A 121,896-nucleotide genomic window follows, 5' to 3' on the forward strand; every position below is an offset into this window, starting at 1 on the left:
AGAAAGGGTGTGATTTAAACTAAAACGAAATAGGCTACATCATAAAGATTACGAAGCATATAGTCTAAGATAATATGATATAGATCAATAACATGTAGACAATTCATGCCAAGGACTACAGTACTTACAGCGTTAACAAATTCTTTCCCCTGGTCGGTTAAAATCCTTTTGGGGGCTTCAAACTGGTGAACAAACTTAATAATACATGTGGAGACCTCCTGGGCTGATTTTGTCCTCAACGGGTAAGCCTGTGGCCACTTAAAATAATCAATCATCACACAGATGTTCTGTGTTTGAGCCAGTTTCCCAATTAAGTCCATCCCAAGTAGTTCGAAGGGCTGAGAAACCTTATGTAGCAAAATAGCAAAAATAGTTTTATTCCATGCCCTGGTTAATTAATAATACATTTGAGAGTTTTAGTGTATGGAGGAACTAACCTAAATGGGAGTTATTTCTGTCTCCTTTTTTATTGTGGTCCCACTGGCCTTACAAGCTGAGCACTGTGAAACCTGATATTGGCATGTTGTGTAATAACAGAAAGTTGATTAATAACACATGTAAATACCAAGGAAAACTTTGCATAAATCATTTTGACAGATATATTAAATGAGATTATGAGAAATTGCTTTGCCTATCATATTAACCCTCATCACACTCTCATAGAAGGCAAGGCAAGGCAATTTTATTTGTATAGCCAGTTTAAACAGTTTGTCTAAAAGGGCTTCACATGGCGTCATAACACCATCCTCTGTCCCTAGACCCTCACATCCACTGAGGAAAAACTCCATGGAAAACCCTTTTAACAGGGGAAAATCGGAGAAACCGCAGGGTGAGGAACAGAGGAGGGATCCCTCACCCAGGACGGACAGACGTGCAATAGATGTTGTTACAGACAAGAAAACAGTTAATAACAGGAAACATGGAAATGTTAACGACAGCTGAAGAAGGAAGCTATAGGCACAGGAGGCAGGGAGAGCAGGCTATCTTAATGGGAGGACTGGATGGCAGACTGGTTCATAGGACCATTGAACAGACAATTAGCCTACAGACAGCTGTTGTGTATTATTGACTTACCCACTTGTTGATGTCCACAGACATCCCTGGCCAGTAAAATCGCCTAGAAATGCTTTCCCGGGTTTTTGTCTGGCCACAGTGTGCCCCTGTTGGGCTTGCATGAAATTCAATAAAGATCCTGTCTGCCTCTTCAGCACCACAGACCACTTTTGTCTTTATTGTTTTTGACGTCCCTTTGTGGCGCCAATAATATAGCTCCCCTCCTGTAAGGAAGCAAAAATAGGTTTTGGAAGGTTGATACCAAAGGATTTTTCAACGGGATAATCATGTAACTATCACATCTCTGTATAGCTCAGATTCCATCATATCCATGTGTGTGTGTATGGCACAGAGAGCCATCAGTGGGTTGATATGCCTACATTATCATTATTATTTTTATTATTAATAATAATAATAATCATTAATTAATTAATTTTAACTGACAGTGTAAATTCAAACAACTTAAACCCAACAAAAACAAGACAAAATTATTTTTTTGGCCAGTTGACATAAGGCAAATAGCTTTTGAAATAGCCTAGCCTACTGATTTTCTTCCTTGCTGTTGTTTTATTTTGATATTGCAGTGTTATTTAGAGAAGTGTAAAGTGACTCGCAAGACTTCCCTTGTCCCTGCCTACACATACAGTGTAGCGAACGCGCCCTCTGCTGGTCAGAGTTAGGCACTGCATAGGCCCACTGGTAGGTAACACAGAAGATAATTAACACTGAACATGAACTGCACTAAATAAAATCATATTCCCATATAGTTTGACATAAATAAGTTCTTATTGCCTGACTAAATGACTAAACCCCCACCTCAAGCATATACTAAATAAAATATTGCTAATTAAACAACTTATCAGGTTTATGTAGGCCCTACGCACGTTAATTAACCACTAATTTAATATAAGATGTTTATCACACGTTATTTACCCTTAGAGGTAGGGTAGGAGATTGTGGAGAAATCATTCGAACAGGCTACATTTTGAAAATTTACAATTCAAAAGTCCAAGCCCCTTTACTCAGACTTCTCTCCGAAGCCATGCCCCCAGAGCGCAGGAACATGCAATGTCTTGTTCAGCGTTGGTTAACAGGTTCACATCAGGGTGAATTTCCTTATATTGAAAGCCTTGTCGGAATGGTGGGACGATAGCATGTCGGAAAAGTGTTATGTCGGAATGGTGCCGGTGACGCAGCACCCATCTCCTGGCTCGCATCATCTGGCCCCTCTATACCGGCTGCTGTGCAGCTATCAGGCTGGACTTAACGTACTACTGTACGTTTCCCCTTTGGGCAGTGGGCACAACCAATACAATTTTGGCCACAGGAACATTGCGTCTTTGTGGAGATCGGAGATACTATAGAATTGACATTTTTCCCCCAAGCAGTGTGCATGCTATTGGTGCACAGCTGTCAGCTGTGGAGTTTGGTCGGCATTTATTTTGTGAACAGGGCTGTTTTGAGAGGATGAAAAGAGAGCATTGAGGTTTGATCATTGGGGTATTTTGACCGAAGCATGCCACAGACATGTCTTTAAGACATCATGGAACTATTTTAATTTGTGGAAAAGGGGCACTATATCTCTCATTCCTTTCTCTGATAACACCCTGGGACCTTTTCAAAAACCCCTCAGGGTCCCTAGACCTGCTATTGGAAACCATTGTTCAAACAACTACAATAGTTTCTGTCCTGTGGGCTAACAGACATCAGATGTCACTGATAGCTAGACCGGTAGGGAGTTGGATTTCTATAAATGTAATGCAAATGAGCAGCTAGTGTATTGTTACTTGGCTCCCCAGGTAGGTGAGAATATTTGACCTCTTTCCCACTGGCCAAACCTGTTTAAATCTGCTGACAATCGCTTCTGACGGCTCACCGACCCGCGTCGAACGTCTTAAATGAAGCTGCATCATTCTGTCCACCGCTACTTTCTTTTAAATATAAGTTTTAAACAACCAGCTTCCATGCTGCTTGTTTGTTTTTTTTTGCTACTTGTTTACTCCGCTGCTTTCTATCACACTGACATTGTCATCAACGTGATGACACCTCTAGACGGAGGTTGAATGGCCACGCAACTCTCCAGCTGGAGATCAGACGTGGGTTTTTTGGTCAGTGGGAAAGGAGTCACATGCTGCGCGTCGACCCACATATTTTAGTGGGAAACCTTCAGGCTGGATTCCTCACAAAACTAGTTTGAGGAGTGCCTATTCAAATGGCCACTTCTTCTTCAAATATTTTTTAGATTTCCATGGGTTAGACACAACAAGGTTGCCAGTAATAATGGGTGTAACTTTTAATCCCTGAGTTAATACCCATAAACTGTCTCAGCCTGTAAACACCCCAGCAAAATAACCTGTTTTGCAAGAAACTTTCCAAATTACAGGGCTGGTCCTGCTGCCCAAAACTCTATTGTATGTGTACTTTACATGTATATAATGAAAAGTGCAATTTCCTGTTAGGCTTCAGAATCTTATACTCAATGATGTAAGGTGTGTAATTCAAACTATGGAGATGACAGCTGCACTTTAAATATTTTTAAGGTGGAGTGTCTTGGCAAGACAGAACAAGTTGAAATTGAGAGCCACTTTCAGTATTTGTCCTGGTACAAACGCCAAAGTTGCTAAGACTTTTGTAGTGCAGCCGGTTCTAATGACTTATTTCTAAGCTACTAGAAAAAATATAACACAGTTTTATCATTATCTTGAAAGATAAAATAAAGAGAACTAAACTATACAGTAGATTGTCAGGTCTGCCCACATTTTCAAAAGATGGAAAATATGACCTCTGTTTCTAAATAGGAGCACGCAATTTCAGCTGTTTTTCTAATGGATGATTTAGAGAAACTAACTGCAGGGAGCATTTCAGTAATATTACTATTAGGCTGCATTTCAATATGTAACATAGCATTATAAAATTATTAGTAAAACATATATCTGTGGAATAAACAATAAAGGCAACTAACTAAATCTGGACGACTTTGTCCACTAGTCTGTTACACTGACATCTGCCTAGATACAGTATATTCATCCTAAAGAGCACTGATGCACCTCTGTTGTAAACAACAACATAAAACTGAACCAGGGTATCATGGATTACTGAAAGGGACAGTACAAAGAATTTCTTAACATTGGTACTGTTTGAAATTACTCTTAAAAGGAGTTTAAATTTATGTGGGACACCAATGACACAGAGGTTATTACACACATTTAACCACCTTTATTTTAATGTGTGATTTTTTTATGCATTTCAAACAAACAATAATATACTGACAGATATGTGTGTGTGTGACTGTTGATGGAGAACTGGCCCTGAGGTTGAACTGATCTGATTCGTCTTAACTAATGCTAAACTCACAATAGCTCTGTTTCAGAAATATGTAAAGGTTTTATGTCCTGCAAGTCTGGAGCAACAAAACCAACTACAATTAAGTATACTAATGCTGAAATCATAAAATTAAATTAAGATAATTAACATTATGAATTCCCACATTTTACCATACTATAAGCCCACTCATCAAAATGCAGCCACAATACAGTCTTGTCACATGATAACTACTGTAACAGTCTATAATACATCACCTATTGTACGTATAGTTAAATTCAAACCCTAACACACCTCCCAGCATGCAAGACAGGTGTTACGGATACAATCAGCTAAACACAGTATGACTGCCTCAGATTTTCTCAAATAGTTATACTGTTCTCAATTTGAGCAGGGTCCAAGTATGTGTAGGGCAGTTTGAGGTCTGAGTTTCTATCTACAATGTCTTCACTGAGGGAGGACAGCTCTTCTTGGAAATCCTTGATCATCTGTTTAGGGTCAGATTCATCGAATCGTTCCTCAGGGTAGCAACCCAAGAAAACCTGAGAAAGTGAAAAAAACAGAAAAGTAGATTGATACAGTGTTTTGTAAAACAAAAAGGCAGCATGGGTAGGCTGTTATGATTGTACGGCATTCAGTTATCACAAACTTACAACATCGCTGTATTTTTCTGACAGCATCTGTGTCATTCCTGCAATGTTGACACTCTCTCCAACATTTGGGAGGGTCTCCAGAATTGTCTCCATGCTTGACTCCCCTTTTGTGGTTGGTGCAGGTTTGTGCAGCAGGAGTGTGCCATTGGGCACCCAGGAGTTGTAGTCAAACTAAAAACCACAAATATGTATTACTTACATTTGTTTTTATTTATTTTTGTATTTTGTCTTGTTTCATATTGTAGTGTTGTGGCATATTTGATGGAAACCTAATTTAATCAGCTGAGTGTACTATTAAATAGAGCAGAAAAACATGTGTAAGTATTCAAATGAAATTGCAGATTCACACCACTGTGCTCAGCTAATATCCTCCCAAGGGTTTTTATTAAAAGAAAAAATGTTATTAATGAAAACTTAATCAAACATCACTGTATATTCCTATTTACTCTTGACTCACCTGTCCACTGTTGACAGCAGCATGCTGAGCTGACACTGTGAAGATCACCATGGTGATGAATTTGATGACCTCCTCTACAGTATGAAAGCATCCTGGAAAACCTGTTGGCAACACCACCGTTATCAGTTAGTCTTTGGCATTTACTACCTGCATGGAAAATTTCACGTTCCTTTAGCCGGATGTACATTCAGATTGTGTTAATAACTTGCACAAGAGAGCGATTAAATACCTAAGTCTCTGTTTCTCAAGAACCCATGGGTGAATATCTCGTTGATCCAATCTTGCAGCTCAGTGTCCTTTTGGACCTTACTGTCTGATGAGTAATAGTGCTCCACCATTGCCGTCACAAAGCTGGTAAACACAAAACAGTTTGATTTTTGATTTTATATATACAGTTGCATCATATCTGATATCCAAATAAAAAGGTACCTGTTGATGATGTTCCACAGCTTCAGTCCATCATCTCTGTAGTGGAAGTTGGGAATTGACTCCAGTCCTCGTGCAGCGATGTTCTCTGGCAGACAGAGGGAGCTGTAGGTCGTTTCAGAGTGGCCTCTTCTCATGAGCTCCATCATCCCATCATATCCAAGGGAACTCTGATAATAATTACACATACATATTTTCCATCAGACAAATTACCTTTGGTAAAACGTTCTACAGGAAAAAAAAAAAAACACAAGGAACTTATTTTGAGTAGTCAAAAAGATGAATGTTATAGATTCTTACCATTCTCAAAACCCCGTTATCTCCTAACAGAGATTTGCGGCCCCCGGTGTTGATGTAGATAGTGTACCGACAGTGTGGAATCAACAGCTGTACAGAAAGAGGGAACAATGTCAAAAATAAAGGAAAGATGCATACACAAACAGACCGCACACCCTGACTGTGCTGTGAAGAATCCATAATCACAACAAAACAGGGAACTCCTGTTTTACACCTGCTGACAAAGAGTCCTGGCTTCTGGTTTGCGGTGAATTAAGCTTAGAGCATATCACCATATCATCTATGCATAAGTACTGTAGGTGTAATTCATTTCTCTAGCATACTGTATTAAAGAGTAGTATTGTTTTTTACTGTTTGATATGCTAAGTTAGAACATAAAATGTATGTGAAGTCAAAGAGGCCTAGAGGTTTAAGGCACTCAGTTGCACAATTTCTACCACTTGTTAAAATAACAAGGAAATACAATACAGGGCAGTGTCAGTATCCTCTTACTATTAACTCCCATTAAATACATAAGATGTCTACCTGAACCTGAATACCTGAAAATTAAAATAGTGCACCAGCTGTATAGTTTCTGCTGTGTAGTTATACCTTGTAGAGGGGATGAATCACAGGGAAGCTGCGAAGAGTGGCCATAGTAAAGACCTCGGCCAGAAAGTGAGTCCTCAAGAGGTGATGGACTGCTTCATGATCCATGAAATCAACATTTTTGATGAACATCTTGGCCAGCAGCCAGTCTGTCTCTGAGTCACTGGGCAGGAAGATAGGATTGTCCTCAGAGGGTTCTTGATGCAGCTGAAATGTTAACATGAAAACATACATGTTAATTAAGTAAAGTAGGGCTTCTCAAAACTTAGGCACTATGGATTTTAATGCTGTGTAACTACATCAGTGATTGTAATGAAATGCATACAGTATGATCACTGACTTCACTGTCAGTGAAATACCTGTATGGCAATTGGTATCAGTTTGTCATCTGGGTTCAAGTAGAACAAGCAGAGTCCAGCTGTAACATTCAGCTGTTCACCATTGTACTCTCTACCAGGTATTCCATCCATCTTCTTTTGGTCATAGATGAATATCTTTCCGTCCTTTATGTGGAGGAAAGTCAGACAGAAGACGTGTTGAAAGCATCAAGAGGTGGCACATATTTGTAAGAAGTCAAGAGAATGTGATTCAGGGATCCAATGTGGCATAAATGCAGACTTTAAATGCACAAGTTGTCTTCCAGAGCAATCACTAGCCTATCCATTTAAAGCTATCTAAAGCTCCTTTTTCCCTTTCCTTACCTCCATTTCCTCTTCCAGAGAACAATCCTCTTCCAGGAATGGCCTAACCATCTCCTCAGTGACTGGGAAGTTTGGGGGAAGCTTTGTGCATTTCTTGATCATAGTGGGATTGATTCCATTCAGAAACTGGTATCCAAAAAACTCATCTTCTTTCCAGTGCTCTGTCACGTACTCTGAAAGAAAGGCAATTGTTGCAGTCGTGTAAAACATTTTGGCTTTGCATACACTTTTAACTGACCTGACCTGACCTTTTATTTGGCAACAAGAAAAAAGTTAAGCTTGAATACAATTCAATGTTAGTGTGCTCTTATACAGGGTTAGGGTTGTGGCAATGTTGCAATTACTGTTTTTGTTTTGAAGTAAGGTGTTAAACATGCAATAGCCTATGGAATTTTTGCCTCCCCCCTCTGGCAGTAAAAGTAATTACACAAACACTGTTGACACATGCTAGCCACAAAGGCCGCGTTCAGACTGCAGGCATATCTGATTCAAATCTGATTCCTTCTCATATCCGATTTTTAGGGCTGACTGTCCACACTGTTTTTAGCAAGTGTCCAAATCGCATTTGGCTCTGTTCAGACTGGGCCACATTATTGACCCATCTGACAGGTTGCTGTAGCAACGACGTCGGAGCGGAGGCTCCGCCATATGTGACAGGCGATGCCTCGCGGACGCAGCGGCTGCAGCACCGGGCAGATCAGCTGCTGCACAGTGATCTGCCCGGTGCTGCAGCCGCACTACCCCGCTAGTTTCAACCTCAGCCCGCCTGGTGTGTGTGTACGTGTACCAGAGACTGGTGTGTGTGTGTGTGTGTGTGTGTGCGTGTGTGCGTGTGTGTGTGTGCGTGTGCAGCCACAGAGACGGGAAACTCCAGCACCCCGGAGCTGGGAGCGCGCCGTCACCGTCACTCCTGTCGCCGACAACACAGTAGTTTGCATAAAATAAAAGTAATAAGAAGGAAATTGATATTTAACTGGAGCTCACGGGACCATACGGGACCTGTAACACAGTGACGGCGCCGCGGAGAGTGACGTCACGGACAGTCAGAACCGATCTGAGTGTTTGGAGCTGTTCAGACTGAGACGCATCTGTCCAAATGCGATCTGAAACTACCTCCTGGAGGTGGTTTCGATCCGTTTTGCAAAAATCGGATTTCATGTGATTTGGGACTGTTCAGACTTAAAAAGAGCCATCCAGTTCCAATCTGGATGGGCTAAAAATCGGATTTTGGCTGGCAGTCTGAACGCGGCCAAAGTCTCCTGTGCTGTAGTTGTTCTTCTGAATGCTGAGTTTATTTTCTATCAGGAGATTCTGATATTTTCTGGATTTTTTCTGCCATAATCTTAGTTGCTGTAATCTCACTTTCTCTCCATCGCTAGGCTGGTTGCTCCCCTCTTCAGCTCTGGCAAAGTAATCATTGCTGGTCAACTTGAAATGTATTGCCAAAAGTGTAGCAGTGCTGGGATGTTGCCATAGAAACAAGCTTTAAAACTTGTAAAAACTGCAATTTACCTGCTATTGATGCAGTTTAATTAGCATTGTGTAAATTTGTTTGGAAATCAAATCTACCTGACATTGTTGTGCTCTTGTACCAGAAGATGTCTTTAATCTCTTCAATGCTTTTCCATTTTTCCACAGATCCAAGCATCCCCTTAAGCTTGAGTTCAACACCACTGAGAAAGGTGAGAAAAAAGTTTAATACAAGATCAGGAAAAAGGAAAACATGACAATATTAGAATGTGATTAAATATTTATATGGACCCACGTCATTGTTTCTGTATTAGACGCTTCATCTGATTTGGACTGAGAGTAGCGGATTTCATCAGGGAGGTCAGTCTCATCTTCGAAAGTGTTGATGTGGGGTATTCCTTCAGTCAAAATCCTCCATCTATAAAAACAACAAACAAAATTATAGAAAAGTTTGGAAATTGTCTGAGATCATGAGATCATCTCCTGGTTCGCACTGTACTACTTACTGGTACAACTCCCTTCTAAGTTGCAACTCCTTTTTCCGGTGGGCAATCAACATGGGGTGGTCTTCTTCATAAACCTTCATGGCTATGTGGTAAAAAGAACAAAAGCAGTCGAAGTACATTAGTCTTAGTGACAAGACAAAATTGTATGACATGTGATATCTATAATATACTACATCATTTGGAGAACTTGAAGCAGACCTCTCCCTCCTCTCAGCTCAACCATGTCTCCCCTGCGGATCCACCTATGACAGGGGAAGAGGATGACATCGTCGTCTGGGGTTGTCACCACTATTTTGGCGCAGTACCATGCGTCCCCTGGCAAAACGAGGTAGGGATCTTTCTCCACTTTGACCAGCAAAAGGTCCCCCAGAGATTCACTGATTTTCATGGTGTAGGTTCCTGTCTGGGAATTGACATTAATATGTCAAATCAACACGTGTTGACATTCATTCATAGACATTTGTCATTTATGTATGTTGGAATTGAGATAAAGTCATGTAAAGGTTTCTAAAAAAGATCTTAAACATACTTAAGTGTATACATAATGTTACTGTGTAGCATTTAGCCACATTTAAACTAAAGCATATAATGGTATATTGTTCAACTGTGTGTGAAAAAAATATGCCAAATTTATAAACAAAAATTATGATGATGACCTATGGGTAGAACTACTTCATCCTCTTATGATAAACAGATGGCAGACTGGATGCCACAGTCTCAAAAGTAGTTTAATGAGATGGTACTGGTGGGAGCTGGCTGGTTATAGCCTACTAACTTAAGTAAAATTGAAGCAAAATAACTAGAATAACTGTTTTGCTTTTCACTGCTGAAGACAAGAAAACTGCTGATCAAGAAAAGGAAAGACGATTTCACTTGTTTCAATATTTTTCCTATAGTTGTAAATAAACAGCTATTAATGCTAATGTTATCTACAAAAGGTGGATATAATATTGTCAAATAAGTCATTCACAAACAATCTATTCTAGACCTTACTTGAGAGTTACTATATGAACAATGTGCAACTGGATTCAACTTACTGTCCCTTTAACGAAATCCGGGCCAAAGTTGTCCAGCTCAAACCGCTCACTCGTTCCATCTTTTCCGAATAAGGTGACAAATACGTGATCCCATGTTCCTGCATATGGTACATTACCTGTTGCCACCTCTATCTTGTACTCAGCCATGGTCACTCAGTGTATGTTGCCTGGAAAAAGAAAAAAGTGGAAATGTATCAATTGCAGATTGAATGCTCACATACCCTGCCAAGATAACAATGACAGTTTTCAATCACAAACAAAGATTGCTAATACTGAACTTTGTCTAAAAATATCCTATGTTATTAAATGTTAAGTGTTCGGATCATTAGCGTGATCTAGCCTCTAACTGTCGGTCAAAATGGTACACTCACTTACCCTTATATAATCACCACAAAGAGGGAAATTGGCTGAAGACACCAAAACTGTTTTTTTCTGTCTGTGGGGATTTCAAGCAAGTCTCAAGTGATAGTGCAAGGATCTGCGGTAATTAGCACTTTTTGTTTTTGACTTCCTTTCTCAGCCCTGGGGGTTTCTAGTACCACCTGTCCACATGTGGACAAGAGTACAACACACTGTCATTAAAAGGCAGCTCTTACTTGCCATCTGCCCTTTTTTTAACTTGTAATCCCTCAACCACAATTTTGACATTTGAGACCACCTCCCCCACTGTAACATAAGAGGTGCTGAAGCTTGTTTTTCTGGGTGTTATATAGCGCCTATAGCAACAGAGCCTCCAGGGACAGAGAGCACATTTAAAATTGCGTATTTTTTGACACCAAACCCAAAGAGCAAACTGAATGTTCTAAAACCAAACCTGTCGCGGCAGAAGGCCTCCCACCCTGAGCTTGATGCTGCTGGAGGTTTTTTCAGGAGTTTTTCTTCCCCCCATCACCAACTGCTTGCTCTTTGTGGGATCTGTTGGGTTTCTCTCTGTAAAGAAGTCAGCTCTTGACCGTATCTTGTAAATTACTTGAGATAATGTGCGTTCTGATTTGGCACTAAATTGAATTGAACTCTGAGAAATGTACATGGTGATTATTATTTCTGTATAAGGAGTTATTTACATAGTAAGTAACTGCATTTATGTGCGTCTTCTAGTAATTTGATAAACAGTGTCAGGGGGCTGTTAGGTTTTAAATTCTTTTTACAGATTGATGTGTCACTGACATCCTCATTGTTACCCTGAATGTCTTGTCTGTTTACACCTGTTTTTATTTTTTATGTCAAATTTGGTTTGATTGGTACGAAATTACCTTATGCTACACCTCTCAGCAGCAACACCACCCCCACCCCCCATATGCTGCAACTTTGTCTAGTTACATCCTGCATACATGATTAAATATGCATTATTACATGAAGAGTGTGTAATTGTAGTAATTAGCCGCAGCACATCAAGCAGATAGAAGAGTTAAGGCTGTTTTGACCTACCTTCTCGCCTTAAAGCTGCAGTTCCAAGGTGTCGCTCTCTCTGAATTTTTCCTCTCTGCCTCTTTTATAGAATCCCCCCACCCCAATTATCACATTTTTAGTACCTCCCCCTCTGTGAAACTTGTCTCTCTGGTTTTTAGTGTCTATAGGGGAGACCAGGGGCAATTGTAACATTTTAAATTGGACCAGAAATGAGATACAACCATGAAATTCATTATGCACTTGTTTTTTGATGTTCCCTCTCTGCCTACCAAAGGAAAAACTTATATCTCATGCATTTCTGATTTTACCTGACATGACTCATTTTTGAGGTATGAAAGTAAAAAATTTCATCATCTGTATTTTTCTCATTCCTTCTTAACCTTTAATGTCTAATAATTGAAACACATCCAGTTTTGTTGACAATTTTGTTGGCTATCATTTGCTATATTTGTCATATGTTAACTTTCATTAAAATGATGTCCAGTTCAGTAACACCCTCGAATTAGATGATTTCTCCCCCTTTATAATGTAGAAAAGCGCTACGAACTGGTAAAACTTGTGTATCTGGTGTTTAGTACCTATAGCTACAAGGCCTAAGGGTGTATGGACCACGTTTGTTCTTCAACATAGTTTTAATCCCCCAAGCCAAAAACCAAACAAAAACACCTTGCTAACAATTATGCTGAGTTATTCAATAAGCATGTGACAACTCTGCATCTATGACAGTGTATTTCTTGTTTCTTCATCTTCACTAGTTCACATCTGTAAGGCCTAAATGGTTGTTGAGAGTTACATCAAAATACTAATTTAAACCAAACAATAGAAAAAAGAGAAATACGCGAGTGCATACTTGTGCCAAGGCTAGAGATAATTTCTTATTTTGATAATAACAGGTTTGGTGATGATGGGTTCTCACTCTCTGAGTGAATTCACCTGCTCTGAATTGCTTTCAGACAAAAGCAGCTTTGTCAAAGCTTGTTTAAGTCAGTACTTCTCAGCACAGTGCGAACGCGGACATACAGCAGACAGGTTTGTTTACCGTGTGGCTGCAGAATCGGGTTACAATTATGTTGACCACTGCAATGAGATCAGATAACAGCGTATACTGTGTCTTGTTTCCACAGCTCTTTTGAAGGTCTCTTCAGAGATGTGCTAGCCATTGTTTTCCCAACCACAGTTGGTTTTCTTTCCCAGTATTTTACCCTGCAGTAAATACCCTGTATTTACAAAATGTTAGCACATTCTCCTCTCCTTTAAGTCAGTCAAGTCAGTAATGCTCATAAGAGGGGCAACAAGATCAACAAGCATGGCATCCAACCCACTGTAGTTCATTCAGGTTTACAGTATCAGTCTAATTGACTACAATCTGGAAATGAATCAAGACCTGTTCCGTAACCATTGTGGGGCAGGAAATCTCAAACCAGATTCTTATCCTGTATGGCCCCTTGTGAGTTACTGAGTAAATCTTTTATTTTTTTTACTTTTTTACTTTTTAAACTGTATCTCTAATAAGTATCCAGCAGTTGATTCAAATGCAGTTTTAATTTGAAGAGCAAACAAAGCAAATTAATTGTCACCATACTGATGGAACTAACCCCTGCACAAGCATGAACATCATAATACACTCTCTATACACACTACTGAATACATGTTATGCACACATTGTTATACCATATATTTTTGTAACTTTTATAATATGCAATTGCATCAAACAACGCTAAGGACTGGTGCTAATTTCTGGACCCATTTTTAGCACAAGTCTTTACTTATAATTATTACTTGTCACGAGTCACGACTTACTCGCTGCGTTTTGCACTTCTGTCAATTGATACAGATCATGTGTCAAAGCTTGAGAATTTGCAACACAAACTTATCATTTGAGTTACTGTGTTTCTCAATATAGGTCCATGTTATACACAATGCAATCAAAGATAAAGGATTCCACCCATTTGCCTACATAACATGAACTAACTTTTTCATCTCACATCAAACAACCCACCAACTGTTTTTTACCCCCTCACTAACTCCCCCTCACTAAGTCTGGCCCCACTGTACCTCTCCGAGCTCCTTGTGCGCCACACCCCAACCAGAACCCTAAGGTCGTCTGACCAGCTACTTCTGGTGGTGCCAAAAACCAGACTTAAGTCTCATGGCGACAGAGCCTTCGCAGCCGCCGCCCCCAGGCTCTGGAATAGCCTCTGGAATAGCCTCCCCCTCCACATCCGGTCCTCCCAGTCCCTGGAGACTTTTAAATCGTCCTTAAAAACCCACCTTTTCCACCTGGCGTATCATTCAGCCTGATTTTATGTTTACCCCGTGGGTTTTTCTCTCCTTTTTCTCTTTTTATCTGCCTCATGATTACCTGCACTGTTTACTTTGTCGTACTTTGTTTTACATCTATTGTATTAGCTGCTACTGATGTTACTAACTTATTATTGTTGCTGCTGCACTAACTTATTATTGTTGTTTTATCTAACTGTCTACCCTCCTATGTGCAGCACTTTGGTCGACTGCTGTCGTTTTAAACGTGCTATACAAATAAATGCTGACTTGACTTAAAGGTACTTTATTTGTCACATATACAGCTAGTACAGTGAAATTCTTTCTCTGCATTTAACCCATCCCTGAGGAGCAGTGGGCAGCCACGGTGCAGCGCCCGGGGACCAACTCCAGATTATGAGCCAGTGCCTTTGGTCAGGGGTACTGACTGGAGGATCAGGCTAGCTGGCATGTTTTTAGTGGTGGGGGAAACCGGAGCACCCGGAGGAAACCCACGCAGACACGGGGAGAACATGCAAACTCCACACAGAAAGGACCTGGGCGGCCAGGGATTCGAACCCAGGACCTTCTTGCTGTGAGGCAACAGTGCTAACCACTGTGCCACCATGCCGACTTGACTTGACTAACTGTATGTACCTAATATAAAGTTTAACCCACACCACACCATGCAAAGCACATTAAGCACCCTAACGCTACCCCTAACCTTTTGGGTTAGTTAGATAGTTACACTGTTCTCTATCTGAGTAGGGTTCAGATATGTGTAGGGCACTGCAAGTCGCGAGTTCCTTGTTGTGATCACTTCACTGAGTTGGGCCAACTCTGCTTGAAATTTCTTTATCGCCTGCTTTGGCACCGGCTCATCAAACTGTTCATCAGGGAACGTGCCCAAGGGAACCTACCAAAATGACAAAACAAGACAGCGCTGTCACGGTATTGTTGGTGTTCAAGCAATTTTAAAACACTTAGCAAATAAGGATGTTCTAATGGCCCTGCTTTACATGGGCAATTATCAGTTCTAAACTTACCACGTCAGTGTATTTGTCTGAGAGCATCCACAACATTGCTGCTGCGCTGACCGTCTGCCCGACATTTGGGATGGTCTCCAAAATTGTCTGAATGTTTGACTGCCCCTTGCTGGTTGGAGGAGGTTTGCGGAGCAGGACTGAGCCATTGGGCAACCAGGAGTGATAGTCAAACTAGATGACGAAAGAGGGTGAAATATGTGTCACATTTTATTTTTGTATTTCTTGAAGTCTTTTTACGCTCAAGTGTCTTTGGCTTGGACGTTGCACCTTCAGTGTGCAGACGTGCTATTTGTATTCTGCATAGTGTCAACAAGTTTCACCCTTTGTTTGCCTTGTTTTTCCTCTGTTTGTTTTTCTTCTACACTCTGCAAATGTACTGCATGTTAAATAGAATTTATGATGTTAGACAAGGGAACAAGAATGATAGACACCTTTGTCATTTAAACGAGCACATAGATCTGTTTGGTGCTGAAATGACTGATGTGGTCATTCTTGGAAGGACAGTATCCAGATGTAATTCAAAGGAAATGTTTGTTTTTTATGTCTGACAGCATAACTAGAAGGAAGCCATATGTTCTTTTGGCATTATGATGGTGGGGTCATGGGTTAACCTCTGAAATTACTCTATTGACATGGATATGGTAGCCTACAACGTATTAAAAATGATGACGATGCCCTATTAAAACTTATTGTAAGAAATATAATATCAGATATACATTTTATATCTTTTGTCTTTTGTAGATTTAAAGTATTTAATTAGTTTGCTTAAACTTCAAGATCTACTTTTTATTTTCCTGTATTCATGTTTTTACCTGTCCACTGTTTACTGCAGCATGTTGAGCTGATACAGTGAAGATCGCCATGGTGATGAACTTGGTCACCTCCTGGACAGCGAGAAAATCTGCAGGACAACCTGTTGGTAGCACAGTCATTATCACTTTAGTTATATCAATTATATAGAGTTTATTTATTTGGTGCGTTACGTTTGTAAATTGCCTGAGAATGTAATTAAAGACCTGAAGCCTTGTTTCCTAAGAACCCATGGATGAATATCTCACTGATCCATTCCTGCAGCTCAGTGTCCTTTTGGACCTCACTGTCCGAGGGATAATAATAACCCACTATGGCCTTCACAAACCTGGTAAACACAAAACATGTGATTTTGAATTTCATATTTGTATTTGGAAAACAAAAAGAAACAGTGCAAAGGGGAACCATCTGTACATATAACTGTTGATTGTCAAATAGATCTAATATTCACTGCCTAAATGAAAAGTTACCTGTTGATGATGTTCCACAGCTTCAGTCCATCATCTCTGTAGTAGAAGTTGGGGACTGACTCCAGTCCTCGTGCAGTGATGTTCTCTGGCAAACAGAGGGAGCTGTAGGTCATTTCAGCATAAGCCCTTCTCATCAGCTCTGTCAGCCCATCATATCCAAGTGAACTCTGAGAAGATGATAGTACGTAATAATTTAAGGATGTAAAAAAAAAAAAACACAGTAAATGTGGTTTTCAGTGCTGCTATTCGTGGATATTGCCATTTTAAAGATCCTTACTGTGCATAAAATCCCATCAGATCCAAAAATGTACTTGCGAGCCATGGTATTTATTTGGAGCGTATAACGGACGTGTGGGAACAGCAGCTGTACAGTAAAGGCAAATAAGTTCAAATAGATGAAAATATATTAGAATCAGTCTGTTGTAAAAATTTGTGTAATCTGTTAAAGTCAGTTATCATCAAAGTCAAATAACACACATTTCAAGGAAGTGAGTACAACTGCAACTGACAGTAAAAAAGTAAAACAGATATGGAGCACTACGCAAAAGCTGTGGACATTTACAATTTTGAAGGCTTTCAAAACTGATAATTCTGTGAATATTTATTTATCCATAGGTAAACTTAAAACTTAATCAAAGCAGGATTTGCAAGCAGCACCATTTCTACTTTGTTTTAGTTGCTCCATGATGTTGAGACCAAGGCTCTGTGATGGCTAAACCAGCAGGTCTTGTTCTTCGTGTCCTGAGGAAGATAGCTCCTCATGCTTCTGGTATTGTGTGATGTATATCTAAACTTCTAAAGTGCCTAAAACCTTCCTGGCTCCACACAAGGTAAACACTAAATTCTAAAGTTGTATCTCAAAACACCAAACAAGCACCAACTGTGTAGCTCTACAGTAATTCCTGCAACTGGTAGTTATACCTTGTAGAGCGGATGGATCACAGGGAGGCTACGGAAAGTGGCAACAGTGAAGACCTCTGCCAGATAGTGAGTGTTCATGAGGTGATAGACTGACTGGTGAAGCATGAAATCTGCATTTTTAATGAACATCTTGGCTAGGAGCCAGTCTGTCTCTGGGTCGCTGGGCAGAAAGACGGGATTCCACTCAGAGGGTTGTTGTTCCAGCTGTAAAATGCGAGAAAAACACATTAACACACTGATTAACTTGAAATGCAAATGCAAAGTGGTGACAGTCACACACCAGAAATTCTTAACTGACATACAACTAAAAATGTGTCATATGTAGGCTACAGTACTGTATCCTGTAAGGTTGATGTCACTATCACTGACAAGTGAAAATACCTGTATGGCAATCGGCATCAGTTTGTCCTCTTGGTTCGTGTAGAACAAACAGAGACCAGCAGTCACATGCAGAGGTTTACCGTCACACACCCTAGAGGGTAATCCATCCATCATCTTAAGGTTGTAGAGGAATATGTTTCCTTTCTGTCATGTGTGCAGCAGATATCAAGAGGTGACACAGGTTTGTAGTATAACAATACAGTAAAAATAATATCCCAAGCCAAATATTATCACCCTTTTAAAGTCACACTTTCTTACTTCCATTTCCTTTTGCAGAGAGCTACCGGCCTCCAGAAACGGCTTCACCATCTCCTCTGTGACTAGAAAATTTTTGGGGAGCTCTGTGCACTTCTCGATCACATTGGGGTTGATCCCGTTCAGGAATTGGTATCCAAAAAAGTCGTCTTCCTTCCAGTGCTCTGTCACATACTCTGAGAGCATAGCGAACGAGAAATATCCTGGAGTCATTATCTGAATTATCAGCAATTAAAGGCCATACTGCACACATGACTGAGTGCCATGTAAAGCTTAATGGCCTGGGCTAAGGACAGTGTTAAGTTGAGTTGAACATCAGTAGTAAAACTCTACCAGACATCTTTGTTGTTTTGGACCAGAAGATTTTTTTTATGTCTTCAATGCTTTCCCATTGTTCAGAACATCCAGCCAGACCCTTGAACATGAGTTCAATACCACTGAGACACAAAATGTTAAAAAAAAAAGAAAAAAAAAGGGAGAGAGCAGACAATTAAACAACAAGCAGATAAAAAATGCATTATTGTTTCCCTTACAAATGTATAAGATGGAACCACTGACTCACGTTATCCTCTTTGTGTAAAGCATTTCCAGTGTTTTGGACATGGAGAAGCAGCCTTCAGCTGGGAGGTCAGATATATTTTTGAAATGACTGATGTGTAGTAGCCTTTCATCAGCAACCTTCCATCTACAAAAGGAAAAGAAGAAGAGAGATTTGTCATGATATGCCGCTGCATCAAACTGCAGCATCAGGTGCATATTGGGCACATGAGAACTTACTGGTACAAGCTCTTCTTAAGCGTTAACTCTTTTTTCCGGTGGTCAGTCAACAGGGGGTGGTCATCCTCAAAGACCTTCATAGCTAAGGAAAAAAACATTTCACACATAACTACTGTAAAATTTCATCGACATAACTACTGTAAAAGAAAAATGTGAACAAAATCTTTGGGGTATTTTATAATTGTCAAAATATTAAGGGACTTTAAAGCAAACCTCTCCCTCCCCTGAGCTCCACCAGTTCTCCCCTGGAGATCCATCTGTAACAGGGGAAGAGAACAACATCTCCTTCTGGAGTCGTCGCCACTATTTTGGAGCAGTACCACTCATTCTCTGGGAGAGCAAAATAGGGATCTTTCTCCACCTTGACCAGCAGAAGTTTCCCCAGGGATGAACTGGTTTTCACAGTGTACATCGATGTCTGGAAGAGAGGGTTAAAGAATAGTCAGTTATCAGTTTATGTTATAGCTAAGACTGTACAGACCTACCCATACAAATATAATGGCACTGCTGTTTGTATAATCCTGAATATGTATCAACATAGTAGCATCAAAGAGCATATCAAAGAAAATATTGACTGACAGATTATAAATGATCACATTATGCAAAAATGTTCAGTCCAATAGAAATTAAACGCAGAGTGTGCTGTCTTGTCAGTTTGTTAATTTAATTCAGGATGTGAGGTGGAACATTAAAATCAGAGATTCCATAAGTGTTTCATAATTATTTTTGAAAAGTATGTTGTTGCAAATTTAATTTCAGAATTAATGACCGACTCAGTTTCGACTTACCATCCCAGTCCTAAAATCTGCACCAAAACTGTCCAACTCGGTTCTCTCACTCCTCCCGCCACTTCCAATTAGGGTGACATGTATGTTGTCAAATGTCCCTGCATTTGCCATGTCACCTGTTGTCACTTCTAGTTTGTACACAGCCATAGTCAATCTGTAGCAATTCTGCACAGCTTGGAACAAAAAGGAGAAATTAAACATCTCTATAGTTATATAATATAATATTGTCCATGTAAAAAAAAAGGGCATCACCTACCTTGTTGCTTTACTTTGCTGTTGCTTTTCTCAGTTTTGCACCTTTTTATACACTTCTCTTTCTCCTCCTACTTCTGAGCTAACAGTTCAGTTATGACTTAAGTTATGAAACCAACAGTTGAGGTTAATTAGAGTCATTAAGTTATTAAGTTTCCTCTTGACTAACGGTAATACATTTGCAAATGATAATGCATTTGCAAATAGAAATCATACCCCAAGATGAACTGCACATGTTTACTAATAGAGAGAGATTAAATAATTTGAAGGCAAAAGATGGGCAACAAATGTACCTAAAAGTTCACATGCCAGTGTTAGTATCTTTAAACTAAAATCTAAGTAGGCTACTGTCATCCACCTGGCAGCTGGCAAGCACCAGGCAGGTTTTGAGGTTCATAGTCATTGTCATTTCTTTAGGTATGTTAATGTGGTTGAGTTACACTTTTATATCAATAGCACATACCTGCAGAGTTAATTCACATTCAACAAATCAAATTGATTTGATAAATCAACAAGTTTTGTTTATGTTTTAATAATTTTCATCATTGTCAGGGAAGCATAGATTACAGTGCAGAGAGAATAGGATTCAAGCAATCATTTTATAGCTAGTCACTCTCTGATTAACTTTTTCATGAGGTCATTGTAGGACAGATCTAATTATGCAAAAGATTTTGCAAATGGGAATTCAGATTTGTAAATTATAGCCAAACCACAGTATTGTCGCAAAACCAGTGCAGGTGTCGAAATAGGTTTTCCATGAGATATGCCACCAAACAGATGGGTACTGTCAGTGGAGCCTCACTGTTAAGATATGAATTTATATTTCAAAAAGAACACCTGTGAGACAATTCATACTATCTATCTACCTACTATACTTCATACTATCAGCACAATTCACTTATTTAATAAGCCATCTGTAACAGTCCAGGCCCTTTTAGAAAATCTTAAAAGAATGAGGAGGATCCAGCTCCTTAGCCTCTGTAGTTTATTCTGTGGAAAGCCAAAGGCAAGCAGGGTGTATTTGGTAAAAGGGCTATTTATTTCAGCACTTTCTGGAAGACAGCTTTGTCTCATTGAGGGAACCTGTTCCAGCCACATGTGAAGCAGGGTTCAGAACATAGCGTTAAAAAAACAAAGAGTGAAAGAACACTTCATAAAGACTGGGAGTCTGGGACACATCACGTGGATTTAATGGAGAGAAGAAAAAAAAACACCTCACCCATATAAATGTGTGATTCTTTACTCTGAGGTTAAGTTAACAGTGTCAGTTAACAATAGTTTAGTTACTCTCACCAGATACAATATTTGCAATTCACTGGGCAAAGTTATGACAACCCATCTACTCATGGTCAAATAGTTACACTGTTTTCTATTTTTCTAGGGTTCATGTAATTGTAAGGGAGCTCAAGAGCAGAGTTCCTCCTTGTTATAGCCACACTGAAGGAGGACAGCTCTGCTTGAAAATCCTTGATCATCTGTAAGGCTGCAGGCTCATCAAAGCGTTGTTCAGGGTAAGTACCCAGGGGAACCTGACAAAGATAGGACCAAAATGTCATGATGGTGTAGTCGAAAAAAGATTGAATTGCCATTTAAACTGGTGGCAGTTTGGATTGGAACAAGAATGACTCACAAAATCCTCAAACTTCGCACTGAGGAGCCACGCGATTACCATGGCTCGTCCTCCAGGTGACTTTGTGGGCAGAGTTGCCAAGACGGTGTCCATGCTCGACTGTCCTTTTGTTGTTGGTGGGGCTTGGTTCAGCATCATCGGACCATTGGGAATCCAACCTAGAAAATCAAACTTACACACATACAACAGCCATTAATGCAAGCATTGTTGACCTTCAATATGCTACTACAGGAATTCTTCAACATTCAGAAAAGAAAATGGAAATCCAATGTTTCTCTATTCAAATTCAAAATTTGCCACTTTTTCGAAGTTATTGCAATTTTTTCTCTTGATGGTGATGTATTCTTGAAAGAGGAATTAGTTGGGCATAAAATGTCATGTATGGATGAAATGTTCACCTGCCCGTTGTTTGCTGCAGCATGCCGACCTGACGACATGAACATCACCATAGTGACAAACTTGATCAGTTCCTCCACAGTTTGAAAGCTTGCAGGGATTCCTGTCATGAATAGTTACTGTTGAATACATCAAATACAACACAGCAAATTCCTTTCTTCCTTTATCCTTATTCCTGCTGTTCTTTCCTCAAAATGTGATGCCATTTAGAATTTGTCATGCAGTTCTTATCTACCCATAGGTCTGAATGGTTCACTCAGCCCTTAGACACAATCACAACCCAGGCAATGTGATTTAGAAATTGTGGATTACCTGTCCTAAATATGTTTGGAAAATGTTTAAATGTCTTCAATATTTCTAATCCAAAAAACAGAGGGTGATGTACAGATACAGGTGATGCACAATCAGTTTGTGTCCTGGATGAACTGCCTTCTAAGACATATAAGCATAATATGTGTTAAATTTTTATGCACCACTAACCCGAAGTGAGTTACCTGAGTCAACATTTCCCAGAAATCCATAGTGGAAGATCTCATTAACCCATTCCTGGAGCTCAAAATCTGCAGAAACTTCACTGTTGGATGGGTAATAATATGGCACTATCGCCTTGACAAAGCTGATGACAACAATAAGAAAGCAAATATTAAAATATGTAATATATGCCAGAAATCTTCATATTTCCAATTAATTCTCATCGTGAGCATTTGCTCCTTGACTAAATTTGACAAATATTTAATCTTCAGTTCATTAAATCAGGGTTGGCTGTTAGACAGGAAGTTCACCTGTTGATGATGTTCCACATCCTCAGTGCATCATCTCGGTAATAAAAGTTGGGGACTGACTCCAGTCCCCTAGCTGCAATGTTTTCATGCGGGCAGAGAGAGGCATAAGTTGTTTCAGAGAGCCCTCGTCTAAATAGTTCCATTTGTACATCTGGTTCAACTGAAACCTGAAAAAGGAACAAGTGGTATACAGTAGTTATTGATCTACACTAGGTCAACAACATTGTTTCTTTAGCTAGAAGTATTCAGAAAGAGTTTGAGTCATACATGTTCAATACTTCCACCGGAGCCGAACAGTTTAGCACGGCCATTAATGTTTGTGTGGAGGGTATATCGATGATGGGGGATCAACAGCTGTGAAGAAAGCAAGGGGAGTTTTTAATAACAGAGCTGTCTTAACGTGTACAGTAGGCAGTTGTCATCTTTGCCTGTGACATATCAGGAAGAAAACACAGCCTACCTTGTGCAGAGGGTGAATCATTGGGAGGTTGCGAAGTGTTGCCATTGAAAAAACTTCGGCCAACAGATGAGTCTGAAGGAAATGACTGATCAATTCACCATAGACAGCATCTGCACTCCTCACATGCATCTTGGCCAGGAGCCAGTCAGACTCTGAGTCGCTAGGCAGAAAAATTGGGTTTTCTTCCGATGGCTGCTGACCGAGCTGAGGGAAGAGACATATTCAAGTTTCCAGAATGCAATTAAAGACAAAAAAAACAAGTCAGTAAGTCAAGAAAAATGATCTAGATATGAAAGAAACCTGAATTGCAATGGGCAGTAGTTTCTTCTCTGGATTTAGGTATAGCAGGCAGAGAGCAGCAGTTGGAGCCGATTTAACTCTTGTAGGAAGACCTTCCATGATTTTGTAATCAGCTATGAATATATTCCCCCTCTGTAAAATATAAGTTACTAACTTGAGGCATTGTAAAAAAAGGAATGAGAAATAAGAGAACGCAGTATTCAAAAACATGAATTGTAGGAAATGCACTTTTTGTACCTCCATCTCTCCAGTCAAAGAGCTTCCATTAGATAGAAAAGGCTTCACCATTTCCTCTGTGACGGCAAAATTGGCAGGGAGCTTTGAGCAGCGTTGGACCACAAAGGGGTTGAATCCATTAAGGAACTGGGCTCCAAAAAAGTCATCGTCCTTCCAGTGTTCGACCACATACTCTGGGGCATAATAATTTAGTTATTTTCATAGAGATATTTTAAATAAATAGAAGTAGGACACAAAACGTGATGTACGTGATCCTACGAGACAAGGAGGGCTCTTTGAACCAGGAGAACTCCTTCATGGCCTCGAAGCCTTTCCACTGCTCAGTGGAGTTCAGCAGACCTTTCAGGTGGAGCTCAGCTAATCTGGATATAGGGGGAAAAAATGGTTCACTTTCTTTTAGTGACTATTATTTTGTGTTTGTTTCCAGGATTGATTCTTTTCAGATGAATGCAGGTTGTGGCACTTACGATTTAGTACGTATTTTTTCAAATTGAGAAGCCTTTGAGAATGAGTATCTGATTTCTGCAGGAGCAGCATGCAGATCATTGATGTTTACGCAGTATGGAATTCCTTCTTCATATTTCTCCCACCCGCAAAAGTAAAAACAGGAAGTAAAATTATCACCATCACCATTCGTTCAGGTGCACCTCATTAAATTGTAACTTGATTGATGCAGCACTCACTTGAACATTAATTTTTGTTTGACCAATTCTTTTTTCCGTTGGTCAAACAGTTGAGGATGGAAATCTTCAAAAGCCTTTGTAGCTGTGTGGATTACAGCCCGGATAGAGATTTTTTAAAAACACCTCTGAACAGATGATTAACTAGAACATAATCATTTTTATCCTTCAGATATCTCCTGTGACTCAAATGTTTCAATTTTGCATAACATAATATACATCACTGACCTCTCCCTCCTCTCAACAACACAGATTCACCCCTAGACAGCCATGTGTAGCAGGGGAAAAGAATTTCATCCTCCTCAGGTGTCCTCACCACTATCTTGGAGCAAAACCAATCCTCTTGTGGGGATTCATGGAAAGGATCTCTCTCCAACTTGAGGAGGAGAAGACATCCTAAAGAAAAAAGCGAAGTCACAGAATACGTTCCCACCTGTGATTGGAGAGGATGACGCAATGAGGAATATTAACATAGACCAAAACAGCTCAAAAATATTGACACTAATGTAGACTAACTTCACATATGAAGCGTCTTCCAAAAATGTTTCCATAAAAAATATTATGGACAGAATCACATCAGATCAAGTGAAAGAACTGAAAATAATTTTGTTTGAAATTGTCTTTTTCAAGTAGGGTGAAAATTTTACTTACCTTTCCAGGTTTATCGTCCAATCCCAAACTAGTCAGGTGAATGCGTTCAGATTCCCTCTCAGTACCAATCAAGGTAACATACACATTATCAAATGTGCCCGCATGCATCATGTTCCCTGTTGTTACTTCTAGAGAGTATTCTGCCATGATACCTACTGTAGCTAGCTGCACCAAGAGACACACAAAATCAAAACAAAACAGTGCTGATTATTTCCAAGAATTAGATTCACTCCACTTTCAAGTATGACAGCGTCAAACATGAAGTGTCACAAAGCCCAACAGAGAAGGCACCGGGGGAAGCTGAGCTACTAAACATGTTTTTCAGAAACACCACTTAACTCAACAGCAGTCACAGGTGTTGGCCATTCCCTAATTATGAGACCTCACACAGAGTTTTATTCCTGGAAGTTCATCGTCACTCAGTCCATCAAAAGGGCTCAAATTAATATTTTAGCATCAACATAGCCATGTAATGATGATATATTCTTGAATGACGCACAGTCTGTTTCAGTACTCAATGCCTTTCCTTAAATGTTTGGTGTTATCTAACAGACAGTGATGTCTTGTAATCCTGTTGGGATGGGCCACCTGGGATATCATCCCAAATAGATTTTGACTAGTTGACTGGCAAACACTGCTCTATTTAGATAGATGCAGAGAGAAACTAGTCCTGGATGACTTGGGATCTAGGTGCTTGCAACAGGAAGCTGCCTGGACCAAGGTTCAACTAGACCCCTGCCCGCTGTGAAACACATTAGTCTGTTAACAAAGAACCAGAGATAAGGTAAAGTAATTGTTCATTTTAGTCTTTCATCTTCACTGAAAACATCACAGCTGTACATTTGCAAATCACAGTAAATTTGTACATGCAAGTCATATTGAGTACTGGGGGGGGGGGGGGGGTGATCTACTTGACACCTTACAGCAGAGATTTCGTTACTTAGTAGCTGAAGATATCCCATTCAGATCTTTTTTGTCAAGGGTTGAACTTATGTAAATGTTTGATACTAAGATACAGACTTGCATGTCTGTCACTGAACTATGAGCTCAGTTTAAAGTATCCAAGATTACAGTTATGCAAAAGATCTTGCATATTACAATCAGAAATGTAAATTATAACCTCTTCAAGAGGATCTAACTTTATATACTTTAAGCTGCATTTTTCTCGTTTTAATTAGTTTCCTCCATTTCTCAGCACATGCATTCAGTGTATACATATTATTTAAAATCCTTTAATTACAAAAAGCATGCTAGTGGATTTAGTGTTGAAGCAGAATTTGTGTTCCCCACTTAAGCTGCATTACAGTTACGGTACAATTTTTTAAAATTTTCTTTAGTGTAAAACAGTTAATCCTCATGAAATGTTCAGCATTTAGGACTGTTTTATGTAAATGGATGTAGAGCCCTGTAAGCTTTACCAGTTATGTTGAAGTGATCACATACTGTGTATAGTAAAAAAAACAATCAAGTGTTACATTAAATAACTTTGACAAACATTTCAAAGGCTGTAAAGAGTTTATTAAATGGTAGGAAATCACATGCATTATTGGACTGTCCTCATATTAATATCCATCTGTTTAGACCCATGTCCTGACAACCTACAAATCCAGACAAAAGACTTGCATCAGGTTGACACCTTAAACTGGGAAGAGACTAGCTCAATACAGATCAATACAGGAGGGATTAGCAAATTGTGTGTAAAGTGCTGGCATAACTTCTGTCACAGAAATAATGCAATATAACTAGTAATCTGCTTTACCCATGGCTACTACTAGAAGGCAAAATAGTGAAAACATTCAAATCTCTTTCCACTTTCTCAGCATATCTTATAGAATATAATAAATCTATTGTGCATCTGTCTTCAAGAAAATATACTTTCTTACCACAATAAGGGTGCATTTTCAGAAAAAAAAAATCATGCAAAGCTAAATGGTTAGTGTTTTATTTTCTCCACATAGACATCACCCACAGCAACAGACCTTCATTGTGACAAGTAAGGTGTTATTTCATTAAGGCATCTTCATAATCTATAGTGTAATACAAGAAGAGTTAACTGTTTTTCAGAACAGAAAATCTTTAATTGCAACATCCACATAATACCACAGTGACTCTCATGCAGCTATGAGAGGTCAGCCCTGTTTGGTCAGGTGTTGATGTGACGCAGGACGCGACGCAGTGAGTGTCCATCTCGCGCAGTACACATGGCAGGAAGGGGTATAGGTTCTGTCTTGTGCTCCACTACGTTGAAGTGGCACTTCTTAAGGTGGTCCGACATGCTGGGCAGATCAGTGAAACCCCACGACAAGACTGGGCTGAAGGCAGTGCTGAATCTCCACACCTGCAACAGTAAAAAGGATGTTGGAATGAGAGGGTATCACAGTGAAAAATTTTTGTCAAGCTCCTATTCATTTGTAACATCTGATTTCCACACAATTACAACATCCATGAAATCTAAAAGTCCCCCTGTCAGCATTTTGAGAAATACATTTATTTTCTTTCTTTTTTCCCCACAGAGGACCAGATGTCAAGTGTTGATTGGACACACCAGGAAGTCACAGCTAAGAGGCAAGAAATGTCATTTTAATTCAATTCGGACTTTGTATCAAAACAATGGATACAACTTCTAAACTGGTAATTAGCTTTAAAGTTAGTAAAGCCAGTAGGTGGTTGTTGATTGTTGCTACTTTGCTTCCTTTGTGTTAGGCTAAGTTTACTGGCTGCTCCTTTAACAGCTGACAGGCTGGCATAAATCTTATTAAACATTAAAAGCGAATAAGCACATTTCCCACAATGTTAAACTCTTTCTTCACAATTAATATACAAATTCAAAAGATTTTAATGTGTATGGGGATATGATACCATAAAAGTATGGTCATATTATTCTTTTCTTTTTTTTATCATTGGTATTATATGGTGTAACATCAGCAGTGAGGAATATTGGCATTTACAAATGTCCATACTTTTTCATCTTGAAAATCTCGAAATACAGCAGTTTTACAATTTTCTACTCACTCTATTTTTGACCTGCCATGACACAGTGGCATGAGCACTGGGGGCTCGTCTTCGCTCCCACTGCAGCTCCACTATGCCCCTGGTCTGGAGGAGACTTGCACACACTTCCCTCATAGTCCGTGAAACTAGTGACAGCTGGCACAAGCTAAAACTGTCTAGGAAGCCAGCTATGTGCCACAGTATCTCAATGGGCAGCCCACTGAATTGGTCAGACTGGGAGTCACCCAGAAGTTTGGCTTTCGGGCAAGGCTGAATCCCAAATGACCTGAGGTTCCTGTCATGCACCACCTTGGCCCCCCGGGTGGATGGGTAAAACCTCCGCTGGGAAAATGTGCAGCCGTAATATGCCAGTGGGCAGCGGTGCTCCATCCAGCCGTTGAGTCCAGCATGAATGTCCCCGTGAACATTTGTGAAGTGGGAAGAAAATTGGTCCCGGCGGAGTGACTGACCACAGACGAAGGGGAACATATGCTGGTAGCGGGGGTTAGCGGGGAGGTAGCGGTTATGTGGGACGGCCTCGACCTCCAAAGCTTCGAGGACTAGACCAAGGCGGAGGGTGCGGAAAGGGCTGGGGTAGGTGAGCTGGGGGGCAGCGTGATCGCAGGCGGATGCAGAGGCCATGTCACCCACTCTAGTGTTTGTTACCAAGATCGCTGCAGGGAAGGTGAAAGTCTGCGTGCCAAAGTCAACACGGTACCCATCAACATAAACTGTATCAGAGATCCTTCTGCATTCTCTGGATTCTTCTAAACAGAAGAGCAGGGCTGCTGTGATCAGATCAATCTCACCTAGACCCATGGGGTCATCATCCTGCTCCAGATCGGATGTATCCACTGCTTTGTCCTCCATTTTGGGTCGCAATCTGTACAGCGACCTGTCTGGGGTGAAACCTAACCGCCCATTAGGCAACGACCCTTGGCCCTGGCCCCTGAAAAACTGGTAATTGTGGAACCTCCGGTCGGACCCATGGTTCTCCAAAAGAACTAGGCCCCTGTCTTCCAAGACCACATGACCAGCCCTCTGTGCCACGCCCGGGCTGACATGTACTGGAGACATCATTTGGGGAGTCACTGGCTCTTGAGAAACACCAGTTCTCTGGTAATCTTGCACCTCGACAGGACAGACCTCCTCCATACACACAGACCCTGTGACTCCTGATTGTTGCCCATTTCTTGAGTTTGAAATCTTCATATCTGTTCCTTTAGGAGCCCAGTTTCCACTTAAACAGCTAGAACAAAGACTTTTGTCCTCTGTCTCTTTATTCAACCCGTCAGCAACTACGGGTGTTTTGTCTTCCAGTCCATTCTGAAGGTCTTCATTGCTGCTCAGTCTGCTCTTTCGCAGAGCAGCTTCTCTGTTCGTGCTGCTGTCAACAGAACTGGCGCTGCTAACAAAGTCTAAAGCGGCAGCTAAACTTCTTGCAGTCTCGACTGTGGCTTCGTAGAGTTTACTGAAGTGCTCCTCGTTCAAGCCATTGATTCCGCTGACAATCTTCTCCTTTGCTGAGCCTGGTGGGGGAGGTTGCAACTGATGTGAGATCGATGGCTTTGAGGGTGAGGAGGAGGCCTCAGGGGTGCAGGTTGGCAAAGTTGAGTCTTTTGCCCTGTTCTCCTTGCTATCAGGGACAAGCGGATCTCCCTCTGCAGTTGGTGCCATCGCAATGACCTTGAGGGACTCGAGTAGTGTGCGCTGGTCCTGGAGTGCAAGTGCCATATCGAGCTGCTCCACCTCTTCCACTCCACGGCTCAGGCTCTCATAGGAAGTATAGTCCAGGCAGCTCACCGGCCATCTGTTCCACTCCATAGTGCAACACACCACTCCAGCTGGACACACCTCAAGATGCCCATACATCTGGTTGCGCACCAGAGATAGGGGGCAGCCATAACCGCTGTTTAGACAGGGGACCCTCAGTAATGGGCACAAAAGTTGGTGCTCATCAGCTTTGCAGGAGTGAAATACGGCCCCACACACTAAAGGACATGTCATAAGATCACAGGAAATTCCTGGTTCAGGTCTGACCATGCATCTCTGGTTAACACACAACATACAGTGGACATGGTCCTCCTCCATCTTCAGAGCTGACAAGGTTGAAAGCTCCTGGGAGTGGCTGTGAGAAAAGCCACTGTCCTGGAAATACAAGACAAAACAAGACTACATTAGTCTCTAGGAGGGAAATTAGTAGGCTAATGTTTGGTGACGTCTACTTAAGTATAAATATCTGGTTTGTGCCACTGAGAAAAGACTTGTGTTACTGGGAAAATATGGCAGCACACTAAAATTAAAATATAAAACTAATATTTCAAGTCATATCGACACATTAAATGAAATCATATAAATTATTCTACTTTTAAGTATTGTACAATAATGTGCCAAATTGCCCTACTAAGGCTTTTATACGTAGCTCAAATGTTAATTTGTACGAGAGCTTTGGCCCAACCTTGAATGCCTGCCATAATTACTGCAAACCACCAGATGTCACTGTGAACCATGCCCCTAAGCTTTAAGTCTTATGTTGGCACGAAAGGGAACAGAGCTGCAAAGTTTCTTGAGGCTTTGTTTATCCATCAAAAGAAATACAACAGCACAGGAAACAGGCTAAAAATGCAAAAGGGATGGAGCAAAGAGAGTGCAAATCAAACTAGAAAGCTAAATATGGATACAGAAAATACAGTAAACAGATCAGAATAGTGTACTTTTATGTATTTTTATATGCATTAATGTTGTAAATGTTCACTAAACAGATTTTTTACCTTCCTTCCTCATGTCCCTTAGCAATTTAAAATACTGGGCATGTTTAACACACTACATAAAAATGCAAATATGCAGTTAATATCTATGGCTCTGTCCCAGATACAAGGAAATATTTACTGTGGGACCTGATAGGTTGGCTGAATTTACTGAGTTGCATTGTAAAAATAGCACTGATCATTTCTTTTTCTTTTTTTTAATTAATGGAGGGTTTACATCTAATATCTAATGACAGCTGGTTCCATCATTTTGGAGCAGCAACTGCAAGACTCCCTAGTTTTTACAGGTTGGCCCATTTTAATTGTGACGTGAAAGTGATTTGAAATGTTTGAAATATCATGGAACAACTTTCTCATGTGTATTTGACACATAACTTCCAAACAAATTGAATGACTAAGCAAATCTTAATTGTCTGAGGCGCTGCCATTCTTTCCCTAGAGCCTGATGGGAAACAGTGCCCCCACTCCACCCTATGTGGAAGTGAAATGGAGTCACGTGATGCATCCAAAAGGCTGTCTCATACAAGTACCTTATTAGGAAGCTTACCAGCTCGATATCAGGGAGGTGAAAACCATTCCTTTCTTGCTTTTGGAAAAGAGATTACTGTGTTAATTCCATACCACATACTAATTCTAAGCCGATTTTTGGTCTGTTGTACTGTATGTTCACACTAAAAAGTACCAAAGTAAAGAAGAAAAAAGGTCTTCATACTCTTTGTTTTGATTGAATGCAATGAATATGGCGCACTGTCCATCAATGTCACACTCAAAGCTCTCCACAGTAAAACATTGCATGAAGTAGCAGCAGGTAGTAAAGATGCATCCCCAGACCTTGCAGAATAAAACATTTTACTTTCTCCTTGTCAAATCAAATTGACAGGATAACTCAAAAGCTGCAGTTTGACCAGCATCTGATGATTTCCTATTAGTGCAATAAAGTGGGAACATATGTTGAATTATGAAATCAACTAAAATAACTTCTAATAAGTAGACAAAAATACTACTAATGTATTGCATGGACTCAGCAAGTGATATGATAGTTGAGGGTTGTAACACTTGAATACCATCTCTTAACTATACATAAAGCACACGAGGATACAGGAAGGAGACTATTGATGTGTTTCTTTCTCTACACCCAACATGACCTACTTACAGCGCTAATTACATGTGTCAACAGAGAACTGACAACCTCACGGTGTGTTCTGCAACTGAGATGCTAATTTATAATGTAGGCTAACGGTACGTTGAGTTAACATACAAACTGTCTGTCTCTTTTCATGCCTACAGTACTTTGCTTGGCTATAATTAGAAATGCAGCTTGCATGGGCATCAGTAACCGTGCATCATCTAACTCACTGAGCTAAAAACAAAAAGGAAATCCATAATTATTCTAACAAAAACTATTAACTGTGACAGATACCTACAATTGCAGTCATGATCAAAGATGATTGACTGTTTCTTAAAAAAAACAGACAAAAAAAAAAGTACCTTCAACACTGAGGCAGCTTCCTACTGTGGCTAATTCATATCCCTGATGTACAGCTGAAGTTAACTTAAATTGTAGAAAAAGAGCCGACGATAACAAGTGAAGCTTTAGTTAAAGTGTTCAGCGGTTTCTATTCACCCCACTACTACAGCCCTGTTTGTTATCGACGACTCTTTCTGTATTTAATCCACTTGTTTTTGTAACAATGACATGCTAGCCTGCACTGGCCCGGCTAATGGTGGCTAACAACAGATAGCAGCCACTTCGGGAAGTTGAACCGATCACAACAAGCTAAACTCCCGCTCCGTGACGTTGTGTTTGCATGCGAGTAGTTTCTCACCTTATGGTTGTGCGAGCAGCAAAACGTAGATTAAGATGTGTTTGATAGCTCAAATACACAAATACAACTAGCTTTTAAACTGTAGTTACCTCTATGGAGAAATTGCTACAGAGCTAGCAGCAGCAGCAGCGACATCTCACATCTCACTCTCAGCCTCCTTTTTTTCCCCTTCCTGTCAAAACTTTATTGACTACAATTTACTTTCACGAAAACAACGAGAAATTTTATGGTAAGACATATAATACTAATTAGTTGTGTTTAAGGTTAAACTCGTATATTAAGGTACATATATAAGAAAACAAAAAAACTCTAAAAATCAGTTTTGTTTTGATTTTGTGTTAGGCTACTTTGTTTTTTGTTGTTGTTGTTAGTTCAGTTTGTTTTGTAATTGTTGCCCCCGGAATTTGAGGGGTTTTTTTATATATTAAAATGAATTATCAACGGATAAAAAATTGTTCTTCCCCACTGTTTTGTTTTTGCTTTGCTAAAATTATGAATGAATCAATAATAAACCAAAAAAAAAAGGAACAAAAAAATGTATGTTTAAAATGGCATTAAAATATATTCAAACAAATGGTCATTGCCAAGTTAAATTTCCTTTGATGGTAGGCTATGTCCTTCAAATCTGACAAATCACTTCAATCTCACTGCTTTGCCCCTCTTTTTGTAGCAGAGTAAGTAACCAGTAACAAACAGCAGAGGTCAGCATTGCACAGTTTTTGCTTGAAGCCGCCTTTCCAGCTGCCAGACCAGTGACTGTGTCTGAACTCGTTGTCGTTAACAGGGGGAGACGCCACGTTTCGAGGTCGGGGTCACCTACAAAACAGCATCCCTGGAGCTGGAGCACCTGACTCATGGACACATCAGCAGGACAGTGCTCAACCGCAAAGAATATACTTGTCATGAGGTGTTGAAACAAACCTACGCAGTCAGTGGGACCATCACTACATGATAGCTATATAAAATCTAAAATAATTATGTAAAAAAAAAAAAGGCATCAGAATTTCCAAAAGCATCATAACAACAAACACATGTGCATATGAAATACAATCCAAACAATACATATTTCAAGTTCTTGAAATGCACAAGCTTAAAATGGATTCACATAATGACTTCATATTCATATATAAGTTGTATGATGAACTGATACATCAATGAATGAGTGGTCACTCTATTGTGCCAGGTAGCCATTAACTTCTGATACTACCACTGTAAGGGCAGGCCAACATTGAAATTGAAAGAAAAAGAGGCCGTCAAAAGGGTCTTCATAATCCAACCCAAGCTCAGACTCATGCACACAGAAGACTCTGTATTGTTTTGTCAACTACCCGATTCAGGAGACAGATAATAAGTTGGTAAAGATAATGAGGGATGAGTGCATGCATGTGTTGGTGATGTTAAAATGCACAATGAAAAAAGTCACCAAGACAATATTTTGGAGACAAATGGGATTTTGGAGCTAATAGTTGTTGATTATCCAAATATAAATCTGCAGCAGAGTTTAGTGTAATTTGGTAAATTATAAAAACCATGTTACTCATGGAAAATGTATGTGGTAGGCCTATATTTTATTTTAGTTCAAAACTTTGGATTTCCTCCTCATTCTTCTTTTTTTTTTTAACACAATTCAACTTGACTTTATCATGAACTTTGCAAGTCACCTTCATGCTGAGCACCTGATTTATTTTTGCAGCTGTCTGCTCTATGCTCTCCTGAAAGTTTTCAGCTGAAGTGGCTTAATGTGGGATTTTAGGCAACAAACCAGGTGTTTATGCAAGACTATGTGCTGTCGTCTGTAATAGGTTGTCAATGCGGAGTCAATGAAAAGGACAGGTGTGACTGAATAAGTGCCAAATTTCCTGATTACCCCCGACTTGTGCGAAGCACGGCCTAACATGGAACATGAAAAATAGTGCTGCCAAAGGGCTGATTGATGGGATTTATGTTTTCTGGAAATAAAACAAAGCTGTATGTCTATTTCTCTGCCCCATCCAATTTTTCACACGCATAAGCAGAGACAGAAACATCAATATTACTGACTGAAAGCGAGAAACACTCCAAAGCCTGAAACAAACATAACAAAACAATAGGCTACAACATTTTCTTAATTGATGACTGTCTCCTGGATTGGTCTCTCTTCACCAATGCTTAAAGTAGTAATATTGCTGAAGCCATTGTTGGAAAGCCTTGAGGTCAGCCAAAGCAGACTGCAGTCCTGGAATAAACCGAGCACCGTCGCCCTTTGCCCTCAAGTGTGGCTGCAGCATCCAAGTAGTCTCTCCTTCTCAAACATGTCACTTTTATTCAGGTTCAATATCAGATGCTCGCTCCCAAGGCCCCGGGCACCAGCAGCGGCAGTGTCATAGCGACTCTTTTACAAGTTTATTTGTGATTTATACCGCCTGGCATGAGTCACGACAGGACCCTATCACGTAAACTGTATAAATGCACCCCCTCCCCACTTTTCCTCCTTCTCCTCCTCCTCTTCCTCCTCCCCCTTCCTCCTCTTCCTCTTCCTCTTCCTCCTCCCCAGGGAGTGGGTCTTATCTTTGCTTGGGATTAAGGCGCGGAGTTGGACCATGGAACTGGCTCACTGTCTTCACCACCGAGCATCAGAGTGTCTTTATACATCAAATTAACATAAGTTCTCCTCAGTTATAGAGGCGTGTGTGGTGAGTTGTAATTTCCAAATGCAATGTGCTGTTTACTTGGAGTTACATTACTATTGGCCTCCATTGACCTGTTGATTGAAATTTCATCAGCGGCCTTCAACCAAACACTAGGTGGCACAATCTAAAGTGTTGGTTGCTGTCTATGGTTCTGAAAACATCTGCTGTACTCTATAGCATAGCTTGGAGAAGCCACACCTCAGCTTGATTCAAGCAGTTGAAGGTATCAGATGTGACTAACATCGGCCTATGTAAAAACAACATTGTTGTGATCAAAGCATGAATACACAAGAAAATATATAAAAGTCATGAAAAGAGAAAATAACAAGTTAATATGGTTTAGTCATTCGACAGTTAAATAGATACACAATGTTTCATCAGGCAAAATCTGAGCTTAGTATAGATTTGTATTAACCAGTTGTCAGGCTACTTTATTACCAAAGCGCCCACTAGTGGCGAAATCACATGAAACCCAGCAGTGTTTTTCATTTTCTCACCATGTATTAATTAGTCAAATTTGGTTTCAATTTGATTAAACGTTCAAAGTTGCAACAGGTCAAATTGATTAGGTATACCACGCCTACAAATGTTCCTGAGTTGAATCTGTGATATGTCAAATTTTACATGCTCCAGGACATCATTACAATAATCATTAAATAGGCTAATGTGCATTTGATTTAGTGAAATTTGGATAAAATACGTCAGGGACAGAATCCAAAACATGTCCAGCAAAAATTCAAAATGATGGGAAAAGTTGAATGGGCATGGCGTATTTTCAGTAGGTCTATCTCATTAATGTGACATCTCAACACGCTTGCAAGCCAGTTGGCTACCTGACTTTTAAAACTAGGCTATGTTCTTCTTTCAATATCTGGCAGCAGTGATTTCTTACTTCTTTCTTATCTTAAGTTATTCATTGTTTCATTCATTCATTTAAACACAATTGGATAAAGCATTTAAGAGTTAGTGGATACATTATCTATGAAGAAGTTGGAAGGTTCGTGTGATTTCTACGGATGTGGCAGCAGATTTCTCTCTCTTCAGCTCTGATGAGACGTTTCAGGTCTTCCTCTGATTATACATTTATCACCATTTAATCATTTATCATACAGGCGGAAGAGGCATACTGTTAGAAAAGCCAATGGTTGCAGGAGGTGGGTGGGTGAGGAGGGGGGAGAGGGGGGGGGCTTCATGTTCAGTTCTAGAGAGAGGGAGAGAAAGAGAGAGAGAGAGATGAGGGAAAGAGAGGTAGAGAGAAACTCAAGTGAAACAGCCGAGGACCACGCGCTACAGAAGGCGGACGAAGGCACGCGACATGTCTGAAGGATTCAGGTAAGTTTTGATGCAACAGAGAGAAAAAGCAGCTTCATATATACAGTATGTGATGTTAACAGGACATTGAAAAAAAGATGGAAAGGCTAGAAGACATGCTGTTATTCTTCTCTTTGCTAAAGATATTACCATTTCTTATGAATTACCATTATTATTATTAGAATTAAGCGATAATTTCATTATTAATTTCTTGTTATCAATCATTGCTACCTGAGGCTTCACGACAGATAGGAGGAGGAGGAGGAATGTAACGGTGCCGGGGTAAAAGCAGGGTATGTTGTGTGAGTCCTCATGTAGAATTCAATTAACAGAGATCGTCTATCGAGATGTTTGTGTTTTTCTCATCTTCATCAGAAAACTGAGTGAGTCAGGTCGTGAGGAATGTGTCTGTGAGAGGACGACGAGTCCAGGCAACCGTCCCAAACACGTCCTCCTATAACGTGTTTGGAAAGCGCGCTGTCCGCGGTGCTGAATTCTGCTTTCTGCCTCATTTTGTCAATGGGCAGCGAGCTCACACACCGCACGGAGCCTCTCCCCATTCAGAGTTGCTTCTTGGTATTGAAGGCACGATTGTTTTTTTAAAGAAGGTTTTAAAATAACAACAACAACCTGTCCGCTCAATACATACACAGATGATCACGGCACGGTTGGGCAATTCTCAGTGGACAGTTAGTCCTGTCCAGCCACCACTGACCGCTGACCAGCTGGGTGTGAGTTAAGTGCCTTGCTCAAAGGCACCTAACTGGTAGTTGATAAGAGAGGCACGCGGACTCCTCAGCAGTATAGGGATGTAAATCAGGGCGTTGATGGAAAAGGAGCATGCGTGTTTATAGTCAACTCCTGCTATATAAACGTTCAGCACATCTGGCGTCGTTTCTCACAGCAGTTTGTCTCATTTCTCTCTGCAGGTGTGCGTGGATATGCTGCAGGTGTCGTGCTCGCAGATCATGGTCGCTGGGATAAACGTGGATGTACTGACGGACAGCGGATAGTAGTATGCCTGCACAGTTGGCACGGCTCACGCGATGTGGCACAACATGGCACGCGTAAAGATGGGTCTCTTCGCTTTCCTGTGTCTCCCCACGTTTTTCTTCCGCGTCCTCGTGCTCTCCCACAGCAGCAGCATCTATGAGCGGTCGGTGGTCCCCCGCGCCGTGTCCCGCTCCGTGGCTCGCATGGACGGAGACGTGATCATCGGCGCGCTCTTCTCCGTCCACCACCAGCCGTCCGCGGAGAAAGTGGCCGAGCGGAAGTGCGGGGACGTCCGCGAGCAGTACGGCATCCAAAGGGTGGAGGCCATGTTCCACACGTTGGACCGCATCAACGCCGACCCCAACTTGCTTCCCAACATCAGCCTCGGCTGTGAGATCCGGGACTCCTGCTGGCACTCGTCTGTGGCCCTGGAGCAGAGCATCGAGTTCATCCGGGACTCCCTCATCTCCATCCGGGATGATAAGGACGGGTCCAAGTGGTGCATTGACGGCACCCCATCCAACCAGCCTCCACCCAGCAAGAAACCCATCGCCGGAGTGATCGGACCCGGTTCCAGCTCTGTTGCCATTCAGGTGCAGAATCTGCTGCAGCTCTTCAACATCCCGCAGATTGCCTACTCTGCCACCAGCATCGACCTGAGTGACAAGACTCTTTTCAAGTACTTCCTGAGGGTCGTGCCCTCAGACACCCTCCAGGCCCGGGCCATGCTGGACATTGTCAAGCGGTACAACTGGACCTATGTGTCTGCAGTGCACACTGAGGGTGAGACACCATCACTGACCTCCCTAACTGGAAAGCTACTAGAATATGGCTCTGTTATCTGTCAGCAAGTTATATAGATTGATAGTGACAAAACACAAAATATACAGGGTCACCATACAGCATATTAACAGGGCTTTAGAAATTTGGGGTGTGTGATGGGTTGTCGTGAGATCAAGTTGTACATGGGAGTTTGAGAAGATAACACTAAACTGCTGGCTTACCAAGTAATAAGTGATAAGAACGGCCATTAACATACTCAGGTTTTTGTCAGTGGTAGCAGGTCTTTGCAGGAACATGACCATTTTTATCTCTTGGGGAGGACTGGTGCACTCTCTATACATCTCTCTGTTTCTGTCTCACTTACATGCTCTGGCTTTTTGGATCACGTCCCTATATGTGCATACATAAGTACACCACCATTAGGATTTTTATCCACTTGTCTGGAGCAGAGTTGCTGCGTGGATGTTACTTTCAGTGACACGTCTTCCCACGCTTCCCATGCATCATCACAAATCTGGGTGTGCATGTACTGAACGACCTGCCCTGCACTAGAGTGTGGACTCCAAGTTTAATCTAGGTTGAGTAAATTTGTAATGGTATGTGCAACCAAAGCTGGAATGAAATGTCGACATGTTGCCAAGAACACAAGAGACCATTTTTAGGTGTTCATTTCAAAATGTTAAATTAATTCCATGGTTAAGTCAGGAGGATAAGTCTGGGATGAACAGTGACAATACCGCTTCAAAGTTCACCAGGTTTGTATGAATTAGAATGAACGTCTTATCTGAGCAAAACCCAAGGAGTAATAGTGCTCGGTCTTTCATACCAATGATGGGCTCACTTTCTTTTTGGAAGCTCCTTTTGCTCATTTGTTCAGCGAACGGTGCAACAGTAACGGTGGAGACAGGAGGTAAAAAGGAAGAGACGAGTTGGGTAGACAGAGTAATTACTGCGAAGTGAATTATGTCCATGGCTTTTCATTAAAGTCTTAGTGAAACACAGCCAGTGATGTGCACCAAAATTATGACTGACAGGCTACATTACCCAGGATTCCCCCTGAGGAACTGCAGACTCACAGGGAGTGTAAAACATCTTTGGAAAGTCCTATTATAGTCAGGTGTTGGAACGGGGCTTTGACACAGGTTGCTTTCAGATAGATGAAGAGAGGGAGTTAGGGAGCTGTAGTACCTGGAGGCATAACTAGGTGGCGTCAGCTGTCTGACCTTCAGCATACCTGCAGGAGGATCCTCTGGGACTGAAGTCATAATTTAAGAGTAATGAAAGACCAGCCTGGGGAGGGATGGATTTGATTGTAAGCAACATGACTTGGGCAGTCTGAGTGGTAAAAAGTAGGATACCTTAAAAAAAAAATAGGCAAACTTGTTGGCTTAAAGTGGAATTCGGTCTTTCTTTTACACCAATACCTTCTGTATATATAAACTATCAAACTAAATATGTGCTCAGTTTTGTAAGAGACAACAGTGGAGAAGTTTTGAGCCACTGTAAATTTGTATACATGTGACTTCATATTATGATTTGCCTTTACCCCGACCTTTAAGATGTCATATGTAAATTCACTTGTTTGTTTTGCTTAATCTTTAGTGGTCTCGGAAATAGTGGTCATGACTGGCTTAAGCTTATGAGTTTTCCCTCTCCGCCACCTTAGACAAGTTATAAATGCAGCTTGTTGCCCGTAGCAACAGCTAGGGATGTGAAATTGCATAAATTACCTGTTCCGATTATCATCAGTCTGGTAGGAATACTCAAAGCAGGTTTTCAGTGGTCACTGTCAAATGGGCTGTCAGCTAATGCACCACCGCCCACCTGTCTCATAGCCTTGATGGAAAGAGTAAAATAATTGGATATTATTATTTCCATTTACCTGTGGGAGAACGAAACCAGGCAAATGGAAATATCATCAAAGAACTATTGGAAAACCAACACATGGGACCATTGTGTGCCAGAGTAAATGCATTACTGTGATGGCTATTTCATCTCCCGTCTTCCTCGTGCTATAAAACCATACCATGCGCAGATAGAGTATTTGTTCTTTATATAAGGGGAGGGCGGAGTGGGGGCCCTTACGAACCTGGCCGCTCATCAAGGAAATTGCACAACAAATGTGTTTAGATTTTTTATGGATATTTGGTCTTAATTTCCTTCTGACTACATACACATTCAAACACACGCACACACACACACAGTTACACATTCAAGGATGCACCAGTGATGGGATTGTGTGTGTAATCCAACTCTCATGCTAAAGAGCTGTGGGCTTTATCAACAATCCAGACCATGGCACATTAGTCAAGCGCTGTAGTTCACATGGAAACAGAAGATTTAGACTCAAACAGCTTTGCAGGGCTCTTGATTGTGATGGCTCGATTTGGTTGGTTAAACAAGGTTAGCCAACTTCTATCTATCTACCCATCTACTGCTTTTGGCTTTGATTGCAATCAGTAGTCAGTAAACTCCCCGACACTCATTATCAGAGGATCAGAGCCTCGGCTCACTCGGGGCTTGACACACTGAACAACTGCTGGGGTGTGTGCTTTAAGTGTAATAGACTGTCCATCACTGAAATAATTAGAAATGTATAGTTGAAAGTAATTACTCATGCTATTTAACAACAGCACTCTGTTTTTGCAAGTAACAAGGCATGTAATGCTTGTGATTTCAGACACATTGGTTGTGTCATTTATAATCAGAAAATAATATAATAATCAGAGATGTCACAGGCAGATTATTAGACATAACCACACAGGCTTGTTTTGAGAAGTGAAGGTGAAAATATGTCACATAGAGGCAGGGCCGGCCCAAGCCTCCACAGGGCCCTAAGCAACATTTTATTTTGGGGCCCTCTATTACTGCCAATAATACCAATTATTGATCACTTACACACCAATTTATTTCATTTTTCTAATCTGTCATTACGAATCACCATTTTAGCCTGCCATGTTTTTTACCCACCTATGGTTTTCAATCTGAAATGGCACCAAATTCAGCTAAAAGTGCAGCTTGGGGTTGATTTAGACTAAATATTCAAAGTGATACCACTGAGTGGGATACTGAATGTCACCTAGGCCTATTAAAAGTATAACAAACTGTAAACACATCATCCACTTTTTTTTATGGTTTTAAATACATCAATGTGAAGTCCAACAACAACAATTAAAGATTTTTGCAATTACGCAGAATTTCAGGCAGAAGTTATGCACTATATAGCTTTAAAAAGTTAATTGCAATTTGGGGTCCTAGTGGTCACAGGGCCCTAAGCAGGTGCTTGGCTCGCTTATGCCCTGGGCCCGCTCTGCTTAGAGGTGATGTTTTACTGTTTGCGTCCTTGTTATCAAGGTGAATGCTCACGATTTAGTAACAATCTATTTTCTTCATTACCTACAGGAAACTATGGGGAGAGTGGCATGGAGGCCTTCAAGGAGCTGGCCTCTATAGAAGGCTTATGCATCGCCCACTCGGACAAGATCTACAGTAACGCAGGGGAGAAGCACTACGATCGCCTTCTGAGGAAACTACGGGAGCGTCTACCCAAAGCTCGTGTTGTGGTGTGTTTCTGCGAGGGCATGACTGTGCGAGGTCTCCTGATGGCCATGAGGCGACTGGGAGTGTTTGGAGAATTTCTCCTTATTGGCAGGTATGTTTTTTTTTTCTTTTGTTCTTTATTAACCCTTTAAATCACGGTTGAGAGCATCTCTCTGGATGGCAAGAAATCGGTGAACAGGCTGGTAGGCTGTGAGGTGCTCTGTTGTCTTCCTGATGTGCGTGTCACCAAGGCAACCCAGATGAATTAGACCACATACCAATAGCACTGAATAGAAATGTTCTCCAGCAATGAATAATTGGTATTTCTGTCACAGATACAAAACTAGAGAGGGATACAATACCGCTGGTCCATTCTCTCCTTGTTTGATTTTTCAAAGCACTGGCAGCCATTCCTTATAGAACAATCAAAAAGAAGCACGCACACACACATATTTGTACACAGGACAATACTGAGTCAACGTGATCTGCTTTTGATTACTCCTTTGGATATTCACTCCATCACTTCCTCTCCACATTTCTCCTCTTCCTCTGTCTGTTAGTCAATGTTGAGTGACAGTGACTGACTGTAACAGCAATCTTAGTCATTTGAAAAGGGCAAGTAGAGTCGTCTCACACACTTATACAGTGGCATATTACACCATGCAATAGCCCTCAAGGAACATTCACAGTTGTCAGTAAAAGCCCCAGTAACGTTGATGCTACTTTTCAGTCCATTCATGCAATATCTTTCCCCCCATCATCTCGGAGAGGGAGGAAATCTTTGGCAGCGGCCTGTTGTAGGGCAGTTGTCAGCCGTATGCTACATGGGGAGGACATTAATAAGACAGCTAAGGATGACTGAGGCTTGTAGCCGAGCTAAGCAGTATTCATTGGAGATTTGCTGAACACTGCATGAGTGTAGCTCAAATTGTGACCCGTCATTCCTCCAACAGGAAGAACTTAAGAGACAAGATGTAGTACCAATTCCGTCACCATCACATCAAGTTATTCAGATTTTGAACCACAATCCTCTGAATCAGAGGGTGGAAAAAAACTGAAATTCACATCCTAAAATACACCCCAAAAAAGGAAATTAAATGAAGGCCAAATTAAGAAATTATGAATTAATTGTAAGTGTTGCGCCTTTTTAAGTTTTAAATTTTGTAGAAGAAATGATTTACACTAACTCAATAGATTTTGCGTAATGATGCCAGTTCTCTTTGTCCTCACTGGACTGTTCCTCATGCGGTGATTGGTTATTGGTGTTTAGGAAGAATCATTTGCTCCTCGATTCCTACAGTACTTGTTCAAATTAAGCCCCTAGACTGTTTTTTCATGTATGTAGTTCAATTATAAAGATGGTGTATGTCATATAGTTTGTCAGTTTTTGTTTTGTTTTGTTTTGTTTTTGTGTGTGCAGCCTGTGCACTGTATAGCTTGTTACTGCTTGCTGTTGATTCCATTGTTATCCAAAATCTATGAATACAGTACATCACTGACATACACCAATGTATCGGATGACTGGTTACTTAACCACCACAAACATGGACACTGTAGTTTATTTTTGAGAAATATTTCCAGTGTATTACCACAGATAAGGGAGTTTGGAAAGTATGAAGACTGAGACTAAAACAGTGTTGAACGTGTAATTTGTCATGTTGAAAAATGATGTACTTGATGTAGGTTACGTTGTTGCATTAGATGAAATCTGGAAAAGAGTTTTTGTTCTATCCAGGATTCCCTGGTCTGATGAACACCTCTCTGCCGGCTGACTCTAAAGGATTTGTTTCTCGTCATTGCCATTTTTCTTCAAGAAGCCTTTTCTGTTTCCTATAAAATCTCCCAGTGGTGGAGAAGTAGAGAAGACAAGTGCAGCTTTCACCCGCTTGTGTTTATGTTGCATGTGTTACCTTCAATGCATATGTGCATATTTAAGTTCTTGGCAGGGGCACTCTTTCTTTTCAGATGCAGAACATGCCTTTTAAATTATCCATTATAATGACACTCTAGGGTTACATTCCTTCCCATATCTCTCCTTTTCTCTTCCCTCCATAGGATGGGATGGGAAAGTGGGTCTTTTTTTAGCTTTTGTGGAAGTCTCCATGGGCGAAAGAAATGCTTCTGGGTCACAGAGAGAGAGAGAGAGAGAGAGAGAGAGAAGGAGACAGAGAGACAGTGTGGAAAAATGACAGTGGAAGTCTGGGCCAACGCAGATGCCAAGCCATGTGTGTGTTTCCTGGCATGTACTGAACAGCTGAATGATGCTGGCAGACAGGTATTAGCTCATCAAAGACGAGCTTGCTTTCCTAATTTATGCTTTCACCTCTAAAGGAACCTCTTTCATGAAGAGAGAGTGCGTGTGTGTGTGTGTGTGTGTGTGTGTGTGTGTGTGTGTGTGTGTGTGTGTGTGTGTGTGTGTGTGTGTGTGTGTGTGTGTGTGTTGTGTGTGTGTGTGTGTGTGTGTGTGTGTGTGTGTGTGTGTGTGTGTGTGTGTGTGTGTGTGTGTGTGTGTTTTCGCGCACAGAGCTACCGAGAGCTGAAAGGATGTAAAATACACAAAGACGAACAAATAGTAAATGAAACAAAGTGACACAGCAAAGAGAGTAGGCCACAGACAGGTCAACTATCTCATGCAAGCATTCTCAGGTGTATTACTGCAAACTGTTTTTTTTTTCTTTGCTAAGTCAGATCAAGAAATTAATAACACTATTACGAATAATGTAACAACTATCTAAGTGGTCACCTTGCAAGGAAGCTGGAATCCATCGTGCCAAGTCCACTAGTTATCTGCAAAGTTAGCAAGAATCATCTACCTACGTGCTAACAACCTTTCAAATGTCCTCAGACTAAAATTTGAAAGCACTTGTCTCTTTCCTTTTTCAATTCAGCCAGCCATCTGACGCATCGGGTTAAGTAAGGGGCTAGAATTTCTGTACTGTGTCACCTAAACACGGGTGAAAATGAAAAGTTACATTAAAAAAGCAACCTCATACACAGGATTGAAACCAGCATGTTTCAAATCACTGGTAATACTGTTCACACCATGGATTTTTGTTATTGAGAAAATGTAGCTTTCAGTCAGAGCAACCCCATCAGGCCAATCAACACAACAATTTAGACTTAAATAAAACAGCAGTCACCACAACAAAATGCATTACATCTCATCACCATCAAATGGGAATGTTGACAATATTGCATTTTGAGAAAAGTGGTGTTTAAATTACAGCACCACTTTAGGACAGTCAATGTAATTTGTAAGAATAAGGACGGGTGTGTGCAACAGGTTCCATAAAAACCATTGAGAGCTGTGAAGCAGTTATTACCACATACTGTCCATGTCCCTATAAAATGCTCCTTCCCCCACCCTCCACCCCCATCTCATTGCACTTAGCCCGAACAAACAGAGATTTCGAAAATACAAGAGTTGACGTTGTTATGGTTTTTCCTCCTCCACTCGTCATGTAAAACCACGGCGACAGGCAATAAATCGCTACATAGCAGTGGCTAATAACCCACTAGTAGAGTGAGAGGAGAGTTTTGTTTCTGAGAGCTGTTGTTTTTGCTGTGCTGCCAACCTGCTCTTTAGACAAGGGCCAGGTGTGGCAATGTGCTCAACCCACTTTATCCCTGACCTGCAGTCTACTCTGCGTCACTTCAACACTCCACTCGGCGCTCGGCTATTGTCAGTCAGAGGAGCACTTTTATTTCTGTCTCTCTGATGTCAGTCATGATTTTGCCAATCAGCTGCCTCTATTACTCTACGACTGCACACACACACACACACACATGCTGCTAGACAACAAATATTGCATGCACAAACTCTGGCACACAGATATAGAGACATGTTGCTGACATAGATTATACTATAGTACATTGTTCCAATCAAGAAGAAACAGCAATGTCTGTCGTCTTGTTGTACATTCCAGAGGGATTTTTATTAGATGAGAAACTTATTCTACTTGGGCAGAATGAAGCAGGAAGCAGGGGAAATGTATTGATTTAACCTAGTTTTTTAAAGAACAGAGATGACTGTGTTTGCGCTGGGACTTGGTTGAGGAGCAGATTAGGAGACTCAGTCAATTCTGTAATAAATTGCCTGGAGATGGATTAGAGTAGATCTGGATTGTTTTGGCTGTAGAGTCCCCTTGGACAGGCCGAACGTTGGAACAGACAGATGGGTTGATACACTTGTTGTGGCACTAATTCATTTTTTTTTTAAATGTTTACATGGGATAAAATGACCATGTGTAATGTGCAGTTACAAACCCTCATTGCCCTCTTCAATCTCCCCTCCAGCTGCAGTTACAGCAAAACCCAAGGAAAAAACAAAAATATAAGCCCATATTATGACCCATAGATACGTTATGTTGTCAGGCGACATCCAATGGCAAGTGACAAGAGAAAACACACAGGACTATCTTACAGGCATTTGATTCACATATGACAATAAACAGTGAAACTGTTACGTTTATCCAGGAACCACACACCTTATTATAGTAACCATGACAACAAAGATTTTTTAAATGTTGAGGAAGTATTTATTTCAATCGATATCATAATCTATTCCTAAACCTAACCAAGTAGTTTTAGCAGCGTGGTTATAGTCACCACACAGATGACTGATACGCTGCTCTTGGTACAGTGACTTGTCAATCATGGTTACCAGGACAACAATGGTGTGGTGCAGGTGCTGATACACAGGTGTGATATTGCAGGGTCATATCAGAGAGTTGAAAATACGACCTTTATGGTTGTTAAGGGTGAGAGACTTGTTGGTTGGATGTGTTGATAGTCAAGCTGCGTTCACCATTTACACTTTGAAAATCTATTGTTGTTGTGTTAATAGTTTCTTGTGTTGCCAAACAATGTGAACCCATCCTCATTTATCATTTATTAAGAGACTTTAAAGGCCTTTTTCTTAGTTCCTGAAAAGTTCAGTTACTACTCTGGGATGCAGTTTGAAGCACTGTCCTCCTGAACTTCCCCTTACCTCGTTTGACAGATGACAGTGACAGCATCTGTTGCAGTGACAGCGTCTCCCTATAAAAACATTAAAGTGACACATTTAACCTTTCTCTCTTGTAGTCAACACGAAAGAACACCAGGGATGAAACTGTATTTTCAGAACATGTTCTCCAGGAAATACACAAAGTTTTGTTTTACCTTTCATAAACTATCAAAGCCTGAGTTGAGCATCTGGCAGTTCCATGACAAATAGACCTTGCCAAAATTAATTAGCGCAACACTTTTTTCCTCAAAGCCTCTTTGAAGTCTCTGCTGTACAGCTTTCCTCTGAATCCAGAGAGTTTAGGACATAAATCAGAAAACAGTCTGACCATGGCGCATCAGAGAGAATACACTAGCTGCAGATGACTGTATGTAAAATATAGGAAAATTTGAATTTCTTTGGAGTATGGCCACATGGCTGGCAGAGGGGAGTTAAAAGACATTAAGCTTCACCGGGAGACCAGGAGTGTTGTTTGACTTTATCTCAGTATTGATAAAACCAGAATTAAATGTATTTATCTATCAGTGTGTGTGGTGAGGAGGTATTATTGCACAATCTTGGAACATTAGAGCATCATGAGGGAACAGTGTGTGCTACATAGCGTGTACTCACAAAATGGCCACAGATTCCTTGCCTGTTATTTGACCACAGAGAGCAATATACACAATGACTCCCAGGAGCTGGCAACCCTTTCTTTTTCTTTTTCTCTTTTTTTTTTTTTTTTACAGATCCACCACCACCACCATGCTCTTGTTTTGGCTCTTTGCTGAAACATTTCCTCAATTTACAAATTGTGTTAGTCAAGATCTTATTTTTCTTTTTTTTTTTTTACCACACCACCAGAATAGTATTTGTGCTATGTAAAACAATACAATAAGCAATCCAGACACCAATATTTAACTCTTAAAACCTTCCTCATAAACAACATCAAACCATCACAAATTCTGTAATAGAGACACATGATTGGATGACTATATGATGCAAACTAGCTCCAGTAATCACAGCTTGAAATCGGGAGTATAGACGATTTCATGCACACACACACACACACACACACACACACACACACACACACACACACACAAAAAATGTTTACAAATTCTCTCAGGTTCACCTCGAAAAGCGAAGGCGACACGCATCCTTAGTGCTGCAGCAAAAAAAGTCATTTTAGAAATTGAGCAAATGAGAAATGTTAATGATTCATACACTGCATTTTCAAATGTGTCAGTTGTGACACTGATAGAAAATGTCTTAGCGCTGAAAGGGATGCGTCGTATCTGTTAAAATATCTGGCAGTGTGTGTGTTTTTTAACTGAGGTTTCCCCGAGGCGAACGCAGTTAAATTCTCCTGGAACACTCTTAAGTTTCCACCATGGAATACAAATCTTTCCACTCAGCTGAAAGTTGCTGCAGATTTGAAACCACTACTGTATGTACGTGTATCTTTTGTTCTCGTTCCTTCCAGTTGCCGTTCCCCGGCACCAAGCTGCCTATAGTTTCTGAATGGCAACATGGAGTGAGCCCTCCTACCCATTTGCCCGCCTGCTTGCTCTCTTGCAATTAGCAGTGTTCGTTTTTCTCTCTCCCTCTAATGCTGTCTGAATGCTGTTATTACTAAACATCATTTGCATAAGCTGCTTTTCCACATGTAACGCTCATTTCTGTCCCTGCCTTACACTCACAGTTTTGGTTGGGGTCCCATTTTGAATGCTCAATTCTTGTTTTGTTTTATTGTTTGTTTGTTTCAGACAAAATGGACACTGAGACAGAAATGTGGATGTTCTACCTCTGTAATGCTTTGGCACTAGTCATTAGCAGGTTATGACTGTGTCTTTTGAGACAGCGGTGAGGTGCAGAGAAAGCTGTGAGCCCACATTGTGTGTGTCACGTGCAATTCTGCATTTGGCTGTCCTATTCGATTTTCTGTAACAGAGGGGGACTCAGGTTTTGCTCTGAGCTTGAATAAATGAAACGTTTAGGGCGCCAAAGAGAGAGAGAGAGAGAGAGAGAGAGAGAGAGAGGAGTTGTGGCGCGACACATTTAGCTGCCTTTTTCCTGTCATCTGCGAGGCTTTCATCTCCTCCCCATCTCAGGAAGAAGAGCGCGGAGGATGTGGAATTCTGCCTATTGACTCCTTCTTGCAAGCAATTTGGCAAATAGCGGGGCATGAGCAAAAAAAAAAGAGACCTTGTCGCTGGCAACAACACTTAAATAAATGGGTATCTTTTTCTTCCAGAGTTGGCGATGCACAAGAGGTTAAGGCTGGATTTCTGTTTCTAGGGTTTGGTGTAATGACTCCTTGCTGAATCAAATGTTTAAAAATATATTTAGATTCATGAATAACACGATCAAGCAAATCTGAGACGTCAAACTGCATAACTTGTTGGATATTATTATTACTTTAAAGAGAAAATAAGCAGTTGCTACAGTACATTGCTAGCCATTTCTCTCCTCAGGGCTGTGTTTTGACTAAAATCTTAAGTTTTTCCACATCATCTATAATTCTCCTCTCCCTGCCTCAGTATTATCTAGACATGTACGCAGCATACATTAATACCCACAGCTGACAATATGCTAAATGCTTCTGTCATTAGGCTTCCTGTTAGAGCACAATAGTGACTGACACATTAGTTAAGAATGTATGGGAGTGAAAGTGTGAAGGGTGGAGACAAGACACTAAACAAAACAAAAAGAAGAAAGCAGAAGAGGAAGTAAAGTCGAGCAGCGAGCCTCCGTCTTTATGTTATTCTCTCTATCCTCTCCCTGCGCACTAAAGCAATCTACATGGGAGTTTAGTGAGAGTTCACTGGGGCAAGTCACGCAGGAATCAAGCTCAAGATAATTTTTGTTGGCAGGGCAGGATCTACTCGAATAAAAAGGCTTGTGTGCTCGCGTTGGGCTACCGTCGCCATGGAGATTTTGTTTGGACTCATGACAGAGTTGGTGCGATTGTCTCAGTGCAGATCTGTCATTCAGTCTGTCAGCGCGGCTCCAAAACACAATAGTCCCTTCTTCAAAAATATGGCTGACATCTGAGAAATTCCTCCCAGCAACAACAGTAACAGAGATTGTAATTATATGATACGGACACACTGTCGTCGTTCATCCGGTAATGGAGCCCCTTCCTCCGTTTACTGGTATATGTACACATGCATGTGGCTCTGGGAAGTATATTCAAGTTGAGTCAGGATTCGTGATTGCATCTGTTTGTGTTCCACTAAGCAAGGGAGCACAATGAGCTGCATCTGAATATTTATAACACGCCTCTGATGTTAATTGAAAGCAGCCACACATTGTCAAGGACATCTCTCTGTTTCCAATTGATGCCTTGTGTTCCCTTGTGCGAGGGGATGGGTGAATGACATTGGAGTGATCAAAAATAGCACAGTGGCTTTGCATGTGGACATAGTTGTCACATCATGATTCGCAGAAGCTGAAATGCTTTCTTGTACAGACAGCTAACGTTGAACCAAAGTGCATGCATATAACGTGTGCACACAAAGAGAATAGTGAATGGGGCTGCACCACACATCAGCCATCAAACCATTAACAGTGTTAAGAGGAAAATCAGTAGCAATAACCAATTATCATTTTAATCAACTGTATTAATATAGTATATATTATATATAGATTTTTTTTTTTTTTTAATTATATATATATATATAATCTTTTAAAAAAAATAATTCATACCAAAGGAGAAGAATCATGTGTGCACCCAAAACCCTGTTGGGCACAGCAGGATACAATGGAAAAGGAGAGGCAGTCCACACACACAAATATGAACACTCCCCAAAATTTAATGATGCATTGCATAGTTTTGGCCATCAGGATATTTGGTAAACAAATATAATGAGATCTACCAAACGGGTCTGTCTATCCATGGTACCAAAACAGAGGTTGGTTTCTTCTCATGAACAATTACATTGTAAAAATGTAATGAAGCAGGATATAATTTACTTCTTTAATGTGTATAGTACATTGTTTTGGAATAAGGACTATTAGTTCTTTTTTCTGTCTGCATTTAGAGCCTTCTTTTTGTTCACTTGGGTACAGTACTTGCCTGACAAGAACTTTTAGGATAGATTATAATTAATACAGACCTATTTGTTATTAATGAAAAGCTTGACATAAGTGGATCTTGCAGCTGTTTAAATTGTAAAAACTACAACGCCAGAAAGCAACATGCAACCATTTATTTAAAAAAATGTAGGACTCCTTCAACAGCAGCACTCTCCTCCGGCTCACATAATGGTTTTTACATTAAACTGACCTACTAATAATAAGATCTTGTCATCCATCACTCACTGCTACAGCTGATATTCAATGCACAGACTTTGTCATGGGGTTTAGTAGTGAACTGACGTCCCTTGGTGGTGAGAAGCAAAAAGGATTTTCTCCCAGCAGTGTTCCCTGTCAGTGTAGAGGAGACTGATCTCCCAACTCAAACTGGGGCATGATGAATAAGTAAAAGCAGCCTGGATGGGCTTTTAAAGGCTCCCCGGCTCACCCAGGGCCCTCTGTGTCACCTCAAGAGAGTCCTGCTGCTTCTGCCATGTAGCTAACAAGCCACCACCACCACTCCTGTTTTAACTCCACATAGAACTAAGAGAAATGGTGGATAATGGGATACTATAGAAAGAGAGAGAGAGAGAGAGAGAGATAAAGGCAGAGGGACAAGAGGGAGCTGCAGATCTGATGCAGTTGCAGCGGCATATGAAGAATCAAAACAGAAATGATGGCCTTTTATAGACCATACATATACTGAACATGTAGGAAAATAAACACACAGATAAATGCACATACATAATTAGAGAGAGAAATGACCCACAAATATCAATGTAATTCTGAACGAGATAATCTATATTGTTAGTAGCGATGCACGATAACTCTCTTTTTTCCATTGCGGTACTGAGAACTAATAACTTCCTGCTTCTCAAAACCAATGCTGATGCCGATGATAACATTATAATGTGCACATTAAGTTGAGAAGAGAAGAATAAAGGTTAAGATGTAGTGATGAATTTGAACCAATATCACTACTGAAATCACATCATAAACAAGAACAGTTATGACTCTTCAAAAATCAACATTTAATATTGTTTCAAATCAAGTCAGGCAGAGAACAGACTGAAAATTAGCGAAATCAAGGCAATGTTGGCTAACTATAATTGGCTTAATCAGAAAAAGATGTCATTATCAGACTTAACTGTGTATTTTGGCCGATAATTATTGTCTGATCATTATCAGCCAATATTGAGCCGATAATTATTTGTACTGACATAGGCTACTTTTGCTGGGATGTACAGATTATAACCATAATACTTCTTCCAGCACTTAAACACTTGATAGACCATGAACAGAAAAAGAGAAAAGAAATTACAATAGATGTGTGTGTACTTTAAAACCAAGGACTTTGTGTATGACCTTTTAAAAAGAGTGTCATTCCTCTAATCTGACCTGTTGATATTCTGATGGTTTATGATTGGCAGACAGTTTAAAAGTTTTTCCTGAACTTTTATTTTAACACTCGAATATAGCAATTAAGAAACTCTTGACTCCCCTATCCTCCCCTTCCTCTTTTTAAAGTAACTCTTCCCATTCATCCTCCTGGGGAAACAGCGCATGTGATTAAATTTCTGCCCTGCCAATTAATTCATGGCTTCATAAATATACAAATGTGCTATCAAACTGGAACTAGATCATCCAGGAGAGTCGGGGGAGCTCTCAGTCTACTCACTGTTGTATACTACTCTATAAATTATCCAGCTGATGGTGCGCAGCGCTCCTCTAAACAATGCTGCACATCATCAAGTCTCAGTAAATCATTGACATACACACATCCTATTATTTGGCATATGTTTTCAAAGGAATAGAAAGCTGCCTGCTGAATTTACAGAGATAAGCACTGACGCAAGTAGTTCATAAAATAAACTTGGAGAGTTGAGGGGAGAAGAGAAATGAAATTAAGTATGGAAGGTTGAGATTAGCCTTAGTCTTCTTGGTTTTACATGTCTGGCTCCATTGTATCCTAAATCAAACTGCAACTCCATCTGTGGATCAGCAGAAGATGCACCCGCAACTCTGCAGCTTTCTCATTTCACCCTAGTGCTGAATTCAAAATCTTTTTAAAGACTTTAATCTGATATACAGGCCTCTGAGGTCATCAAAAAAAGGCTCCTGGTTGTGTTCAAAGTTCAAGACTCGCAGTGACCGAGTTTTTCTGTGCTCAGGTCTGTTTTGAATAAGCAATATGTGCACTTGTTGCATTGTCACGTATCACAATGATGGTTCTTTGCAAATAGCAGGTACGTACATTTGCAAGTTAAAGAGCTCATGCATGCTCATGCATAGTAAAATGGCTGTGTGTTTTGACAGGGTATTGTCTGATGTTGCAGACTGCACCTTACATTAGGCAGATGCTGGTAAAAACGGGTGTCAGGATCTTAGGTTATAGAGCAGTTTAGGTCAGGTCAGAAAATTCTGTTGAGAATTGAAATCTCATTTCAAGACCTAATTATTCATAGAGGCAATTTACTGATGTTTCCTTGATTTGATTTGCTCTTGATCTTCAACGTTTGGTCATATAAACAATAAATACATCTTCAATCCCTACAGTGCTGAAGTGACTTGGACATTGAGGTTAGACTGCTATCAACAGCCAGTGTGAGCTTCTTTAAAACATGACCTCAATTTTTCTCTAACCCATATTTTTGTTGCCTGAAAGTACAGGGCCCCAAAAACAGTCAGTTGACTCATATGACAACCTCTACCTTCGTAATGGAGGAGTTCAAACTAATGGTATCTGTGAGTTTTTCGCTGTCGTCATCTCTGCTGCGCTGCTTTATATTCCCACCCGCTGCCTTGTCCATCTTCAGTACATCAACTGCAAAACTAATAACGTACTTGAACAGCGCCGACTCCTTAATCTGCTTAAACAGGTGTTCCTGCTGTATATTTCACTCAGGTTATGTAATAACGGGCCTTCCGATACGCAGCGTGAAGCCGCGGAACATTGAGGTGACATTAAATCAGATTTCGTCCCATTAGGCGTCCCTCTGGTGGCCCGAGAGTTTTGATGAGCTGTTTGGTGTTCTGCCAGACAGCACGATCCTGTGAGAGAGCGGCGCAAGTAGAGAGAATGTCATTTTACTTCATCACAAACTCCACTGTGAGAAACAGTCCAGCATGTCTTCAATGCCTGCTGCATTATTCATATAGTGAGTGTTGAACAGCGCTCCCCCCCTTCTCTCTCTCCTTCTCTCCCTCTCTTTATCCACAAACCCATCTGTTTCCCTCTGTTCTGCTATAATAAATATGTTAAACACTGAATTTTATTGAATAGGCCACATTAAATGCAGTTACCCTGTCAGGGAATGTGACTTTACAATAAATACTCTGAACACACACATATCTGTAAGGTAGTGTGTGTGTGTGTGTGTGTGTGTGTGTGTGTGTGTGTGTGTGTGTGTGTGTGTGTGTGTGTGTGTGTGTGTGTGTGTGTGTGTGTGTGTGTGTGTGTGTGTGTGTGTGTGTGTCTTGGTGCGTCTGTCAGTAGGCTACTGTATACACTGAACGACAGAGAGGGGACAGAGACAGTATTCACTGTCTACAGCGAATGAACAAAATGTGACCAGGACCAATGAAGTTCACGTGTTTCGGACTCTAAACTCAATTAGGGGAGTGAAAACTGACTCAGCTGAGTTGTGCTTCATAAATATACAGCAAAAAATGAAGAGCACATCTTAACAGACATAACAGGCAGACATGGAATAAGATGTGAATGTTGCGATCTCAGGGGACTGTAGTGCAGGAAAAATGTGGAATATATATATATGTGTATTGTTGTGATTTAGGGGAAAATATCACATCAGTATACAGTCATTTCTAAACATTGATTAGACTAAAAACACCTTTCTGGACTTTATACATTTTGTATAATGATATACACACCGTGTTTCTCCAATATGAGCAAGACATTTGCCAGAAGTAAATAAATGAATTAATTAATTAATTAACTGTCAAAAACATTTAATATTGAGGGTGTTTTTATTTGTTTTATTTAACTTAAAAATATGAGGTTGGTGATACGTAACATGTGTTATTGTTTTTTATCCCACACAAAGGCCAAAACTAGCAATCATACATTTATGATACATCATACATTATTGTCTGTGTAGCCAAAGCCTGCATGCTGCAGGTTATTACTCTGTGCTACAGAGCTTCTAAATTGTCCAAAAATTACTGAAAACATGTTGATGATGCAGCCATCTCATCGGTCGACATGTTCCTCCATTATGATGAATACAGGCACTGGTGCTTCTTTTGAGGCAGTCTCCCTTATGTCTTCCTGGTTAAATGCAGTCGTCTTTGAGACACAGTGGGCAGTTCAGCAGTTCACTGACCTTTATGTGATTACTGGTACAGAGACGACAAAATCTGTGAGACTGCCGTCAGGGTCGACTGGAGATGCATAAATTATTTCTGGATAACATGGGACCTATTTAAGGAAATTTCCATACATCTGTCTCCTGCTGCCCATTATATGTTGAAGCCTTTGAGGCTTTTAGCTTGAGGACACCTACCTGGATCACACTGGTCTGATAGTATCCTCAGATTTGGTTGAATGTCTTTCCCATCCTGACTGACAGTAATTGTGGACATAAAGGTCAGAGACTTTGACCTGCACACCCTCACACACAAACACACACACATATCCTTACACTTATCCATCACCCAGAATATCCCATGTGTGCGAGGTAATTGGTTCCATGGTGAGTCATACCTAATTGGTGTGTAGCTGTCAATAGCACAGGTATTTCAAGGCAGTAGCCTCGCAGCACACATTAAAGCCAGACAGACAGTGAGAGTAAAATATGGCCAGAAGCCCTCACTGGTTCAGCTTTAGAGAAAGAGCAGAGCTCAGAGCTGTGCTTCTTTATCGGTTAATTTGTTTTTCTGTGTCCCCATCACTGGTGTTTTCCACTTCTCTTGGAGCCCACTGGGCAGCTGCGTGTCCAAATTAGCTTGGTAGGGCAGAAAGGTTACACAAGCAAACAAACAAGCAAGCTGAAGGGATTGTGTGAAGCCTACAATTACAGTTGAGGAGCTATTGCTTCGACTTCCATCCTCTTAAATTGTGGATCTCTGCGATGGATTCAAGATAAGCCTCCAACCAGTGCTGTCGTGCTAATTTAACATCGTACAAGAGTGGCAGTCTCAGTCAGTGTTTCTCTTTATTTAAATGAAAAGAAGACATGGTGACCTAGAGTTTGGGGTTGTACTCTGGTGTGGGTCTGTTGTTATGTTTTGCTTGTTTGTTTTGAACTTGTGAACCTGTCCATCAGTCTTGCTTTTACATGGTTCTGTTTTGTTCTGAGTACATCCCAACTGTACCGTTAGACGACAAATCAATCTGGTTATTCAGATCATTTGGTTGATTTGATGATGAAGTCATTGATAGTGCATTTTTTTCTGAGTAATTATAGTTCAGATGCATTTCATTATCATGAACACATCCCTGTTAATTGACGTCCATGGCTGGTGGTACAAACTGTTGCAGTGAGGTCAGTACAGAATGAGGCCTATTTGCTATATGAGTTGACCAGTTATGTAGATCTTGTGGTAGTTTTCCTGTGCATGTATTTAACATGTTTTCAGCCCTGCCCCTTTCAGACATGGAATGGATTAAATAGGAAATCTACATTTTAAAATAAAGCTGCGTTGTAGCTACCTGTTTTGTTTACATTATGTAAAGTGAAATTACTCTAAAGTGTCAGTGCTCATCAGAAAAGTTTTATGGCCTTGTCAATCTGTATTAGTAGTCAGGGATAAATTGTAATTTGCAATAAAAAAAGACTCATGACAGTATCATCACTGTGTGGCAGCTCCTCTCAGTCTGAGTTATGACAATGTTTTATTCACATTCAGATTTTGTTCTAATCTTTTACTGTTCCCCGTGCGATCATCACATTATAGCCTTTTTTTCTTCTCTCCCGTTCCTGCAGTGATGGATGGGCAGACCGTTACGAGGTGGTGGAGGGCTATGAGCAGGAAGCAGAGGGAGGAGTCACGATGAAGTTGCAATCAGAGGTGGTCAAGACCTTTGATGACTACTACCTGAAGCTGCGGCTGGATGCCAACACCAGGAACCCCTGGTTCGCCGAGTTCTGGCAGTACCGTTTCCAGTGCCGTCTGCCGGGTCACCCACAGGAAAACAAGAACTACAAGAAAGTCTGTTCCGGTGGGTGAAAACAGAGAAATTATATATGTATATATATATTTTATAAGAGGTAACAGATCGTTGTAACAGATCAGTACAACGTTGTTTTTTTCATGTAATGCTTTCAAGCATAATCCTCTATTCTTTCATTTAGTACAGTGAGTGTAGTGGGTTATATCTGACCTGTGTGCAAAACTGAATAATAATAACAAAAACTGTGTATTTTTATCCCCTCTTTTTTCCTCCTTGAATATTTCCTCCCTTTGCTCTCAAAAAGGTGATCACGGTAAATTGAGTTCTTGACTTGTTAATAGCATTAAAGTCACAATTCAAAATTACTCGCAACAAAATCAAATTAAATCTAAAAAGTAAGAAAATGAACACAGCAAAGTAATATTACGACGAATTGCTCAGCATGCTTTTAATGAGCATAATGATAATTGCAATCAATTAGTGGTTTGTGATGACTATTGCTATCTCAGAGCATTGCAGTCATAGTTGCTTCTCTGCTGTCTTTGTATCAACTTGTACATACCTCTTTTATTCCAAAGACCTTCAAGGTGGTAAGTGCATTTTTCTAGCCATTACCATGGTGATGATTCTTTATCAAAACTGCACCTGCACTCTGTAAGCATTTGACTGCTCCAAAACAGAAAGAGTTTGACTGATGCGTCACTAAGAGCAACACATCTCTCTAACGCCTTAAATCTGATTTAGTCAAATGGGGAGACGTCTTCATCCTGGCAGTGTAAGGCTCTCAGCCGGAGGGAGGATTGCATCAGTCAAACTCTGATGCAGAGCACTGGGATTGTCTGTAGTGTATGAGGAAAAGAAAAAAGAAAAAGGCCTTACACTTTGGAAAAAACTGCACAAAGGAATGGCTCACCAAGCACACACCCTGTTCACCCAAACAGCTGGAACACTCGAAAAAGATGTTATTTAGATGAGGTCACACCTTATGCATGTTGATGTGATAGACAAAATGTTTTAAATGCACTGTCTGTAAGGGAAAGAGAAATATAAATTATTCTTAAACACTGGGAAAATTGTTTTTTTTAATATGAGAAAGCAAAGCATTGCACAATATCTACTTCAATACTGAGGTTTGGCTGTGGGACAGTGCCTTTAGATGGCTGATGATGGTGGAGCACAACTTGGTATTTTGAGCCTTGGGGTTTCCCCTGACAACAGTTGTTCTCCACATCTGTTTCTCATTAAGCTTTGGACATCTTGTTGTGATTTCTCTGTATGCTAATATATTTTGCTGCAAAAGAAGGTTGTGTCTTTGCAGTTAAAATTTCATCATGCATTGTGGAAAAACACCAGATTTTTTTGCAGCACAATATTTATTACCTTTATTCCCACAGTTTAACTGCCCCTTGAATGCATCATAACACACCAGACTAACTGTTTGATGCCCTCTTTTTCCCTTTCTAACAGGAAATGAAAGTCTGCATGAAAACTATGTTCAGGACAGTAAGATGGGCTTTGTCATCAATGCCATCTATGCCATGGCTCATGGCCTGCATGACATGCACGAGGAGATGTGTCCAGGGCAGACGGGGCTCTGTGAGGCCATGGACCCGATCGATGGCAGCAAGCTACTGGACTACCTCCTGAAGACGTCCTTCAGGGGAGTGTCAGGAGAGGAGATTTATTTTGACGAGAACGGAGACACCCCAGGAAGGTAAGAGGATGATGAAGAGGGTGATAACACAGGAAAAAAATGCAGGACGATGAAATAAAGAGAGTTCATGTAATCAACTTGGTTATAATCTATGAATTTCTCTCTTCTCACACTCTCTTACTCATTAGCACACGTGCAAATGCGCACATGTGTGCAACAGATCTTGAACACGAAAGGATGTAATTAGTTTGGACTGGAACAGATTCAGTGGATTGTCCGCCGCGGCAGCCACTTTCATCTCTCCTCAGTCCAACAGACAGCATTTGACAGTCAGAAAACACAGCCGTGTCATTCCTCCATCAGCTAGAGGTCAGGTAGAGCACACCCTGCCTCAGTATAAAAATGAGGCCACAGTGTGCACTGGCATGAGCTCTCTGTGTCACACTAGCAGGGTTGTAAGCCGTTTAAGTGACTTTGGATAAGAAAAAAAAGGTTTTACTAAGCTGTGGAATCGTTATCATTAAATTACCTGTCACTCTCACCCTCTCCCCTCCCCCCTCCTCCTCTCTGATCCTTAACATCACTCTGTTTTACTTTGTACCACATCTCGTCTTATTTTCTTCCCCGCTCACTTAATAAACTAATTTCCGCTCACTGTGGTCCTCCGACTCTCTCCCTCTCCCCGTCCAGGTATGACATCATGAATCTACAGGGTGTGGGAGATGGTCGCTATGACTATATAAACGTGGGCTCCTGGCATGAAGGCATCTTGAGCATCGATGACATGAAGCTGTGGATGAACAGCAGTGACATGGTGCGCTCAGTCTGCAGCGAGCCATGCTCCAAAGGACAGATAAAGGTAGGAACTTGAAGGCGCCGCTCAGAGCAAACTTTTTATTCTTAAATTAACTCTGCAGAGTTAATTCAGTCTGAAAAATCTGCAGCCTGGAAAATCAATAGTCATTAACAGTGGAGAATTTGCTGTGTGACTCTGGAGCAATTGTCCAAAACTACTTAAAGGTTCATCAACTCCAAGTGCCACTGTGTGTTTAAGCCAGGAGAGCTCATTTAACTCAGCTAACTTCTGCTAGCTAATTCTCATTGTAAAAAGTGGATGAGTTCGGTCAGGCGTGCACAAACAACAAGTTCACAAAATACTTTGTCAATTCCTGTTGAGAATTGTCTTTTCCAAGTTGTCTCTGAGGCTGTACTTAAAAGGACAGTTCAACATTTTGGCAAATTCGCCTATTGCCATAATCTCTATAGTCATAGTGGTAGGTTCTTTACCTTTACTTATAGGTGCATGTTCTTTTGAGATTAGCGGAGCAGAGATGCAAGCTGCTCAGCTAACACAATGGAGGTGAACATTTTTTTTTTTAACCTTTATTTAACCAGGAATAATCCCATTGAGATTCAGAATCTCTTTTGCAAGGGGGTCCTGACCAAGAAAGCAGCACAGTACATCCACATCAAGTACACATTTGGACAACATCAACAAAACAAACATAAAAACAGCTAAAACAGTAACAGCAACATGCTAACATCTCAACTCGATAGATTTAAATTTTCACCTGATCATGGTGTTGACTGTCAGGAGGTTAGCGAAGTTATTACAGTTCATCCTGAGTGAGACATGACCAAATTTCATATAGTAACACAGAAACTTTAGGAAATTTGCGCTTGTATTGGAACAAATGTGTCTGTATTTAAACTATACAGTATATCTATGCAATTTTTTGCCAATCCACTCTCTCCTTGTTGCAACAAAGAGTGAGAGAATCAATACCCTTACGATTCATGCATATTTGAAGCATATTTGAGCAAGCAAATGGTGTTCAAGATGTGTCACTACAAAAATCATAAATGTAGCCTAATTCTCATGGTAATTAAAATCAGCAGAACACAAAGTCATCAGGACTCAGTCCCTGTGGTCCATGGGTGTCTAAATTTGCCAATGGCAATCCACCCAGTAGCTGGAATATTTCATTTTGCATCAGTGGTAGACCAGCTGACCTGCCAACATTGCCATCCATAGATAATAAAAACACAGATTTCAATCAGTTAGGACAGACGGTGTATCCCCTGTGCTCTCAAATGATTGTCTTTACCGGTAACTATGTCACCACTTGGATTTTATTTGCAGTTCCTGCAATAAATCTCAACACTTTGCATTTGTTCTCTTTGGCTGTCATCCAACGCATCCTCAGCTGGCAGTAAACTTTTAAGGATGTTACTCAGGGGTGTCCTACATTTTGGATCCCTGTTTCATCAATTACTTATTATATAAAAACGCTTCTTGAAGGAGAAAGGAATTCACAAGCTCAGTCTCATCTCATCAAACAAGATTGAGAAAGATTCTGATTATAAAACATCCTTTACAAAATTACTTTTACTTCAAAATTGAATCATTACAGTATGTGTTGGTTGCATAAGATGTACTAATGAATCCCTGTGCTATTCACTCCACCTGGCTAAGGGGAAGGACCAGTTCACAGCGAATAATAATAAAATCTGGTGTTGAGCCCAGTTTGTAGAAATGCCCTGGTTTGCTTCATCTGGGGCCGATTGTTTTCAGTCTAGCTATACACTAAGTCGCCCTGAGGGAGGGTGCATCCTCTCTCCTGGCTGCTCACGCTTCCCCCTCGATCTGCTTTGTTTCCTGCCCCACTTATCACCCTGCTTTACATATCACAGTGCTGGTAACAGCTTCTTTGGGAGCCGAATGTAAATTCAACCGGCCTTGTTTTATAAACAGCATGTCTGGGGCTCAAGTAAAAAAAAAAAGAAGAAGCTGCACCAACATATCCTCGTCTTTGATATCCCCTTGATGCTGATTACTTATTTAAGTTGCTTTGGGTGTGATGTGCTTCTTGTCACTGTGTGATCAGTGTTGTGACCGGTGACTAAGATGCCCGTGACCTCGCGTTGTTGATGTCTGGCCTCCCTGTGTGCAGGTGATTCGAAAGGGCGAGGTGAGCTGCTGTTGGATCTGCACCACATGCAAGGACAATGAGTACGTCCAGGATGAGTTTACATGCAAAGCCTGTGAGCTGGGGTGGTGGCCCGATGATGAACTGGCAGGTAGGAGACGTAAAGACTCCTCATCTCTTTGTACTTTCATGAACAATATTCATCCACCTTGTTTATTTTTTGCCCTTTAACCAACCCACATTTATTAATCCTCTCATGCCACATATTTGCTGCTGCTTACCTACCCTGCGCACATTTATGCCTCAGCACCAACAGTTTTTTCCGACTATTTTGTGCTTCCGAAAAACACCTCCCTGCCCCCCCCCCCCATCAACCTCTTCATACCAGATGCTTTTCATCTTCCCGATCCCATGACCCTGCTCTGTTAGCGCTCTCAGCCTCCACGCCGCTCTCCAAAAGAGTGACACTGCTCACTTCCCTCCCTCCCCGCTCTTTGCCTTGTTGTGACCCAGTGGTTGTTTTGACAGCGATTTATAGAATTGAGAGGAGCTCTCAGTTCCCAGGTGTGAAATCCTATTACTGCCATGAGAGGCTTGGGGATACGTTTCAGCAGTCTGTCGAGGAAGAAATTCTCCCTTCACTCTCATTACATGTCCTCGTCTGGAGAATACTAATAGAGAGAGTTGGTATCCTATTCATAGAGTGAGGTTGTACTGTCCATATGTTCACTCTCATGCTCATTTAGGGCAGATTTTTTGAACACTTTTATTTTTGGCTGGACAACGACAGCGGGGCCAGCCTTATAAACAGGTCAGCTGCGGACTGACTGACTGACTGAGTGACTGAGTATTGAAGTTACACCATTGGTCGGCTAATGCTGTGTGTGAGTGATGAGGTCACACCAGTGGGCGGGTCGGCCGAGTTTTCAATTTTCAGACCCATTTTACAACCTTTTCTGCAAAAGTTGCTGGCAACAAAAAGCTACGTTGCCATGACTGAGATTTCTTACTCTCTCATTCAGAGATTATTTTACAAGTATTTATGGCTGAAATCACAGTAGGGCTGTTATATTTAATGTACGCGTTTGGTGATTTAGTCAGACAGCGCCACTGGTATATAATGAGGATTTATACATTGAAGCGCAGCAGCTTGGAAATGGCTCGGAGGTTTCTACGTAGCCTTAATGGGCTGTGTTTCAGTCACCATTTCTTGCTCCGTTGTCTGATAGCAGAAACCGAAAAAACATGTAAATGAGAGCAGCTTTATTGGGAATTCAGCTGTGTCAAAAATACTGCATATGTGAGCAGAGAGAGTAGAAGAGAAGCAAACAGATAAAGGGATGAAACTGGCTGACGCTACAGCCAGAATGCAAATAGCCTATGAAGAGGTCCAGCCATACACTATAGCTTACTGTGGTGTTCCTGTTTACCATACATTCATTATGCTGCTGAGATTCTAATATATAATTTGCAGAGAGAAAACTGTACTACAGAACAGTGAGCTTTGTGTCTGAATAATTCAAAGACCTGCTCGCAGCTTATACAGAGGAATAAGGGATTTGAGGATTGTGTAAGAGTGGCTACAGATAAGTGCATTCCATCTTTGCCACCCCCTGTCCGTTTGCACTCAGTGACACTGATGCCTCCATGAGCTGAGCTGGGTGGGTGGTCAAAAGAAAGCAGGCAACAGTTTTTTTTTCTACAGTGTGCTTTAGACACTTTCCCCTAAAGTGTACCTCTTTGTGCTTTTTGCAGAAGTGCTTTGAAATAACACTTCTGTATAACAATTGGTTTTCACCTCGATTTTTCACATTACTACGTTTCACATTTTGTGTTGAAATTGCCCAAGCTTCCTGAGGCGACACGCTTCTTAGAATGTCAGATTTCCCATGATTTGACATATTGGGAGTTAGCATTTAGACCAGAAGTGGGTATGTGCAAGTATATAGCCTCACCCATGATGGCAATGACTGTAATGCTATTAGCAGCAGCATGTAATTTATGGAGTGTTAAGCTGGGGAAGTCTAAGGATGTCAGTTTTCTCCCATAAAGCTCTGTAAACTTCCTCTCCGTGTTTGGATGACAAGTGTGCAACTAGTGCATCATGACAGGGTTGACACACATAGTCACGTGGCTACACATGCACATTTGGCGTAATGTGAAGATGAGAGAGAAATCTGACAGAACTGGAGCTTTGGGATGTTGCGTGATGACACATGCAAATGAGTTCCTGAGCAGTTTTAGGCCATCTTGGAAGACTGTGGTCCCTGCTACACACCTGACTTCCCCTGTGTCTCCAAATCTGTGCTGATTTTCTTTTCCTCCACCTACCTACTGTCTGCTCATTGGTTGTTTTTTTTTCTGTGCTAATCCACCTCTCATTCACAAATCTGTGCTACAATACGGACAAGAAATTCACCTGACATCTTCTCTGCTCTTTCCAGTCTGTCAGCCTCTGCCGCTGAAGTACCTCGACTGGGCGGATGTGGAATCCATGGTCGCCGTGGCTTTCTCCTGCGTTGGCATCCTAATCACCTCCTTCGTCACCTTTGTGTTCATCCAGTACCGTGACACGCCTGTGGTGAAGTCCTCCAGTCGGGAACTCTGTTATATCATCTTGGCGGGAATCTTCCTGGGCTACATCTGTCCGTTCACATTAATCGCCCGTCCCTCGGTGGCGTCCTGCTACATGCAGCGGCTCCTGGTCGGCCTCTCGTCTGCCATGTGCTACTCCGCCCTGGTGACCAAAACCAACCGCATCGCCCGCATCCTGGCCGGCAGCAAGAAGAAGATCTGCACCAAGAAGCCCCGTTTCATGAGCGCCTGGGCCCAGGTGGTCATCGCCTTCATGCTGATCAGTGTGCAGCTAACTCTGGAGATCACGCTCATCATCCTGGAGCCCCCTGAGCCAATCAAGTCGTACCCAAGCATACGTGAGGTCTACCTCATCTGTAACACCAGCAACGTAGGCATGGTGGCGCCGCTGGGCTACAACGGCCTGCTGATCATGAGTTGCACCTACTATGCCTTCAAGACGAGGAACGTCCCAGCTAATTTTAACGAGGCAAAATACATAGCCTTCACAATGTACACTACCTGCATCATCTGGTTGGCCTTCGTGCCCATCTATTTTGGCTCCAACTACAAGATCATCACCACATCCTTCTCTGTCAGCCTGAGTGTGACAGTAGCACTGGGGTGCATGTTCACCCCCAAGATGTACATTATCATTGCCAAACCTGAGAGGAACGTCCGAAGCGCCTTCACCACATCTGACGTGGTGCGAATGCACGTTGGAGACGGCAAGTCGGCTCAATGTGGAAGCAACAGCTTCCTCAACATGTTCCGACGGAAGAAGCAGGGATCTGGCAACGCCAAGTGAGTCACTTTTTATGTTGTTTATCTTCTATGATTCTATGTTGTTACAAAATGAGATGCCTAAACACTCAAATGTTGTCCAAAGATGATCTATCAGTTATTTGCAGGTGGTTATTTTTTAATATCATAATAATATCTGAGTGTTTATGCATACATTTAAAGGTCAAATTTTAACATCCCACTACCCACGTCTTTGTTAAACCAAACGGATAAATTGATTTAGGTACAATAAGTAGTGAACACTGTTCTATACGGCACATCCCCCTCCCCCTGAGAATGAAATATCATCAGTCCAATTAAGCTAAATTTAGCAGAGCACTCAAGGCGGGACGTTCTGCTGTCTTTCATTTACAGCTAATGGGCCACCAGTGATTCTTAAAGTATAGTCTTCACACATTTAGACTAGATTTAAGACTTGCATATAACTTTTTTGAGATCCACAGCAGTGACACGTGGCCAGGTGTCTACAGTAAGGAGTGGGGGCAGAGTATGAGAGTGATCCCAATATGTTTACGTGTTGTCTCTCACCCCTGCTATGCAGCCTTTCTAATCTTCTAACCCCTGAACCTTTTAAACTGAGCAGAGTGTTGAAGCTGGCAAATGTTTTGGCACAGGGGAGGTCATCCAACTCCTCTCCTGGAGAGCTGCACTGTCACTTGGGACACTGAGATGTTTTGTTATTATTATTACAACCAGGGGAGAAATTTAGACAGTCACCAGCCAGATAATCATGACCTGGTCATAAAGAGCAGTGCCGCACTCAGCTTGCAAGTTGAAAGCTGAAATCTCTTATTTTCTGCAAACCATGCAACAAACAGGTGGGAACCTTCTGGTAAATTTATTTGGGCATTACATTGAGTTATGCTTTATTTTGATGAAGGTGTAAGTAACTTTTCTTAGTTTGATGAGTTTGTTGAGTTGATTACTCTTCCACAAACACACTCAAACTTGTTAAATAAGATGGTGAATGAACAGTATGACTTGTCTCTGTGATCCTTCTACTCCTTGACTATTCAATGGCAAAAGAAGAAAGTTTTTTTTTTTGACACTGCAGCCCTCCAAGAGGGAGTTTTGCCACCCTATTGCTTTTGGTTTATCCTGATTTAACCTCACATTTAACTTCTCTCAGCATGAACAACCCTCCCCTCCCCACCTCCCTACCTAATCACATTAGAGCCAGTCCTAACTCATTCTACGCTAAACTCTGTCGTCTTTAGACCTGTTCAGGCACCTGCAGAAATACTTGTCCCAAATGCATGCGCCCCATTTTCAACTATATAAGCTAACAGTTAGGAAATCACAGTAGCTGGACGGCTCCTGATCCTATAGGCTAAACGTCTGAAGCAATATGAAGATCATAATGCTGTCTGCAGCACATTATGAATCACATTGTTTGTGAAGTGCCACAGTTGATAAATGTAACGCTCCTGAGAGCTCACAAGTGCACACCTTTAGCAAAGCTGTTAATGTTTGAGTCATGTGGTTCAAAAAGTATTTTAACATGCATCGGAAATGTTGAAATGCTGCTGCTCTTTTGTGTTCTGTTGCTGCTGTTGATGTTGTTCTTGTTGTCTCCACCTCCCGGTTTCCTGTGATAGTAACTTGGGTCTTTATCTCGTTCATAGTTCTAATGGCAAGTCTGTGTCATGGTCTGAATCAGGTGCAAGACACCCTCCGAGGGGGGGGAATGTGTGGCACAGACTGTCTGTGCATGTGAGGAAACAGGAAGCCGGCTTGAATCAGACGGCGGTCATCAGGCCCCTAACTAACACCCCCGACCCCCACAGTTGTGAGCCCTCCATCTGCGACCTTGGCACAGACCCGCATCTCCCCCAAGAACCGCCTGGCGCTAAGCCTCTGTACAACCTGGTGGAGGAGGACGACGAGGGCGACGTGCAGCGCCCCCTCTGGACTCCCACTTGCTCTGGACAGATGCAAGGCCCGGAGTCCGATTTAGATAGGCCGGCTTCTTATTTGCCTTCTCACTTGACGGGCCGCACTACAGAGCGCTTGCAGGGGGCTGTGGTGGACACACACAGCTCCCATGTCCCTGCACTGAATGACCACACCGCCAGGGAGGCAATCCCTGCCAACGAGCCTTTGAGCTTGACACCTTCTCAGCTTCCTCTGGCCCCACAAGTGGGGGCGTTTGAAGAGGAGGGCCCCGAGGACGAGGAACTGGACCTCTTACACAGCTACATTTACAATGCCAAGGAGGAAGGGGAGGGGGAGGGCGAGGATTTAACTCAGAAGCCAACTCTGGAGGATTCCCTAGCCCTGTCTCCTCCCTCCCCCTTCAGAGACTCTGTGTGTTCGGGGGAGTCTGTCGACGGCTCCCCGGTCATGGAGTCGATGCTCGGTAGCCCCCCGGGCTCAGTCTACACCTCAAACATGCTCCGAGACTTCGCACACAGCTCCTCAACACTGTGAGAGCAAAAAAAGCAGGCGCTGACATTGTGTCCGTCAGCACAATTATCACATCACATAAACATGCATTTCCACATAGACGTACACGGACACACATGCAAACACATACAGATACATACTGTAACATTATTTACCTTTTGAAAACATACATTTTTTTGCTCTGTCATTTGTTTGCTTGTATTTATTACCCTGCTTTTTATCAGTAAGAGGTTACTCCAGTCTATAAGTAGAGAAACACCAGGAATTATACATGAGTGCTTACGTTTCTGAAGGGCTGTCGATGCACAAAGCCTTTCTGTCAAATGTTCAAACGGAGAACAGTGCCAAAACTCGTCAGCTCTCGTGCCAAATTCTGATGAACTAAGCAACACGGAGAATCATAATAAAGGATGTAGCTGTGAAGGTCGACAAGAAACACATGTAAAGAAAAGCTCAAGTTATGTGTACATTCATTATTAAGACACAACCAGAGAGCAAAAACTCAAGTCTTTAGATTAGCTCTGCTTCTCTCAGCTGCACATGTGGCCACAGCTGCATCAAAAATAAAACCAACAAAAACGACAAAAAAAAACTATTAGCTTTCCGCCTTTTTTTCATGCATTAATTTCACCCCAGCTTTCTCTCATCAGACCTCGCTGCAGTTTAAATATAACAAAGACCTAGATTAACGAGAAAAGTGCAGTAACTTGGTTGACTATTACTTCTGCTGTATGTGTTGCAAAGGTGTGCTCAGCAATCACAAAAATATTATTACCGAACTGAGATTCCGCCGAAAACTTGCGCTGTATGATATGTGAAATGGATATAATGTGCCAATCCGAGATGTTATCAACCTACATCCCTCGCTTTCAATTCTTACGATGTAGCTGATACAGGTTAGCGTGATTGTAGATGATGGCGATGTTGTTTATTCAGTTTACACTCCATCATTACCCTGAGAACAAGTTTTATGAGCATGGGATGTGGTTTAAAAAAAAAAGTGAGTTTGCTGTGACATTGTAATGGAAAAACACAGTACTTGTACAAGTTCTCAAAGTTTGTAATACTGTTAAGCCATCTCTTGTTTTTCACACAGGTGGTATGTTTGTAATACTGATAAATGTTTCTATATTTAGAATGTTAACTTAAAAAAAAGAGTTTATACATTTTGAAACTGTCCTCAGATACTTGTCAAGGAGCAGTGTGTTTTGGTTTTTTGGGTAACTTTTAAGCTAACTTGAGTCGACCTCTTGAAAATATTCAGTTGTAAAAGTAACCAATGATTAGTTGCTTCTTGTAATGACATGTTTCAATTTTGCTTCAATCTTGCATTATAAACTTAAGTAGTTTACTTGAGGTTAAGTTTCTTAGTTCTTTATCTATAAGAATGCAAATTATTTCAGAGTACAAGACTATACAGTGCATAGTGCAATTGTATTGTATTTCCAAATGTTTTTAGTCCGTTAAAGTGTAAGTTGTTAACTGATTTTAACCGATGTAAAATATATACAAGGGTGCCATCTGTTTAACACTGTCAGATCTAGAATGAAATAGGCCTTTATGTTTTGGGCAAGCTGAACAATGCTGTAAAATAAAAAACTATTTATATTAAGAAGACTGATTACTGCCTGAGACAGTCTGGAAACTGGTTGGAAAAAGAAAGTCCTTAGACTTCCAAAATAAGAGTCTGAGAAATTAAAAAAAAGAAAAGAAAATAAGAGTCACTTCTGTCCATATATTGGATTCTTGTTTGTTGTGTGAGATAAATTAACATCGGTCTCCTCGATCAGCTGATGATAATGACATTTGATTCATGCATGGGGGTTTATTGTAACCACAGCACCAGCAGCAGGAGGAGGAAGTCTGAACAACATCAAGATTCCCTGACATTTCCGGGTCCTATGACTTATCAGGTGGTTGCAGAGCGGCGGCAGCAACAGCACGGGGAGGAGGGGGAAGAGGAGGAGGAGGAGGAGGTGGAGAGTTAGGAAGGGGGGAGACAAATGTAATTTCTGTTTCATCTGGCCTCAGCTCAGCTCCCTGACCAGACCCAGACCAGTCCAGTCCAGTCCAGTGCCCGGGCAGCTCCTCTCACAAGGGAAGTCTATATGAGCGAGGAAAGAGAAGTGATCCGAGGTTTTCTTTTCAGTCAGTCAGTGTGAGCATGGCCGGGGGCTCGGTGTCTGAGTGTAAGGAGTACTTGTTCAAAGTGCTGGTGATCGGGGAATTAGGCGTCGGGAAAACCAGCATCATTAAACGCTACGTGCACCAGCTCTTCTCGCAGCACTACAGGGCCACGATCGGGGTCGACTTCGCACTGAAAGTCATCAACTGGGACAGCAAGACGCTGGTCAGGTTACAGCTGTGGGACATCGCAGGTAAGGACGCTCTGGAACCAGTTAGCGATGTCAAAGTTTTTTGTTTTGTTTTTTTCAGCAGCGTGACACACGAAAGGGGGAAGTTTCACCACTTTCAACTTCTTCCAGTTGCGAGATATTTCACAATATTTTGGCATTTCACGATGACAGTGAACTAAACTGCGAGAAATGTGATGGAAAAACTTCCCACTTTAAAATTCCCAGGCGGCTGTGAACTCATAGAAACAGGATAGGAATTTCCAGCAGGAGAAAAACAAAACAAAACAAAAAACCGGCTCATCACTGCTCATTGTCTTCTCCACTTAATGATCACGGCATCTCATAATTGTCAGAGGAATGTAGGTCACGTTGTTACAGTCTGAGCACACCTCCCTCCTCCTCCCCCTTTCAATGAAACTCAGCCATAATATAGGCCTACTTGTAACACTTTCTCAAGGGATTAAAGATGCGTTCATGGTCTCACTAAGAGACTTTACAGGCCCTGATCTTTATTCCAGGCTGTTAATCAACTTGCAGTATCACTATAGTCTGTATTTTCTTCAAATGTCCCTCTGTGTGTGCACAGTCAGCCTCTGTTATCCTTGTGTTTCTCAGAGGATTTCACTAAAAACTTGTGTAACTTCTCAGACGAGCTGCCAAAAGCTGGCACGCACTCCAACCTGTGCATTCCTGCAGCTTTAGTAAGCAAGAGCACAGAGAAATCAGAGCAGTGTAAATAAAGAAGAAAAAAAAAAAGTTTCCCCACATGCAGGCAGCCTCAGTCGAGCTCTCGCTGTTTGTCATCTGCATGGCGGGGAAATATCATACTGCAAACAAGAGAGTGTGAGAGTGACACGCTTGAAAGGACAGGTGAGAAGGAAGTGAGCAGAGATGGGGAGAAACCAGAAAAATGACTAAGATAACTTTTAAAGGCACATTACAGTTCAGTCAAGCAGGAATGAGGGTTTAATGACGGCTGCTGCTGGGTGGGTGAAGGGTGTGTGTGATCTCCCATCAGCCCTCATCTTTTCATGGTTAATCTGTTGTGTCTTCATAGCCAAAAATACTTTGACATTTGGGCTTATAAAATGGGTTGGTCATGTATGATGGGCCTCATACGGCTAAGTTACAGTGGCTGTTTTTATGTTAGGTGTAATGAAATCACATGTGTGTGTTTGTGTGTTTGTGTGAGCTGCTGTCATGCAAATGCCAACAATTTGTTTTCCCTGTTGGACTTTCTGGCAAAAGCTGTAAGGATTGTGTTTGCCCTTTAGGCAAAAATCTTTGAGCCTTATTTAGGTGGAGCTAAAACTGGAGTTGTTGGCAAAGACATTATTTCGTTTCCACAAATGCAATTTGTGCAGCGATGCTTTGTCATGGGTTCGACCACACCATATGAGTGTACATGAGGGACAGTGAGGGTGGAGGTTAGGCTAATCATTCACTGGGAGAGTGGCACTCAGAGAAAGGATAAGGAATATCTACTTATGTGTGAAGAGTATGCCAACAAGTAGACAAAATATAAATCTATCTGTATCACTGAATGTGGTAGTTATTTTCTTTTCTTCACTGTTAGGTGGGTAAAATGTGAGAAAGATGGCATATTTTTGTCCAATCAGGTGTCCTAAACCAAGAGAGGATGAGTTTGATATAATAAAGAAGTTAAACAGCAAGGTAACATTCATATTTGAGAACTTGAGAAAATATTTATTTTTACTCCAAAAAAAGTCTGTTAAGCATTCCTTAAATTATTTTACCTAAACGATTGCCACACTTAAAAATGCATAAGTTTCACTGTTCTTTACAATTTTATTTAATGACTTACAGATTAGTGAAGTCATATAGAGAGAAGGCTGGTAAAACTTCTGCTGTTATCAGGACTGGACTTTGTCATTTACAAGTTATGGCTCATTTCCACCCATATATGCACTACATACCCTCGTGCTGCCCTGGTTGACAAATGACATGCAGAAAAAACTGAAACGCAAGTACAACTCAACATGACCCTAAGTCATGTGTTTCCAAAGATGATGCACAGCAAACTACATTATACAGGAGAAGTGTAGCTTTGGCTGGGATAGTGATGGTGGTGGAAAATGACAATGTGCTACTGATTTGGTATGCTCCACAGAGGATGGGGATGTTTCAAGTACATCCTGTTCAAACAGCCTTGGCTGAAAGTTTTAGTTGTAGCTTATTATCAGGACCACTAAACTTTATCGCCAGAGTAGTGAGATTTAAAAAAAAAATAAAAAAAATCTCTCCTGAAAGTCTGCTGCTATGGGTCAAGTCCGCTGCATAAAAAAAAAAAAACTCACATGTCCACATTTGGCCGCTGTCATTTTCCTTCCCGGAGAATGAGGACTGTGGATTTCCCCTTCGTCTCTCACTTGTGAATGATCTCAGGGATCTGGACAGGGGGAGCAACGGTAGCCACGGTAACTCTCTGTGGGCATGTGGGTGTTGTTTTAAGACAATGTTACAAACTGGTAACCTGTCTGTTTGAATGATTTCTCTATCCCGTTGAAACGAGAAATGATTAGCTCTGCCTCTAGATATGTTCTATTCTTACTTGTGAACATGGTTGTGCAGGTCGGGTCCATCCTCTCCCTCCATCAAGCTCACACGCCCAGACAGATCAGGACAGATGGTTAGAAGACTGCTGTTTTTATATTTATTCCATCGCTTACAGTGGTGACAGAAAGGGGGTGGACAGTTTGTGTGTGTGTGTGTGTGTGTGTGTTAGTGTTAGGGGCTGGGGGGTCGCCACAGCTACTTACGTGTCTGTCACAGACTGATTGGCAGTGAGGGCTACATTTCCCCTCGCCACCGTCACTTGGTGCCCTGGCAGCATGCAGGGGCATCTGTGACTGAGTTGCCAGGGAAGGCCGTCTGCCTGTCACAGCCAGACAGCACTCAGCACTCGATCAGAGGATCTGTGAGGGTAAATAAAACACTTCACACACCACACACACACACTCAGATGGTCTAATATCATTCACAGAGACGAAGGAGCGCGCTCACACATGCTGTGCGGACGGACCTGTGTGTTGTTTACATGCACACACATGCGCACTCTGACCAGAAAGAAAATTTGGAGGTTAGATGACACGGATACTAAAACCTCATTATTGACACCTACACCAAGGCCTGGCCCGAGGACACTCCGAGGATAGAATAAGTAATGAGACGTACGTGTGTGTGTGTGGGTGTGAAGGAGTGAAAGCTGGAGGTATATTTGCCAAGTCATTAAGACCAGCCATTAAGCCATTTAATCGTGCAGGAAAGGAGGAGGAATTATCTTCTTGGCAACACTGAGAGGAACTTCAGAGTTAGCGTTGTCTTTTACCAACCTCAATAATGATTACAGTCTGGGAGGAATGATAGTAATCAGAGGCCTGTACAAGATGGGGGGGCACCATGGAAGTCAGTGTGAAGCTTGTGGCTGTCCCACCCCCTTTCAGCCAGAATTGCTATTCTCTCCTGGATTCGTCTCAGCCAGAGGACAGGATGATTACCACCGTGGCACAGAGGAGACGAGCCGACACCTTGTAGGACCAAACACTCCTGTAAGAAGCAGAAGAAGATTGCACATTTAATGGGATGTATGCGGCGTTTTCCATCACAGTGGTGTAACCTTCAGTCTTGAAAAGCTGAGAAAAACCTAATTTTACCTTGAACTTGAACTGTCTCTTTCAAACACCAATGTTTCTGCCAAGTGAATCCAAAGAAGTCACAAGATGATTAAAGGGGCAGCAATGAAACGCAAAATTGAATTTACTTGTTCCGTTTTTTGGTAAAATCTTTGCTTTTCTTGTTAAATATTGGATACTTTTACCTAGAAAAGAAACAAAACCCAACTGTTAAGAGACTTGGTCACAAATCAACCCTAATACGTATTTTCGTTATCAGATCATTTTCTTGATTGATCATTAGAAATCAACTTCTGTCTAATTTCAGTATCACATAGCATGCAATTTTTTTTTCTTGCTTGAACACTTACCGTACTTACTGAAACAATTAATTATCAAAACAGTTTGCTATTCAGTTCTCTGTGGATCAACTAATTGATTAATCAGCTAATAGTTTCAGCTCCTGTTGGGAACCAGCAAGAGAAATCTAATCGCTGCCAACCAATTTACCTCCATTTGACTCTTCAAGCTGTGCATGCTAAATGTGACATTGACACCGATTCGAGCACTAAGTGTGAATGAACAAATGAAGTTGTAGTCAATGGAGCAAAAAAAAAAATCTAGAAAGTGCAGCAGAACTTTAAAAGACAAGGTAGAAGGTGAAATAAAGAGAAACTGCTCTTAGAGGTGTTGGGCCAGTACGAGCCACCAGAACAGCTTCAGTCATCCTTTTTCTACTTTGTTGTGGATGCGTCTTTCTAAACAGAACAGTATGGGCAGCAGATTTTCTCCATCATTGTAGTTTACTCTGTATTCTACTTCAGCCCAGTTGTAAATTGATTGTTTCCTTTAACGTGCTAGATTCCACAACCAAACACTACGCAGAGATTAAGACCAAGAAAATGTTTCCACACCTCTGTCTTTAACCGTTTAACATTCTCCCAATGGGCCGGTCGGTCCAATGGTGTAAGGATCCGAGGTCATGTGTAGAAATCTACTACAAATATCTTCATTTAGAGCTAAATTCCTCCTAACCTTGTGCCAAGGCTTTACGTTGATCAGCCCCCACCAACCCCTCAGCTGGAGGCAGGGGGGAGGGGGACAATGGTAATACCCCTTGAAGGTGGACTCTATTCAGTGCTCGCCTCGAGGCCGTAGTAAGCCGTAGTAAGTCACTACTCACATGCTGCTCAGGGAAATTCAAACGTGCCAGTCATGTGTTGCTCACGGTCTTTTCCTGTTAATGACCGGACCTTGTGTTTGCCTTTTGTTATTTTGCTGTTGTTGGGAGGGCGAGTGGGGAAGTTTCACTGCCAGTTGCCTCCTGACAACAGACGGGAGACTGCTGCAGTTGCTACTGCCGTGTCTGGCTTGGACAGTTTCTATGGTAACCCACCCACAGGATATAGCAATATGTACGACCGTGGAGGAAACTGGGGTTGCTAGGGCTATGGATAATGATGAGACTTTGCTTTCTTTCTGTTTCTCCCACACAACAAACGAGAGATGATACAGTGGCTGTGACTTATAAAAAAAAAATTTAAAAAAACCCTTTCCTTTTTTCATCTGCTGATTCTGTAGGTTTCACGTGTTCATAACCGGCGGAGTGCCTAACTGTACTGTACTTTAGGTCACGCACCAGTATTCATCAGTGTGATACACTGAACTGAAATGTCCTTGTCTGAAGCCATTGGAATTCCACAATAGTTCACTGTCTCTCTTTACAGACAGTTTCCTGACGTACTCTCTCTTTAGTTCGTAGGCAGTTGCCTCATGTTGAGCGTTTGAGGCAGCAGCACACGTCTTTGTTCTCTCCTGCAGTCTCATGCTCCTCTGTGGCATTCGCTGGGTAAATACTCCATTGTTCATACAGCTCATTCCTTTCCTGTGTTTTATGCCGATTGGGTTAGAATCATATGACACTCATTAAGGCTTTTAGTACAATTTTATTTGTCCTTTATTTAGAGAGAAATTCATTTCCTGCACATCGTCAGAGTAATAGAAGGACCCCAACCCTAACCCAAAAATACAGCAGAAGAGTATCCATTGATCCCATTAAATTGATATACTAATATCTTTGAGTAGTAGTAGGAACTACACTGATTCCAAGATTCCTACACTACCTTGATCTATTGTATGACCTGTGTGTCTTACAGCAGAACCTTTAGATAATTGAGGACTAGCTCATGGCTAGAAATGCTAATAGAAAGTCTTAAAAGTGCTCTTCCAGTTTCAACAGTATGAATGAACACGAATGAACGGCTGCCCCATGAAAAACTCCATGTTGGCCGTTTGTCTTCCATCAGTTGAGAAACAATCACCTGAAAAAAGATGAACTGAAAATGTATTTTTTCTTCTAGGTTGCCAAACACTTGTTGGTTCTTTAGTTCACAGTGAATTTAATTATCCAGAATAAGAAGACCACTTTAATATCCCTTTTAAACTGTAAAAGATCGGACACAAAACAAATCAGTTCATCAAGCAAATGGATTCACAGTTTAATCCATGATGAAAATAACTGTTTTGTAGTTTGTATTTCACAAATTAGTCATTAAATCACAAGTGGTGCAGACAAGACTGTGTCTGCTGTTGTACTAAAGCTGGTCTGGGTTCACTAAAGGCAGCAGAATGATTAGCAGTACACTTGAAAGGCCATACATCATTGGACTTGCTGTCATTTAATGTTAGTGACTGCTGTGTGGAACCTCAGCGTCTTATCAATATCCAGAATAACTCATTACCTTGTACTACAGCCAGGTGTGTGTGTGTGTGTGTGTGTGTGTGTGTGTGTGTGTGAGGGCATGTGCACATGTGCTACTGTAATCACTATGGTGGTATTGATCGATGTAATCACTCAATATGAGTCTTTCCCATCCGAGCAACTGTCTCCCAGGAGGAGTGAGGTTCACACCCCCAAAGACTGGCTGCTCACGTATCGACCCAGCTGTAAGGACTGGACGTGTCAGAGAATCAAGTGAAATGTTGGACGTAGACATGTTGTCATGGCCTCTTTGGCACCCAGTAGAAGACCTAGAATAAATAAATAATTAATTATTTCCTATTTTCAACATTAATAGCTTCTTTTCGAATTTAAACTTATAGAAACAAGACGTGAATTAGAAGCATGCAAGTCGGTGACCACCAGTAACGTTGCACTTTCACACTTCTGCACTTCATGTGAACCGCTTCCTAATTTGAGATGAACAGGCATTTTCTTTTCATTGATTTCAAGCTGGATAATATGGTATACTTCTTTCTCCGTCAGTTTTTAATGTGAAATATCAACCTCTATTCTCCTGTGCCTTTTATATCTAGAAGTATTCAAGGCCTCTGTGGTCAGTATTGTTCAGTCACTCTCTGCTCCGTCGCGCTGCTAATGGTAACGCTGGACTCAGTCAAATCTTGCAATGTAATAGAAGGCAGAAAAGTATTTTGAAAATCATTAGGCCAGTCATTTCCCTCTATATTATGCCTTTGCCTCCACTCCATTCGATGTATGAGCACCAACAGGACTGGAAATGAAAGCCTTATTTCAGTCTATCGGCTCTTTATCCCACTGTGTCGTGTCTCTGGTGAATTCACCTGGGGTTATATCAGCTAAAATTAGACTCTCAATTATGAGCAATTACCGTCAGGCCTGTGGGCCCCACAGTGTATTCACTCTCTCGCTCACATCCGCACTGCGCCACGCCATTCTAGTTCCTTGCGTGGTTGGGTAAGTACCTATACAGTATACAGTTGAGCGAAAGTGAGCTGGGTGAAGCTGTGCTCACAGTTCCTCAAACCTTTTCCTTGGTTCGTTTTGTGTTTTGTCAGTCAGCTCTAGTGGAGGGTGTTAACTGTGTAATACATAGTACAATTACACTTGCCCTGTAGGCTTTCTTAAATTGGAGCAGTGTAGCAAAAATATGTGCTAAATCCGTCAAAAGCTACCTCAACTCACTGGAAGCCCGATGTATAATTGGAGAGACTGAGACTAAAAATATGAAATGAGCAGGTGCTTTGGCGACAAAATGTGTGATCTAATGTAGATAAATAGTAAACCAGACCAGACCACAGGATTGTAATCTGGTGTCTCCATTTCAGACAATGACTGCTAATGTTAATCTAAGTCATGAATATTTATGAGTCACTTATTGAGTTATTCTTTTAAATGTAGCATTTTGTCATTAACAAACTTCCTTGAACATAACTGAGGTATTCAGACTCATATTTTTAAACTTTATAAAAATCCCCCATCTAAGTTCTCATATGAAACGGCTTTAGTGCGTTTCTGCCAGAACTGTCTGAAACACATGGTTTATGTCATTTCAGAACCACTCTGTTGGTTTCCTGGCATAAAAATCATGTGTCTGTTCAGCAGTCTCCACAGCTGTCTGTTTTTTGTCTGAAAAAACTTTCAGTTTTGTATTTACAAATGAAAAGGTCTGAATCCTGGATTATCATCACTGATGTTGCTGGTCCATGCTTGTTTTCAGTTGCTCTTGTTTCAGGCAGCATGAATGCACCTAACTGTCCATAAAACATAGCCCTTGAATGACTAACTAACCTTATTTTGTCCAATTTTTAGGTGAGCAGCTAATCTGTGGTTATTAAAGGCTATACATTTGATATAACTGCATTTTCTTTTTATTTCAAATAAATTCAAGTGAAAATGTAAAAACAACAGTGATCAAAGCCCAGAACTAGTGTTGTGTTTTTAGCAAAAGCTCAATATAGTTTATTTGTCTGTGCTTAAAAAAAATACAGAAAACTATTAAAAACGCATCAATGTGACATTTGTCTTCATTACACTGAACATGTGGTCAAAAAGAGACAAAACAAAAACACTGCTGGAGTAAAAGGTCTCAGCTGACTTACTGTAACTTGTTCAATCTTCTTTAAAACTGAAAGTCTTTACATGTATTCTGTATATTTATGGCCTATCATCAAAGATTTAGGTCTTCTCTTAGAATGAATGTGGTTGAGCTAAGAGCAATATACAGCTTGGTGAGGTTGGAAAGCAAATTCATGGATGGGAAAATGTAGCAGAGGAAGAGTCAACTCCACGCTTCTCCATAAAATCTATACTGTAACAGAGGTAGAGATTCACTTCCCCCTACTGAACCACTGGTCTATACGCCTCAGTGCACAGTTATAGTGAGGTGACGTGGACAGACTTAAAGGTACGTTAGAGTGCCGTCTCTGAATTATTATCTCAGCTCAAGAGTCCATTTCCTCTTTGATTTTAAATGTGATGATTAATATGAAAATGTCTATGGAAATCTGAATTATTGAATTTATTTTCATTAATGTGGTGTCAACTAAAAAGCTAGAATACAGTTTGTGAATAAATACTGCAAACTACAGTCAGATGACCTAATGCATCATTGTTTTGCAGTAGGATGGGAATGGTGTTCTCTTGACTTGCTGAATACCCTTTGAGGAGCTAATATGATGTGACTGTAATTAGCAGATTTCGAGAAAAGTATGAGACAAAGTCCAGTTATGTTTTTAAGAAGAGGCCTCCACAGATTGATAGTGACACCCCACATCCCCTTGGTAATTCCCCTTGCTTTGCCTTTGTGAAATATCATCTCAGTTTTTCTCAGAGAATGACTACAGAGAATTGGCTTATTATTATTGCAGATTACTTCTGCCATTCTCTGTGCGGATTAGGCCCATGGCAAATTGAGGAAAGTAGGTCGAATAGGAACCATCTTTATTCCCATCATTTTTTGTCCATATAAGTAATGAAAATGAAATACCTAATATTTCTCCATTTACTGCAACCTGGCTCAGGTCTAGATGTTTGGGTTCATCTTTAAAAGCTTGTTTTGGTTCAGATGTTTAAGCATAATCTGCACATTAACAATTTCTTAATAATTCCCTGACTCCTGCAGCGTTCAAGGGTTTTGTATGAATGCAAATACTCCACTGAAGTGTCTTCCCATCCCACAGGTCAAGAGCGATTTGGGAACATGACGCGGGTGTACTACAAAGAGGCGGTGGGGGCATTTGTGGTGTTCGACGTGACGAGGGGCTCCACATTCGAAGCCGTCTCTAAGTGGAAGCACGACTTGGACAGCAAGGTGAAGCTGGCTAATGGCAGCCCCATCCCCTCAGTGCTGCTCGCCAACAAATGTGACCAGAAGAAGGAGAGCTCCAATAACACAGCCTTAATGGACAATTTCTGCAAAGAGACTGGCTTCCTGGGCTGGTTTGAAACCTCAGCTAAGGTGAGAGATCAATACATTACACAGAGAAGTTAGAAGTAGCATACATTCATGAAACAGACCCATGACATTTTACATACATTCCTCCCAATATCTGTTTAACAGGCTTCTTTCCTCCCTCAAAAGTCTCTTTGTGTTTTAATCTGAGGTATTCTACAGTTTGAAGCAGGGCTGGCTGGTTGAAATAGTTTGCATCATGGGAGATAGATGTTTCCTTTACAGCCTCGTGAGTCTGACTAGTTATGGGTTCCAATCTTATTCTCCACATATACACGAAATGTTTGTGGTAAATCAGATGGGATAAGACTGAGTCGGACAAAAAGGAGATACTGGACTTCTACAGTCAGGATATTTGTTTCATTTTTCTGAATGTTTTCTTTGCTTCTCATGACAGACAAAAAAATTGGGGAAGTGGAGCCCTGTCTGAATGGTGTAATCACTCTGTGGTGATTGTGAAATTGTCACAGTTACTGTTTTGTAAAGCACAAACAAATGTTCACATGAGTAATTTCAGTCCAAAATTCAGTGTTAAGTAGTAGTTTGTACATATTGATATTGAATTATGAAGAAGAGGTGGGTCTAGAATGACAGTGACCCGATATTTGTTTTAAAAAAAAGCATAGTTTTTTTTTTTTAACCTTGCTGTCTGTGCGACAACATCCATGGACATCCATCCATATCTTCCTAACTAGAGACAGCTCGTGTGTGATATGGTATCGCATGACGTTGATTGATGTTGCAGCCTGGAGCTGTGAGGGTCAAAGGGGTGGGGTCCTGAGAGATAATGTTGTGTAGTGTTTCAACTCAACTTCGGTCGCAGTGTCACAAGTTGGATGTTGCGCCGTCTGCACGTTTACATTGTGCACTCGTGGTTCTTTTTTTGAGAGCAGAGTTTGATGAAGTGAGATCACTTTGGCTGCATCCCACTTCTACAAAGGGTTCACCTCGGAGTTGAGCTTATACATCACTCAGCCTACAGTGTTGGAAGAAGCACTATATGTTTATCTGCTTCAGTATAAGTAGCAGTTAATGCAGTAAATGTACAGTGAAGTATCAGTGACCCATGTCAGTATTATGTGATAGGACTGTTGTTATTGATGCATTAACATAAAGTGTGCTTTAATGTTGTAGTAGAACAAGGTGGGATAAAATCTATAAATATGAGTTAAACTATAAAGACTATATACTATACTCTTCTATACTACATGATATGGTAATGGTTTGGTACCATACCATACCATACCATACCATACCATACCATACCATACCATACCATACCATACCATACCATACCATACCACACCGTACTATATCTCCTCTAAAGGTAATTAAATAGCGGCACAAACACCTCAGAATGTTTCATGTCTATCCACTATGTTGTAAATCTTTCACAGTCTCTCTATGCTACCATATTTCTATCAGGCTCCTCAGTAGGTAACTGTGGGAGGGCACCAGCTTGACACAAACTAAAGGCCGCATGTACTGCCTCATGTTCATTACTAAGACACTTTCCTTGAAAGTTGCAGTTGTTGCTGATGTGCGATGTGGATTTGTACTTTCTAACTATGAGACTCCAGAGAAATCCCCCTCCTGTGTCTTCCTCGCCTACGTTACCCATCACAGCCGTTTTTTTCTTTTTTTTTCTATTTTAATAGCTCAGTCTCTTTGTCCTATCAAGACACACACTTCTACATCTTAAACCACAACCACCTTTATACTATCCAAGTTGAAGAATGCTTTTATGAGTTTGGCAGCTTCAGTTTACTTTATTAACTCATTCCAATGACCTCAGGCGCTGCAGCCACGTCACGTGCTGTGTCATGTGAAAGGTGTAAGTGTGTGTGTGTGATGTGTGCAAAGCCTTTCTGGCCGTTTCCTTTCTTTGAGTGCAATAAACTGTTATAATAGTTTTATGTGCCCTGTCACCTGGTGTTAAATGAAACCCACAACAACCTTTGTAATTTTGTAGGGGAGTGCCAGACTTTTTGTATGAAGTGATTAAACATCAGCCGAACATGTAAATACGACACAGTCATGATGATGTTTCATAGTTTTCATCACAGATTTGTAGAGTTTTGTGGCTGGGGCTCTTCATGCAGTCAGAAATTTAGGGGTTGTTATTTTCTCTCTGCTCCTAATCAGCCTTTGCTATTATGTAATCAACAACTTAATCTCTAATTAAGAAGATAGTCTGCTTCTGATTGGTTCACACAATCAATGTTTTGCAAAGTCATAGAAGTAAAGGTGAAAAGTGATATAGGCAGTAGGATACTCACAATCATGGAGTCTTCCCATGTCACACTGATTCACCAAGATTTTATTCAGTGAGTGGAGACATAAAGATTAGAGAAGAGAGGGAGAGGGAGAGGGAGAGGGAGAGGGAGCGTGTGACTGGAGGGTAGCTGGTTCAGTTCCTGGCCCAGCGGGGTTAAAGCTGGGTGGGAAAAGTTAAAATGCAATGCTTCCCCCCTCCCTCATGAACACCAGGGTGGTTCCCTTCAGCACATGTCTTAACCCCTCAGTGCTCAGTGGACATGAAGGTCAGACCGTGGTTCTACTACAGTATACACACAACATGAGTGTGTTTGTTTTTTGTCTTCCTTTACTTTTCTTAAAAATATATATAAATATATATTATATACTTACTTTCTTGTTTGCCTTCACCTGATATGACCAGGCATCTGTGTAAACATATCCAGAAAGGCCATTCATATTCATTTCTTCCTCAGCCCACAGGATGACAGCTGCTGGCCACAGTGTGAAGGACGAAAGCAAATGATATTTTTTCTTTTTTAACCTCGTATCCTCTGGCCTCGGTCTGGCAACTGTCTGTCTTACTTTAACAGGCTGGTTCATAAATCTGAAAAAGAAACACTGCAGTGCCTGTGATGCCTTCTGTTAAATATAGTTTGCTGCAAGCATTAATGGGCGAGCAGAGGCAGGGTCAGGGGCTGGTGCCTGCACTGTCACCAAGGTGTAAATGTACAATGGTTTGTGAAAATTGGTGCTTCGTCACCTCTCTGACACACTGTTTTGACCTTTCCATAGGACAACATCAACGTGGACGAGGCAGCGCGGTTCCTGGTAGAGAATATCTTGGCTAACGACAAAGGTTTGCCGTACGAGGAGAGCAATGGAGACCGGATCAAACTGGACCAGGAGACTGTGGCCGCTGAGAGCAAGTCAGGCTGCTGCTAACACTCAATCCGTTCACATTAGCCATCCGCCTCCCTTTGGCAGGGTCTGACGCCTGTGGCTCTCAGCCCTCTACTGCAGCCTGGCAGAGGAGTATACATTTTTCGGGGGGGTCTTCAAAGCTCCAGGAACTTCTCCTCCCGGCACTGCTGCCCATTTGACCTGCTCATCCAAATCTCTCACTGTAGCTATCCCTAGGCCAGAACAGAAGTCCAGTTTTATCTTGATCTTGTCGCTAATGTTGTCATTGCCTCTACCATGCTGTTTCCTGCTCTGTCTCTCATCTCCAAGCCACAGGACCTTTACTACTATGTTTGTCTGACCACATATTTACTTGACTGTGTTTTCCACCGCCAACTATGAACTTAACTGAGTTCCTCGTACTTGAACTTGGCTACTTCTCCTGTTCTCCTCCTGACGGCCTCTAAAGACCTGGATGACACCACACCTGAGAGGGGGAGATGAAAACTAAGCAAATGGGTGAAAAACACAGTGAGAAAACAACCTGTAGCCTCCTAGTATTTGTCACTTTGGTTTATTTTCTCTCAGTATCCTTGTCATTTAACATTTGTCTATGAAACAAGACACTTTATTTGTCCAGTTTGTATTTCTTCCATGTTTGTGTGTCCAGCTGGTCTCATGTCAGCATCACTGTGTTAAACAATATCATAGTGTTACCGTGTATCATATTCCTTGTATGAGTTGTTATCTTTATCCCATATCTAAAATAATGTGCCATAAACCTTTTTTTTGTATTTTAAAAGGAGATTTTTGGAGGAAATCTTTGTTTAATCGTCTCTCCACCAGTATGAAAATGTAGATGTGATTTACGGTACATGTATTTGAAGTGTGTTGGGTTGTGTATCATACATTTGGTGAGATAAAAACAAAATCATACAGAGGACTACACTCTTTTGCACATAGGGATGCTAATCTGTTAAGTGTCTTTTTTTTAACATGGACATGAGATGAAGTTTACATGTGAAAGTACTTTAAATCTACAAGACCAAAACAGAATAAACATTTTAACAGGTCTGTGTTGTGTACTATAATTAGACTGTCTGATCACAAGTATTTATCGAATACATTAGGGGCCTATATTTGTTTTGTTTTTTTAATGTATATTGCCTAATAACAACAATAGCCTACTGCAGCAATGTTGCCTGCCATACTCAAAATCATCCACAGTGTATTCAATCATATCTGCACAACATTTAGCTCAAATACGATATAAACAGTTTTACTTCCATCTTTGTTATCATTCATTTTCCCAAGCAGATGTTTATTTAAAAAAATAATTTGGTTTCCACTGACGCAGATATCTTGGCTCAAACCAGTTTGACTAGATTATTCAGATATTAACACATTTCTTGTTATCAAACTTTGCGAGCACTTAATGCCTGGTTTAAAATGACAAGTTAGGGGCGGTGCGTGGAGCAGTGGTTAAGGCGGCCGCCCCATGTAGAGGCTACAGTCCTCAACGCAGGCGTCCCCGGTTCGAATCCCGCATCAGGCAGACCCTTCCTGCATGTCATTCCCCCTCTCTCTGCCTCCCCCTTTCCTGTCTATCTCACTGTGTGCTGTCAAATAAAGGCAAAAAAACGCCAGAAAATACACTTTAAAAATGACAAGTTAGTATTGTATTGCCATGCTTTAGCCTATAGTTTTGCCACGCAGCATCATTCTGACTCCACTTTTAAATGGGTGGCAATATTAGTGTATTTTTAAATACATTTAAAACATCCCTAAATATTAGTTAATGTAATGAAAGGTCAAAGGTCACTTTCAAGACCTCAAATGTCTAGTTTGAGAATAAAACCTACAGATTGTGTCTAGTAAAACAAGTGTGTGTGTGTGTGTGTGTGTGTGTGTGTGAGAGAGAGAGAGAGAGAGAGAGAGAGAGAGAGAGAGAGAGAGAGAGTGCATCATGTGACTCCACTTAAGAAACAGTGTGTGATAGTCATCAGACAACACTACAACTTGTGCTCTTCCACACACCAAATTGTTCCCAGAGCAGGAATGCATTGGAGGCGTGTCAGTTGTGTTGTGTTGTGCAGATGTTAGCTTACACATCAACTAGCCAAATTAAATACATCACAAGGAGACAGCCTTGAGGAAACACAGTGCAACTTAGTGCTCTTGTATTGGACTACATTTTTAATGTTTGTCCATCTGTTGCTAGTTTGTTTCAAACACACTTTATTATTTGAGACATTATACAAACATGACATCATACAAACGTCTTCATCTTTCAAGGGTAAAATCTGCCCACCCCTCACTATAGTAACCGGCGATGCAACAGCCCCAGACTCCACCCACGTTAAAGCCCTGTTGCCTAGCTACACATAAACTTCTAAGGGCAGAGACGTTTCCAAACAAACGCGCCTCCCGGGGTGTTACCCCGTCTTCTTTGCTTCCTGCTCAATTTTCCTGACATATTCATCACTCCAAGAGCAATGTCCAAGGCAGGGCCAAAGAAAAAGGAGTCGGTCTCCAGCAAAGTGTCTTTATCCGAGTGAGTTTCAGTTTATGTTGTTAATTAGCGTTGATGTTGGACACCTGTTAGCATTAGCGCCAGCCTGCACTGCTTGAAGCTAAAAGCTGGCTAACCATCAGCTCAAACTTTTATCTCTCACTGTTTGTCAGAGGCCTGAGAGCCACTTGACATGTCCATAATCACATATGGTATGTGTTAATCCTTAGTCCTTAATTCTGTGATCATCATAAGGATAACAGCCAGCAGTATCTAATAAGCTAATACCACTTTAACTGTGAGAGTATAAACAAGAGATTTACTGGGTTTACCCTTGACTGAATCTCTGCTTCTGAATTGGCTAATTTTGCTGCTAAATATTGACAAAGGGGAAGCCGAGAACAAATGAAAGGAATTGTTATGTGTCATCATTTCAGAGCAGCGTCCTTAGTTGCTACTTCCTCTGAGAGCCTTGGAGCTGCTACGTGGAAGTGCAAATTCCCCATTTGGCCTGAGTGGAGCGATACAGAAGTCGGCAAGGAGAAATGGGACTCAAGTAAAGGAGCTGAAGATGGAAAGACAAGCAAGAGTCCCAGTGGGGTAAATGTGGAGCAGAAAACATCTGAAATTCAAATGGATCATTTATCAGTTTGCTATACTGCAGTGCAAATCTTCTTCCCTCATCATTCCTTCCCCACATCTCAGCTGTTATTAATGTTGACACTATATTGTTTCTTTGTTCACTAATATAGTTTTTCATTACAACTTTATTTGTCTGCTTTGGGTCTGCAGTCATTTTTTGAAGATCCTGCGGGAAAAATCACCCTGCCTCGATCTTTGAAAGTGCACTCCTGGAAACGTCCCACAGAGTTTATTGTCAACAAGGTGACCTTCATCCCTCTATAAAAATGATATGGTTTCTAATGGAACAGTACATGTCAATGTCAATTTGACAATGTTGATCCATGGCAGTGTAAGCTGAAACACTTGTTGTACACTAGGACAGGTTAAGTGTAGATTATGCAGCAGTTCAAGCTGATGCCAATGATAACATAATCAAAATCATCCAGCAATTATGTTGTGCACGTATACACCAGTAGGGATGATGAAGTGATTTCATATCAGTCTAATGATCATATAAACACATCTCTTAATCAGAATAATTGACAGGCTCAGTAACTGATTCAATGATTGCAGCTATTACATACATTAAAAAAGTTCATTTCTTTGCTACATAGTGTGAAATGTAGTTATGGAAATCTGGTTTCTAGTCACCTCCAGTTAAGTTTTAATTGCTTCACTCTACTTTTCCATTACCCCTCTCTCAGAGCAGTATTTAGCAATTACTGGAAGCTTCCTGTGTTCTGAATAAGCCCTTGGTAGGTCACATGCTGCCTTTTCACTTAAGATGTCAAAGGCATTTTTTATTAATTTCATACAAGAGGAACATGGGCTAATCAAAACTGCAATCAGCTATGCAGATGCAGGCACCACTTCCGCTGTGATGTTCCCCCTGAATTGGGCTATACTGTGTATATACAGACATACTCCTATAGATCTGTTTTCCAAGTCTGGTGTGATTGACTGAATTTATCAAAAGTGTGGCTTTCATTTAGAGTGTCTGCAGTAATGAGAGAAAAAGCTTCCTCCTGTGACCCACAGAAAACCTTTCTCACCATCACCTAGCTAGCTCATTAATTCCAATTATTTAGTAACATGAAGGAGTCTATGAACATGATGGTTAAATATTCATCACAGACAGACAGAGAGTATCATGGCAGGGTTAGACCAGTTTAGGCCTTGGGATTAGAAAGGAAGCAGAAAGTAGGTCAAATATTCATGTTCTTTTTAAACGTGATGCAGTATGTGACAGTGATATGTGTTATTTTAATGGATATGTAAATATGTATGTATGTATGTGAAGATGCGACAACGTAATATCTAATAATCTTAAATCGGAAAGTCTGTCACTCATCAGATGAAGGTATAAATCTGTGCCTGCAAAGTAAACAAGGATGCACTTTCTTTCAGGGTCCTGTCGTTGTTGAAAATCAAATGACGTTTGACCTAATCTCCCCAAATGATCACCTGATTCACAGTGAGGTTAGTTTCAACACTTTCTACTAGTCCAGTAAAAATCACATTGACTTTTGGCTAGCCAGTATTGATCAGCACTTGGATAGTTTAATTTACATGTCAAATGTGGTGACGCCTGACTGACAGAAATGAATGAGACTCGGGTATAATGCAATGCCCAGTTGATTTAGTGAATGATTGATTAGATAATTGACGTTTCGGCGAATAGATTTAAAGATTGGTTGGTAGTTATTGGACCCGTGATTACTTTTCTCCCCCCTCTCTCCTCCATCCCCGATCAAGATAATGAGGTGGATCATCAGTGAGATCTATATCACTTGGACACTTCATAACAGCACATCTACAGAACAGCATGACTGGAAACCTTGGGAACACATCTACTCGCTGTGTAAGGTGGTGAAAAATCATGTGCCTCTCTACAACAACTACGGAAAATACTTGGTCAAGCTCTACTGGATGGTAAGCAAGACACAAACACATACAAGCAACCACTCATACACAGTTATCTGAGTCTTCTGAAGACTTTGTGAATTCATATTTATTACATGTTGTCCTCTTGGTCTGATCTTTGCACTGTGTGAAAATGCAAAAACATGGTAAAAATCCTGACATCCTTTTACATGAAGTCGTTCTGTTACCATGCCTCTTTGTTAATCACTCTCTTTTGGAGGAGACACGCTTGAAGTAATGGATGACATAAAATTGCGTTGTATTGTTCAGCAGACCCCATAGGATGCAGCAGATGAGAGAGGAATGGGGATGGACTGAGGATGGAGGCGGGGAGGAATGAGAAAGCCTTATCCACTCAGAGCTCAAATCAATCAGTCTCACTGCTGTGCCAGAAGTGGCTGGGCTTCATACATTGCCTGATGAATAGATAAGGCTTAACAGGAGTCAGCTGCTTCTCAGAGAGCATGGCTCAAGTTGGATATTGATGCCTAGTAAGTCTATGAGAGCAGGGACAACCCAGCGAGGACTTTATGCACTTCATTATCATTTATATCAGTCGTTAAGTGTAAGGGTTTTACAGATTTTTGGCTCAAGATAAAGGTCATCATTGGGATACTATGAAAAGTTGCTGGCCTGTGAGTTTCAGTATGTGCCACAGATTTCTAGGTAATGGACATGAATGAACACATCATTGCGTCACTTCAGAAAGGGAACTTCTTCCTGTGTAACAATTTGGGTCAACGAGAGAGAAAAAGACGCAGCTAAAAGTGGTGGTGTCCTGTAACACTGTGGCTCTCGCCTTGACAAACAAGCATGACACGGTTGTAGGCAGCAGTCCTCGTGCCAACCAGAGCACACGAACAGATGGTTGTTGAGATGGCATTAAGCACCCAGCCCCCAACCCTCGTTCCTGTTTCTCTGCCTATTTTGACTCATAGCCTCCCCATCTTTTCTCATCCTTTATTGTTCATCAACAATCTTATTGCTGTTTCTTCCTTCACGGCGCTGTGAAAAACCACCCTGTTTGCATTTTGCCACCCTGCTTTTTCACCATCCGACAACTCTGTCGGTCCCCCCGTCCCCCCTTTTCTTCAGTTCTCCTCTAACTTGCCCTTTCGCACTCTATTTTACCCCATCTGTGAACACATCAAGCTCCTCCTTGGGGCGATGGTTTGACAAGATAGTGGAAGAATCAAGAAAGAGAGTGTGCCTTCCCGCACTGTATATAGGACTGCATTGCTTGTGCACACTGCTCTCAGAGATAAGGGAGGCACAGCTGTGAACAGCCAGTCAGATTATCATCTGCATGTGCTGCTTTTCCTTACAAGCAGTGTGAAACTCCCCCAGACGGCCAGTAGACAGACCACTCCACAGATCGCATGAAACAAGCTCTGACACCACATATGAAAAGATGCAAGCTTAGCTAATACTAGGGGAAATATGGAATATGAAAATGTAATCCATAGATCAGACATGTTGTGGTGATTAGTTACATATAGATCCTGATTTACTAAAGGTTTGCGTGTGTAAAAATGTGTGCAAACTTGATTTCAACACATGTTGAAGCTGATCTACTAACCGGGTGCACTGAGGATTGCGTCTCTCAAACGAACAAAATAGTATGCGCAATCCATTTAGCGTGTTTGCCTTAATGATAATGCAAATATAGGCGTTTCTGTCAGGTAATGTGATTTACCAAACCTGAACAGATTGCAGTGGCTGTTTTTGCGTCTTTATTTAGCACATTTGAAAGGCAAGTCTTAACTGGCATAGCTTTGCTAAAGCCTTTATTGATGTAATACCTGCCAGGGCAAAAGTTCTTATATCTCTGCATTTCCTCATGTCTGTGTCATTCCAGCTAACTGTAGCAGTTTATAATAATTCACAGAACTAACTATTATAGGACAAAATCTGGGTTGAGTTTATTTCTAGTCAACGTACACACATGGAGCAGCACCAACATTAAGTGTGTTAAAAATCTAAATACTGCAGTTTGCACGTGCTGTCATTTAGCGGGTTACTCTTAGTGGATCACCTGTTTTGCATGCCAAACAAACACGCAAAATTTTACCAGGAGCATGCAATTTAGCTCCCCCTTATCTGGAATCTTAGTAAAACAGGCCCATAGTGTTTTAAATCTGGTTTTAGTGTTTGTTGTGGTGAAGCTACTCATGTTGCACACTTGGAAATGGGAGAATAAATTGATCATATTATATAGCAGTAGATGTTTTTAGGAAATGGTATCAATCACATTAGCTCCTCTCTAACGTAAAATTACTATTTCAGTAAAGGCAATTCAGCCTTTATTGCGAATGGTTATGTTGTAAAATTTGGCAGAAAGGGCTCTATTTTTTTGGGATTTGCTGTGTGAAGAATCAGAATCAGAGGGGTTGTGGAGGAATCTGCCTCAGCAAGCAGCATTGGCATGAGGGTCTCAGCAGACTGATTGTAGACATGTATGACTGGATGTTACCAGTCAGCTGGTGGCAAACTTAATGGTAAAAAACATGAATGAAACAGCTTATGCCCGAGTTTATCCAGTGCTATTCAGTGTTTCACTGTGCTAATATTTGAGGTGCAATGATCGTTATACCACATGTTCACTCACTGTGTCCTCCTTTGTTTTCAGGGTTGCTGGAGGAAGATCACAATAGATGACTACATGCCGTTTGATGAGGAAAATAACCTTCTCCTCCCTGCCTCAACCTGCCAATCAGAGCTGTGGCCAATGTTGCTGGCTAAGGCTCTCATTAAAGTGGCTAACACAAAGTGAGTTACTGTTTATTCCAACATAAACTCTATAAGCATATCAGCATTGCTTTGGGGAGTTGGGAAACAGTTGTTATTGTAGTCTTAAAGTAAGACAGCTTAAGAACAGACTCAGCCTTACAGTACATATATCCTAGTACATACCCACTATGCAGCCTGGCTCTAATAACACCACTGTAAAATACATCACACATTATACACACTAACCTTTTGTTCTCACCCTGTAAACCAACCCTTCAGTAAAGTCGTTTCCAGGGTTGTGCTATTGTCTAATTTTAAATTCATTGTTTGATCTCATGTGTGTACGTTGTCTAGAAACAACATGTACACACATGGAGCAGCACCAACATTAGTGCACAGGAACCTCCACAGAGGGCCTTTTGCTGACTCAACCACACCATTACCTGACTTAATCTCTGCCTTGGGCTGAGTTTAATTTGGTGACAGACAGGCAATGTGCGTGTCTGTGATGGGGCGACATGGCGTGTGTAAAGGTGGCTGTTCCAGTGTCCACTGAAGGTCGAGACATAAATGTTTTATCCAGGACAGGAAACAAAGGAGTCTCTCTCCAGGTGAATCATTTATAAGCTGTAGTGAAAGTTCTACATGCTGAACTAGGACTACCTAGGTGTCTTCTGATGCTCTTAAAAATGTTGTTGTCATTTTTTAATAAAGCAAGCTGAAATAGAGGGCCCCTTTCACTTTGGTGCTCAGTAGCTTTTATGTAATGGTTATGGACTGTAACATTACCAATCAAGATGTATTGATTTCACTTCCTCGGCTGTCGTAACGATGGACTGGACAGGTTGGCCACAAGAGGACCAATTAGAGCAGCTGCAGCCATCTGTTTCGCCTGAAAATTGGGTGTGAAGGATACACACTCAAAAATCATTTAGAGAGTTTTACGAAATCCCTGAAGTAATTCATACTTTAAAATGTAGAACGTAAAGTCAGTCTGTGTAGCTGTGTAGAAAAAAATTGTCTCCTGTTACCATTTTGCTGTTTCTGCATTTATTCCTGCCCTTCCATAACATTATATTAGACGCAATACACAGTCCCTCACCATTTTTGAAAAGAGAAAATGACATCTATTCTTGTTGTCAGTTGCTTAGCAACGAGTTAAACCTCTTAAATACCAACTGTGTTCTGTGCTTGATTTACCATATTGAAACTATGACCTCAAACTGGCACCAGTGCCACTATAGGTGGTTTGAGTGGAGTGTCTAGTTCTTTGCATTGGTCATTTTGCTCAAATAAACTGTTGTTGTTTTTAATTGTTTTCTGATGTGTGTTTCAGTGTTGTGTCGGAGGCCTGTGGGGAGATGGGTGAGTTCACCTTTATCCACACCCTCACCGGCTGGATTCCAGAAATCAGGCCTTTAAAGTAAGATCCTTATTGGTCCACCTTCCTCTCCTTCTTTGTCTCTAGTGGTATGCTCTGAAATGGTCCTTTGTGTCATTGATAGATGGTTTGACATTCTCATTCTTCTCCTGTACGAAAAAAGTGAGAGGCAGACAGACAATCTAATCTCTAGTAGTTTATCACAATAAAGGCTGTGACACCTAACTGACTCACAGGCTTACAAGGCACATTTCTCCCTCTCAAGTTTACTATTTTGTAATGTGTACTGTTGCAAAACCATATAGATTGTGAGTGAGAAGTAGTACCAGTCTACAACAGTCTGAAGAAAATCAGACTTTGGGGGGAAAATGACTACGGTCTACAATGGAAACAAGGAGATATGTAATAAAGGGGGAGGAGAGGCAGTGTGTTGTGGAGAATCTCAGCTTGTCAGTGATGGAACTTTAATGGGGCAACAGTGTTTTGGAGTGGAGCCGGGAATGTTATTCTCTCTAGCTCAGCAGGTTGGCTTCTGTTAGTGAGTCGCCTGGGGAGTCTATCAACACGTACAAGCAGTGGGCATGACTGTGTTTGCCTTCCAGATTGATTTGTGACACATGGATACGTAGTCTTATGTGTTCCTATCCACGAGCACACCCATACAGAGGGTTTTATTTACATAATCATATTCAATTCCAGTGGCACCCGTATGGAATAAGTGATAAGAAAATCAGTATTCTGACTGATGCTTAGAGCAACCATTAATGTAAACCACAAAACTACATCCAAAGTTATATATTAAAAATGGCTTATTTTTATTTTAGTCAGTATTATACTCCGGTGTCTCTTTATCTGCCACTTACTATCATTCACATCTCCTGAGCTGACAGGACCTATTTGAGAGAGGAGCAACCATATCAGAGCTTCTTTTGGAGATTACTGAAAAAGGGGCGATACATGGTGTAATTCAATCCAGATTTTAACCAGTTGGTAGCAAAAAGAGCAACCTTTAGGAGGAATCTTTACAGATTTGCATATGTCAATGACATTACAATGCTAAAAAAAAGGTTGTTCATGTCAAATACAATAACAAGTCTAGCTCCCTTTTACTTGATAATCACGCAAAGATAATGCTCACTGTGTCTGATACGTATATTAACTTTAGATACTATCATATTGCCGCTGTCAGTCTGAATGTATGGAGATAGCCCTTAAATATAGCAAATTGAGGGTGTAGCTCCATCTTTACACTTGACTGGTTTTGTCCTTATGTTGTGTTGTGTCTGTGAGGTTAAATGAAAATAAAAAATGTCTAAAGGATGTGTTAATATCAAAATATATTATGCTATATTGACTACTTTATTTTTGAGAGAAAGAGATAGTATAATGATGTAAATGGTGCAGCCCATTATACTGCAAATACAGGGACAGTAAAAGAAATGGGGAACAAAAACTGAAACGTTTCTGTGTTCTCTTTAACCTCCTTTCAGATCTGGGGGGAAAATCTGGAATTTCTTAGAAGACACTCTTCCTATATTTACACACCCTGATGAGAGTTTACCAGAGACAAAGCCCCAGACTGTGGATCCAACTGCAGGGAGAGATTCCAGCCTGAGTGACAGCAAGAGCCAGCTGCCAGAGCAAGAGAAAAGTAAAGGCCAGAATTTTGCCACAGTCAGACACACACATGCACATACACACACACGCACGTATGCATCTCCACAAACATACATTTCAATATCTCAATTATACACTGTGGATGCTCATCTAATTGAGTGAGGCAATTGAATCTATCAGCCATTAGTGATCATTTGTATGCACTGAATACTTTTATTGCTTTGTGTATTCATATACGTGTGTGTGTGTGTGTGTGTGTGTGTGTGTGTGTGTGTGTGTGTGTGTGTGTGTGTGTGTGTGTGTGTGTGTGTGTGTGGTGTGTGTGTGGTGTGTGTGTGTGTGTGTGTGTGTGTGTGTGTGTGTGTGTGTGTGTGTGTGTGTGTGTGTGTGTGTGTGTGTGTGTGTGTGTGTGTGTATGAATGTATGCGAATGCACAGTGTGTGTGTAAATCTCTGTTTTCTCCCTCAGCATCCATAATTCAACTAGTATAGAGCATGACAATGAATATTTCATTGTCCCACAGAAACTTGCATTATCAATGATTCCATTTTCTTATGGCAGTAATAACCCTTGTACATTTGCAGCAGTCACAGTATTGCTCTACTGGCCAGGCCTAAGTCCACAATCACGCCACCATACTGCAAAATATGTCAACTTCTGAGCCCTGTCGTCAGACTGCCAGTGCTTTCTCTCCTTCCTTTCGTTTCAAGCAAGCATCACTTCCTGTTTTCCCAAGCTCATGTATTATGAAGTGCAGGAAGGGTTAATGTGTGTATGGTGGACTATAAATAAACCAGCAGAGGGAGCAGTGGCAGGGTGAATTATTTGGTGTTCCCGCAGGGCAGAGGAGCCTCCTAAGTCAAGTGTGGTTATCTGATGAAGGCAGGATTGAAACATGTCCTCAGAAAAGAGTTAGAGATTTGGAGTTGTTTCAGGTCATTGTAATAGAGATATGAAGCCTTTATTTAGGTTGCACATTTAATTTGAAGCAGATTTTGTATCAGAAATAACACTGTGATCAAAATCATAATGTGATACAAAGGACGAAGTTCCCTCTTACATAATTTCTATTGACTTTTATTAAACTATTGACATATATTCAAAAATACAACATGACATTTTGTTGCAATTGTGATCCATGATGATGAATTAAAATTATTTCTCTCATATTCCCCCACCTGCTCCTTTTGACAGTAATCCGTCTCTTTGGCTCGTCTACAATTCCACTTGTTTACAATAATTAAGTGTTAGTGTTTGGTATTATCTTAATGAAATGCCTTCCGTTCACAAAGTGGTATTACTTAACAAAAAAATTATTTTTTAATGAAATGCATCAAGTTGTGCCACCCACCACACACAGATTTAAACCCTCCCCCCCTCTCTCTCGCTCTCTTGCTCTCTCTCTCTCTCTCTCTCTCTCTCGCGCCTTTTTCGTGCTCATTCTGTGTTATATTCCATTGAAATGCATAAATCAAAATGTATAAATCACTATGCAGCGTGAAAACCACTTCTCTGTTCAATTCTTAATGTGTAGCCTTTATGTTAGTCTGGCAGTGCTCCCATCTCTCTTCACCATAGTCCTTCAAATTGATTTTCCATGTCTTCTGGCGCATGCGCTCACTTACAGTATACAATGTACTTTAAGATGCACTATAGGAGTGGGGCCCATCCATAGGCGTAGATAACCTAGACACTGTCTTATTGGCTTCGTCATACCTGTGAAGGCATGTGATGCTTTCATACTCCAGTAATTGACCTAAAATTTGTTGGGAAATCTAGTTTAATTTTCTTTTGTCATCATAATTTTGCATTACTACATTCTACTAGTATTACTTAATCAATATGGTTAATCGGAGTCAGCCTCAAAAGTCAACAGTTACCCTCAATAGCATACATGCATGTGGGTCCATGTACTTGTTGTGCGAGTTTGCATATCGTTATTATGTTTACCTGTTGATTACCTTGAAAAAAACTAAAGCCTTCTTTTTCTGTGTTTCTCAGGTTCCCCGGAGGTAGTGGTGTGTGCCGGCTACTATCCTTTCCAGCCAACTAATTCCTATGGGTTTGGCCAAATGGTATGGCTATTCACTATTCCTCCTCTCTTGATTACCAGATATAAAGTACACATGCTCATTACACTGTTGCATGACACATATGCAACCATTGCATTTGGTCTTCTTTACTATACAGACTTGGCAACCTTACAGAGATGCACAATATGATGCAAATGCTGTATCGTCTTGATGCAATGGCTGGAATGTTGTCTGACCCAAGCAGTACTACTTCATCAAATTATATATGTAACATGTATATATAATAATTATACATAAATATATGTGATCTCATATAATTATGATTTCATCAGAACTGTCAAATTAAGTTTCAACACTTTTTAAAGTATGTGCTGTCGAGTCACTTCTGTTACATAGCACAACAATGTGGAATTGCACAAAACCCCATAGTACTGTAACAGTGGGTGGTGGAGATGAAACATAACAGTGCTTGTGATCTGGGGGCATGTTGTGTTCTATTTGGATGCTTCGCCTCAACAGGCTTCACTTTATTATTTACACTCGTGCAAAAGCTAATTGGTGGACAGTTTCCTCTCCTTTGGAGGTATTATAAAACCTCAACACTCTGATCTTGACTTAGATCAGAATCTTCCTGTGAAATCCTGAATTAATTCACCTGTAGAGTTGGTTTCGGGTGACAATGTTTTTTTGTTTTTCACTTTAAACTGCATTTTTAAATATTTGTTTGCATGTTTAGTGGGTACTACATGTACACTTATGTGCATGTATTTGTCAATATACTTGATCACAGGCTGACTCCTCAGAGTCCCTGCGTCGATACAGTCTCTCCTTGCTGTACAGTCACATAGTCCTGTTGACCAGAATCCGGGCATGCCAACTGGAGCCGCCACACAAACCACTACCTGTGCCTCGCTGGAAACTAATCCGCCAACAGAAGGAGATTGTGGTCACTGCTGAACCACGGAGTGAGTGAGAGACAGGAAGCAGGGAATAAAAAAATGTTAAAATTAAGTTTGGGAAAAAAGGTGATGAAGGGGAAACAAGCAGGAGGATGCAGGGGAGGATATCAAACAAATAGTGTAGGTGAATTTCATAAATAAATCTGACTAGAAAGGAAAGAGAGTGTTAATACAGGAGATTTAGAACCTAGAGTACAGAGGGCATACAGTCCCACATGCACAAATGAAAATAGGAAGGGAATAGGTACAACATTTCTGTATTGTTAATAGTTTCAAGTTGGGCATAGCTGACATCAGCTGATCTCTGAGTATAAAAAAAAGAACACGTAGAAAGAATTCAGAGTGTGAAAAGGCAGTGTTGGCATGATGTGTAAGGATTTTTCTTTTCTCTTTTTGCAGAGATCCCTTTGTCAAAACCAGAGCAGTTCATTGAGGTTGCCAGTCCTTTCCTCTCCTACCGTGCCAAGAGCAGCGTTGGCTCAGTCTCAGAGCAGTGTGTACACTGAAATGAACTAAAACTCTCAAAATTAAGTGATATGTATAATTTCTGCCTTTTTGTTCTTCTGCTCATTTGGCCATTAGTTAGCGTGTGCTCTGATCTCCCTATGGAGGAAAGATAACAAGAAAACATCTTCCTTATGGAGATCAATAAAAATCATATTTTTCTGTTAATCCATTTCATACCCTCTTTCCCCCTTTAACAGGGAAACGACACAGAGGCTGATAAACAGATTTATTTTCACTTGCCTATTACTATACTGACTGTAAAAGTGCTTGCCAACATTCTTAAGCTAAAATAAAATGATACCCTGGTGTCATTTAATTTGTATGTAATATGACACATATGACTCATTGGCACCATAGATGATATGGTGTACTGTGTCTAAATATGTTATATGTTATGTTAAGATGAGGTGCATGTGGCATCATGATGATGATGATGATGATATGGTGAATGTACTGTATGTGCACATGAATATGTGTCTTTATGTGTCAGGGAGGTGAAGCAGAGCACACAGAGGAAGTATTCCTATGGTTCCCCTCTGGTGTCCATTGCTGAGAGAGAAGAGACTGAAGAACAAGAAGGCCTTGAGCCTGATGCAGCTGAACGCACCACTAACTCAGCAAACAGCACCAACAAAAAAGAGGTACACAGAATCACTCTCTGCTGGGCACATGTGGTCAGTATGTGTGTGTTTACCATTTTACAGAGCATTTTGTTGTTTAATATAAAACTTTAATTAAACATAGTTACCTAGGGCCATTTATATAATAGCTATGAGGCTGAGCTATGTGTCCAAAAACTAAAACAGTAGCAGCTGTCTGCAAAAAAACAACAACTGTTGCCTCCTCTTGTTATTTCCTACATTTTCCCCCCATTCTCCCACCCCTCTGTCTACCCTGTAAGTATGCAGTTGAAGGCTAATCAGAGTAGCTCTGTGTGTCAGTGACAACAAGGCTGCCATCCCCCAGTCTCAAAGTCACTTCTGTTGTCTCCCAGCCAGGCCACCACTGACCAGGGGCACATCTGCACTAAAGAGAGAACCAGTGATGGAGGGGAGATGAAGGGGAGGGTGGGGTTCAGAGCAGGAGCAGAGAGACATAGACACAGAGACGAGGATAGAAACAAAGATAGAGAGGAATAAAGATAGGGGGACAAATGTACCGAATAAGAAAGGAAGGGGACCGGGGGAAAAAATGGAAAGAAAGTGACTGTCGGACTGGGAGAGATGAAAGCGGAGCAAGACACAGGGAGATATGGGAAAAGAGAATCTCTGGTGTATGGTGATGGTGAACCGGGCGCGTGGGTTTCATGCAGGGAGAGGTCGTGTACTGCGCTGATGAAAAAAGCAGTGCAATTAGATGGTGTGCCATCAGTGTCTGCATCTCCTGGGGGGTTCATTATTACACTTCACTCCTAGCATACAGAGAAAAAATAGAGTTCATATTAATCGCCCTCTTGTGTAACTGTGACCAGTTATAGAGCGGTTAGGCTAGGGCAGTATGGACACGCTAATTTGATGTGTCGTTTGATGTGTGTGTGCACATGCACTCGTGCAGATTTGGTTCGTGTATATGTCATATGTGTGCTACGTTTAAACTGAAAGTGTGTTCCTGCTTTTCGCAAAGCACGTGGTGGGTCATGTGCTCAGAGGACCGTACATCAACTGAGAAGGAATTTTTCCTGTTTTTGATCCCTCTGTTTCTCTGAACGCTGGCCAACAGACTCAACCTCTGTGCCTTGCTCCTAGAATAGAAAAAGTGGTGTCACATGATGTCTCTAATACCCCCAGTGGCCTACTCACTCAACTTTAGTGTGGGTTAAAGCATCAGACCCTGGAGTAAGCGTGCAGTTTTAACCTCTAATATGCCTGGAATGTGGATAATCACAAAATCACTAAAGAGCCTGCATGGCTTCAGGTTGCCGTTGCCGAAGAACTACACTTCCCAGAGTCCAGGTTGGGTGGTGAGATCTATGGATTTCTGTGTGCCTGCGAACTGCCACAAAGAGATTTTTAACTTAATTTATTGTCATATTGTTCATGCATGAATTGGGATACACTCAGAGAAAAATGTGAAATATGGAGAGTCTGTTATGAAATGTGAAATACGGAGAGCAAAGATTTAACTCTGGCTGTGTAAAATAAAGCCCCGTGGGATTAAAGAAATGCGGCCTCTTCCACCCATCAACTCATGTCTGTGATTTGATCAAAAAAACTGCCTCCTCTGAAAGCAGCAGCTTAAAATCTCAGGAGGCCTGTATGTAAGATCTATCAGTCTCGGTGTCTTCTTACTGTACTATGTAGGTAAAGACAAGCAATCGAATAGAGTGGCATGATGTGGGTGGACAGGACACGCCATGCCTTAGAGCTTTATTCAAAGTTTTATGCACTCTTGTGAACACGCGTACATTTCTGTTGCAGGAAGGTGTTGCTATAGTGGTGGAGAGGAGGTCAAGTGTGCCTCCCAATCACAATGCCTCTTTACGTCTGTCTGAGCTTCTGGGTACTTATTCAAATAAGTGGTGACTCACACACACGCAGACACACACACACACACACACACACACACACACACACACATGCTCACTCTGACTCATCAGGGAGTCTTGGCAGGAGTTGCTTGAAGTCATACGACACAAAGCCATATAAGCCACTATCGGACATTCACCAAGATTTTTCCTCAAAGGAGAAAACCCCAAATGAAGGGACCCGGAGGAAAGTACCACTAGTTGATACAGGTGCACCCCTCTGCTTGGACTTGAATCCAGCTTTGTTATCAGAGCTTTAATAATGTCATCATGACCAGATCATGCCCTGCCTTCCTCAGACAAAAGAAGATGGTATTTTAGGGATTTGTTAATGACTCATTAGCTATATTTCTTTATTGTGTTGGGCAGACGAGCATGAAATCAGAGCTGTTGAGTAATTTCCCTCTAAGAGGAATAACATGCTAAACAACATAACTCCTCATCTGTCACTGACAGTCGAAGTAAATTAGAGCTGGTATTCCCTGGTGGTGTTTTTAGCAGGGGAGGAGCAGCCCTTGTCACATTAAACCGTGTCTCGTGTCCTGTGGTGTTCGGCGAGAATGGCGCAACACCACAGCTGGCATGGGATCACTAGAGGGTGGAGGCGTATCTCTGGCAGTGTTACTCTATCAGCAACTCACTGTTCATGCCTCTCTCACTCTATCTATTTTCTCTCTCTCTCTGTGTCCCTCTAGGTTACTGCAGAGGACAGGAAGAAGGACGATGATGACATCTCCCATGGTAAAGGCTGATCCTTTGCAATGCTGGGCCCCTCATGGATGTTGAAAATAATCTGTACCTTATCTGTACACACAATCGCTTTACCCGAGGTCAAATATTAAGCTGCCAGAAAGGGCAGATGCTGATTAATTCTGGTTTATTGGACTTGATGAAAGTAGCAAAGGTCTTCGTTTTTGGTTGATTTGAACAGCATCTGTGCAGCATAGTCCAATTAATGTGATTAGAAGAATTTGCATCTCTCGCCTCCACTCCATCCATCTTTCTCTCCATGACTCCATCGACACTTTGAAGAAGATGGGACTGAAATTATGTCTTATGACAACCGGCCAATTCCCTGCCTTCTCTCTGCCCCCGTTTAGTTGCTTAGTAACACCTGCAGTTTGAGTGAGCAGACCACCATTGCTCAGCAGCAGAGACACTGGCCCTCGCCGCCTCAGCTTTCTGATCAGACTCTCGCTTTGAGTAGAGCTCGGGGGCAGAGCAACTCTGTGTGTGTGTGTCTGTGTGTGTTTTGGGTAGAGAGTGCGTCTGTGTGCATATGTCTGCGGCTTTGCTCTGCATGCATTGAGATAGTGGGAGTCAGTGAGTGGGAGTATGGATGTGCATGTGCGCTTACACTATGCCATTATGTGGGAGTTTGGCCAATTCGATTCACTGTGTTTAAGATAATGATTTGAGTCTAGGATAACTTGCTATGAGTCACTAGAGGAAAGACATTTTGTTACTCACATCATTCTCAGCTTGATAAGGACATTATTTTTTTCTTTATTGCTGCAGATATGTATTTGCAATAATTAATCATTTTAATTTAAGTTCTATGCTTTATACTCCAACTCTAGATCGACCCAAATCTGTAATGAAGGAGCCTGTAACTCAGCAACTCTTAGCTCCTGTCAAACCCATCCTGCTGCAGACCTGGGTGGACCTGGAGGACTTTGCTAAATGCTTTCAGTGAGACACACTAAGAGACAAATATGTATTGCACACAATGCTGTAGTAATTTGTAGAGTAACAAAACAGTCTTGGAAATAGGTTAGTTGTGTGCCTAAAAAATGATGCAATCAACATTGTAATTGCTTTTGTTAACAAGGCATGGAAATAACTGGCATTTATTTCTGTTTTTCTTCTAGGACTCTATTAGTGTTCCATAAATCACAGTTCTACCCACATCATATCCATAAATCTCACTTTAAGGTACATTATGCATCTCAAAATAACCCAATGATTAATTTGTCCAGTGCTCATACTTTATATATTTTCCTACATAATTTCATGTGTTTGTGATTTTACATATTCATGCTTTTTGTAATTGACATATTTCTATTATGGTAACTTATCTGTTGTCTACAGAGCACTGTCCTGCCCAAAACTGCAACAGGTAGCAGCTGCAATGGATCGTCTAATATCTCAGGACCTGTGTCATCTGCTGTTGCAAGCCCTGAGGTACACATGTGCAAACGCACACAGATGCACATTGCATACAAACAGATGATTTGCAATGTATTTGTAATGTATTATCCAACCTAGCTTTGTACATGCTTTGACAAGACATTTTAAAACCCATAAATAGTCATTATTTTTTTCAGAACCTGGTATCACCAACAGTTATAAGTGCAGGTCATTTGTTGGAGAGCCAGAGAGATGTATCTGTTTTTGATGAGGGTCAGAAGTTTGCAGATACAGTATATAATGCTTGCAAGCTGTGCAATGCTTTGTGAGTAATGAGCATTTTAAAGAGACATCTAAATTTAACCATGGTCCAGTTCACTGCAGCCAAAGCAGCAGAAACATGGCCAGATCTGTGAGGCAGAGCTTGTGCTGTGCAAATGACTGGCTATGTCAAGTCAACATAAAGTGCCTGTTCATATCACATGCATTGCATACATACTCATCATTAAGTCATCTGAAAGTGCTGTAGTCATTGCATTAACACAGGCCTTTTTGTAGGTGTGTTAGTACCTGCCTTTTTGTTTTTGAGTGTGTGTGTTGTATGTCTGCATGTATAGAGCGCTGATTATGCTCGTCTTTCTTGACACTCTCGTCTCTACCTGTCTTTACCGGCCTATATCTTTATCCCCTGATTTGTCTATCTTTCTGTCTTTCTCACAGTTTTTTTCTTACACCACTACATTCACCATCTTGCCCTCTTCCCCTCATCTCTTCTTTAGCTCTTCAGCTCTTTTCTATCTCCTCTTATGTCTTCCTCTTACCTCCTTTTCACCCCGTTTCTTCCCCTCTTCTGTAATTTCCTCCAGGTTCTCTTCCACTAAGTCACCTTTTATCCATCATCCCTCCCTATGGCTTTCTGCTCTTTCTCTCTTTTTCTGTTCCATGTCTGTCTTCTTACTGATAACTAAGTCCGGTGTATGTGTGTGTGCTTTTGTGTGTCTCCCACCAAGTGCTCAGAGGTGAGAGGCACTCACTACCTGTGTGTTGACAGCCTGCAACCCTCCCAGATCCTCATCAGCTTCTCTGCTCTGCTACTTTGGGGAGATACAGCCGAGGAGAGTAAGGGTTTATCTATACACTCACACACCAACACACACATGCACACACAAACAAAGGTACTTGGATACAAAAAGATTTTCTGATAATATAATGTAAGAAACTTCACTACCGTAGTTTCTTCAGCAGCAATTATAACTCTGTCCTTCAGTACACACAAATCATACCTATATCATAACCAATTTCAAATCCACACTTTATGTAAATATTCATAATAACTTTATGAATTATTAATGTGACCTACTGTGCTTGTGATATTTGATTATAGTCTGTGACCAATATACCTTTTTACTCCCCTCTACAACACCAATTAGAAAAGGAAATGTCAGCAGAGTGTAGGTCTGCAGTTCTCACCGCCCAGCCTCACTCCTGGAAGAGTCTGCAGTCTCAGCTGCCCATTCTCACCATGAAGACCACCTCCTCCAAGGCAGACATGCTTAACTTACCTCCAGGGTAGGACAGCATTGATCTTTCTCTTTCCAGGCACACTTCAATCCCAAACCAAGTAGTTTTTCTACACATGCAATCATAACATAGAAGACTGAGAACTGTGTTCCACATTGATCGAGCTTACTGTAGGCCAAGGTCACTTTGACATCATAAAAAAAACACATATTTATGAATAACAGTAATATGTCCTACATGCGCTGTCATTTTATATTTAGAATATTTAATATGTGCTTCACACATGTCCATAGTCAGCTTATCAGATGTTTATACTATCTCATATTCTCCTCAGTATTGCCATTTTACAATGCTCATCTATCATATCAATTTTAGGGATAAATTTATGTAATGCAAATTTTCTCTCAAATTAGTCCTGTTTCAAATTTTAACACAGTTTTTAAATTTTAAACCTAATAACTCAAAATTACCCAAAATTCTAAATCCCACTAGGAGATAGTGCAACAAAAGTGATTTAATTTATCTCTCATGACCAATGAGAGCTTGTGATGGAAGAAATAAATGTAAATGTAATGTAGTATGTAACTGTTGTTGTGGTGTTTGCAGCTATGCAGAGATCCACTTAAAGCCATCATAAAGTTAGCAGAGGGTATCTGCGTACTTCAGATGCTCTGAAAAGCAGTAAAAAGCATCTGTCCTAGTCTCTATTAATGGGTGCTACTTGGCCTAGAAGCAGAGGGCCTACTTTCTGGGGTCAGGTGCAGGTATGAAGCAGTGCAATTACCACAGAGCCATAATCACACACATAGCACTCAACTTATCGTGCCCATATGCCCCATAGTACACTCTCCAAGAGATAATTGCTGATGTGTCTATGGTGTTGGGCAGCAGTCATTTTACAACACTACTTTTTCCTTTTTGATGTCCATGTCTGCCCATCTGTATGTGGTACACTATTTACCTTCTGCTTTTCATCTATAATGTTTGAACATACCCCCCTAGTCATCTTTTAATTTTTGTGTGATTGTGTTTTCCTCTTTTGATCTTTTCTTTTCCTTTCAATTTGTCTCATCCTCCCTCCTCTCCTCTCTTGCTGTGCTCTTCTTCTTTTCTCGCTTTCCTATTTGTATCCCTTTTGTACCATCCCCTATTCTCCTACAACTCAAGCCCAGCTCTGCCTCAGTGTTCATCCATCTAGTTAGACTCTGATGGCTAAATTATGTAAAGCTAATGGGGCCAAGCAAGTGGGGCTCCACTCTCTCATGTCTGACCAGGCCTTGTGAACTGAGCTTGACGCTTCGTAGAAAGCACATTAGGCTACAGCTCTTTGACCATTTGACCCACTCACGATTACTTGACTGAAACATGGCTCCACTATTAAGACTTGAAAGGGATTTATTCAGTGGAATGCACTGTTGTTTCATGCATTTCGAATCAGTCATTAGTATATATGTCCCACTAACTGTGGAGCCACAGGGTGTTGAGTGGGGGGATAGTTCTGTATTTCTCACAATTCATTCCTTATATTGTGTAGCCTACACAAAAAATATATGCACCCTTTGACAAAGAATTATGTATAGACCTTTTTGAGGGTCACATACCAAAAAGGTTGCGAATCACAGTTTTTGAGTTATTAATAGTGTGCAGGAAACCTGGATTGTGTGTGCCTGTTTTCAAAATGCTCAGTTTTCTCTCTCTTGCCTCCAGGCGCCAAGTCTTGTCCTTCCACACAAAGGCAGCACTGGGCTACCACATCCACCTGTGCAGCAAGACACCTTTCATCTTTGGGGATGAAGAAACCATAATCTCACTTACCAAGGTGACCAAGACCTGTAGTTGTGACAAATTTGAAAGTGATAGTAATTCCATTAGATACTAAAGCTTTTGTGAATGTAAGAGAGATTCAAGAGATGATTTTAGCTTGTTTGAGATAACAAACAGTGAACAACATTTTTTTTCTGTTAATGAGTGAATGCTGCTTTTCAGAGAGAAGCTCCATTGCAGTTCAAGGAAACACTGTGTGACTCCAATTTTTGAAAATAAATACCTTCAAAACAGTCAAGATATGCAGGCAGATATTCCTACTTTCATTTGACCATCCTCTCTGCTCTTGTCTGCCACCTGCTGCTCCTAGATATATTCACCTTTCCATTTACATTTCTGATGTAAGGGAATATATGCATTTTGTTTAAATTTCCCTGTACATGTTGAGGTCTCTTCCTTGAATAGTCCAAAGCTAAAACTGAGTGGGAAAAAACAGTGATGACTAAACAACTGAACTAGAAAGTACTATCTTCCATGGCTGCACAATCCTCTCTTATCTTTTTTGATAATGTTTTGATATTTTTAATCTAGATAAGTATTGGACCAACCAAGGAATTTCTGAATACAATCTCTCTCATTTATTTATATATATATAGATGTGGGAGTAATCATCATCTAAATCATGGTTACATCTAATCATGACCATTCAGAACAGAAGAAAATGAACCAAGGCAGAATGAAATTGCCAATATTCAAATAATGTCTTGTTCTGCTAAATGTATTATTTTTCAAACTACTTTTTTATGTGACAAACATTGAATGGTCAGTTCACCTATATGGGAAAAATATGAAACTGCTCTTATCTTATCTGTAGTCTAACTCACGATCCAGCACTGTTTATGGACATGTGACCTAAATATTCTGAACTGTTTCACCACTGAAATTCTCTCACTACTCATACAGTAGTACCATTGCTAACGTTACATTACACTCATCGCTCAATTTCCAAGACAATAATACAATATCTAGGTCCAGTACATGTAACAGCGACACATCCTACTCATAACAGGAGTAAAGCGACATCCGTGTCTGCCCTCAATCCGATTTCTGCTTCAGTCTACTTCTGAATTCTGGTAGTCAGCAGAAATGCGTCATTTCCTGTGTAGCGCGGGAATGCCACCTGCCAACACAAACTTCAAAACAACAAATACTGAAAAATGCCACAAGAGATTTCGGGAGCTGATTAGCTATTTAGTGGATGTTGTGTTCTCTCATCTAGCGATGGCTTGTATGTAATGGACATTTAATAGGAATTTAAAAGTTATGCACAGCAGCTTTAAATTGTTGTAGTAAATAATGATTCCCACTGCTTTCATCTTTTAAAAGGAAAGTGCTCGTTTCACTGAGCAGGCTTCATCCATCTGGACAGCCCTGTCCAGAGTGGTAGCTTCCTTCAGTGGTGAGCAGGACCTGCTAGCAGCCAGAAGATCCCTAAAAGAGGCTCATTGTCCCCAAAACATCAATACCTCCCTGGAAAAATGGGAACACCACAAGGTAACTCACTTGCGATGGCACACAGTTGTGCTTTAGATAAAGTAAATACAGTACCTCATAATACTTCTTACTTTGGTATTTGATTGCAGTTGCTACATCTAAGATAAGTGCATCTTATAAGCATACAGTATCATACTGCTAATATCGCTCCTCTATTTCCTGTGCACATGGTGTGTGTGCATGTGTTTGTGTGTCTCTAATAGGTGTTTAACTCTGCAATTTACCATATGCTGTATGAGGCTCTGGGCAAGAAGATGACAGCAGAAGAAAAGTTTGCTATGCTGGCCCTCACCGCTGACCCTTCACTCTTAGCCTCTGGCTGCAAAGAAGGCTTACTTAAATGTAGGTGTTGTCAATTTACATAAATTTGAGTATATAGCTAAGATGTGTAATGTTGGGTGTCACATTTTTAACAGTGTTTGTCAGTTGCACCAAATCTAACTCCTTAAACTGCACGATATCCGGGGGCGTCGTTTGACTTGGTTGATGGAACAGGTACCCCATGTACAGAGGCTGTAGTCCCCTGTATTGAATCCCGACTCAGGTGGCGTTTGCTACATGTCGTTCCCCCTCTGTCTGCCTCCCATTTCCTGTCTCCCTCTCGACTGTTCTATTGATTAAAGGCAAAAAAAAGCCCAAAAATATACTTAAAAAAAAACACCAAAAAAAACTGCACAATATCCTCATTACCCTTTCACGGCAAATATGTGCTGAAGTCAGTTGATTAAAACACTGTACCAGTATAACAAACATCATTTTATGGTATTTCACTGTTATTTAGCTGCAGAGTCAAAGCCTCCAGAAAACTGGAGAAACAGGCAGCCCACAGTCAAGGAGATGAAGGCGGCCACCATTCTGCAGGCTGGATTCAGGAGGCACTTGGTGCGAGAAATCATCAATGCCTCAAAACCTGGTAAAGCCATTGATTCACACACATGGAACATACAGTATATTCATTGAAGTATCATGATTAGATTTACTTTTCATCTTTCCGAACAGATAAGTCTCTCACAATGAAGCAAGCTTAAGGGTTAAACTAGGCTTTAAAGAAGAATAAAATCAAAACAATGCCTGTGTTTCTTTTGTAGATTATTATTTAGATACACACAAAACATCTTCTGCTTGTTACATTCACTGTTTGATTGAGCCCGATGGCATGTATTGAGCCTCTGAGCAGAGGCACAAATATGTATTGATGAGACTGCCACTCTTACTAATACACCCTGACAGATGAGGGGTGGCCACAGAGGGGATACACACACATGAGGGAAACACAAGCACATATGAACACAACATTCCTGCATCGATAGACAAACCTCAAAGATGGTGAAGAGAAGACAAGGCAGCACTAGATAGTTTCCAGGAAAGAAGGAGGGAATAAATAGAATGAGGACTGAAGAGCTTCACCTCTAAATTTATTCAGCATTCCTGCTTTGGCACAATGTTTTATTTTTGTTTCCTGTTCTGTTTCAGTGCCACTTAAACTCAGGTACAGGTTGCAGGTAATTTAAAAATGTTTCTTAGTTTCATTTTAATTATTTCCAGTATCCATGTTTGTGTAGAGATGGTGGTAATTATCTCACTTTGGTGGTGCACCACTGTTTGTTGATTCCAGAGGTAATGCTGGAGGTGACACATTGCCCAGACATTCTCTATTTATTGCCAGGGCCTACGGCCAGCTATGTCTTCTCCGGGCACAACAAGTGATAATGTCAACCTCAGAGTAACTTGCACATGTGGGAGAATGCACAGCCTCATTAATGCACCATTTGCATAAAACAATACTGTGCTATAATGTTGATGGGTTTTTGCTTAATTTTGTATGGCTTGAAAATGTGGTTTGAGCATACCAAATATCCAAAATATCTAAATACTAATGGAACCCATCTGCCAGCAATGTAAAAATTGTTAGTGTTTGTGTGGCATTAGTAGGCTGATACTGTAATGTCTATGAAATAGAACTGTCATGGTGCTCTCAAATGTTATTCATTTGCTTGTCAAGCACTTTGTGCTTTCAGACTGGCACTTGCAGTAACAGCAAAACACCAGTCATATTTTAAACACTCTGCTTTGCAAGTCCATTTAAAGAAAAGTAAGAATTTCCCTTTTCTTTTTTTAGATGGCCAAGTTGCTTAGCACATTTCAAGATGTGGTATGATAAACTTGTTCACCCCCACATTTATTTTGAAATCCTTCACTTCAATATCACTTTTTGCCTCAATGTTCTTGTTCCCTTCTTCCGCTTCTGTCTGTTGCCTCTCTTTGGTAACAATATTTTAATTCTGAAGTTGATGGGCGACCTCGCCTCTCAATAGCTAGATGTGGTGACTCTAATGGCCGCATCAATTTGGAAAAGTGACCATTTGAAAAGAGAGGGCTGAGGGAGAGGGAGGAGGAATGGAGGGAAGATGCAAGGACACCTATGCCACAGATGTGAAAACATCTATTAGTGATTCTCTAAGTTAGATGCACATTTGGACACACATACACACAAACACACACATGCCCATGAACACATAGTGCAACATCTTTTTTTATCAAAGCTTCGGTTCTGTCAGAGTGGTTACCTGTCCTGTGAGATGAGTGTGAAAGTTAATGTCTAGGTGTGAATAGTCTCCTCCTATCACCTCTTACTGAATCAGGCAAAATGCATTTTGCAGTTTCTCTTTTCTGCCTGAACTAGGTCAGCTACAACAATTGTTTCATGTGTTACGTATCAACATAGACATGTTTCATCTTTAATGGTGGATATTCTTCTATGTCTGTGTCTGTGTCTGTGTCTGTTTCTATGTCTGTGTCTGTGTGTGTGTGTGCTCATGTCATCCAGGCACGAAGGAGAATCTCAGCGCATCTAAGATCCTTGCAGACATGTGGCCAAAGCTTGAATCAGATGCAGACAAACATGCTGTCTTTTTACTACGGTAAATGAAGAATATATTTTATACAAATAAGATAGAAAAATATAAAAGCTGTGACTCTCAATTCTATATGCTTATTTTACACACCTTAACGTAGCACATATGTCATTATCCGAGAGAATATGAATTCTATCACAGTCCTGTGCCAAGTGCTGTGTACATTGTGTGGCATTCGTTTAGCCTCTCTGTTGCACCGCATGCCCAGAATATGCTCCCTCTCCTGGTTGTGGCGGCCTGTGGCGGCCAGGCAGGGAGCATTTTCCACATTGTGTTCCATCTTTTCCCAGTGGTACCATCTGCTGTTTATCCTCTCCTTGTTCCAATCGGCTAGCAGCGTCTGCCGAATGACCCGCTGCCTCGGGAAGTATGTGTGCGCATGAGCGTTTTTAAAGCTTGGTCAATGTGTGCATGGAGGGTAGGGTGGGGGCTTGCTGGGTGGTGTGAGCCTTTCAGCGTGTGTTTTTTTTTTTAACTGACAGAAACATCCATCTCACTCAAAGTTTGTGCTGAGATGAACTACTTTCCACAATCCTTTCTTCCCCCACTAGATTTCACTAATAGGTATCATAGTCAGAGTTATGGTTTCTCCAAATGGTCTGAGCATAAAGTTTATCATGGTCTTTTGATGACATAATGTAGTTTTAATACTTGATTCAAAATGTTTCTGAAAGTGCTTTCCCCTTCTCTGTTTGCTGCATAGGTTTATTATTGACCACTCTGTTAGGAGAGCAGAGCTCTACGCCTGTCAGCAGGATGACTGGACCAAAACCATCTTTGCTGATTACTCCGTCTCTCTTCAAGACACAGCCAACTCCTGGGTCTTGGTCTTTAGGTTAGAGAACATTCAAGGTTATTCTCCTCAGTGGAAGACAAATGCCAAATTGATATGAAAATTCTGGATTCAGGTGTAAATGGCTGATTTCTCCTTCTCTCTGCTTGTAAAGCTAATATATAGATATTTTTGTAAACTGCACACTGTGTTTCAGAAGCTAAAACAAATCTTGTTTACTTTATCTTTGTTATATGTGAAGAGAGGTATTCCTGGTTCCTCAGGAGATGCTGCTCATACCAAAGGTCTACTCACCAATACCTAATTGTTTGCTGCACGTTATAAATAATGACACAGGAGAGGAGCGTGACATGGTCTTCAACAGACTAGCAACCCATGCCTATCAACCCAACAAGGTGTGTGGTTGCAACGTATCCTTACAGTTCAATTTTTCATGTACTTGACATTGTTTTTGTAATTTTGGAAAACTACAATTTTCTCACTTTATACTATGATAAATCAATCAATTTTAGTAATGCTTCCTGCCCGACTTAATCAGTAACTGGGTACAAGCTTGTTGTTGACTGTTTGGCAACCAGTTGTGGTTGACAGATGAAATACTGTTGAAACCATTCATTTAATGTATTACACATGAAATGAATGTGAACAGTAAATTAAAATTGTGGTTGTGTTTTGGTTCTCACCATGTTCACCTGTCTTACACACTCCCTCTAAAATTATTTTTGATTTCACAATTAAAAATCTCTGTATCTCTTATTCCAGCTTGGCTATACCTTTGTAGCAGAGGCTGTCACACCTGAATCACCTCCTGTTGGTGCCAAGTGGACGATGCGCCTCATTGGCTTAAGGGAACCGCTTCCAAAACTGTCCAGTGAGGCCCCACTCAGCACATTTTCAGTGAGGGAATTCCGGGATTATTACATCCCCAATGACAAAAACCTCATATGTCGGTAAGAGAAATGTGGAATACGCTATCTAACTTAAAGGTTCAGTAGAATCATCACTGTGGGATTTTATATGCAAATTCATTGTTGCTGAGGATGTAACATAACAAATGGCATCCAATAGCTCTCATTTATTCTTACTCACAGTGCAGTAACATGATCTGGGATGCTTTATTATTAGAAACAAGGTGTGACAATGATAACAGAACACAGTGGGTTTCCTCTCAACAGAGCTGTTGAAAAAGCCCCTCTTTCCCATAGTTTCTTTGTGCAGGTGACAACAGAGGTCCTGGGAACAATTCAGTTTCAGACTTCCAAGCCAGATGTATTGATACGTCTGTCCATTCTGGATCAGGAGAAAAAGGTAGCCGGCAGCACAGGGAAAGGCCATGTGATTATTCCTGTGTTCTGCTTCCTGGCTAGCAAAGGTGAGCATTCATTGTACAGTATGTCTCTGGATTATAGCATTAGATTGTAATCACTATAAACACAGATACAGACCTTTGTATGTGTGTTTCTGTTTTAATCTGTGATAATCAGCAGTGATAAATACCTAAGATAACATATCTTCAGCCCAATTTAATGTTAAATATTTAGTGACAGTCATCAGGAATAGTTTCTTGGGATTGACCATCTTATTTGCATTGGTGCACAGTCACACAGTGTGTTCAGCTTCACTTGGCTTTGGGGCTCCCTTGTGGCATTGAATTTCTCTGAAAGGCAAAATGATAATTTCAGTCTGCACCACACACAGCAGCTTTTCAAAACCTGCATCTTAAACATCTTTTTTTCTTTCTTGAAGCTTCCATTAGTGCTTCCACAAGGTCACCTCTGTCTTTATCACCCAAGTTTAATATCTCTCTCTCTGTAACAGCCCACACAGATGAGAAGAATCGGAGCCAGAAGGGATGCCCCATTCAGGACAAAGGAGTCAAGGTGGTAGATACTCCCCAACTAACAACTGGGCAATCAGATGAGGAGTCTTCAGTCACAGAGACTACGGTATCACTGACAACTGTCTGTGTGGTATCTGCTGTTACTCAAACACTTTTCTGATCTCACTTGCACACGCACTCGAGCGCACATCTCACTTTCTCTCTCTGTCTTTCTCACCCACTTGCTTGCTGCCTGTGTTCATATCAATTTTTCACTGCCAGATACAGATAACGCCTTGCTTGCAGGCATGCACATAGACACACATGCACATTAACTTACACACACACCCACATCCTCACCCAGACAAAATTTGCAAGAGGCGAGCTGCAGAAACTGGCAGGGTGGTTTTGTTGTTACTGTCTAACTTGTCAGAGCAGTGATTTGTGCATGATTTATGAGTCACTCTATTGTCTGAAGGCTCTATATCTAACAGACCTGTTGTCATTTGGTTGTTCATTGCTAAAGTATATAGTACACACTACATCATTCACATACACAAAATAATCACACACACAGTGCTTAGTGTGCACAGGTCCATCAAACAGGGAGAATAAACTAAGGTCTATTTATTTTATTTGATGACTGTTATTGATGCCACTGATACATGTGAACAACCAATCATTTTAATGTTCCCTGAGCAACTGCTTACACCTCATACATAACAGCACAATTCATTTGATATTTACAATAGAATAGTCAAGCCTTTCAACAACAAATTATTTTCAAAGTCTTGTCTGTGAAGTAACACAACACTGTAGTGTCATCAATAGTAATGCGACAGATCATGTCAGATCGCACAGATAAGCAGCAAGCCAGAATAAACAGCTATTGATCAGTCTAAGAACATTGATCAAGACTTTGAGTAAAGGGTCAGTGATTAAGGCTCTGGTCTGCGCCACAGGGACACTCAGCAGACAAATCAGTAATGGTGGATTGATGGTGATGGTTCCTATGATGTAACCTTTTCAGGACTTAAAAACACACATGTAAACACATAAAAACAAACAAGACACAATAGCATCAGCATTTTTCTAAAAAAATGCATTTATTAGGAACTAAATGAAACTGCTATAATTTGGTAATTTTTGTTTTGTCTAGCATGTGTCCTGCTCTATTAGTTTGAGTCTCACCTTGGAATATTGTCTAAATCCTGTCGTTTCTGTTCAGTGTGATGGATGTAGGAGTTACCACCTCCGGTGTAATTGTTGCTAACAAGCCCTCTGCCTCCTCTCTTCCATGTGTGCCAAGCATGTGCTTCTGTCAAAGACAGCAGAGAACAGCAAAAATGATAATGTGATGTTCTTGTTTAAGAGCTCTGTCATCAGCATTAGTGCAGTTTACAGCTGTATATTTACAAATAACACTTACCTCTTGGCTTATGGTGTTGTAGGCCACATGTTATGCTGTATCTATGTTTTTCCGTTAATCTGCATATCTGTGTGTTGTGTTTAAATTTGTTGTACACTAACTTTGCATGTCTGTTTTTCACAGGGTCATAAGTATGTGTTGCAGGCAGAGGTTCTTTATAAGAGTTGGGATTTGGACGACTCTCAGTTGGCCTTTATCAAAATGCTCAAAGACTTGGAGAAGAATGAAAGAGGTAAATGCCTGACAATTATAAATGCCACAACAGTCAACTACATTTAGACGCCTGAAGGAAAGACATGGAAGTCATAGTTTACAGTACATTTTGAAGCTTGATATGAAAATCAAATTAAAAGTTTAATTAGGTTTAATTTATGCATGTTCAGAAAACCCTTAAAATCCCTACAGTGGGTTGTGAAGCAATTTCATTTTTATGATTTCATTCAAAGTTTTTCAGCCTAGATGGTTTTTCTGATATCCCCCTCATGTTTTGTTTTTTTGCACTGCTTATTTTTGTGTTCAGTGCAAAATGTGGCAGATACTCAGTAGGCAGTGTCAGGGGCCAAAGCAGACGCTGTTTGTTCTTTACTTACGCTAGCCAGGGGCCGTAATCACAAGCCTAATGAAAAGCCAAATGAATACAGCTGCTTTCGCAGATCACATAGTGTGGTTTCTTGTGCCCACTGGTCATTGGCTCAGGCAATAATCCTGTCCTCTGCCACCAACTCTACTCCTCTGCCTTTAATCATGCTACACAAATTGGATCGATTTGAAAAATCAAGGCTTTTAAATTTCCAGAAGCCTCTTAAAAAATTCTGAATTGATGAATTAATTGCGACATTTGGTGGATGTTGGTGTGAAAAAGGTTCCACATGGGTGACAATTTGCGTGATTGCCTGAAGACAAATGCCAGCTTCTTCTTATCTCTCCTCTTTTGCCCCTGACAATGGTTTTTGTATTTACCCATCCAGTTTTCATGGCATGAAATCTAAAGATAAGTGTCCATGTGTGATATGTGAATCTTTGTGTGGGTGTTATGCCTAAATTTGCAAGCCAGATATCTAGATATGAGATGCTTTTTGACTACAGAGAAAGATGAGCCACCAGATTTATTGCAGTAATGACCATGTGGTCCGTTAGATGAACAGTGATGCTTAGATATGCTGTTTGTTCATCTACATACATGTTAGCATGTCAAGGTTTGTCTTTTTTTTTTGCCAATGGTACGCTCCGGTTTGTCCATGTGTGTACGTGTTAGCCAATGTCCACATGTATCTCCCGTGGCTTCCCAATGAGCTTGTGAAAGTGGGTCAATAGGAAGTCAAATGAAGTTGGCTCTTGCCCCCTGGTGCCCTGGGAAATATCTCAGCAAGAAAGTGAATTAATTTCACCCAGTTTAACTCTGTCTCAGTGGTGAGGCTGTGCCCTTGATCATGCTCCGTACATGCTACATGGATGCACACGCACTGCATGCCACGCAAGCTTTGAATCCTCTTTAACAAGCTGTTTAACAAGCTGCAGTCCGAACACTGTTCTGTGCATGTTTAATGTGCACATCTATGCATCTCTGTTTTAAAACCCAGTATATACGGTCAACACCAATTAATTGTAATTTTCTTTATTCTGCTATAAGAGAGCATCTGTTTAGCAACAAAAAATATGTACATCCTAATATTTATCATTTTTAGTTTATCCAGCAGAAAATCTGTTTTCAGTCTTATCTTGACATTACAGCAGATTGATATTTAGATCCAATTTGAACATTGAATTTCTATATGATATGAGAGTAACTCAATAAGCGTGCACCAAAGCTGCTCAAGCAGAATGACAGGGTCTCGGCTAAATGATGGATTATTATGCCTCTCTGTGCCTCCGCAAGTGAGACTCATGGTTAATGCCTCATCTCAACTGTGGATTGTGTTCAATTTTATCTACGAAGTACAACAGTGCCATCTAGCACACAAGCAACAATACAACACATGCAGTGTTTGCCCATGCTGCCGCACTCCTACTTTAGCTGAGCTTTACTTGTGTTGAGCAGACTGTGAATAGGATAGATGAGTTCATTCTAAGAAACAGTTCCTCCGTGGACATGGTATGAATTAAGAGAGAAGCTGTTTTATAAGTGAATTAATCTGAACATGTCAAACGTTTGGAAAAGAAATGCCAACATACCTATTTTGTTTTGTGTAAATTGGCAATGTTTACACCCTCTTAATGTTTCAATAATATAACATTTGTAGTAACAACATGTTTTACATCAGATTTGTAGATGATGAAGAATTTAATCATAATCTATGTTGCCAAAATGTAGTATACAATCCTGAGGACCTGAAGCGTTCATCCACTGACACACCGAGCCGTAATGGGCACAAGTCTGACACACCCAAACAACATCGGAAAGTCGAAGGAGACAAGGAGAAGGGGAAGCCAGCTGCCATATCCAAATCTGGCTCCAGGCAGGAAATGGTAATACATCACTACAGCACCGTGACACACAACAGCACAACACCAAAGCATTAGAGTATTCAGCTGCAAATTAGGACAAGTATTATGCATACATATTTCTAATCCATAAACCCAGGAATGAGCTGTTGAATAATAACTGTTTGGGTTTCATAAGTTTTACTGAATTGGATTTTCATACTGGCAATGATGCATAGCAACACCATTCATTAGACGAGTTTAAGCAAGGTCAGATTCAAGAGGACAATATGCATTCCCAGCCATTGCACAGCACTGATTTTGTATTCTCAACATAAAACGTACTGTGTCATTGTGTATTTTCCATAGTATTGTATTTAAGGTACTGTGACAGTTGTCATGTAAAAATGAGCAGAAATAGTCATTTTAGCCTTTTTGAGAGGAGGGTGTTGAACCACTTCAGTGGAGTACATACTTAACTCCTCTTCACAGATCCCTGTCCAAACCACACGTACTGTAATGAGACTGTTGTTGAACTGACATCTCTTCTATAATATTTTTTGTTTATTATACCGAGCAGGTCAGTATTTTCATATTTGGTAGTCTCTGATGTCAGCTAACTCTGAAATTCTAACAAAAACAGACTGGCATCAACAAATGGCATCAACCTAGCTCCTGTTATTCCCTCTATTCTCCCTTGCTCTACATGCCAAATCCTAAACAAAATTAAATTTGGTTGGTACATTTTCAGAATACTGATCCCCTTCAGCAAATATCCATTTTGAATGTTTTTTCAGCATTAGTTGCACAACATTAGTGAAGGTTTAGGATATGATATTCATCATAATAATGACAAATGAACAAAAATGATCTATTTACAATAAAAAGATAACTGAACAGAACATATAATTCTGAGTGTCTGTCTGGCTGTGTGCCAGACTGTCTGAGTTGCTCATTGAAAAAGACACACTTGTAATATACCGGTATTGTTGTACGGTGACCTTCAGCTGGTGCATGTGTGTGCGTGAGCATGTGCCTTATAATTTTTGTTTTTTTTTCTCTGCAGAACCTTGACCTGACGAAGCCACACTGGACTCTGCGTGTGGTCAGTGACAAAAGTAAAGCAGAGAGCATCGAGGTGAAGAAGGACAGAGAGAGAATGGAGCAGATTAAATCCACTAAAAAAGCTTGGGAAATGGTTGAGCCAGGCCGCTATGCCAAGGTAACCCAGGAACTGAGCTGGTGGCAATTTAAGAGAATTGCTTAACAGTTTTCCAATACCTTATGTAAAAATGTATGTGGATTGGAAAGACGTGTCTTAATACCATTAATTGCACTAAAAACTGATGAATACTTTGCTGTGTTTTTAGGCTTCACAGTCTCGTCTCCAGTTTCTTAACCCAGTCCAACATCCAGCAAGTGATGAAGCTCCTGCAGATGATGCGGAAAACAGAGAGCGCGGTACAATACTCACACATGTATTACATATACACATCTCCATACTCTATGTGTCGGTATACTTTTTTATTTCAGGATAAAACTGGATGGTAATGAGGCCTTTTATAATTGGTTCTTTTACAGCTGTTTCCAGATCTGGACTTGACACCTCTCTTAGTGAAAAGTTGCCTGATACCTCCTCCACCTGTCTCCACATGGACTACTCGCCCTTCATCAGGTGCTCTGCAGCTTTCTCACTCCTCCTCTCTCTCTTTCTTTATTTTATTTGGGCAGCATGCATATAAAGTTGGAATAATGATGATAGCAGACCATAGCCATCACAAGTTGCTCACATAACTATATATTACACTGTTTCAGTTTGTTGCACCACTGTGGCTGCTTAAGGATCAGGCTATTCCAACAGACAAATTCATTTCTGTGCTTAGAGGGCAGAGATGGATAATAATACATAAACAGCCAAGACAGAATCATCATCTCGATGTATTTGTCTTTCAGGCAATTTCTTTTTTTTTCCTGTTGAAGTCCTGTGGGTAATATGCAGTGTTCGGTCCAGTTGCTTAATGTAGCTGTTGAATCACTCTGCTTTTTTAGCTTTGTGAGCCTGACTTCATGTCGTAGCTGAAAGGCCTGGCTGCAGTAGATGAGTTTGGTTTGTTTGTGTGCACATATGTGTCTGTGTACGGTGTGTCTTCACCACGTATGGGTAAACATACCGGCATCTTTATCCTCACCAGCACATTCAGCATCGTGCAGTATCTACAGCGGACGTTGCTGGTGATTTCATGTGTTTGTGACCTTTGCTCCCATTGGTGCTGTGAACAGCAATGTTACAAGACTGTACACTTTCACTGGCCTGAAAGGGCAATGCATGGACTCCAGAGGATAGTGATGTATGTAATATATAAACATTGCGTGCAGGCAGTGTGAAGAAGAAGCTAGAGTATACAAACAGAAAAAATAATAATAAAGAGGTCTGCTCCCAGGTCATTTGTTCAAGAGATTGTCCATCCACAACCTCTAGGACAAACATACCAAATGTACCTTACACCGGCAGAGGGATGTTTACAGAGTGACATAATAATACAGATTTTACCCTCAATATCTTAGGGTTTGAACAGATGAATCATTTAAGTTTGAGTGAAATCATACTGTAAGCAAGCTACTGTCATTTCATGTTGCTTGTTTAGGTGAATGTAGAGCATGTTAGCGTGGTATTGGGGTTGCTGTGCCTTGCTTCTTGACTGACAGAATCTGACTGAGTAGCTGTACAGTCAAATGTATAACAACCACGGAAATACAGTACAACAGTTCTACTACACTGTGTAGCTGGATCCCAATTAGAAATGTTACCTGCTGTCGGGCGGCTACTTAACAGTGCACAAAGAATATTCATCTATTGAGCATGGATGCCCAATTACTGTCAAGCAGCTTTCTGAGTTTTTCGCTTGTCAACGTGAAAAGTGTTAGCTTTTAACTTTCGTCAGTGAGTGTTGGGAAGGGAAGCGTCTCCCTCCACAGTGTCCCATTACTCTCCCTCCCTCCATCTATCCCTCTGTCCGTCCCTCTCCATGATAAATGAGATGATATTTGGGTCTGTTAATTAGAGAGCTATTTCAGGACCCCAATGAGCTCGTCGCTCCAATGAGATGTGCCCCTCTCCCATCACCTCTCCATCCTCTCCTGCTGTGGGTATATCCGTGTGTGTGTGTGTGTGTGTGTTCGTGCCGACACGTGCGCGCGTGTCCAGCCGCTAATGGCTGCTGACACTGTGGCCTGCATTTAAAGCCGAGAGAGAGGGATCCTGAGGACTAGTCTATTAGGGGAGTCTGATTAGTCTGCGAGACACCTCTCTCACAAAGGCACAGCACAGGGCACATCATACATTTAACACTCATGCACGCTCACGCTCACACACACACACACACACACACACACACACACACACTCATGTATCCCATCTTTATAGAATTTGCACACACATTGTTACACAGGGAGAGGGAGGTTTAACAGGGCAATGTTCATTAACTGAATGAACTCTATCCTCACCTCCACTGGCCTCGCCTCCTCATTAAGGTCAACTTAAAGGAAATAGATGGATACATTTAGCACTAGTAATCTCTCGTTGAATCTCTCCCTCCAAGTGTGTGTGCGTGTCAAAGTGTGGTCATGTGTGTGTCTTTTACAACCAAGTACACACATATTGACTAACTGCTTCACACTTACTTGGCTGCTTCTGTCTCTCTTTGCCTGCACATAGACACAAATTCCATTTTAGTCACACAATCAAATATTAACAGATAAATACTGGAATATGGTCGGTATAACCAAAACCAAATAGATTTCACAGATTTAAATCTGGATGTGCAACTTGGGATATGAGATAAGGTGTGGGACTGTGTGTTTATCATTTCCTGTCTGTCTACATTTATCTGCCACATTTCCATTTTTATTTGCTCTGCCTGTGTCAACATTGTCAGTTTTCCTATCGTACAGAATAGTCTCTAAAATCTGCAATCCGGTGGAATTTGATAAATTGTACAATATTTTGAGATGACAATGTGATCCTCAATATATTCCATTCAAAGTTTGATGGACCGTATGCAACTGCACAATGCAGTATTTCTCAGGCAAAGTCTTGAGCATTCACTGAATAAGTAACTACATAAACATTTCATTTGGACACAATATTGGAAAGTAAAGTGTAAAAATGTAAATTATGGTCTACGTATATGGATTGTTTCAAGTCCTTGTGTACGCCCGTAGACGCCAAAAAGATATTCCGGTGCTGATGGACTCGCAGATAGAGGAGATCCAGCAGAGGGACCACTTAGAAAAGATCCAGACCTACCGTTTGGTCCGAGACAATGTGCTGGAGCACCAGAAACAGCAGGAGCTCAACAGGAAGGAGCTAATGAGGCACCAGCTGGAGATGTACGAGAGCATGCAGGTCAGTCATAACAGTAGCACAAGTATGTGATTGGTGAAATTGTCTGTAGAAGGTGTAGGCGTCAATAATGAGAGGATTTGGCTATCAGGGTGAAATAGAGTGAGAAAGTCTTTTTGTCAGCTGCCTTTCCCCTCTGGTTCCACACCGTTCTGTAACTTCTCTGCCTTTGTCTGTCTTGTCTCCAGGCAGCCTTGGGGCAGCGCTGTAAGAAATTTCTCAGCGCTTGTGAGGCATTTAGTAGCCGTCAGATGGCGGCCGCGAAGAAGGAACAGGAAGAGAGACAGGCTCTGGAGGAGGCCCAGCAGGCAGTTCTAGAAAAAACAACCCCCACCTCTGCTGCCACCGAGCAGCCTAACAAACGTGCCAAGAGTGCTGGCAAGAAAAAATGATGGTCATTGGCACCAACTTCCAGTCTCAATTCTCCTCAGACATCTCTCAACAAGTCTGCGTGAGCGCTGAAGGATCTTTGTTTAATCACAACCTTGTGGCGTGCACTCAATGAAACAACACCTCAACAGAACATTATTATTTTCACAATATCTTCTGTATCGCATACCATATATATCAATAAATATTCTTGTAGCACACACCTATATCCACCTATGACCTGTAATAACAGAACCACTGTTCACATATATTCATTTTCTTGTAGAAAATAAACTCTAAATGACAAAATGGCTGTTACTGGTAAATTCACTTTTCTTTTCATTGCACTGAGAATGTCAAGTCATCTCGCTTCCAATGTATGGCTTTGACTTTTTGATGCCCGTTATGCCTGATTATATTCTGCGAATCTTTTGTTGTCTTGAAGGTCACTGTATTGACCGTATGGCCCAAGGCATGCTGGATGCAGTCAACCTCCCACAAGCTGAGTGCCACTGATTGATCAGGTGATTGATATATTCTTGCTGGTAGAAGCCCACAAGAGTTCATTTATAAAAGACCAAGACAAAGTGTAATGTATGAAGAACACAACAGGGATACAACAACATGGCAGCTCTCAATTACCATAATGCTCAAGGTTGAAGGGAACATACACATGGTTAGGTTTCTAATGTGTATAAGACTGTTGATGAAATGAATGTTCTGTTTTTTTCCAAGTCAATTTGATGTGGTAAAGTAAGTGCCCTTTATCTTAGCTTACTATGGGAGTGCATCTAGTTGGTCTCCATCCCACAGAGAGAGTCAGCTGATCAGCTGAGGAATGGAAAGCCAAATTGGAAATGAAAGGGAAGAGGGTGCCATCTAGTGGCTGTGGACATTAATAAATTCTCATTACCACGCCTGCACCAGGCTGTTTTCAAGGTTGACAATAATGAATAGTTCAATTTTGTGCTGCTGCATGAAGGAAATTATCTTTATGCCGTGTGTGTGCATGTGTTAGAATGCGTGGATGTGCGTGTGTGCTGGAGATAGCAGGATGAAAAGGCTTTTATTTGTGCCTGCTTGAATGTATGTGCATGTGCAAAGTCATCCTGCAGTAATGTGCTCCCACTCTAAAGCTTTTGTGCT

At 41.0% G+C, this 121,896-nt stretch overlaps 7 protein-coding genes across 11 annotated transcripts; 3 read left to right on the forward strand and 4 right to left on the reverse strand.

The window, feature by feature from the left end:
• Window positions 1–4,721: 4,721 nt before the first annotated feature.
• LOC146961731 (hydroperoxide isomerase ALOXE3-like) lies at window positions 4,722–10,676 on the reverse strand. The gene is made up of 14 exons (XM_085770872.1): window positions 10,510–10,676; window positions 9,671–9,875; window positions 9,473–9,554; window positions 9,262–9,384; window positions 9,066–9,169; window positions 7,497–7,669; window positions 7,155–7,298; window positions 6,799–7,002; window positions 6,211–6,297; window positions 5,914–6,080; window positions 5,714–5,835; window positions 5,485–5,585; window positions 5,028–5,198; window positions 4,722–4,916 (listed from the first exon to the last, which is right to left on the reverse strand). Exons 1-14 carry the CDS (start codon window positions 10,654–10,656, stop codon window positions 4,737–4,739), a joined length of 2,010 nt encoding a protein of 669 aa, XP_085626998.1. The 5' UTR covers window positions 10,657–10,676; the 3' UTR covers window positions 4,722–4,736.
• Window positions 10,677–14,889: 4,213 nt separating this feature from the next.
• LOC146961732 (hydroperoxide isomerase ALOXE3-like) lies at window positions 14,890–19,787 on the reverse strand. Its single transcript, XM_085770871.1, has 14 exons — window positions 19,627–19,787; window positions 19,052–19,256; window positions 18,839–18,920; window positions 18,624–18,746; window positions 18,395–18,498; window positions 18,065–18,237; window positions 17,807–17,950; window positions 17,426–17,629; window positions 16,782–16,868; window positions 16,505–16,671; window positions 16,241–16,362; window positions 16,037–16,137; window positions 15,225–15,395; window positions 14,890–15,094 (listed from the first exon to the last, which is right to left on the reverse strand). The coding sequence occupies exons 1-14, from the start codon at window positions 19,771–19,773 to the stop codon at window positions 14,915–14,917; spliced, it is 2,010 nt and encodes a 669-aa protein (XP_085626997.1). The 5' UTR covers window positions 19,774–19,787; the 3' UTR covers window positions 14,890–14,914.
• A 1,264-nt stretch (window positions 19,788–21,051) lies between these two features.
• On the reverse strand, window positions 21,052–25,290 carry LOC146961733 (hydroperoxide isomerase ALOXE3-like). 3 transcript variants are annotated; one of them, XM_085770314.1, is made up of 15 exons: window positions 25,015–25,290; window positions 24,592–24,796; window positions 24,364–24,448; window positions 24,151–24,270; window positions 23,942–24,045; window positions 23,684–23,856; window positions 23,447–23,578; window positions 23,147–23,350; window positions 22,954–23,040; window positions 22,687–22,853; window positions 22,399–22,520; window positions 21,907–22,007; window positions 21,509–21,679; window positions 21,172–21,407; window positions 21,052–21,120 (listed from the first exon to the last, which is right to left on the reverse strand). In XM_085770314.1, the coding sequence occupies exons 1-14, from the start codon at window positions 25,159–25,161 to the stop codon at window positions 21,228–21,230; spliced, it is 1,998 nt and encodes a 665-aa protein (XP_085626440.1). In that variant the 5' UTR covers window positions 25,162–25,290; the 3' UTR covers window positions 21,052–21,120; window positions 21,172–21,227. The 3 variants fall into 3 exon arrangements, with proteins under 3 accessions (XP_085626440.1, XP_085626442.1, XP_085626441.1); XM_085770316.1 differs by lacking the exon at window positions 23,447–23,578; XM_085770315.1 differs by lacking the exon at window positions 21,052–21,120 and having other exon boundaries at window positions 21,159–21,407.
• A 1,685-nt stretch (window positions 25,291–26,975) lies between these two features.
• On the reverse strand, window positions 26,976–32,767 carry LOC146961734 (F-box only protein 30-like). 2 transcript variants are annotated; one of them, XM_085770657.1, is made up of 3 exons: window positions 32,689–32,767; window positions 28,027–30,153; window positions 26,976–27,352 (listed from the first exon to the last, which is right to left on the reverse strand). In XM_085770657.1, exons 2-3 carry the CDS (start codon window positions 30,094–30,096, stop codon window positions 27,158–27,160), a joined length of 2,265 nt encoding a protein of 754 aa, XP_085626783.1. In that variant the 5' UTR covers window positions 30,097–30,153; window positions 32,689–32,767; the 3' UTR covers window positions 26,976–27,157. The 2 variants fall into 2 exon arrangements, with proteins under 2 accessions (XP_085626783.1, XP_085626782.1); XM_085770656.1 differs by having other exon boundaries at window positions 32,600–32,767.
• A 3,709-nt stretch (window positions 32,768–36,476) lies between these two features.
• grm1a (glutamate receptor, metabotropic 1a) lies at window positions 36,477–69,078 on the forward strand. 2 transcript variants are annotated; one of them, XM_085770277.1, is made up of 9 exons: window positions 36,477–36,600; window positions 37,509–38,355; window positions 41,758–42,007; window positions 56,908–57,143; window positions 58,563–58,809; window positions 59,440–59,608; window positions 61,704–61,830; window positions 64,124–65,057; window positions 66,683–69,078. In XM_085770277.1, the coding sequence occupies exons 2-9, from the start codon at window positions 37,626–37,628 to the stop codon at window positions 67,485–67,487; spliced, it is 3,498 nt and encodes a 1,165-aa protein (XP_085626403.1). In that variant the 5' UTR covers window positions 36,477–36,600; window positions 37,509–37,625; the 3' UTR covers window positions 67,488–69,078. The 2 variants fall into 2 exon arrangements, with proteins under 2 accessions (XP_085626403.1, XP_085626404.1); XM_085770278.1 differs by having other exon boundaries at window positions 66,718–69,078.
• A 288-nt stretch (window positions 69,079–69,366) lies between these two features.
• Window positions 69,367–83,894, forward strand: rab32a (RAB32a, member RAS oncogene family). Its single transcript, XM_085770763.1, has 3 exons — window positions 69,367–69,841; window positions 79,393–79,670; window positions 82,716–83,894. The coding sequence occupies exons 1-3, from the start codon at window positions 69,628–69,630 to the stop codon at window positions 82,863–82,865; spliced, it is 642 nt and encodes a 213-aa protein (XP_085626889.1). The 5' UTR covers window positions 69,367–69,627; the 3' UTR covers window positions 82,866–83,894.
• Window positions 83,895–85,206: 1,312 nt separating this feature from the next.
• Window positions 85,207–120,923, forward strand: adgb (androglobin). Its single transcript, XM_085770388.1, has 35 exons — window positions 85,207–85,377; window positions 85,731–85,935; window positions 86,128–86,220; window positions 87,367–87,438; window positions 87,715–87,891; window positions 90,512–90,651; window positions 91,949–92,035; window positions 93,484–93,644; window positions 95,612–95,685; window positions 96,434–96,608; window positions 97,002–97,095; window positions 97,600–97,750; window positions 100,329–100,374; window positions 101,214–101,325; window positions 101,505–101,568; window positions 101,725–101,817; window positions 102,774–102,882; window positions 103,194–103,332; window positions 104,992–105,103; window positions 106,435–106,602; window positions 106,806–106,944; window positions 107,384–107,515; window positions 109,430–109,523; window positions 110,221–110,352; window positions 110,552–110,705; window positions 111,073–111,260; window positions 111,516–111,682; window positions 112,129–112,256; window positions 113,682–113,790; window positions 115,870–116,024; window positions 117,046–117,201; window positions 117,350–117,440; window positions 117,561–117,654; window positions 120,201–120,384; window positions 120,570–120,923. The coding sequence occupies exons 1-35, from the start codon at window positions 85,319–85,321 to the stop codon at window positions 120,771–120,773; spliced, it is 4,458 nt and encodes a 1,485-aa protein (XP_085626514.1). The 5' UTR covers window positions 85,207–85,318; the 3' UTR covers window positions 120,774–120,923.
• The last annotated feature ends 973 nt before the right edge of the window (window positions 120,924–121,896 follow it).

Source organism: Trachurus japonicus, chromosome 24 (assembly GCF_045865225.1).
Source record: "Trachurus japonicus isolate A0001 chromosome 24, Traja_1.0".
NCBI lineage: Eukaryota > Metazoa > Chordata > Actinopteri > Carangiformes > Carangidae > Trachurus > Trachurus japonicus.

What these genes read in the sequence shown, in the direction of transcription:
- LOC146961731 (XM_085770872.1), bottom strand. Translation starts at nt 10,656, where the DNA reads ATGGCTGAGTACAAGATAGAGGTGGCAACAGGTAATGTACCATATGCA. An exon ending in ATAACGGGGTTTTGAGAATG is followed by an intron (nt 6,081 to 6,210) that starts GTAAGAATCTAT and finishes AATTATTATCAG; the next exon opens with AGTTCCCTTGGATATGATGG. An exon ending in CAGAAAAATACAGCGATGTT is followed by an intron (nt 4,917 to 5,027) that starts GTAAGTTTGTGA and finishes TCACTTTCTCAG; the next exon opens with GTTTTCTTGGGTTGCTACCC.
- LOC146961732 (XM_085770871.1), bottom strand. Translation starts at nt 19,773, where the DNA reads ATGGCTGTGTACAAACTAGAAGTGACAACAGGTGACATGGCAAATGCA. An exon ending in CTTTACACAAAGAGGATAAC is followed by an intron (nt 18,499 to 18,623) that starts GTGAGTCAGTGG and finishes TTTGTGTCTCAG; the next exon opens with TGGTATTGAACTCATGTTCA. An exon ending in CTTAGGAAACAAGGCTTCAG is followed by an intron (nt 16,138 to 16,240) that starts GTCTTTAATTAC and finishes TGCTACCAACAG; the next exon opens with GTTGTCCTGCAGATTTTCTC.
- LOC146961733 (XM_085770314.1), bottom strand. Translation starts at nt 25,161, where the DNA reads ATGGCAGAATACTCTCTAGAAGTAACAACAGGGAACATGATGCATGCG. An exon ending in TGGACGATAAACCTGGAAAG is followed by an intron (nt 24,797 to 25,014) that starts GTAAGTAAAATT and finishes CTCCAATCACAG; the next exon opens with GTGGGAACGTATTCTGTGAC. An exon ending in ATGTGGAACATCATCAACAG is followed by an intron (nt 22,521 to 22,686) that starts GTGAACTTCCTG and finishes TGTTGTCATCAG; the next exon opens with CTTTGTCAAGGCGATAGTGC.
- LOC146961734 (XM_085770657.1), bottom strand. Translation starts at nt 30,096, where the DNA reads ATGGAGGAGGACCATGTCCACTGTATGTTGTGTGTTAACCAGAGATGC. An exon ending in CATGGCAGGTCAAAAATAGA is followed by an intron (nt 27,353 to 28,026) that starts GTGAGTAGAAAA and finishes TTACTGTTGCAG; the next exon opens with GTGTGGAGATTCAGCACTGC.
- grm1a (XM_085770277.1), top strand. Translation starts at nt 37,626, where the DNA reads ATGTGGCACAACATGGCACGCGTAAAGATGGGTCTCTTCGCTTTCCTG. An exon ending in GTCTGCAGTGCACACTGAGG is followed by an intron (nt 38,356 to 41,757) that starts GTGAGACACCAT and finishes CATTACCTACAG; the next exon opens with GAAACTATGGGGAGAGTGGC. An exon ending in AACGGAGACACCCCAGGAAG is followed by an intron (nt 58,810 to 59,439) that starts GTAAGAGGATGA and finishes CTCCCCGTCCAG; the next exon opens with GTATGACATCATGAATCTAC.
- rab32a (XM_085770763.1), top strand. Translation starts at nt 69,628, where the DNA reads ATGGCCGGGGGCTCGGTGTCTGAGTGTAAGGAGTACTTGTTCAAAGTG. An exon ending in ACAGCTGTGGGACATCGCAG is followed by an intron (nt 69,842 to 79,392) that starts GTAAGGACGCTC and finishes CCCATCCCACAG; the next exon opens with GTCAAGAGCGATTTGGGAAC. An exon ending in GGTTTGAAACCTCAGCTAAG is followed by an intron (nt 79,671 to 82,715) that starts GTGAGAGATCAA and finishes ACCTTTCCATAG; the next exon opens with GACAACATCAACGTGGACGA.
- adgb (XM_085770388.1), top strand. Translation starts at nt 85,319, where the DNA reads ATGTCCAAGGCAGGGCCAAAGAAAAAGGAGTCGGTCTCCAGCAAAGTG. An exon ending in GACTTTGCTAAATGCTTTCA is followed by an intron (nt 101,326 to 101,504) that starts GTGAGACACACT and finishes TTTTTCTTCTAG; the next exon opens with GACTCTATTAGTGTTCCATA. An exon ending in GACAAAAACCTCATATGTCG is followed by an intron (nt 111,261 to 111,515) that starts GTAAGAGAAATG and finishes TCTTTCCCATAG; the next exon opens with TTTCTTTGTGCAGGTGACAA.